This window comes from Paramisgurnus dabryanus, chromosome 21 (genome assembly GCF_030506205.2).
Source record: "Paramisgurnus dabryanus chromosome 21, PD_genome_1.1, whole genome shotgun sequence".
NCBI lineage: Eukaryota > Metazoa > Chordata > Actinopteri > Cypriniformes > Cobitidae > Paramisgurnus > Paramisgurnus dabryanus.
Window position 1 is genome coordinate 19047481 of NC_133357.1, and position 137219 is coordinate 19184699.

At 36.8% G+C, this 137219-nt stretch overlaps 7 protein-coding genes and 1 pseudogene across 15 annotated transcripts; 3 read left to right on the forward strand and 5 right to left on the reverse strand.

Annotated features, from left to right (window-relative positions):
* Positions 1 to 200: 200 nt before the first annotated feature.
* On the reverse strand, positions 201 to 11395 carry LOC135775146 (uncharacterized; annotated as a pseudogene).
* Positions 11396 to 11889: 494 nt separating this feature from the next.
* Positions 11890 to 15353, reverse strand: LOC135775709 (F-box only protein 6-like). Of its 3 annotated transcripts, XM_073813030.1 has the most exons (7): positions 15147 to 15220; positions 14795 to 14901; positions 14074 to 14341; positions 13340 to 13454; positions 13104 to 13199; positions 12824 to 12956; positions 11890 to 12731 (listed from the first exon to the last, which is right to left on the reverse strand). In XM_073813030.1, exons 3-7 carry the CDS (start codon positions 14222 to 14224, stop codon positions 12585 to 12587), a joined length of 642 nt encoding a protein of 213 aa, XP_073669131.1. In that variant the 5' UTR covers positions 14225 to 14341; positions 14795 to 14901; positions 15147 to 15220; the 3' UTR covers positions 11890 to 12584. The 3 variants fall into 3 exon arrangements, with proteins under 3 accessions (XP_073669131.1, XP_065142206.1, XP_065142207.1); XM_065286134.2 differs by lacking the exon at positions 14795 to 14901 and having other exon boundaries at positions 14074 to 14368; positions 15147 to 15353; XM_065286135.2 differs by lacking the exon at positions 14795 to 14901 and having other exon boundaries at positions 15147 to 15298.
* A 3661-nt stretch (positions 15354 to 19014) lies between these two features.
* Positions 19015 to 24762, reverse strand: LOC135775713 (F-box only protein 2-like). Of its 4 annotated transcripts, none has more exons than XM_065286145.2 (5): positions 24596 to 24761; positions 24232 to 24336; positions 23911 to 24130; positions 19714 to 19829; positions 19015 to 19153 (listed from the first exon to the last, which is right to left on the reverse strand). In XM_065286145.2, the coding sequence occupies exons 2-5, from the start codon at positions 24292 to 24294 to the stop codon at positions 19133 to 19135; spliced, it is 420 nt and encodes a 139-aa protein (XP_065142217.1). In that variant the 5' UTR covers positions 24295 to 24336; positions 24596 to 24761; the 3' UTR covers positions 19015 to 19132. The 4 variants fall into 4 exon arrangements, with proteins under 4 accessions (XP_065142217.1, XP_065142213.1, XP_065142214.1 ...); XM_065286141.1 differs by lacking the exon at positions 19015 to 19153 and adding an exon at positions 19219 to 19590 and having other exon boundaries at positions 24596 to 24762; XM_065286142.1 differs by lacking the exons at positions 19015 to 19153; positions 24596 to 24761 and adding exons at positions 19219 to 19590; positions 24414 to 24589.
* A 3354-nt stretch (positions 24763 to 28116) lies between these two features.
* Positions 28117 to 34127, reverse strand: LOC135775707 (F-box only protein 44-like). Its single transcript, XM_065286131.2, has 9 exons — positions 34057 to 34127; positions 32437 to 32543; positions 32143 to 32328; positions 31959 to 32046; positions 31444 to 31558; positions 31263 to 31358; positions 30671 to 30806; positions 28381 to 28578; positions 28117 to 28247 (listed from the first exon to the last, which is right to left on the reverse strand). Exons 1-8 carry the CDS (start codon positions 34100 to 34102, stop codon positions 28501 to 28503), a joined length of 852 nt encoding a protein of 283 aa, XP_065142203.1. The 5' UTR covers positions 34103 to 34127; the 3' UTR covers positions 28117 to 28247; positions 28381 to 28500.
* Positions 34128 to 36384: 2257 nt separating this feature from the next.
* Positions 36385 to 50704, forward strand: LOC135775714 (sodium-dependent lysophosphatidylcholine symporter 1-like). 2 transcript variants are annotated; one of them, XM_065286146.2, is made up of 14 exons: positions 36385 to 36492; positions 36734 to 36853; positions 41281 to 41405; positions 41606 to 41738; positions 43104 to 43182; positions 43948 to 44129; positions 44762 to 44852; positions 46090 to 46211; positions 46446 to 46529; positions 46789 to 46872; positions 47045 to 47157; positions 47523 to 47666; positions 47774 to 47950; positions 49515 to 50704. In XM_065286146.2, exons 1-14 carry the CDS (start codon positions 36409 to 36411, stop codon positions 49555 to 49557), a joined length of 1581 nt encoding a protein of 526 aa, XP_065142218.1. In that variant the 5' UTR covers positions 36385 to 36408; the 3' UTR covers positions 49558 to 50704. The 2 variants fall into 2 exon arrangements, with proteins under 2 accessions (XP_065142218.1, XP_065142219.1); XM_065286147.1 differs by having other exon boundaries at positions 36410 to 36492; positions 36744 to 36853.
* Positions 50705 to 51696: 992 nt separating this feature from the next.
* fkbp1ab (FKBP prolyl isomerase 1Ab) lies at positions 51697 to 55803 on the forward strand. The gene is made up of 4 exons (XM_065286148.2): positions 51697 to 51872; positions 51974 to 52021; positions 53243 to 53355; positions 54193 to 55803. The coding sequence occupies exons 1-4, from the start codon at positions 51836 to 51838 to the stop codon at positions 54319 to 54321; spliced, it is 327 nt and encodes a 108-aa protein (XP_065142220.1). The 5' UTR covers positions 51697 to 51835; the 3' UTR covers positions 54322 to 55803.
* Positions 55804 to 57852: 2049 nt separating this feature from the next.
* On the forward strand, positions 57853 to 82220 carry sdcbp2 (syndecan binding protein (syntenin) 2). The gene is made up of 9 exons (XM_065286149.1): positions 57853 to 58013; positions 68290 to 68341; positions 68862 to 68958; positions 73665 to 73765; positions 78313 to 78474; positions 78827 to 79002; positions 80960 to 81131; positions 81238 to 81329; positions 81552 to 82220. Exons 2-9 carry the CDS (start codon positions 68291 to 68293, stop codon positions 81604 to 81606), a joined length of 906 nt encoding a protein of 301 aa, XP_065142221.1. The 5' UTR covers positions 57853 to 58013; position 68290; the 3' UTR covers positions 81607 to 82220.
* Positions 82221 to 88433: 6213 nt separating this feature from the next.
* On the reverse strand, positions 88434 to 103592 carry snphb (syntaphilin b). 3 transcript variants are annotated; one of them, XM_065286151.1, is made up of 6 exons: positions 103395 to 103592; positions 99348 to 99497; positions 96714 to 96788; positions 91554 to 91661; positions 91322 to 91471; positions 88434 to 90320 (listed from the first exon to the last, which is right to left on the reverse strand). In XM_065286151.1, the coding sequence occupies exons 2-6, from the start codon at positions 99389 to 99391 to the stop codon at positions 88739 to 88741; spliced, it is 1959 nt and encodes a 652-aa protein (XP_065142223.1). In that variant the 5' UTR covers positions 99392 to 99497; positions 103395 to 103592; the 3' UTR covers positions 88434 to 88738. The 3 variants fall into 3 exon arrangements, with proteins under 3 accessions (XP_065142223.1, XP_065142222.1, XP_065142225.1); XM_065286150.1 differs by lacking the exon at positions 96714 to 96788 and adding an exon at positions 94651 to 94767 and having other exon boundaries at positions 103395 to 103591; XM_065286153.1 differs by lacking the exon at positions 96714 to 96788.
* Between the last annotated feature and the right edge of the window lie 33627 nt (positions 103593 to 137219).

Sequence of the window (137219 nt, forward strand, 5' to 3'; positions counted from 1 at the left end):
AATAAAAGGACTCTGTTGTTCTTGATTTTATGTGGAAGCCTACCATAAGTTACGTTTAGTCCACAAAAGCCGTTTGTTTATGCTGTTGCTGCTGAAACCGTCTATAGGCCTATCCTTTTTATCATTACATACTTTAAGGCAGTTGCATTGTTACATTCTGAGTAAATGACTTTTATAATGCAGTGGGAATAAAACAACATTTATTTCTCAGCAGCTGGACAGATCTCTACACTACTGTTTATAACCCGTATTCCATACCAGCCTGCCCAGAACTGTGTATCCTGTCCCCCATGAGTAAAACGAATAAACCGAACTCCAGGTCCATAATTCTTAAAGACGTGTGTCATCTGAAATTAAAGCAGTGAGAGTTATACAAAAAAGGTTTACAATAAAGTCTAATAGTATAACATAAACTAATATGAGCAATATATCTTTATTCATTTTAGTTAATACAATTTTTTGTTCTCATTTGTTATTCTAGCTTTCTAGAACAGTGATTCTCAAACTTTTTTGGAGTGCGCCCCCCGCTTATGTATGAAAATAAGAAAGTAAGAAAATGTATGACATGAAACATTCTAAAACTTAATTTACATTTTCAACAACATATCCCATAAATCACTTACTCTACCTTTAGTTATAGTTAATTTGAGGATGATTGGAATTATGTTTTGTAAATAATAGAGTTTAGTACATTTATTATTTAAAAAGGACTACATAAATAATTAATAATAAACATTACGATTAAACTCACTTGACACCATTGTTGATCATTCCACTGTTCAAAGAAAACGTTTTCAGGCTGAAAGACACTGATGGGTTTCTTTTTCTGATTAAGCAGCTCTACACAAATCTCATAATGACACCCGCAATCCCAGCGTGGGGCATACCTGCACCAAACAACAATATACTGAATAGCAAAATAATTATTTGGGGATCACACAGACTTAAAAGGGGGCTTTGCTTGCAAGCAATATTATAGATGTATTTCTGTTTGAAAACTGATAAATTATCTCAAGTAACTCTTGTACAGCAAATGACTTACCAGTCTGATATTTTGATATCAGGTTGCATTTGATCCATGAAAGCAGGACTGTAACCCTCTTCTTTCAGATTAATCAGCTGTTGCTTTAAACATAACCTAAGAACACAGATTACAGATGAGCTTGATTCAGTTTAAACTGAAAATTCAACATCAGTTTAAAAATGTCAGAAGGATCAGAAACATAACTTACCCATAAGAGGTGGCAAAGCATTTGTCATTGTTGTCATTTGGAAGTGCTTTAAAAACCTCTTCTATTTTCCAGCAGTCTCCACCATTCTGTACAATGATCCATCCATTTAATTCATCTAACAAAAATACCAGCATGAAGGACATTATATATTGAAGTATACACATATTTTTCATTTGATCTACTTTGATTTTCATGTAAAAATATTTGGGGGGGGGGTGTAACTGATGAATCTGAAAATTGGGGGGTTATATTCCCATTGGGAATCGAGTATTCCAGAAAGCAGTGTAATAACTTTAGTTTAGTTATTACACGGCTCTCTGGAATGCTTGATTCTGATTGGTCAGTTGAGACATTTGCAGGTTCGTTATTTTCGAATAATAACCGCTCCAAAATAATAACGCTTAGCCGGTACTACTTTTACGAGTAAGATCGCTCCGCGCCAATAAAGATTACTGTTTGTTTGGCGCCATCTTGTGACAAACACTGGACAACCACGACAAGACACAGAGAGCTTACTGAGACTGAACTTGACAAAATAGAGCATGACAGCTACGAAGCCAACACACAAAAAAATACAGAATGGGCATTAAAACTTCTCAAAGACTGGCTAAAAGAGAAAAAATGGAGACAGACAAGTATGAAGCAGGATCTTAATAAGGTATTACGATCATTTTATGCATCTGTGCAAAGTTTCGCGGAAGGATAAAAATGTTAATTTAAAACAAATATGCCAATAAAATGTTTCAAATTCATATTCATGTCCAGTTTTTTTTCTTATGTGACAAGTAGCCGTGTAATAAGCGGGATAATGTAGAGTCAGCCGGTAGTTATCGGGAAATAAGCCCCTTCAGTGTGATACAAGACCCTCCGCTTCGCGTCGGGTCCTGATCACACTGTCAGGGCTTATTTCCCGATAACTACCGGCTGCCTCTACATTATCCCTTACTTAATGTTTTGTGATGTGTAATAAAGTAAATGTGGTGTCAATCCCAAATTGAGTGAGCATTGCCTGCCTTAAGACTTGCTTAAGACTTAATAGAGGGTATGCACATGACGTCACCGTCGGCAAGAGGGACTGCGGTTACGCCCACTGAGTGGCAAAAGACAGCGCGGCAGCATTTGAGTACAGCATGACATCGACGAAAACACGGTGAAAACGCGTTGAAATGGGAAAAAGCTGTTGTGTGATAGACTGTACTAACAGATTTACAAGAATTCTGAGCTATTGTTTTACAGACTGCCAAAAAACACAGAAAGGAGAAGTAAATTGATCGTTCATTCCAACGTCCACAGATGGGTTAACAAGTTGCTAGGGTCACTATCAAGCAGAGGTTTTACTTTCTACTTAAACATATTTTTTTCAAATATTTGTATTTTATCCGTGTTTCTCTTTGGAAAACATACATTCCAAAGCATATAATCATACTTTTTACTCTATTACATTTCATAAATAATACGTTTGTGTTTTACATTTAATATTTAAGTACATAAATATACTTTTACTCAAGTAAAAGTACACAATTTTAATGTAATTAGGTATTAAATACATTTTAATATGCAATATTAAAGAATACACAGTATGATTCTGTGCTTTAGAATGTAGTGAAGTAATGTTTTTCCCCAATACAAACAACCTAATAAAGCACAGATGCTTGGGAAATGTAACTAAGTATTGTCCACCTCTGCTATCAAGTCCAACTAAATTCAATTTAAGCTGATAATAGTCAGTTTTACTGGCATGTTCGCAGCACCCGCTATGAAAACCAGCAATTTTGTTGAACGTTTGCCACTCAACAGGGCAAGTTCCGGGGTGGTCACGTGGAAAAGTGATGTCAATGCATACCCTATATACCTAAGTGCAGAACCTCCAAAGAAAAGAGAAAAAATTAAGAATTATCAACATAATGCTGTCATATATATATATAAAGGTCTGTGGCTCACCTTCAGCTCTGGGATTTTTTAGTAAGTTACGTCTTTTCTTAGACAGAAAGTAAAAGAGACGCCAGTCCGCTGGAGGTCTGGACGCATCGCAGGGCTTGAACCCCTCTTTCCGACAGCGCTCTTTCCAGTGTGACTGTGTGTCCACCAGCTCTTTCCATTCACGACACACTAAACGACACTTTAATACCACATCCTCTGCAGGCAGATTCAGTAAGATCTCCTCAACCACAGCTGAGTTTAATCCTGGGCACTAATAGAAAACAACGATTGGTTTTCAGTTTCAGTCCTTGATCTATAATGACCCATTTCCGGGTTAAGTTTAACGACACCAAATAATGTCATCTTACTGCATTTGAACCGAGTCCAAGCTCATTTATAGACACATAATTTTGATCGCTTGCAGAAAGACCCATTTTTGCAAACATTTGGTTGTTGTCACACTGTGGATCTGGACCTACTGGTTAAAAACAACACGGAAGTAACTTTGACGTTAAAGTAACGTTATCAACCACTGAAGCATAAATAATGGCACATACGACATACCTTACGCTTAGCCATGTAAAAATCACTTTTCTACCCGTATTTTAAAGTAATAAGGATGTGAAAAAATATATGCGTATTTATACCCTCGTATGTTTCTATTAAACTGTAATGTCAGCGGATAAACATTTCAACGACTTGACAGCTGACCTGTGCGTTGTGATTACATGAACCAGGGCTCCCGCAATTGCCAAATCAGATGAAGCACACTCAGTCCAGTTCTTCGATAGCACGTGATTTCCTGGATAAATCTATTCCAAGGGGCAACATTCTGATCGGAAGTGACTTAAACGGCAATTCATCGACTGGCCGCTAGAGGCTGGGAGTGGGACTCAATTCAATAGATAGACTGTAAAAAAGACCCATAGACCCCATGTTAAAATGCCCAAATTTACAGCAGAAATTAATGTGTTTGCAGCCTGGTACAAAAAGTGCTTTTGGTCTATATACCTCATTTTGCCCTTCATGACAACTGTGAGGGGGGTGCATTTTTTAACTCATCCATTTAAATTATATTAAAGTTCTGCATAATTAAGGGCGTGGCCACTTGAGTGACAGGTGAACTGCCACTGCTGTCACTACCTCCGAGCTAGGCAGGCGTAGTTTCGGCAACCAGCTACTTCAGCTTCACCAACGTCCCGCCTCTTTACCCATTTTCGGTTATCCAAGAGGGCAACAGCAGGCTTTCAAAAAGCTCTTCACACACCTATGGGTGATGTCATGGACACTACCTCCATGTTTATACATTTAGTGCAATTTAAAGGAAAACACCACCATTTTTCAATATTTTACTATGTTCTAACCTTAACTTAGACGAATTAATACATACCTATTAGGGGTGCACCGATACCGATACTGGTATCGGCCTCGATACCGCATTTTCAAAAGTACTCGTACTCGTTAAAAGTCCCCCGATACCTGGAATCGATACCACGGTCTGAGAAATGTCTATGTTTGAGCGGCGTGTAAGGGGTTAATGCCACTTGTGTTGTTGGCAGAGTTTACAACAAACTGGAAAACTAGTCCTTTGTTTTTTTGTTAAATTATGTGATTAAAGCTGTTACCTGTAAATTTAAATCATATTTTCTATTAAGTACTCGGTATCGGCAAGTACTGAAATGCAAGTACTCGTACTCGTATTCCAAAAAAATGGTATCGGTGCATCCCTAATACCTATCTTTTTCAATGGGTGCACATCATCTTTGTACAGCGTATCGTGAATGTGTCAGCATTTAGCCTAGCCCCATTCATTCCTTAGGATCCAAACATGGATGTATTTAGAAGCCACGAAACACTTCCATGTTGCCCTATTTAAAGACTGTTACATGAGTAGTTACACGAGTAAGCATGGTGGAACTATATTGTATGGTGGGAGAGCACTTAGTTTGCAGCACTTCAACCTGAGCACACAGTTACATCATCAGTCCTGACTACTCCCCCCACCCCTCGCTCAAACTTCCATCAATATTACTGTGCCCCGAGGTTGAAGTGCTGCAAACTAAGTGCTCTTTCTTTTATATAACTGCAGATTTGATTCAGTTTATCCACTGAGAAAGAGGAGAAGCATAAAGTTATGATTTGTGATTGCTCAGCTTTTGTAAACAGTAACTCTACCTTCTTTGATTGGCCATCCCATTTTTGACATTGACAGGCGCTGACAAGATAGAGATTGGCGTTGTACAGTATTTACAGTTAGGCTATTGGCAATTATTTCATGAGTTTTATTAAACACTACAGGGATCTTAATGGTGGGCATGAGCATGTGAAGACAATGGATGTGTGGCGTGTGAGCGTGGAAATGTTCAAAAATTCATAATATTGTCGTCACCTAACTGGGAAGTAGAGGGATGTTGTCCAAACCAGCCATTCTCTGCAGTCCTCGAAAAGTGAATTCTAAGAAAATATATTGTTTGCCATATTGTATGCTTTATAATTTTGCAGGTATTACTTATGCTCTAACAGCAACATTACACACTAACTAAAGTTTGAAAAATAGAATCACAAAAACGGCACCTTTAAGGGGCTTGTGTAGTTGTGAATTACAACCCCAACATGTGCAATTGCAGTACATGTGCATACTACAGACAGTAGTATGCACATACTACAGTCAACAGAGTCAACAGATTTAACCTACACAAATTTGTGGACATAGCCTGTGTCTTGCAAACACTGTAACTAAACGACACTTCAGTACCACCAGCAAAATCTCCTCAACCACAGCTGAGTGTAAACTTGTGCACTAACAAAGAAATAAAAATAGTTTTCAGTCCATCTCTCCCCAGCCAATGTTTGTATGTGAGGCCAAACACAAAACAAGCTATTAAAAAACACAAGAAAAGCAGATATAGGCCAAATTATTTATTTATTTATGAAATGTCCAACCATATGCTTAAGCAAAGTGTGCCCTATGTAGTCAGACTTCATATCTTTGGTATTTCTTAAACATAAAGGGGCCCACTTAATAATTTTGAGCCAATGCAACCATTAGAAACCTCATTAAAATAAACGTGCTACACAATGACATTGGAGAACCATTTATGGCTGAACGGTTCCATCTTTAACATCTGAATAACAATGTTTTTTTTTTGTAGTAAAAGGATTCTTTAAATCAGTGTTTCCCAATTTTGGTCCTCGAGTATCCTCTCCCAGAAAGTTTTTTAGATGTCTCCTTATTTAAAACCTCATTCAACTTATCAGCTTGTTAAGGAGACATGTTAACCATCCAGGTTGATGAGTTGAATCAGGTGTTTTAAATAAGGAGACATCTAAAACTTTCTGGAAGAGAGTACTCCAGGACCAGGATTAGAGGTAAAAAAAAAGAAATGCTCCTATTAGAAACCTTTGACTTAATGTTTGTTTGGGGAACCAAAAATGGTTCTTCCGTGGTGGTATATGTTTTTTTTTTGTAAGTAACTTCAAGAGAAAGACATGAATCAGCACATGATTGCATCACATTTGTGTTAAGAAACAAGCAGCTGAGAGAAGGATCAACCTCACATATAGCAAGTTTACTAGAGTTTATCGTGCACAAGGACTTGCAGTTTTAGATGCCGAAAACAAGCAAATGACAAGTGTTTGAAATAGTTTTTGACCTTCAAGTATCAAACAGTGGAACGGAAACACTTAACATAGCATTAGTCAGGTCAAAAGTCCCTGCTCTAAACGCTAAATGCTCTAAAAATAACAAATAGTGAAACTTATGTGTCATAGTTATGTCAGAGTTTTTATAAAAATAAACAACAAGTTATAAAATTACTTGTTATAGAAATTGTAACATTTTGATGTATATACATACATAAAAGAAGCATATGATGCATACAGTATATTCTTCATATCAGTACAAACTTTCATGCTGTCCATTAGTGACCCTAAAAAATATTATATAATAAAACAATGTTTATCTCTCAGCAGCTGGACAGATCTCTACACTACTGTTTATAACCCGTATTCCATACCAGCCTGCCCAGAACTGTGTATCCTGTCCCCCATGAGTAAAACGGATAAACCGAACTCCAGGTCCATAATTCTTAAAGACGTGTGTCATCTGAAATGAAACCAGTGAGAATAAAGGTAAGATTTTAAATAACCTTTGCATCTTTGGCACATATAATCAGATCCTTCGGCTTGTTCACTCTCTTTCCTCCTTCATCATTAGTCCAGACCCTATAGCTGCAGTCACACTAGACTTTGATCACACGAGTGTTTGACGTTGAGCAGCTCACCAATATGATCTTTGGCTTTGTCCATTTGTGTTTTTCAGTAGACAGAAATGTCGCGCAGTGACATACCGGTTTTGTACTGGTCACAACGCTTCACATGATACGAAATATAGTCATATGAGCTTGCGTTTCCGAGATGTCACACTTTAGTCAGTTTACAGACTCGAGTCTTTCTGAGTTACTCACTATACAAATGGAATATCCAAATAATGCCTTCATCCAAAATAGCTCTATATTATATGCCACTTGACATAAAAGAATTATGGCGAATATAACCTCATAATTATTGACATCCCAGGACGAGTCAGTCATGTTTGATCCACTTCACTACTGTTAAATTAGTGAATATGGGTCTGTGGATCACGAATTCACTCAGGTGAAAATCCCCTGATTTATTCATGCTGGATAGGTCTGTGGATCCGTGATACTGATCTGCTATCTTTCCGGCTCTGTCTGCAGGAAGTTGTGCTGATCTAAGCAGCTGAATCCAAGTCCATTTTAGAGGCAAACAGCTAATTATGTGTAGAAGTTAAGGGACTTCTGGCTTGCTAAAAACTAAGCAGATTAGCTGGGATATGTAGGTATGAGATTGTACAGGTTAAAAGGAATGTAGTGAGTGATGCAAATGTTTTAATTTTAATACATGCAACAGTTTTAGCAGCAGGTGTAGGACAAAATAGATTTGTGTTAGTGGGGACCACAGACCCATCACTCACAGGTCAGTAAGAGGATCCAGGTTAATGATCCGGATGGATCAGGATTCATACAACACTAGGTCTGACTCATTTACATGCGTATGAATGGAAGTCAATTGGATGAAAAGTCCAGTGTGACCGGCCCTTATTGCTAATTGCCTAAGTGAGTGTTGTGTTGTTTTTTAGATCAGTCTGATCCACGTTGTTTCTTTTGGCTATTTACAGAGCCACGACTACGTGCAAACAATATTTTTGGTCAGTAACACAGAATTAACATCTACCAAATTTTCTAATAATTGTTTTAAAATGATTTATATTTTCAACTGCTTTTCTCATAAATCACTTATTCTACCTTTAAAAGGTGCAGTGTGGACCTTTTAGAAAGATCTCTTGACAGAAATGCAATATAATATACATAACTATATTATCATTGGTGTAATATAACGAACCTTATATTTTTTATTACCTTAGAATAGTGTTTATCTACATACAATGCGTGTCTCCTTACACGCAAGTCGTCTTCATGTTTCTACAGTAGCCCTAAACAGACAAACTGCTCTACAGAGCGAATTTCGTCACTACATTTTCTTAGAAGACGACATGTTTGTCCTGTGGAGGCTACCGTATGCGTTCTGAAATTTAGCGATGAGCTGTTGGTTGCAATTCACAATCTCAGCACTAGAATTTACACACACCACCTTTAATAAATAGTTCAGTGGAGGATGATTGGACAGTATGCTTTGTAAGTAATAGAATTTAGTACATTTATTATTTAAAAATAATTCAATAATTTAAACATTACGATTAAACTCACTTGACACCATTGTTGATCATTCCACTGTTCAAAGAAAACTTTTTCAGGCTGAAAGACACTGATGGGTTTCTTTTTATGATTTAGCAGCTCTACACAGATCTCATAATAACACCCGCAATCCCAGCGTGGGGCGTACCTGCACCAAACAACAATACACACCAGACTGAAAGAAATACTAGTTTTAGAGTTATGATAAGGCTTTGGTCTTCCTAGCAATATTTTTTTTATTTGCAAGAAAGTAATTATAATTCAATATGCAAATAGATTGGTATGGAAAAGTATGCAAAAAGAGAGGCAGAAATAAAAAACTTCCAGTAGGACATTTTCAAAGTCCAATCTAAATTTACTAAGACAACTAAAACTGAAATTGTCTGCAAAGGTTTGAATAAAATACTGAATAGAATTGAAAATTGTTGTGTGGGATAACAGAGACTTAAAACCTCTTAAACTCTGGGGCCGGTGGGTCCAAAACTGCATCATAAAATTTATTTTACAAAATATATCAGTTATGGAAAAAAGTTTTCTGTAAAAAAAATTGACCACATCCATTTTACTCCAAAGTATGTGGATAGATAACTCTTTGAAATTTAAGCATGCTCAATTCTGCAAAAACTCTAATTATACTGCTTAGCCTAGCATAAGAGACCTGCAAGCATTGTTTTATATGTATTCCTGTTTGAAAAGTGATTTTTCATCATTCTGCAAATGACTTACCAGTCTGATATTTTGATGTCAGGTTGCAGATGATCCATGAAAGCAGGACTGTAACCCTCTTTTTTTAAATTAATCAGCTGTTGCTTTAAACATAACCTGAGAACAAAGATTACAGACAGGTCAAGTTTGGAAATTACACTGAAATTTCTGAAGCATCAGAAACATAACTTACTCATAAGAGGTGGCGAAGCATTTCTCATTGTTGTCATTTGGAAGGGCTGCAAATTTTTTTTCTATTTTCCAGCGGTCTCCACCATTCTCTACAATGATCCATCCTTTGAATTTATCTAATAAAAATACCAGCATGAAGGACATTGTTTGATTTTACCAGTTGGGAATATATCCCTACAGCAGTACTTTAAAGCAGTGGGTTTTTTTTCAACCCGGTGGCCAGGGCCCTATAGGAGGCCACAATAAACTTTCAAGGGGACTCAAGTATTGAGTTTTTAAGTAATTCATTTTAACATTAAAGACAATGGCACTTAACCATTGTTATTAAATAAGGAATAGAGTATATCCCTAACGGAGTTTATTTAACAACTTAGCAACTTAACTTATTTAACAAATGTTATCTAACTTGCAGTTCCCGGAAGAAAGGTGTGTTAAAGTCACAATGAAACAGAAGAAGTGATCATCTTATATAATAATGAAGCTCACATATAAGTCATTTGTAAAAAAAAAAAAAAATACAACAATATTGCAAAAAATGTAAGTTTATAATTTAAATTTCATTGTGACTTTACAGATAGCCATGTAACAAATGTTATAGTAAATGTGTTGTAAATTAAAAAAAAAGTTAAGGATTATCAAGCTATCATAATGTAATCGTAACAGTTCTGTGGCTCACCTTCAGCTCTGGTATTTTTTAGTAAGTTACGTCTTTTCTTAGACAGAAAGTAAAACGGACACCAGTCCGCTGGAGGTCTGGACGCATCGCAGGGCTCGATCCCCTCTCTCCGACAGCGCTCTTTCCAGTGTGACTGTGAGTCCACCAGCTCCCTCCATTCACGACATACTAAACGACACTTTAATACCACATCCTCTGCAGGCAGATACTGTAAGATCTCCTCAACCACAGCTGAGTTTAAACGTGGGCACTAATAATAGAGAAACAAAAATTGATTTTCAGTTTCAGTCAATATGACCCATTTCCGAGTCATGTTTAATGTAAAAACTCAGTGACACCAAAATGTAAACTTACGGCAACTGATCCAAATTCAAGCTTGGTAGATACATAATTTTGATTGCTTGCAGAATCCATTCTTCTTTTCGCAAACATTAGGTTGTCACACTGTGGATCTGGAGCAACGTTACAGCTTTAGGTTGAAAACAACCCGACGACGTTAACTTAAACTTTGATTTTAAAGTATGAAACATAAATAATGACACATACCTTCTTCTTCTTCGTCATGTAATAATCAGTTCTCTACCCGATAATGAAAGTAGCTAAATAAGATGTGAAAAAATATATGCGTAGGCCTATACCCTCGCATGTTCCTGTTTCCGTTTCTCTAAAATAGAATACACGCCAATAATCGTTTAAACGACCCGTCCGTCACATGAATCAGATTTCCCGCAATTCCCAAAACACTCTGAAACACGCTCCAGTTATTCGATATCACTTGTTTTACTGGATACATCTACGACTATAAAATATCAAAACGCGTGTCGATGAGTCAGTAAGCTGCACACCACACCACACCACACCACACTGACGCTCTCACGGTATGCTGATAGGTATGCGCAGCCATACACTCTTCTTCTTCTTATGATTTTGAATGGCGGATTGCAACCAGCTTTTTGGAGCATTACCGCCACCATCTGGACTGGAGTGTGGATCAAGAGGTCAACCCACACTTACTTAAATCCTTTTAAATAAACCAGTTATCTTCAAGAAAGGAAACAAAAATTGAAAGCAAATGTTCTCTGATCCTCTTTGCAATAAAAGCTGTAAATTTAATGTCATCTGGCTCTCACTAAGTTGTGAGATCAATCTTTGTCAGCCATACACTCTAAAAATAAACGGTGCTAAATAGCACTAAAAGTGTTTTTTAGCACCGGTGAAGCACCTTATGAAAAACCATACAGGGGCCATATAGCACCACATATGCACTATATGGTTCTACACAGGTGCTTCACTAGTGCTATATGGCACTAAAATGTTTTTTTTTCTATGATTACGAGCAAAAAAACACTTAAAAACAAAGTTTTGTAGACAAAAATTAAGTAAAACATAAATTTCTATAATTTATTTTTAATTACTATAAAATCAAATGGCAAACATACATAACTACAATATTTAAGTGGCATCAAGTGTAATCCTTTTCCATGTTTTCATGCTATACTTCGGTCCCTAGTGCCTCTATCAACCTTGAAAATGTGAAAACATTCTCTGCATGTGAAAAATTAGGTCATTGAAATTTGCCCCCCCCCCCTCTTACCGCCCCTTAATCTGCACTATCCAACCACAGCACTGCCATTTAGTGCAGAGATCAGATCATTTGGATTTAAAAGGACCCTCCCCAAAACAGCACATTTTTGCGCACACCTACAAAGTGGCAATTTTAACATGTTATAATGAAAATTACGTATACAGTATTTTGAGCTAAAACATCTTGTTAAATGTCCCCATTTATACTGTAAAAACAATGATCACAATCAAAACAGATTTTAATTTTGCCATAAAAATACAACACAAAATGGCATCACAAATCTACCATCTTATAAATTTATTTCTTGTCACTTGACTCCATTTGAAAGTGCTAATTCTAGATTTGTTTTTGACTTTTATGTTATTTTACTGTATATTCTATATGATGCATATCATAAAACTGCATTGCATGATGTAATACATAAGGCAACTACAATGTATACTATATGGATTATTTATCTTTGGTTAAAAAAATGTAAACAGGCAGACTGAAAAATGCTATGACCCATCTTCTAGACAGATCTCAACACTACTGTTAGTTAGCCGTATTCCATACCAGCCCTTCCAGTATTGTGTATCTTTTCCTCCATGAATAAATTGAATAAAACGTACTCCAGGTCCATAATTCTTAAGAACGTGTGTCATCTGGAAAAAACACACAGAAACATCAGAAATACTGTTAACATTAATAAGACTTGATCTAAAATAATCTTCTCATTTCTTGTTATTCTACTTACGTGACACCATTGCTCATCATTCCACTGAGGAAAGACAACTTTATCATGAAAAGTTCGGAGCTCTTCTTTATTCTGACCAAGCAACCTCACAAAGATTTTATAGTAACAGCCACAATCACAGCGTGGTGTATACCTGTACAGACCAAACAGAAGTACATGTGCTAATTTGCAAATTCAGCTTTCATGTTATGGTAAAAGCTGGTTTTCACCTGAATCTAAATGACAGATCAATAATTAAGGTTCACTTAAAATATATTTTTAAAAAAAGTTTAATACTCACCAATCTGATATTTTAATATTTGGTTGCCATTGATCCATTATAGCAGGACTGTAACCTTCTTTCTTAAGGTCAATAATTTGTTGCTTTAAACATAACCTGAGGACAAAATATATAGGTGATTTGTGTACATAAAGATGGTCTGAGTTTAAGATAATCAGAATTTAAGATCAACTACATTTCAATTAAACTGTAATAGAGGTTTAAAATTGTATAATAGATGCATCAAACTGACGCACATGTAAGAGGTTATAAAGCATTTGGTGACTGTGTTTTCAAAAAGTGGTACTCTGGATCCCTCTTCTGCCCAACCGTCTCCACCGTTGTGTACAATCTCCCATCCATTTAATTTCTCTATTAAAAACAAACAAAACGTTTTTTTGCCAGATGCAGATATCTACTTTTATATATTTTATATTTAGACAAAATGTAAAAGTTTTTTTTCTTTGAATAAAAGCAACTGCATCTTAGCGATTTAAATACAGCATACAGTTCAGTTATCCCAAAACATTAGAAAGGATTTTTTAATAGTTCTTGTTTATATATTTTTTTTAGTTTTGTGGATCTCACACCTTCTGGTCTATATCACTTGGACTTTATGCTTTTGACTAAGGAATCTTTGTTGTAATGTTTAAGCTTAAAATGTATTTTTAGCACCATGAGAACTGGAACATGTACCAACAATCTCTATCTAATCTAACCAGATTTAAGAAAAAAACTACAGCACATACTACTAAACTGTAAGTAAATTTTGAAGCACTATAATGTTTTTGAGCCATTCCACATACTATAAATGTACTATAAAATACCGGAAGTTGCTGTTTATGTGTTGTTGCTGCTGAAACACTGTATACAAAATAATGTATTTTTATGTGGGTCATTGAAAAATATGAATCTTCTTTAAAGATGTGATATGACTGGCTTCTAAATTCACGTAGGATGGATGGGGATGGAAAGATAAACAGTAAATCACCTTCAGCTTTTGGATTCTTAAGCAAGTTACGTTGTTTCTTTCTCAGAAAGTAAAAACGCTGCCAGTCAGCTGGGGCTCGTGATGTATTATGAGGCTCGATCCCCTCTCTCCGACAGCGCCCTCTCCAGTGTGACTGTGAGTCCACCAACATCTTCCATTCACGACATACTAAACGACACTTTAATACCACCTCCTCTGCAGGCAGATTCAGTAAGATCTCCTTAACCACAGCTACTGGAACAGATGGCTGCAAATGTGCGTACTTAAACTGCACAGACAGACAGACAAAGATGGTCTGAAATAAAGTTCTGGGTAAATTCAATGCTAATTAAAAATAGCATTTAAAACATCAATGTAGCTTTTATTTGTTTTAGAAACTAATATTTGCTTTTCCACATTCAAAGAAGACAAAAGGAAAGTATTTACAAGATAATCCGAAGTAACTCGTCTTAACTTCTGTGTCGACAGCACCATAAACTTATTAAGGGCCGTTCACATTATAAAGATAACAATAAAAACTATAGTTTTATATTCAAGACAAAGGCGGAGTTCACATCATAACTATAACGGTACAACGAACGATATCGTTGATCGCTTTCTGGGCGATTTTCCCCCACCTGATGAACATTGACAGCCAATCAAATCTATTTGAACTTCAATTGCACGCGCACTTGAATGACAGTGGAAAAGCTCAATGCAGAGGTCTATAACATAAAATTACCTCAGGTAGGCTTTCCTATTTTCTTTGTGAAATTCACATTCTTTCCTACCACACTGACTACGCCCAACTAAATTCACTGTAGACTGAGGACATCTGCTGGTTACCCGCTGTGTAAATGCAACAAGAACAGCATATTTACATATTCAGTGACATGTAAACAATTGCAAAAGTTTTTTATTACAAGAAATATCCAATAAAAGTTAATGTGATTAAAGGCAAGTTTTTCGCGAGTGTCCGGGTGAGCGAATTAGCATAAAGTTATCGTTATAATGGAAGCTAATATAGTTATCGTTATAGCTATCGTTATAATGTGAACGGCCCTTTATTTTAAAAAAAAATTAAATACACCTACCATTGTAGTGATGTTAGATTTGAAGCGAGCGAGGCTTCGGAGCTTGTGTCGAGAAAAAGTGGGCGTGCCAGATAGTGATGGTCGTTGTCGAAGTACTGCTTCATGAGGCTTCGAAACATTTATGAATCATTTGTTTCGAATCAGTGGTTCGGAGCGTGTTTCAAACTGGCCCAAGTCACGTGATTTTAGCAAACGAGGCTTCATTACGTCATAACTGTTTCGAAAATCCGTTAAAACTGTAGAACAACCTAAGTAAAGGAGCTAGTTACATGTGTGACAGGATTGGCGAAGCCCTTCCTGCTTCTGGATTTGTTGGTTGTCATGCTCATGGATCGTCCTTTCACTAGGCAGGGGGACGTATAAATCCAGAAGGAGTAAAATCTTGCGTGTGAGGGATAGAGTTGTGACGTTCGCGAACGAACCGATTCTTTTGAATGGCTCATAAACATGAACGATGGGAGCCGAGTCGTGGCTGGAGGGGAGCCGTTCTTTCTGTCATTATTTTTTCCTAGTGCAGCCCACTTTGCTATTGTTCATTTAAGACTTGAAGGGGCTGATGTCCTATTTGCAAAGTTTACAGTAATAGTGGACTGTATGTAGACATTTCCATTTTATTTATTCTAATTTGTGGAAGTGTTTGTAGTAAAAGCTGTTTTGCACAGAAATTCATTGCAGCCGGCTTTGTTTTTGATGTTTATTTGTGAGTAGGTATTGTATGAATAACATAAGTCAACGTAGCTTTACACATATACACACTTTGTACTAAAGGTAAATCCAAAATAGTGATGGATGTTGTGCAACCCTATGGAATATAGTCCACACATGACAAATGAGGTAATCAATATTTCAGAATAATTTAAACTCATATTGGTGTGTGATATCTAAGTTTTAATTATTTTACTACAAATCTCACCTCATCATTCCTCCTAGTGATTTTTCCAGGATAAACTGAGATGCCCCCAAGCTGGCTTCTTAAAACGGACTAAATTTAAAAAGAGCCAAAAGAGATGTTCTTTTGAACGGCTCTTTGAAAGGAACGGATCGCCAAGATCCGGATCCCCTCAAAGAGCCATATGCTGAGCCCCAATTCGCATACTATCCCTCCTAAATAGTATGCGAAACTAGAATTAGTACTTCCCAAATCGTAGTATGTTGAAATGAGTATCCCCGTCAGTGTGAACTCCTCCCTTTCGTTGTATGATTGTCTGTTTGGACTTTCGCAAGGACTTCGGGGTGGTAAAGTGCGCGAAGCCTGCTGCAGTGCGGGCTTCGCTAAGACCGCATCAAGTGGGGCAAAGGAGGCGCTGATGAGCACACTTCAAAGCGTAAAAATGAGCACGCGCAATTTAAGACCACGAGACCGAAAGTCCACATGAAGTGCGCCATTTGGGACAGGGCCACACTCTAACGGCTAACATTGCCCACAAACCCATTGCGTGCGGGAGGAAGGAGCTTAACCACTGACTTATTTGTAGTAATACTGTGGCTGTACAAATGTTAACTTTATTAGTCCAACCAAAGAAACATGGTTACTACACTTTTACTATAGTAAAAGCATGGTTAATTTTCATAGGGGTATTTTGGAGTTATATACATAAGTATAAAATTAAGAATAAAATACGTTATAAACAATAGATATACTATAAAATGTAAATATTTTGACTTTAAAATAAGTAGCTTTCTTTACACACATTGCACATGACCGTCAGAACCAGCCGCCTCACAAACGACCTGTGTTTGGTTCTACAATGACGCCCTGCTTCACTCCTCAACTTGGTAGAACACATTGTAAAATGTATTGTGGAAAAAAACAATGAGAAAAAAGATGGGAATAATAAAGAAAATTATATTGGACATAAGTTATAAGAATGAATGAAATATTGTTAACAGTCGTGGTGTGCGTAACTACGCAACCACGTTTTCGTTCACGTTGCATGATGTCATCGAAGTATGTCCCAGAACGTGCATACTCTTTTGCTACACACTCAAAACTATGTACGTTTTCCTCACAAAAACATTACATACTTTTAGGTCGTAGTATAAGTAGGCAAATTGGGACTCAGCATTAAATCCCATCACTAATAGACCCCTTCATGGTTCACGTCACAGGCGGTTCCCACTGCGCATGTCGGGGTCAGAAAAGTAATTACAGCAGATTGAGTTGCATGTTATTCGGTATCGTAAAAAAGCCTACTTACGTCGTGGGCTTTGAAAATCGCACCAGGTCTTCCGTTAAGTTTTCGCGATTCATGCAGAATCTCAAAAACAAAAAATACAACATCTGCGGCTGCAAGCTATTAACGTGCAGACTGGAACAATACAAATATCAAAGAGGCTTGTGATTGTAGTGCTCACTTCATTTGAGGTAAGTCATCATTTTTCAGCCCTGTTAGATTAAATTTTAAAGCCTCGATTGTATGAACAGTTTGACCCCATGCTGCGCGCACACCCGATAGTCATTCAATGTTTACAAACCTTGAAGGGGTCTATAAATGGTGGTCGGAGCCAGCTGCAAATGGGTGGGTTAGCAGCAAGTGGGTGGAGCTTTAGCAGTAAGTGGGCTGTACAAACTTCCAGAGGATTTTGATTGGTTTATTTAGTATCACCTGTGTTGTAGCAGCTATTGGTTTATGCTCCACAGTTGGTTAACATTTGTTTAATGTGTAAGTTTTGTTGCAATCGATCAGAAAACAAAGAAGAAAACCGCTTTCACATGTCAGCATGCCGTTGAAATGAAGGGGTAAGCTTGCTGCAGCTGTACAGTTTTAAGTTTTGTAAAAAAGCATTATAAGTTCTGAAGAAGAACATTTTATAATGGCGTTTGTATGCTGTTTTTACTCTTGATGTATTAATAAATAATAAGGGTAGAGAAAGTGTTCTTACTTCATTTGTTTTTGTTGCATGACAATCAAATTGTGGAAGAAATGGGAGAAAGAGAAAATGAGCTGTTGTAGCTGGTATTGTCAGCTTTTTATATTTTGCTGATATTTTTTGTCAAATTAAAAATTAATGGATAATTTTATGACTTTTTTAAAATCTAATTCTCTTTCAGAAGAAGAAGAATGCTCTGCACTCTCTGAAACCTATGGGAAGAAAAAAACTGAACTTGCATATGAAAGTAAGAACTTTGATATAAAACAAAATACATATATTATGCTTTTTAGCAAGGTAAGCATAATCAATTGCAATGATGATTTAAAATGTGTATCGTAGAACAATTTTAATCCACTTATATTTTTCTTTAAGGATGAGCTGTTAAAAGAAGATGAACCTCCATCATGCTTCATCTTCAAGGTAGTTGAATGTTATATAATGTGCTTTTTAAAAATTTTTAACGGCCTGTGCTAACTTTTCAGTTATTAGGAGCGTTGCTAAAGAATATACTTCTTTAAGTTGTTCTTCAAGAAGAAGATGCTGCCTACATGACCCTGTCATTGGCTTGCTCAAGGTTCAGGGACATATTTGGGGATGACAAGTTCAAGAATCAGGCACACTTCTTATGGCTAGAAAGTAAATATTGACATTAAAAAATAAAATGCATAACAAGAACATCATTGATAATGTTAAATGTTAGAAAAATAAGTTGTCTCACTACAAACAGCTCTTCTGGAAGATGTACTCAATCTCCACTTGTTTGGAGTGTGTGTTTGAGTACAAATGCTGCACACCTGGTACTGTGTGTGTAAATTGTTGATGAATAAACTAGTTGTAAGTCTAGGAAAACTAAAAATCTAATTTACTTATGTCATCCCTTGGAGTTTAAAAGTTCTGGACACCATTCACTTGCATGGCATGGACCTATAGAGCGGGGAAATTATTCTTAATGTTTGTAAATGTTCACTGTCAACTATTAACCCTAGTTCTTATTGTGCTTCTTGTGTATCCACCAGGTTATGCTGGGAAGGGAAAGCGAGGTGAGCTCCAGGGCATTTATTCAAAAACCTTCCACCCTCGATTTTGCAGTTTTGACTGCATGCAGGTCAGTTCTAATGAGCTGATATAGTTTCCTTACAAAAACAAAAAAGTAAGACTAAATATAATAATAAAATAAAATAAACACTTTTGCAATAAATTCTGAGTGACTTGTACATGATTTTATTCATTGAAAAAAATAATTTAAATGTAATATATGTGTAACATGTTCAGAAAAACATTCGTCTGCTATTTAAAAAAATTATGCAGTAAAGATGGATGGTAACTTTTTTTTAATTAGGCACATGTTTTTCATGTATTTACACATTCACTTCACTGAGTCCAATTGCATCACATTTTAATATGTTCATTTACTTGATATTGTAGAATATGGAGCTTCAGAAATGTGCTTGAATAAGGCCTACAGCCTGATGAATTTAAAACACCATCACTTTAAGTATGGTAAAAGGTGTAAAGACGTGACTTCATCATTGACAGTGAGTGGTATTGGACACACACAATAATACCAAAGCTGTAAGAAATCAGACCATGATGAGAAACGTAATATTTGATCGTTTATTTTCATTACTGTCGCTACTTCCTGCCATACTCATTCACTGCCGTCCCATTTGCGGCGTAAACTCCTCCTACTTACGCAATTGGGTCCTCCCACTTGCCACATAAGCTCCTCCCACCTGCGTTCTCCAGGCCGAATGCGATGATATAGCGTGATCGGCCCAACATATCCGCATACAACTTCTTTAACGTATTCTGAAAACAAAAAAGGGAGGGCGTACAGAATGTATTGGATTGTTGGAAGTTGCGTCATGTTGCTATTGCTAATCCCTGTAATCTTTTCCTGGGCCCTGCCTTCCCACCATTTCTCGTGACTGGAGGTAAAGATTAAAGATAAGGGCACATGATTTTTTTATAATGAAACTCACAGATAAGTCATTTGTAAAAATTACAACAATATTCTAAAAATGTAAGTTTTCAATTTCAACTTCATTGTGACTTTAACAGTTTTACCGGCTGTTATCAAGGAAAATGTCACAACTTACCAATTAGAATCGAGTATTACAGAGAGCCATAACAATGCCAGTAGGGGTTCAGATAAAAAACTGGCAGCAGGAAGTGGCTGCCATTGACAGCCGGAAGGTAGGAGGGACCTGACAGTCGCTAACAGCCAATCAATATCGACCAACGTGAACGCAACCAATCACATATAACTACGACAGCAGCCATTGCATGCTTTAGTAATGGCAGCGATTGATCGAGCACCGGTAAGTTTGTAATCGGAGTAATGAATGTAAGTTTGATTTTAACTGTTATCTTAGTAAACGACAGTGTAACTTTGCCTATTTTAGTTTCAATGTTAAATTTATTCTAATTCGTTTTAGGTGTGCAAATTAAGCATGAAATTGTGACCACTGCTAGGTTCATGGCAAAATGAAATGGGAATATGTCTGTGCATGCTTGTCTACTGTTAAGGTAATTTATGTATTAATGTGTCCATTTTCTTATGAATCCTCTAGGTTATGTTGGAAGAGGAAAACGAGGAGAGATGCAAGGCTTTTACTCCGAAAACACCCATCCAGGGGTTTGCAGTGAGTGGTGCATGATGCTACAGGAGGAATAACTCTGTATAACACATCAGTTCTGTTCTGAAAGTCTTGAAAATACCTCCAGGATTGTTGTTCGTGATTCTGATTTCTGACATCTAATAGGGAGCGCCCCTAATGTATGAAGAAGTTTCTTTGTCTCAGATCTCTTCTGCAAATCATGCACCAAAGGGTACTGTATTTCTTATGTTTTATATCTTAAAGGACCACAATGGAAATAAGCCTATGGGCTTTATTTTTATCCTTTTGAACACTTCATGTTGATTGTTGTTCAATAAAGTATTTAATCAATTCAATCAATCAAAATCTGTCTAAAACATGTATCCAAAGCTTTCTACACTTATTAACTTTTTAATACAAAACAGCAGGGTTTCCCGAAGGATTTTTCAGTTAAGGTGGCCCGCCTAAGCTTGGAAACCCTACCGCCTTAACTACGTCGTCCAAAAAAAAAAAAAAAAACATTTGCTGCACAAAAGGACGTCAAGTGAATCTCGGAGAATAGCGCGTACGCGGATCACACCGCGAGCGGGGACGCGCCACACGGCCGAAATGAGAAAGACGTGGTCTGGACCGTCACTGTCTGGAGGATAGCCAGTTGATAAAATGCGTGTCTGTGAGAACTGTAAGTGGACTTATGTTTTGGGTTTATTTAAGCCTGTTATTGTATTCGTCTATGGTTCTTGCAATTTTAAAGTAAGTTAGCTGGTGATTTTGTTGTTTAAGCAACCTGCTAGGGTTTCACGTGCCTGTTGATTAGATATAATTGTTGAGCGCTCTTGCTCACTTTATTTATGTGCATTATTTACACGCTACAGTAGTTACACTTCTTTAAGATAATGTAATTAATAGTGGGAAATAATCAGTTTTTACAATTTTTGCGCAATCTATCATCATTCGCCAGACGTTTTACAACATCTGCTTTAGTTTGTGTTTATTAACCCTTTAGTTTCACTTCATCACGCAGCTATTCCCGTTAGAGGTAAAAATATTTAATTCATTAATAATCTAGTATGTGTTAATTTTTTGACATAATTTTTCTAAAATTAAGTTTTATTTCAGTGATTAAAAAATAATTATATAAAGTTATTTATTTTATTAAAATATTTTAATTTTCATCATGACAAATACACCCCGCCCCTTTGATTGCCACGCCCTTGACCCCGCCCATCCGCCCAACCCTACCACCTTAACTAACAATTTTTCTGCGGTAAACCCTGAACAGTATATGTGTCTTTTATTAAACAATATAATATATATTCTCAACTCTTTGATAATAATACTTTGCATTAAAGCAACGCTTGGAGTATAAAATAACAACACCTGTTTCTAAAGTTCTGAAGGATTGCATATGAAATTGGTTATAATACTTGGCTTATAAAGTTTGGATAATTTGCATATTACACAACGTGTGAATATGTCTGTTTCTTGAGTTACTAATGTAAAAAAAAGAAGAAATAAAAAGATTTAAAATAAAGGTTATTGGTGAGACCTGTCTCTCTTTGTCATTTAGGCGTGTTTGGGTAGCCTGTATAATAAATATACAATATACAGTACATCTAGTATTAAGTGCCTCATATAAATATGAATTCATTTATCTAGGTGTTTTTGTGCATATCTTTCATTACTTCACACAAACATTGATTTAGACGCATAAATATTCAGCTGGAATTTAACGTTTGGCCAAATTATCTTTTTCTTTGTTTAAATTCAATAAACCTTTTAATCAGAAAATACTGACATTTATACTTATTTAAATAAGTATTAGAAATTATAATTATTTGTCTTGCTGCCGCTGACATCCTCCTCTTTATTCCGGTTTTAGTGTTTGTGCATATCTTTCATTATTTCACACAAACATTGATTTAGACGCATATGCATTTATACATAAATATTCAGCTGGAATTTAAAGTTTGGCCAAATTATCTTTTTCTTTGTTTATATTCAATAAATAGTTTTAATCAGATAATACTGACATTTATACTTATTTAAATAAGTATTAGAAATTATTATAATTATTTATTTGTCTTGCTGCCGCTGACAGCCTCCTCTGGTTTCCGGTTTTAGTGTCAGGTACTGCGGCCATTTCCCAATGTCAAGGATACTTCCTTGGCAGGACTAGTCCTCACAAGTCACTTCCTTCGGAGGCTAGGGGATGTTCCTCTTAAGTATTCTGAGAACACATAAATGGAACAGGCTAGCAAGTGCACGTCATTGCGTCAAAGAAAGGTGTGCTGCGCGCATAGGATTGTGGGTGATTTCAGGATCCTCTACATTGGAACAGTCCTTCGACGGACGTCGATGACGTTGCATCCTCGAAATTCTGGCTTCCGAGGATCCTTCCTTGACATTGAGAAACGGCCAGTCTGTTGCAAGCATAGACAGTAAAAGAAATGGACACAGCGACCCCATTGGATCCAACGGAGACAAGTGAAGTCAATTAGAAGCCCGCACTTCCTGGGGGTCGAGCGTACTGCGCAGACTCAAACTGAGCTGAATGACGTGGTTGTCACGTGAGCAACCTGTCTGACAATTGTAAGTCTTCTAATGGCCGTGCCACGCGAAATCTGAATCACCCACCGAATCTTGCAGAGACGGCGAGGGTGAACAGGAGCACATTTTGGTAAGTAGTCTGATTAATAAGCTCCCTTGACTTTATGCCTCCACGTCCACCCGATTGCCTCATGGACAGTAAAAGATTGCCTGCGAGCTTCTCTTCCTGTCCATATGGTAATTTCTCTGCTGTGCGACAGAGAGTCGCAGGTTATGACACAATGAATCGTTAGCATATTTTTACAAAAACTGCTTCTACTGGGCCATAACGTAAGATACATGGTAATGGAGCCTATTATACATTTTTGTGTTTCTTTAGAAATAATTAATGGACAAATGGAGTCTTTAAACGCCTCAGATGTAAAGTTATTCGCTGTCAAAGTGACGCCAAAATGAATGGGAGTCAATGGGATGCTAACAGCAGGTGGGGGTTCACTAAGCAATGGCGGCGCCCGGGGAAGCTTCAATAAAATATGAAACCCTGCCCCCTGGTTGCAAGTGGCACCAACTTCCTGCTGCCAGCGTCTGCCACTTCCTGCTGACAGCTGACGATTTTTCGCTGAACCCCCTCTCAAATTTTAATTTAATAAAAATGTTAAGGATTATTAAGCTATCATAATGCTTTTTTACAGATCTGTTGCTCACCTTTAGCTCTGGGATTTTTTAGTAAGTTAACTTACGTTTTTCCTTAAACCAAAAGTAAAACCGACACCAGTCCTCTGGAGGTCTGGGCACATGTTGGAGCTCGAACCCCTCTCTCCGACAGCGCCTTATCCAGTGTGATGGTGAGTCCACCACCTCCTTCCATTCACGACACACTAAACGACACTTTAATACCACATCCTCTGCAGGCAGATACTGTAAGATCTCTTCAACCACAGCTGAGTTTAAACGTGGGCACTAATATTGGATAAACGAAAAATGGTTTTCAATTTCAGTCACTGACCTATTTCCGAGTCAAGTTTAATGTATCTCCAGTGACACAAAAAATGTCAACTTACTGAAACTGATCCGAATTCAAGCTTCTTAGACACATCATTTTGATTGCTTGCAGAAGGATCCATTCTTCTTCTTGCAACGCTTTAGGTCACACTGTGGATCTGGACCTACAGCGTTAGGTTGAAAACAATACGAAAGTAAGACTTAGACTTAAAAGCATAAACCATTGAAACATATGACATACCTTACTCTTCGTCATGTAAAATCACTTCTCTACCCGATAATGAAAGTAATAAGGATAAGAAAAAGTATATGCGTATATATTTCCTCGTATGTTTCTGTTTCTGTCAGCGGAAAATCATTTCAACGACCCGTCCGTCACATGAATCGGGAATTCCCGCAATTCCCAAAATAGTTGAAACACACCTCAGTTATTCGATAGCACGTATTTGCATGGATACATCTAAACGAAACTCTGCTGTCCAGGCGCGTGTTGATGGATGCTGACTTTTGCAGTCCACAACACAGCGAGATTCAAGAAGTGTCCGGCTTGCCTGCACTTTTTTCACTCCTCCCCTTACTGCAGCCGTCTGCACAAGCTGCAACAAGCCTTATGGCTGCGCATACCTTCAGGGGCGGATCTAGAAAATTATTTATGGGGTGGCAAGGGGGTGACATGAGAACTACGAGGGGTGGCAATAAAGTAAGCATACTTGCATGGTTGTCGTGGATACAAGAAATTATATACTATATTCGGTGTATACACTGGACCTCAAATTTTTATAACATAAAAAAATGCAACAACAAATGTTCCTATAAGTACCCAAGCAGCTACCTTTAGAATTTCTACTGTAGCACCCTTTGTCTTAATACTACAGTAAGTTAATACATACATCTTACCAATACCTAAAAACACTGACTGTAACCATGATGAGCAAGGTTGAACATAAAGACTGTTTACTTTTATATAAATAAAATAGGTTTGCCTAGTTTATATTAATGTAAAACATATTTGAAAGACACACATCTCTTTCTCTCATAAGCCTCTTCTTTAATCCTTTCACTCACTTCATGATGGATTGTTTCTGTTCTTTTCACTTCTTTTAGCTCTTCACCATTTCTATGTTTCTGACTTCTTCTACTCCTCTCCCTTCCAAAACATATTTTTCTGTTTTATTTGTACCTTCCACTCTCATAGTATTTGATTTTTCTATTCTTTTTGGTTAAAAAATGGATATCAGCCTTTCTTTTCATAGTATCATGGAAAATGCAGCATTAAGTTCTTTCAAGCTTTCTAAACATACACAACACTGAATAGTTTTGTCTCCTTAATGAAGACAACTAAAAACATTAGACTATATCATAAAGAGCGATTTCATATGCATGTATGGAATATTTTGATTGCTGCACTAACAAGACATGACGGGCTAACTCTAGAAAGAACTGCTTAAAAGATACTTAAAAGATACCTGCAGTTCAGTTGTTTTAACTACCAACAACTACCTCAGGCAATATTAAACAATTAACAGTTTAATTTTTGTATTTTATCCTGAAGCAACATTTATCTTTAAAATATGACCGTATTCAGTACTCTGATTTGCTGATGTGATGCTCAATTTAATCACTTTAAGACACTAAAGAGAAACCACTAATGTTTTGGCAGCATGTGATGATGTGAGGTACTTTATTATATCAGAATTACTTGCTACAGACGTGAAGAGACTCTTTCTTCATGGGCATAAGTTGCACGTTCATAATCATTCTTGCCTTTGGCCGCAACGATGGAAAAGTAACGTTTGTGCTTTTTATACTTTGTGTTTGCGTCCGCTACCTTTGTTTTGAGATCGTTGTACTTGCCATCGCTCTGTTGTTGCAGGTTTGTGCGACTGCAGCGCGAGAACCGGGCTGCATGTGAGTGCCTTGGATGGGGCGATGCATGCTTTCATGGCAGTTTCCAAAAGTCTCCAACCACGCCAGAAAAAATCGCTATATATGTCCGTGTCGCTTTTTTAATAAAGTCGCTAAAGGGGTCTAAAAAGTTTCTTAATCTAGCGACAAAGTCACCAAGTTGGCAAGACAGCGCGGACTTTTTTTTACACTGTAAAAGACTTTCTGCTGGGACTGCCTGTTCGTGCTTGTGTATGAACTCTGCTGCCTCTGGTTGGCTATAACGATGGAAATTAAGCCAATCCTCATCAGCTATGTGGTTGTCCCACCCCCTCTAAGACACACACACCAATCATCGTCAGATATGTGTCTCCCACCCCTAAACACACGCAGAGAAAAACTACATTGCCTTTCTGCCCTACTAGGGTATATATTATATATATATTATATATATATTAGGATACTAGCGCTGGGGTGGCATATGGGGTGGCAATGCTTTTATTAAGGGTGGCAACAGCCACCCCGTGCCACCCCGGTAGATCCGCCCCTGCATACCTTTCAGGGTACCGCGAGAGCGATATGTCTAATGTGCCCTTCGTGCGGCCGTTGCGCATATATCGATCAAAGCCCCGCGAGAGCGATTCGAAAAATCTTATTTTGAACTTATTTTGATCTAAAAGGCAAAAAAAAAACAATTCATCCGGAGCTTTGGTATCGCTCTCGCGGTACTTTGATGTCATACGCCGATCACTATGCGCAGAGCCATAAAGTCGAATACCGTAGATGCAACTGAAATACCAACAAATGCACTTACATTAAGATGTTTATAAGGAGAATCAACAAAGATGAACTGTTCCTTACTGGAAAAGGCTACTTCGTAAATGTTGGGATGTAATCTAAGTCAATGATCTTAAAAACAAAGTTTTGTAGACAAAAATTAATTCCACACAAGTAAAACATAACATACTACAATTTTCTATAATTAATTTTGTTTTTATTTACCATAACATCAAATGGCCAACATACATAACTAAAATAATATTTAAGTAGCATCAAGTGTAAACCTTTTAATGAAAATCAGACTTTTCCCATGTTTAAGTGCTATAATTTGGTCCCCAGTTCTTCTATCACTTAGTTTTGGTAAACCATTCTCTGCAAGCATGTGAAAAAATAGGTAATTGAAATTTGGCTCCCCTTGTGATGTCAGAAGGGGATAAGCCCCTTAAACTGCACTATCCAAGAGTGCAGAGATTCACTTTATTGGATTTAAAAGGCAAAATGTCAATTTTAAGATGCTATAATAAATTATCTATATGGTATTTTGGGTAAAACTCTACATATGTACTCTGGGAACACCAAAGATTTATTTGACATCTTTAAAAAGTCTTGTGAAATGTCCCCTTTAATATTGTCAAAACAATTATCACAATCAGAACAGATTTTAATTTTGCCATAAAACAACACAAAATGTCATCACAAAACTGCCATCTTATTAGCTGTTAGGCTTGTTCAACTTTATGCGGCGCCGCAAGAACCGACAGCCGGATGATGTCAAAGTACTGCGAGAACGATTAAAGAAATCATACGAAGTCTAATTTTGTCTCGCTCTCGTGGTACTTCGATGTCATCCGGCTGTAGGTTTTTGCAGCACCGCATGAAGTCGAACACACCTTATTTCTTGTCACTTGGCTCCATTTGAAAGTGCTGAGGGAGTATTCTAGATTTGTTTTATGACTTTTATGTTATTTTACTGTATATTCTATATAACACATATCATAAAATGCATTGCATGATGTTATATAGGAAATTACAAGTGTTTGATATAGTTTTTGACCTTCCGTGAAACTGTTGCGTGTCATAGTTATGTCAGAGTTTTTATAAAAATTAACAACAATTTAGTCATAAAATTACTTTGACTACTTAGAAATTGTAACATTTTGATGTATATACATAAAAGAACGTAACAAACAAACAAACAAGAAGCATATGATGCATATATTCTTCATATCAGTACAAACTTTCATGCTGTCCATCAGTGACCTAAAAAATATTATATAGCTGGACCGATCTCTACACTACTGTTTACAACCCATACTCCATACCAGCCTGCCCAAAACTTTGTATCCTTTCCTCCGTGAGTAAAACGGATAAACCGAACTCCAGGTCCATAATTCTTAAAGACGTGTGTCATCTGAAATTAAAGCAGTGAGAATAAAAGGTAAGATTTCAAACAACCTTGGCACATATAATCAGATCTTTACGCTTGTTCACTCTCTGTCCTCCTCCATCATAAGTGCAGACCCTATAGCCGCAGTCATAATAACCTCATAATTATTGACATCCCAGGACGAGTCTGCCATGTTTGAGCCACTCAACTGGTGTTAAATTAGCGAATCTGGGTCTGCGGATCACAGATTCACTCAGGCGAAAATCCCCTGATTTATTCATGCAGGATGGGTCTGTGGATTCGTCTGTTTCGTCCCTACGTTGTGTCCGAAGACGACATGTTTATCCTGTGGAGGCTACCATATGCATTCAAAATTCAGGGATGAGCAGTTGCAGACCTGCCAACCTTGGACATTTTTTTTGAGTACAGTACCATCAGCCGAAAGGTCAGAACATGGGTTTTTAAAGGTGACATAGAATGATTGAACGGGGTATTTATCCTTGTTCTGTGATGTGACATGTAGATAAAAAAAAATTGTTTGGGTCTGTAATGCCTTAGAAGCTTCCTAAAAACCTCTCTCAGATAGCTCTATTAGGGTGGGGGATTTTAAACAAGTGGTTTTGCACCTATTTGGCTCCCCCTACTGGCTTAACTTGCAATCTCAATACTGATTGGCTGACTTTGCTGCCCCTCAAAAAATGTAGCCAGTTATTTGAAAGTGGAGGGGCAGTGAGATGCCTGTGATGTCATAACCATCAGTTTTTCAGATTGGGCCGTTTTCTGGCTGACATTTCTAAAAGAGGAATTTTTATGAGACTGAGATGTTTAGAATGTCTAGCACTTTTTGTATGTTTGTGAATGCGGGTAGACTACCATTATTCAACAAAGACAAGGAAAAAAAGGGTTTTCATTCTCTGTCCCCTTTAACATATAATTTAACACACGCATGCGCGCACGCACACACACACCTCTTGGTAACTTTCAAGGTAACATGCTGCACATTGCACTCACTTTTTTTCTCCATCCTGGCATAATCTGCTTAAAAATAATTATAAATGTGAATAAAATCATGTTTAACAAAATTTGCCATACATGGTGTATTCTTGTATTCTTGTATTTGTATTCTCCAAAGTTTAGCATGTCTGCTCAAACACTGTTAAAGTGATATTCCTGTTAAATAGTGGATGATAAGTTCACCCACAAATAACATTCTGTTATCATTTACTCACCCTCATATTATTCCTAACCTTAATGATTTCTTTCTTGAGTGAAACACAAAAGAAATTATTTTGAGAAAAAATAATTGTTGTTTTCCCTGACTAGGAAAAAATACAATGGAGATCAGTGGGGACCAGATCTGTTTGCTTACCAACACTCTTCAAAATGACTTGTTCCACACAATAAAGAAACTCATAAAGGTTTGGACGCTCTGTTCTATTATGTAAACTATGACTGAATTAAATTTTTAAGTTAACTATCCCTTTAAGACAGTATTTTAGAGTTAACACTACTTTAAATTGAACCATAACTGTCTGTCTTTAATTTATTGTAGCTTTGTTTACAGTACAGTACAGTACGGCAAAGGCACCTATCACATGGGTGCTCGAGACACAAGATATTCTCCAAGTATAAAACTTTATTTGATGTGGTTTGTATATGACGTTTAATTAATAGACAATTATCAAGAGCGCGTTATTGGAGAGCGCGTCAGGTGGACTCCCTTCACTGAGAGTGAACTTTTCGTTTTTATTTGACTAAAATTGGATGCTTTCCCCCATGGTAAAACCATGGTACTTTTTCGGAAGCGCTCAATTATAAATGATGCTAATTTACAAATCAGAAGTAATGTTTGCGCATCTTGCGGTCAAGTGCACGTTATGAAACGGAGCCAGCGCGACCGTCGACTTCATAGGATTAAGCTAATGCATTATTTTAACTCTGCACATCCACCCTGACCAGTTTACCTTAGGGGCTCAGACGCCTTCACTCTCCGTTGAAAAAGATTGTCAGAAACTGCGGGTGGATGAAGGAGATCACGCGGAATTTTGTGATTCCGTCATTAGCAGACTCTTGTTACTGATTTGCCATACAACTTGTCAATCACCCTCACTTTCTATATGGTGGATGAGCCCAGTGCTATGATTGGACATTTTTTTCTTTTTTCTGTTGCTTGTTTTGAGTATTTCGCGCGGCAGGGGCGTCACCAGGTTTTTGCGTAGTTTCGAGTGACAAATCGTACCACCGTACAATGAGGTCAAAATGAGTAGCTGCTACGCAAAATGCGTACAGGTTGGCAGGTCTGCTGTTGGTTGCAATTCACACTCTCACCACCTTTAATAAATAGTTCAGTGGAGGATGATTGGACTGTACGTTTTGTAAGTAATAAAATTTAGTACATTTATTATTTAAAAATGATTGAATGATTTGAACACTATGATTAAACTCACTTGACACCATCGTTGATCATTCCACTGTTCAAAGAAAACTTTTTCAGGCTGAAAGACACTGATGGGATTCTTTTCCTGATCAAGCAGTTCTACACAGATCTTATAATAACACCTGCAATCAAAGCTTGGGGCGTACCTGCAGCAAACAACAATACACACCAGACTGAGGGAAATACTAGTAGTTTTAGAGTTATAATAATGCTTTAGTCTTTTCAAAGCCCAATCTAAATTTACTAAGACAACTAAAACTGAAATTGTCTGCAAAGTTTTGAATAAAATACAGAATAGAATTGAAAATTGTTGTGTGGGATAACAGAGATTTAAAACCTCTTAAACTCTGGGTCCGGTGGGTCCAAAACTGCATCATAAAATTTATTTTACAAAATATATCAGTTATGAACAAAAGTTTTCTGTAAAATAAGACCATTTATATCTATTTTACTCCAAAGCATGCGGATAAATAACTTTAAGCATGCTCAATTATGCAAAAACTCTAATTATACTGCTTAGCCTTGCATAAGAGACTTGCAAGCATTGTTTTATATGTTTTCCTGTTTGAAAAGTGTTTTTTATCCTACTGCAAATGACTAACCAGTCTGATATTTTGATGTCAGGTTGCAGAAGATCCATGATAGCAGAACTGTAACCTTCTTTTTTTAAATTAATCAGCTGTTGCTTTAAACATAACCTGAGAACAAAGATGACAGACAGGTCAAGTTCCGAAATTACGCATCAAGTTCTGAAATTTCTGAAGCAACAGAAACATAACTTACCTATAAGAGGTGGAGAAGCATTTCTTATTGTTGTCATTTGGAAGGGCTGCAAAATTCTCTTCTATTTTCCATTCGTCTCCACCATTCTTTACAAGGATCCATCCATTGAAATGATCTAATAAAAAATACCAGCATGAAGGACACTTCTTGAATTTAACAGTTGGCAATATATGCCCACAACCATACTTTAAAGCAGTGTTTTTATTTCAACCAGGTGGCCAGGGCCCTATAGGAGGCCACAATAAACTTTCAAGGGGACTTATGTATTGAATTTTTAAGTAATTCATTTTAACATTAAAGACAATGACCATTGTTATTAAATAAGGAATAGTTTATATCCCTAAAGATGTTTATTTAACAACTTAGCAACAGTTCCCGGAAGAAAGGTGTGTAAAAGTCACAATGAAACAGAAGAAGTGATCATCTTATTTTTTTTTACAGTGACCAGACTGTAAAAAATATCGACATACTTATTATCAAGCTATCACGTAATCATAAATTATTCTGTGGCTCACCTTCAGCTCTGGTATTTTTTAGTAAGTTACGTCTTTTCTTAGTCATAAAGTAAAACAGACACAATTTTGTCGGAGGTCTGGACGCATTGCAGGGCTCGATCCCCTCTCTCCAGCAGGGCTCGATCCCCTCTCTCCGGCAGGGCTCGATCCCCTCTCTCCGGCAGGGCTCGATCCCCTCTCTCCGGCAGGGCTCGATCCCCTCTCTCCGGCAGGGCTCGATCCCCTCTCTCCGGCAGCGCTCTCTCCAGTGTGCCTGTGAGTCCACCAGCTCCTTCCATTCACGACATACTAAACGACACTTTAATACCACATCCTCTGCAGGCAGATTCAGTAAGATCTCCTCAACCACAGCTGAGTTTAATCCTGGGCACTAATAACGCAGAAACAAAAATTGTGTTTCAGACAATGATCTATGACCCATTTCTGAGTCAAGTTTAATGTAAAAACTCTCCAGTGACACCAAAAAATGTCAACTTACTGTAACTGACCCGAATTTAAGCTTCTTAGACACATCATTTTGATTGCTTGCAGAAGGATCCATTATTCTTTTTGCAAACATTTGGTTGTCACACTGTGGATCTGGACCTATCCATCTTAGGTTGAAAACAACACGGAAGTTAACTTAGACTTTAAATCAACCATTGAAACATTTTACCTTACTCTTCGTCATGTAAAATCACTTCTCTACCAGATAATGAAAGTAATAAGGATGTGAAAAATTATATGCGTACATGTATATCCTCTACAGGGGATTCCTGCAATTCCCAAAATAGCTGAAACACACTTCAGTTATTCGATATCACGTATTTGCCTGGATACATCTAAACAAAACTCTGATATCCAGGTGCGTGTAGATAAGTCAGTAAGCTCGCTGCCCACTAGTGATGGGTGATTTTTAAAGCACACTTCATGAGGCTTCGAAACATTTACGAATCTTTTGTTTCGAATCATTGGTTCGGAGCTTGTTTCAATTGGCCAAAGTCACAAAGTTTTAGCAAACGAGGCTTCATTACGTCATAACTGTTTCAAAAAGTTTTGAAAATCCAGTGTAGGTGAACTCGGGTCAGTTTTATTGTAAAGGTTTAAACATTCATCCTTCTGACTAATAACACTACAATTTTGTCTACATTTTATTTATAGACAGATTTAATGACAAAAATGTGCATAATTAAAAAGGGAGTTTGTTTTAATGATTTGTTTTCCATAAATAAAACTAAAAACACAGAATACACTTTTAATTATGTCTCAATTAAATTTATTTTTCTTAAAAACTTTTAGAACAATCTTGCTATTATTTTGTAAAAAGTGTCAAATGTTTGGACAGATCTTGCTGCTTTTACACTATTTTGACCAGCAGGTAAGCCTGTGTGTGTATAGTGTTTCGAACGCTTCGAAAAACTGAATCAATTTACGAAGCAATTGGTTCAATTGATTCAAAGCTTCGAAAAGCTTCATTTCTCCCATCACTACATATCTACTGTTTCATTTCCTTTCACCCCTACATGGGCAGGAACCCAAAGGAAGGAGACATCTATTCTTTTATTATGAAGTGTGAGAAGCAAGTGGAGTATTTGATGCAAGTGAAGTATCCTCGAGGACCCCCTTCCAGAATGTTTTAGATGTCTCCTTAATTAACACACCTAATTTAACCCATTAGATTGTTATGGAGACATTCTGGAAGGAGGCTGATGAGTTGGTTCTGGTGATTTAAATAAGGAGACATCTAAAACTTTCTAAGGAATCCTCGACGACCAGGGTTGAAGAACACTGCACTAAACGTCACTTTAATACCACCTGCTCTGCAGGCAGATTCAGTAAGATCTCAACCACAGCTACTGGAACAGATGGCTGCAAACGTGAGAACTTGAACTAACACACGCAGACAGACAGATATGGTCAGAGATAAAGTTCTGGATAAATTCATTGCTAATTAAAAATAGCATTGAAACAGCAATGTAGCTTTAACTCTTTTTATAAACTAACAGCTCTTCCACATTCAAAGAAGACAACAGAAGTATTTACGAAACTCGCCTTAATAACTTATCAGTGTCGACAGCACCATAGACTTCTTTTTTTACAAAGAAATATAGGCACCTACCATATTGGCTAAGCATGCCTATTTCCATTTCATGTGTCGAGTGCATGCCACTGTTGTTACGTTTCCATTTTTGTCGAGGGAGCCAGTGTCCCGCCACTTCCGGGTTGGCGTGGCCTACAAAAATACGTCATCATTCCTGCGGCATGACGTTATACGTCGAAACCACCAACGAAAACCGAGATGGCCAGATGTGGAGTCATGGATTTTTTAAAAAAGAATTATTAATATATTGCTGTCTGTGATTCTGTGAGCATGGATCCTGTACTTTAAAATTATCGTTTACAAATGTGATATGAATACAATTAAACGGCTGTTTAATATTATTCTCTGAAAAATCCAGCTAAGACCAGCATAAGCTGGTCTCCCAGCTTGGTTTTAGCTGGTATGGCTGGTGTAGCAAGCTGGTCTAGCTGTGTTTTGGTCACTTTTTAAGCTGGTCTAGCTGGACTTAGCTGGTCAGACCAGCTGGCCCACCAGCTTTGCCAGGCTGGAAGGACCAGCTTAGACCAGCTACTGCCACTTATGCTGGTCTTTGCTGGATTTTTCAGTAGGGGGCAATTTGACCCTGAAACGTCATGACCAATTTCACATTCATAAGTGTACATTTTCAGGGAAAACATGAAATGTTATATTGAATCAGTATTGCCCTCAAATAAACAAAAAACACTTCTATTTTTTTTCTTATACTGTTTATATTTTCTTTTTAGCATATTAAATGTTGAAATCTTGTATTGTATTTTTTGTTTTTTAATAAACCGCCATTAAACAAAAAAGTAGGCGGCGGCGACATTGTACATTAAAGTTGTCTTTTCCTGACCTGAAGTTTTGCCTCCCCCTGCTGTACATAAATAGATACTACATATCCGTTGTGCTGATACACTGTTCAGATCTTACCACTGCATCAGCTGGCAATTTTACATACGTATGTAAAATACGTCTAATATATCGTCCAAACACAGCCCAGACGTCTAAGCTAAAACAAGGATAAATTGGGCTGTCGGTGAAAAATTAAGACATCTAATAGCCCAAAGATAAATTAAATAAAACAAAAAAATAAATGAAATCAAACAACAACCACCTTGTAATTACTTTGCATAGACTACATGGTGGAATATCATACATCTAACAAGTTATTTAGGCAAAACAACATGTAACCAAATTCAAGTTTATTATGGCTAGAAGGGTTGCTCTTAGACGGACTATAGACTTTATAACCTAGACGGTTGCTTGCTGGGGTGTGTTCAGGTCCAGGTTGTTCACAGATTACCTCACTGTACATAACAAGCATCATTTTATTATCCTTTTATCAGAGGTGATTTTTTTCTTGTTTTAAAAAGCTCGTTCTCAACACAGCTCCCGTACAGCTAGAGATTTATTCGTGAGAATGGATGATCAAGATATAACCTATTTTAATTTTACAGATAGGCTAAATAATTCAAGTTAATAATACAAATTTACCTAATATAGTGGAATAACAACTACAAAGAGACTTGTATCACAACTATAAAGAAATGACTCCACCTAAAAAGCAGTTTTCAAATGGTGCCTTTGTTCTTTTTGTGTTTATGTGTGTTCTTTAATTAGATTTTTTATGTTGGTAAGTTTTTTTCATATAGGCTTGCACACAATATAATGTCAATCATTAGTAAATAAATTATTCATTTAGGCTACTTTATAATGTAAGTACCCTATTTAAGTCATTTCCGCCAGATGGAATTTGGTGTTAAATTGTAAGATTTTTTTAAACAAAGTATGTCTATGGCAACTTTTGCATATGAAAATAATCTATGACTATTTTCATCCTGAGAAATATGTGACGTTTTTCTGCACGCGTAAATCGCAACTGTCATCATTTCGCGTTAATGTTAACACGCACAGGCAGACCTCAGATCATTGCTATACAAACCTTTAGATTTACATTTTATAAAAATTATAGATTTTTCATGATAATTATGAAGTAGATGAAATTTTAAATGTTGTGATTAACTTCACACAGAGACGTTTCAAATATGTATGCATCTTTGTGGTTCTTACCAACAATTGTCAGCTGGGCATATGGCATACAGTATGTGAAAGCCTACTGCCCCACATTCACTTCCTTTACACTGTACTGTAAAGCTATTCAAAACCTCATCGTTTAAAGTCAACAAATAATTCGACATCGCAGACAATAATCATCATTTCTTAATATCCGCAACAAAAAGCAAAAGCATTGATGATTAGACAAAACATGAATTCTGGGTCTCTTCAGGCGGTTTGCTAAAAATGAGAGGAACTGTGTGAGCCACGCCCACGTGTAACTAGTATAAGAAGCGGTAGATAAAAAAGAATTTTCACAACAACTGGTTAACGATGGCAGACAACAATGGGGATGCACTGGACCACCAAGAAGGACAAAGCATAGACTGTGCGACGAAATATGAAAACAATAAACCGGTATATTTCTAAAAATATTCTTTTGCATTAATGATACTTTAAAAGATAAATAAATATTATTGGCTACATTTGGATTTATTTTCCAAATGGTAGATCCGTTTGCAAAAAATCTGTTTATTTTATAAAGACACAAAATATGTAGTATACATCGTTTTTTAATATAGGCCCATTATAGATAGATAATTAAAGGAGTAACCAATGAAATATACCTTGGAAAATTATTTGCATGTAACTGTTGCAGAAATCCACAGGCATCCCTTTATCCACGAAACTGTGCTACGCCATTGGAGGGATGCCTTATCAAATGACTTCAAACGCCAAAGGATTTTTCATGCAGATCTTTTTATTGGATGTTGTAAAGGTGAGTGACAGCTTAGATAATGTTGTGGTCTTAGCAGCTGTTGGTGGTGAAAACCATGCTAACCATACTCAAACAGAACTGTATATATGAACATGCATGTACAGATGTACATACATCAACCATCATTTTGTGGAAGTTATGCAATATGGATATTCATCACCACACCCTATACATTGGGTGATGGTGTAATTTTGCATTAATTGACAAATACCCGATACAGCTGTCTTATCAATATTATTAACTTAAGGTGTGTGGTAATGGGTCGTTTTAATCATTCCAGTCTATACTGTATGTTGGACATGGTTTTCTTATAGGACTATAAACTACACTGTCAGATAAAATGGTCCAAAGCTGTCACAGCCTTTTTTTGAATACATACCATTAGGTAAAAATATGAATACATTTGGTACCAGTATGTATCTCTAAGGTAGTAATATGAACTCTTTAGGTGCAAATGTGTATTTTTTTTGTTGTTGAAAGGGTACCACCCTGACCCCGGTGACAGCTTGGGGCCATTTTTTTCTGACCGTGTTCTCTTGTATCTACACCTTGTAACTGCACACCTTTTAAAACGTGTGTGTGTGTCATTTTAACACGTCTTGTGTCGTCCCTTTTATTTATCTGAACACAAAATCAGCACAAAATGACACACAATGTGTTAAAATAACACATCATGTATTAAATAGGATAACACAAAACAATGTGTTAAAAATGAACACATCCTTTCTTAGAGTACAGCTGGACTAAATATAATTCAATGATTGCATGACTTCACCGAGCTTTCCTTTCGAATATAAACAGAAAACTGATTATTAGTTAGTTAAAAGTAAAAGTGAACCCATACTTAAAATGTGACTACACACATAATAATGTTGGGTTGAAAAAAATAACCCATTGAAACGTTTTTGTTTTTTTTACAGTGTACTATTTACAAGTTGGCATGGTTTATAGTTCCTGTCATTTTTCACATTAACACATGCTTAACATGATAGATCACACCATACTTCTACATAGACTAGAAACCAGTAGGACTATCTGGGGTGATCTTCAAACGGTTCAGGTCATACTTGAAAGAGAGGGGTTACCATGTGATCATAAGTGACCATAAATCTAGTCCCACAGTGCTCAAATCTTGTACCACTTTTGTTCAGTTTATAAATGCTCTTGCTTGGACAAATAATGAAAAAGAACCAAATTGCTTACCACATCTATGCAGATGAGCACAGATCTACTTATCAGTCCTATCCCCCAATGACTGCAGCCACATTGACTCCACGTGTTAGTGCATTGGTGAAATTAACAGTTGGATATGTCAAAACTTCCTCCAGTTAAAACAAAGACAAAACTGAAGTCACCGTAGTTGGAAACAAAGACGAAATTCTCAGGTTAAAAACACACCTTGTTTCTAGGTGTCCAAAGACACATGTTTTCGTCATTTCGTCTTGATTTTGTGTTCAAATAAGAGACAACACAACATGTGTTAAAACAACACAAAGTGTGTTCCAAAAATAACACAGAGATGTGTCTAGTTAATGACAACACATTAGACTTGTTGTCCTTAACTAGCACACAATGTGTATTTTAAACACATAGTGTCGAGTCTGACCTTAATTTTACGTAAACACAATGCAAATCAGTTTACACTTTCAGAAAAAAAGCTACAAGTTGTCACTTGGATGGTACCTTTTCAAAAAGGAAATTTTTATTCTTTAAAGGTGCATATTGATACCTCAAAGGTGCCTTACATTCTGGTACCTCATACCTGTACCGTCCAAGTGACAACCTTTGTACCTTTTTTTCTGAGAGTGTACTGCCATCTTAACATTGCACAATTTGATGTTTTTTTTAACAGTTATTTTTGTGTAGCTGTTATTTATCTTTGTAAATAATTTCTGTGTAAAGCACTTTTAATGACCTATGTGCTATATAAATAAACTTGCCTTGCCCTCTCTATTTAACCCATCCAGAGGGTAGTACACACACACACACACACACACACACACACACACACACACACACACACACACACACACACACACACACACACACACACACACACACACACACACACACACACACACACACACACACACACACACACACACACACACACACGCAAGTCATGAACAAACACCCGGAACAGTGAGAGCAATTTGGGGAAAGTGCTCAGGGGCACCTCCATTGTTTCCTGGCGGTCTTGGAAATCAAAACCGTTACAAGTCTACAACCGTTAGCTCTCCATTAGGCCACAACTTCCCTTGTAATAATGAGGTTATTTTGAACCCAACATTGGGTCAAAAATGGGACGAACCCAAACCAATGGGTTGTAATTGAATGGGTTAAATATAAACATTGGGTTATTTTAACACAACCACTGAGCCTGAGTTTCTCGCTTTTTGATCCAATGCTGGGTTGAAAATAAGTGTATACATTCACTTTCCCTGTGTGATGTTTTTAGGAGTTCTGACCTTTTTGTGTGCATTTGACCCATTTTCATGAATTTTGCTACTAGAAATGTTGAACTTTGGCATTTTTGAAACACGAAAGGCTCTGTCCTGGTCCAACTAAACTCTTCCTCAATTTGCATGTCATGTTGGCCACCCACTCTCTGTTAGCACAGGAAGTATAAAGGCTTGCATGTGAAAGATCTTGTAGAACTTTTTCTCTTGATGTGCAATTGTATTTTGTGAACACAAGAAAGTAAAATACAGTTTTTCTGAATTGCTAAAACACATTTTTTGAAACCATCACTCATTTTCTCAAAACCTTAAACACAAATCCCAATTTTAAACACAATTTACAGAACCCCTGACTCTTCTAGCAAAATCAAACAATTGCTTCAAAACCATTTCACTTGTACTCAAAATCAAACTAAGCTTTCAAATCATACACACATAAGTCTATGATATAAAACACTACAAGCATCCATTAGACACTACCTTAAAAAATGGAAAACACAACATCCAGGAGATCTGCTTACAGAAAAATACATGTTTATTGTACATAACAACACACTTGACAAATACTGTTAAAAATCTCTATTACTGTAATCACAAGTTTAGTTCAGTTACAGTTTTTTTGAATTGCTAAAACACTAAACCCCAATCTCTGAACCAAATTCATAGTGGCCTAAACCCATTTGTCAAATCATGCACTCTTTTTGCAAAATTCTAAACACAAACTTCTCACTAAAACACACATTTCACACTGCAATGCACTTGTTTTATAAATGCTAAACACAGGCAGGCAAAAGTTGAACACAACTACAACACTCTTATCATCGAGTAAACACAACAACTCAAAATTCTACACACTTTTATCTAATGGTATTTTTTACCAATTGTGTGAATTGGAAACAGTCTGAGAGGCAGATGAAGAGTATGAGGAAGAAAAGGACACCAGAGACGATGCAATTGACAAAATTTGCAGTTGGATTGCTGACTTTTTACAAAATACAAGTGCTGCTTACAGTAATATTGAAAACGTACTATTACTTGCAGTACTTACAGTAAACTATTCACTATATTCACTGAACTAAACTTGTGATTACAGTGATAGAAATTTTTAACAGTATTTGTCAATTGTGTTGTTTTGTACAGTAAACATGTTTTTTTCTGTAAGCAGATCTCCTGGATGTTGTGTTTTCCATTTTTTAAGGTAGTGTCTAATGGATGCTCTGTAGTGTTTTATATTATAGACTTATGTGTGTATGATTTGAAAGCTTAGTTTGATTTTGAGTACAAGTGAAATGGTTTTGAAGCAATTGTTTGATTTTGCTAGAAGAGTCAGGGGTTCTGTGAATTTTGTTTAAAATTGAGATTTGTGTTTAAGGTTTTGAGAAAATGAGTGATGGTTTCAAAAAATGTGTTTTAGCAATTAAAAAAAACTGTAATATAGTGAATACTTTACTGTAAGTACTGCAAGTAATAGTAAGTTTTCAATATTACTGTAAGCAGCACTTGTATTTTGTAAAAAGTCAGCAATCCAACTGCAAATTTTGCCAATTGCATGGTCTCTGGTGTCCTTTTCTTCCTCATACTCTTCATCTGCCGCTCAGACTGTTTCCAATTCACACAATTGGTAAAAAAATACCATTAGATAAAAGTGTGTAGAATTTTGAGTTGTTGTGTTTACTCTATGATAACGGTGTTTTAGTTGTGTTCAACTTTTGCCTGCCTGTGTTAAGCATTTATAAAACAAGTGCATTGCAGTGTGAAATGTGTGTTTTAGTGAGAAGTTTGTGTTTAGAATTTTGCAAAAAGAGTGCATGATTTGACAGATGTGTTCAGGCCACTATGAATTTGGTTCAGAGATTGGGGTTTAGTGTTTTAGCAATTCAGAAAAACTGTAAAATGTCACATTTCACAAAAAAACATTAAATATCTATATTTTTGCTATTTTCTTCAGTCCAAGTGTTTTTGTTATAGATGGGGGCCTCTTATGCAGCCATCATTCTCTTTCTTGGTCGAGCTTGGGATGCTATTACTGATCCTCTCATTGGATATGCCGTGAGCAAGAGTGGCCGCACAAAAATTGGCAAACTTATTCCCTGGTGAGTGGCAGGAGAGAAAAACCTCCATTGTAATTATTTAGGTGTTTCACTGTAATACACCCAGAAGTGTTTTAGTCACATCTTGCTGTTTTTTTAAACACAACCTAGAAACAACTGCAAATAATGTATTCCTTCTGAGTGTATTATTTTTTAGTATTATTTATGTGTACTGTTTTTTTTATTTTGTATTTTTTGCACAGGATTGTGTTCTCAATGCCGTTAGGGGTCCTGTCCTACATCATGCTCTGGTATACTCCACAGGACACCATGTCCCCTGCCTTTAGTTTTTGCTGGTACTTCGCATGGTGTTGTCTGTTTGACACCTTCATGAGTGTAAGACCACAATGAACATTATCAGAGTTTGACATTTACAGTCAGGGTTTAAAATTAACACTTGTTATGAGTCATAACTCATCAAACTAACATATTAATTAATAGTGTTGCTGGCTAACATATCAAGCATATTTGTCAACTTATGACTCTCAGACTGGATTCTATTCTTTAGCCGTCTCTATAAGAAAGAGAGCATTAGTGTCGGTATTAAAAAAATTTGGGTGAATATAAACCAAATCTGCGCATATTCAGCACAAATGCAAGTACTTTTCAGATAATACCAGCCTGGTATTGAATTCATACATTTTATGATTTAGGTAATTTGTATGAATTCATACAAAGTAAAACATACAAAAACGTACGATTATGAAAAAACAATAATGAAATGCCACCCCAAACACTAATGTCACGGAGCGAAACCAAATCATACAAAAACGTATGATCTTGGTCGTACAAATAAATACAAATTAGCCACCTTGTTTTGCAGTTACCCCACATGAACAAACATATCAATATAAAAAACATTTGCTGGTCGTTTTGTTTAGATAAAAAGGTGATTTAAACATGTAGCTGTGTATTCTATTTATTTTGTAAACTATTTATTTCTGGTATTTTCATGTCATAATAAATATTATAATGTTTTAATACCTATATTTTCTTATATATCAAATATTACCTTAGACAATATTTATTAATATTTTATAGTACCTTGTTAAAGCCCTGAATGTAACTTTCAATGCAAATACACTGTAAAACATTTCTTGTTGTACTTGAATATTTAAGTTTGAACAACTTGACTTAAACAAGTAATTTCAACTTTCTTGACTAGTGAGGCGTTGGTATAAATATATATATTTTTAATAGGCTTAGGTAATTACAACTTTGTTTTATTTATAGAAACTTCTAAAAAGTCAAAAAAGTTTAAATGACTTATTAATTCAAGTGGTTTGAACTTAAACATTTAAGTGCAACAAGGAATTTTTACAGTGATAGCGCTTTTCACAGTTTTGCTTATTGCAAAGCAGCTTTACAGTAAATGCATATTAGTAAAAACACCAATGGTTATTTCAGGTTATTTTCAAACCCTGACCAGTTGTCAGTTTCACATATTCAACGAAAATAATCAACTGTTATGGCAGTCTCTCGCAGAGAGAAGAAGTCATATTAAAAATAGCATTATTAGAGCATTTGTTATTCATGCTACCAAATATAGAGTCTGGTCCTTTAAGTTGCAGTGATAGCATACTGTGAAAAGGAAATATATAATGTACTGTATCCACAACTGTGTACAAATAGATGTGGTCACACGTAACATGTTTGGATTTAAAACAAAATATTGTCTCTCCTTGTCTCTCTGTTGCTCAGTGCTACCATGTGCCGTATTCTTCCCTAAACATGTTTCTGGGGGGCAATGACAGAGATCGAGATTCAGCAACTGGCTACAGTAAGAAACATTCATTATGGTATTCACATCCTCTTCACAATACAATAACCACTGTAAAAATACACTTTAAAGTCAATTTCACAAAAACTCCCATATATCGCAAAACGATTTTTACGCTCACATGAGGTGGTTTTTCAGGCCATTCAGAAAAGGTGTATTTCCCAAAACCGCAATGGAAACATTTTTAGTTCACCTGATGCAAGTCACATAATTATTATTTAAAGCCAGTAGCGGCACATGACTGCTCTTTTGAGGGGCACAATTTCAAAATATGTGTGCGGAGTGTCATGTGTGTTACTCGTGTTTTCAAAATATGTGTTTGTTGTATCATGTGAACCATGTGCATCACGTGTTTTGTCAAAATAACACAGGCCAAACCTAAATAATAAATATTAATAGTAGTAAACCAATACTGGCCACACCTCAATTCTGTCCACACTCTCAGAATTTTTTTTAAAACGTTGTCACTGTGAAGACACCTTATATAAATGTCCTTACACTGTACAGTGTGTACCATTTTGGAATGTACCTTTGAGGTACCAATTTGCACCAAAAGGTACAAAAGTGTACTTTTTTTAAAAGGTACCACTCCAGTGACAACTTTTGTACATTCTTGTACTTTAAGACACATATATAAAACCTATTGAGACATAGATAAAAATAGGCAGCAGATCCCTGTATATAAAGGGCATAAACTTAAATAAAAACTATTTCCTGTTTTTAAAAGAAGAAATAATCAGGAACCCTTTCCTCTTATGATCTCAGGGATGGGAATGGAAATTTTTGCTACATTGGCTGGAGCCGCCATTCAGGGTCAGATAGTGGGAGTTCATCATGCTAAAAGGTCACAGGTCTGCAGGACGCAGAATAACAGAACAAATGTGTCCATCATCAACAACAACAACACAGACTCCCTTGGTGAAATATCCATGAACCTTTATAATACAGTAAGGATTGGACTTCTTAAAAACACTGTATCAGTAACAAAGATAGTGAAGTTTCTTTAGATATTTATTTGGAATGAACACATGTAATAGTTGCTGATAATTGTTTTAAATGTTGGTTAAATATAATAGGCCTACCACAAGCAAGAAGATACAACATACTGTAACTTTAGTGGCCTTGTCACACTCGCACACCATTTTAGATTTTTCTGCATAGTTGCACCTTTTTCCTTAATTCCTAAGTAATGGTTAATTGATCTATAATTTGGTTGAGCTGTGTTCACCTCATTACCACCAGTATTTAAGTTATTTTAGTTTCTGTTCAATTTCTCCTGCCTCAGTCAGCTATGCTTTGTACAGTAGATGTTGTCTGTGTTCCTGTTACTTGAGATTTATTTAAACATTCTGCTGCTTTATTATCTTTGGCATTAGAGTTTGCTAAACGGTGAAAACGCACACCATCTAGTGCACAACATATATTTCTAAACTCAGCAACAATGTGTTTTCTATTTTTACTACCATAAATGGGAAGTTTTACACAACACTGAGAGTGTTGACCCTTAAAAACAAACCACATATTTGTTGGGATATTTTTGGCTAAATGTACATTTAAATTCTGTTTTTTCATCTCCTAGAGACGAGCTTATGTGACCGCTGCACTCATTTTAGGAATGCTGTATTTTTTGTGTTGCCTTGTGCTTTTTCTAGGAGTGAAGGAGAAACTGGGTAAGTTCAAATGTATAACACTTTATTAGTGTCAGAAAAGAGTGGTCACAAAATGGTCACTGGGGCAGTACCTCACCTAAAGAGAGTATTAGTAGTACATCAAAGGTACATATAAGAACCAAATGTATACATATCTGTACCTAAAAAGTACATATTTAGATCTTTTTAAAGGGGACATATCACAAAAAAACTAACTTTTTCCATGTTTAAGTGCTATTGGGTCCCCAGTGCTTCTATCAACCTAGAAAATGTGAAAAAGATCAACCCAGTAACTTAGTTTTGGTAAACCATTATCTGCAAGCATGTGAAAAATAGGTAATTGAAGTTTGGCTCCCCCTGTGATGTCAGAAGGGGATAATACCGCCCCTTAATCTGCACTATCCAACCACTGCACTGCCATTTAGTGCAGAGATCAGCTCATTTGCATTTTAAAGGACACACCCAAAAACGGCACATTTTTATCAAACCTACAAAGTGGCAATTTATCATGCTATAATACATGATCTATATGATATTTTGAGTTAAAACTTCACATACATTTTCTGGGGACACCAAAGATTTATTTGACATCTTTAAAAAGTCTTGTGAAATGTCCCCTTTAAACAGAGTATTTATCCTTGTTCTGTGATGTGACATTTAGACAAACAATTTTTTGTTTGGGTCTGTAATGCCTTAGAAGCTTCCTAAAAACCTCTCTCAGATAGCTCTTTTAGGGTGGGGGATTTTAAACAAGTGGTTTTGCACCTATTTGGCTCCCCCTACTGGCTTAACTTGCAATCTCATTACTGATTGGCTGACTTTGCTGCCACTCAAAAAATGTAGCCAATTATTTTAAAGTGGAGGGGCAGTGAGATGCCTGTGATGTCATAAGCATCAGTTTTTCAGATTGGGCCGTTTTCTGGCTGACATTTCTAAAAGAGGAATTTCTATGAGACTGAGATGTTTAGCATGTTTTGCACTTTTGGTATGTTTGTGAATGTGGGTAGACTACCATTATTCAACAAAGACAAGGTAAAAATGGTTTTTCATTCTCTGTCCCCTTTAAAGGGCACTGCCACAGTGACAGCTTGGGACAATTTTTTTTACCTTTTTTTTATAGTAATGAGTTTTGTATGTTCTTTCAGCCTTGTCTATTAATAGATGTTATTTATGTAGATGCATTATTTAGTTGATTGATTGGCTGAAATGTCTTTTATATTAATTTCCCTACATTTTTGGTGCTTGCTTCTCACCCTAGCCCCACTAAGTAAACTGGACAGCATGAGTATGCCTTACCTAACTGGTATGAAGATGGTGGTGTGTCACGTTCCATATGTGAAGCTTGTATTTGGCTTCCTATTTGCTTCACTGGCTTTCCAGGTCAGAGATTTTTCTCTTTATATTAAATACATTTGTATTTCAATACACCAAATGCAGGAAGGTTTTGTACGAATGCACAAATGTATTTATTATTTTATGTATTGCCCACTTTGTACAGTGTTAAAGTTTTGAGTCATAGATTGGATTAAAATTTGATGTAGCATAGATTGTAAATGGATTTGAGCAAATATGAAGCCTGCATGATAATGGTGATGATAAGAATATTTGTTACAGATGGCTCAGGGGAATTTCGCCCTCTTCTGTACTCATGCAGCAGATATGGGAGCATATTTCCAACATCTTGTTCTTATATTATTGGTGAGGGATTCATTATTTTAAGGTTTTATCATGAGGTGCTAGTGATCTGACGTGTACATATTTTGATGGTGTAACCCAACACTGTTTAAAATTCAGGTTATTTCAGTCATATTAACAATTTTTGGTTACACTTTATTTTACAGTGTAATAATACAGAGTAATAATGATTAACATGTGTCTACTAGTTGGTTTGGTTTAGGGTTAGTTGCATGTAATGTTATTACTATAATATTTGCATGTAATGTGTGTTTTTGTGCAGACTGCAGCCACATTTTCTACACCATTGTGGCAGACACTATTGGTCAAACTAGGAAAAAAGACCACAATATTCATCGGCCTATCAGTGAGCATCATTTTTTTTTAAATTTTTTGTTTCTCATTGCTTTATTCATGATCGCGCAACAATAACGCTTTGCAAATGAGTTGTTTGCATATTAATTCAAATGCAGTCTACAAACTTTGCAAATAATTAAAAATTATGATTGAATCCTTTCTTTGTCATCTTCTTTCTGCAGACTTATATTCCATCTCTAATTGTAATATCCCTAGTGAGGAGTAATTTACCCATCTTCGTTATTATGTCTGTGTTGGCTGGCACCAGTCTGGCAGCACTCTATCTGCTTCCATGGTAATTTAATCGCCATCTAATACAGTTTCTAAGATAAATCTCTTTTTCATTGTTAAAACATTTACTCCACCAACATAGACCCCACCAGAACAAATGCACTCCTCTTGCATTATGCAAACCCAGATACTGGTCAGCTGGGATTTAGTGGTGAGATTTTTGGCATCTCGTCTGGAATCAGAATAAATGATCACATACTTAATGGGCCTCCATTGCGAGGAGGAAAGCAGATCCTATCATGGCGTAATGCACAATGTTGATTTCAAAATCTTTTGTTTTAATCTCTTCATCATAAATTTGTACTGAAAACTTGATGAATACTTCTAATATAGAATAATGCAACATTAATGCAACTTTTTTTTTTTTAGGTCAATGTTGCCAGATGTTGTTGATGACTTTAAGGTTAAGAACCCATCTTGCCAGGATCTAGAACCGTTGTTTTATTCCTGTTTTGTTTTCTTCAATAAATTTGGAGGGGGCATGTCTGTTGGAGTCTCAACCTTGGTACTACAGTAAGAGCAAATAGTCAAATAGTTTTCAAGTTGCTAATAATGATGTTAAATGATTCACAACAATGAAAACTTTGCAAACTTTTCTTTCTCATTGTTTAAATCTTCAGTTTTGCAGGATACCAGCCTGGAGCCTGTAAACATAATCCAGCAGTCATATATTCACTGCGGATGCTTTTCGCTCCTGTACCCATCTGCCTGCTTCTGATGAGCTTAGCTGTGTTTTACTTTTATCCTATCAATGAAGAGCGACGGCAGGAAATCCAGATGGCATTAAAGAAAGCAGGGTACTTTATTCTGTCTGTACATCTGTGTAAATGAATATCTCTTTAGTGATCATCTGATTCTATTCAAAATCTCTAAACTTTCATTTCGGGTCAAGAAAGCTGTACTGGGATGACTATCAGCATTTACAATAGAGTACACTGCAAAAATGTAATGTATACATAATTTGTCTTGTTCTTTGAGTTAATGCTTAAAACAAGTAACACAAATCTGTGAGTGGAGAAAGAGAAATTAACTTGAATTGTGTTTGAGGTTGAAGGGCATATATAATAGCCTACAAAACCTACTTTTACAAGGTGTTTTGGAAATAGTTTAATTCCCATTAAACTAAAGCAGTATCATTAGACATGCTGTTTTGATTCTGTTGTTAATGTGACATCATACTGATAAAACCCTGCCCATGGTCACTTACCAAGCTGTAGCTTGTTTGCATTTAAAGGTACACACATTAAAACAGCGCTTTTTTGCTCCCACCCATAGAGGAATTTTGAACATGCTATAAAAAATGATCTGTGGGGTATTTTGAGCTGAACTTCACAGACACATGGGCACCATTGAGACTTGTATTACATTTAAAAAAATAGGCATAATATGTGACCTTTTAAGTTGTCTTTCTTATCCCACTGGCAGATATTTTTACCTGTTTTAAGCATAAACTCACTTGATTTGCATAGTTTTTCCCTTTTTTCCAGGAAACACGACTTAATCTCTAGGTAATTGTTTTTTAAATATTTATACTGGATAACACTCTCAGAGAAAAGTTACAAAAGCTGACCCTTTCAAAAAGTACACATTTGTACCAAATTGGTATCTCAGAGGTACATATATGTATTTAAATGGTAAATATTAAATTTTTTTAAGGGTACCATATGGACAGTTTTTGTACATTTTTCCTGAGAATGCATTCATTTGTTTTTTGTTTTTGTTTTTTTGCAGTGTATTGACCAAGTATATTTATAAAGCAAAGAGATGTGCAGATGTTTACAATTTGGAATATGCACATTTAGCATAAAAGGGCCTTAACATGATTTAACTTTATGTAGATTATATACATCAGCTTTAACAGAGACTGTTGTTTGTAGTCTTGATTGTTTCCATTCTATTTATCTTAACCCGTCATAAACAATTCATGGATATTTTGTACCTTTTGTTTGCTCATTGTACATCCAATAGTATAAAATAACATTATATAGTAACAAAAATATGAATTATATTAATTATAATTAATAAGTATTATATTAATATAAATTTTAGGCTTATTCTGTATTACTGCTGATAATATAGCTTGCATTCATGCTTTTCAGATCTAAAAGAGATAAAATAGGCTTAAGCAACATTCATATGAAAGATGTCTGACGGTCTATTCTGTGGTTATACTTCTGCATACAACGTAGTTCTTTAAACTCACAAAAAAATCATCATTTCTCATTCATTCATTTCTACACAATGCATATTAATGTTCTATCATGTCATGGTCTTACGGATTAGTTTTAATAGCAGTAACAATAACAGTGATGATGGCTGTGCTAACTGTGCTTTATTTGTGTGTTGTCTTGACATGAACAGGGGAGAAAACAACGACAAAGGAGAAGAACTGGGTATGAAGTAATACACTGTCATGCCGTTTACTACTCTTGTTCAATGAGGCTTCTACAACTGTTCATCGTGAAGATGTTTGTTTCTTGTCAGTGTAAAGTCTTTATCTGTTTATATTATAAACAACGTTTCTTAAGCCCCCCACAGTTTTACTAATCTAACAGTCATAGTTTAGATTATAGAGCAATTCATTTATAAGCTGATGGCTTGCAGAAGGGAAACGTTCAAAACCCAGACCAGGATAACAAGAATCACTGGCTTGAGGTGAAATTAAACATGCAATGTCTTCAAATGCTGTGTCGAACACTTCTGATCTATAAACATGTAGTCCAATTGTTTGGCCAGTCCATCAAATAGAGCAATGTTGGAAAGCATCACAGATCTACAATGTTCGTCCTGTTTGGAGAAATCAACTTAATAATTGCGTGTCTCTGTACATTGTGTTTGGTTTGAAAGTTTGAATGTATTTATTTCACCCAAAAGTGAAAATTGTGTCATTTCCTCACCCTCATGATGTTCTAAATCTGTATGAATTTTTTTTATTTTGTTGAACACTAAAGAAGATATGTTGATAAATGATGCACAGACAGTTGATGGCACACATTGACTTCTATGGTATTTTTGTGTGGTTATTGTTTATCAAAATATCTTATTTTGTATTTAACCGAAGAAATAAACTCATACAGGTTTAGACATGAGAGTAAATGATGACACAATTTGATGTCCCGTTAAAGGGATAGTTCCCCAAAAATTAATATTCTGTCATTATTTACTCATGTTGTTACAAACCTGTATCAATTTCTTTGTTCTGATGACCACAAAGGCAGATATTTTGAGGAATGTTTAAAACCAATCCGATCATGAGCCCCATTGACTTCCATAGTAGGAGAAATAATACTATGGAAGTGAATGGAGCTCATTGTTTGGTTACAAACGTTCCTCAAAATATCTTCCTTTGTGTTCATCAGAACAAATACATGTATACAGGTTTGTAACTAGATGACAATGAGTAAATGATGACAGAATTTTCATTTTTGGGTGAACTATCCCTTTAACATCAAGAGGGGAACAGAGCAGTTTTAAGCCTTATGTGCAATTTTAGAAATGAATGATAATTATGACGTAAAACTGTTTAAATAAAACAACCTTGTGTAAACGTACATTGTCGTCTTTTGCATTACAAAAGCCACCACCACAAGATATGATAGTTTGTTTCCAAATCAATACAGCGCCCTCTTGTGGCAGATGGTACATGTTATTTAGGGAGTAGAGTAGTGGTATTTTTCTTGTAGATGTGCTACTCGAATAGCCAACATCACAACAACCCCACAAAGGAAGTGAGTGTTGAGATCATGTTATGTAGCAAGCACTGTCTATGGTAGCAAGTACTTCACAATGACTCGGGGCTATTGGAAAATCAAACTGTAAACACTGCAGAGAGGTAAAGCAAATCTATAAATGCCGACCACATCTTCAAAACGTCGGTGTAACAAATAATAAAGACGTTTTTTACTTTGACACAATGCCTTGTCAAAACAAAAACATGCTTTATAAGCACACAAAATGCATAGTTAGAAAAGCAGACCACAAAGTATAGATGTCATGTGAATTAAAACAAATTCACATTTTCAGTCATTGATAGGCAAAGCAAACAGCTCCTGTGACATCAAACCACCCAGATACAAAAAGCAAATTAGGGAAAATAAATCATAGAGTAGTCTACTTTCTGCAAATATGTCCATAAATGTTTAACAGTGATCTTACATTTTTCTCTCCAAAAATAATTTTACCAACTTCCAAAAACATTTATTAACTATTTCCATTTAATGCTTAGATATATCGAATATTGTTTATCTAATGGTGCTGAAAATGTGGTAGCACAACACATCATCAAGCAGCATTTATATGCATTTAAATAAGTAGTAAGTGGTCACTAGAACTAAATTCTTTACCTGTGTTTTTGTACGGAATATGTTAAATACCCATCATGCTTAGGGCAAAGGAGTCACCTTTAATTGTTCTGTGAAATGTCGCGATAATGGATCGTAGTTATCGACATATTATATTGGAGATATAAAGGTCTCAATGTTTGAGGTTTTTTTGTCCAGCAGTGCACACAGGACTCTCGCTCCTCCTTTCAAATTGGAGACGCACATCCCGCATGTCGTTGCGGTCACGTGACCCGACAGCATCTCTCAGCTTCACCGCAGCTCTGTGTGTGTGTGCAAGCGCCTGCAGTCAGTTGCTCAGTTTACGAGGGGTCCTTTTGAGGGATACGCGAGCGGGACATAATGGGAGTGGAGATTGAGACCATAACCCCCGGCGATGGTAAAATAATTGAATCGTTCACCATGTTGAGGAACCTATGTGTGTGGTTTGCTTTGCCAGCGTTATGATGATCCATGTTTCCCCTTGCGCTGATTTTGCAGGAAGGACTTTTCCCAAAAAAGGACAGACATGTGTGGTGCATTACGTTGGTGAGTTGAATTGTTTTTGGTTTTTATTTTTGTTTTTGGTTGGGAGTATATATAAATCACACAGAGCAAATTACTTTTAATCGGGTTTTAAAGGGAGTTCATGAGGTCTTTTCTAAAAATAGACAAATAAACAAATAAAAATGATAGGAAAAAAAGATAAAGTAAATAAATGATGCACCACTCACGGACATTTGGAGTTAGACAGACATGAAAAGCATCTGACAAGAGACATAACAGAGATTTATGAAGTCTGATGCTTTTGTTTAAAGCGTCGTCGGATAGACGGATTATCACTGTCTGGAGTGAGTCTGATGTTATGATTATCTTTTAATCATTTAAGCATTTTAAATGAGTCTATCAGATATTGATTATTAATATTTACTAGATGTAGCCTATGATGACATGAAGTTTAATAAGTAAAGTTTATTTTAACAGTTGCACAATTGTTTTTTGAATTAAAGGTGCCTAAGAATGCATTGAAATAATCTGTTAATTTGTTCTCTGATATTTACATAGAAAGTATGTAAATTTATTAAGTGCAAAAATATCCAAAACGTTTTTACATGTCCATTTACAACCCAAGGATTTGTCCTTTGAATGAAATGGTCTATTTTTGCGCTATTTGAAAGGGTCATGAATAATAATATTAAGCTCTGCTCTGATTGGCTCTGCTCTGCATTTGAGGCTCATAATATGTCATTCCCACTCTTATTATTCATCTATGCTTAGGTAAATACAGTTTTTTATTCTATGGCACCTTTAAGTACAGTCATCGCTTAATGTTTTTTATTATATTGTCTCATTTATGATTATCTCTATTATTTATTTATTTATCGTATTTGTTACTACTCAGCCAATATTAAAGATATTAAGGTTATATTTTCTCAAAATGTTTTTACAATCATGTAGGTTAATTTTTCGTAGAAACAGTAAAACAGACTTTAGTTGGGTATTCGCAGGCAGGTTCACAAACTAGCAGCACAATGATGTGATTTTATGTCAGTTTTGCAGTGAATGTCACTACCTTTCTTATGCTTTTGTAATCTCATATCCTGAAAATGACTGGTAGCCTACAAGAATGGATTAGAGGGACAGATCGTCCCTCAGATATTTCATATGAAATCAAACAACAGTAATTCCAAATAAGTCCATTTATCTGATGCTCTAACCTCATTTCCTGTTTTTCTGGCCTTGTCCTTTTCCTCTCCGTGCAATCTTCAGGCTCTCTGACAGATGGACGGAAATTCGACTCTTCCCGTGACCGTGACAAGCCATTTAAGTTCAAGATTGGTAAACAGGAAGTTATCCGTGGCTGGGAGGAAGGTATTGTGCAGGTGTGTGGTACTCAAAGGCTTTTCAAATGCATAGCTAAATATAAAAGGAATTAGTTCTTTGTTTACCATTGCAAAACATTTTTATACAGAAGATTTAATTTTTATAATGGGTCAACTGACTGTGGATTTAGTGTTTAAGATTGTATCACACAAAAGCAACATTAACAATACTATTGATATAGAAATTATCTATTCAGAGTCAGCCATGATTGATTGATTTCACAAGCAAAAGTGTCCAGTACAGAGATGTCTGTTGCCATAAAATGACTCGCTCCAAGTTTTTCTCTTTGGAGCCTCACAACTTGAGTCTGATTTATTATTGTGAAGCAATTTACTGAGTGCATCTTTAATGCAATATTTGAATCGATAACTTAATCTTTATATGCCGACTTTCATTGTGGGACAACATAATGGCTAACGATTAACTAGAAAAAAAGGAATAGTTCACCCAAAAAATGACAATTCTGTCATTATTTACTCATTCTCATGTTCTTCTAAACCAGTATGACTTTCTTTATTCTTTTGAGCATAAACAAAGATATTTTGATGAATGATGGTAAGTACACAGATGACGGTAGTGACACTGACTTCCATAGTATTTGTTTTTCCTACTATGAAACTCTATGGTTACCATCATTTCTCAAAATATCTTATAACTCATACAGGTTTAGATCAAGATGAGGGTAAGTAATGATGAAAGCATTTTCTTTTTTGGGTGAATGACTCTCTTAACATAAATCAAGGTTGTGTATTGTCATGTGTGGACTTTCATATGTAGTATTAACAGGTAAAATAATAAAAACAATTGATACCTCTTCATGTGTGTCTATCTTTTAGATGAGTGTGGGCCAGCGAGCAAAGCTAACCTGTTCACCTGATTATGCCTATGGTAATAAAGGCCATCCTGGGATTATTCCCCCAAATGCCACCCTCATCTTTGATGTGGAGCTTCTCAGTTTGGAGTGATTTAATATGCTTTACTGTCTTTTGTTGATTTTTCATTTATACATGTTTAGTTTTACTATACTGAAGTAACAGCAGTACAAACAGTTTAAAAAACATGAATTTTTCTTTCAGCTTTAGTCATTCTGCTCAGAAACAACTTTATCAACATCCCGCCCATATAGTTTTTTTCCTATTTTAGGCGTTCATCATGAAAAGATATGTGTTTGATAAGAAACCATAATTTCAATTCAACATTCTTCCTGTGCAGTTGATAGCATATCACAAAATCCTTAATCTTGAACTTAAATCTTTGAATGAACTGTTTATACTTCCATTCTCTTGTGACTCTTTATCTCAAGCATTATCTCAGTAAGCTAATGTTTGAGAATCATAAACAAATCAAATCAGTAAACTGAATCATTAACTGAAAGTCATAATTTATGACCAGGATTAATCATATAAGAGATAATATTGCTAATTCTGTCAGACTTTGTAAGCTATGCATGCATGCATGCCTTTCAACACGCTGACTTTTTGGGACTGTATCCCCCAGAGTTAGATAAGTCCATACATACCTTTAGCAGCTTGGCACAAAGACTGGAAGTAAATGGCTCCAGCTAGCATACTGTTCCCAATAAGTGACAAAAAACGCCAACATTTTCCTATTTATATCTCGTGATTTGTATAGTCACAGAGTGTACAAATAAAAAAGGTCATATGAGACACAGCCATCTTTTAACTGTATACAGTACTGAGAACTATATTCTTAGAAGATGAAGCACTGCTACTATGGCGGAGTGATTTGCTCGCAGCACGATGTGGTGAGGAGCAGAAAGTTTGCGCTTATCACTTAATACAAATCACAACATATAGGAAAATGTTGCCATTATTTTGTCACTTATTGGGAGAAGTATGCTAGCTGGAGCCATTTACTTCCAGTCTTTGTCCTAAGCTAGGCTAGCGGTGGGTGCGTCAGACAGAGTTACGGGACGCATTGAGATGAAAAGGGTATGTATGGACTTATCTAACCCAGGGGTATACGATGAATAAGCTGAAGTCTCAAAAAGTCGATGTGTTCCTTTAATGCTTATAATGATTTTGACATGTTATATTTACCAACTTTATATCTTTAACTTGCTAACATTGACAGCAGATGGGCACTCTGTGTGTGCTCTTGATTTGGAACATATAGTTTTCATTGACAGATGCCTTGAAGACCAAAAAGTTTGTAGTTGGCTTTTTAGACCTACCCCACTAGTTGTAAGCATCTGTTGTTGATGTACACTGTGCCGGACAAGTGATTATATTGTAGATACTGTGGCAGTATGGATCTGGAAATTATGTTTTATTTTAAAAGCATTTTGAGTCAAATATATCATAGTTGATTGATACTGATACTGATGATTTTTATGATTACAGCAAACATCAAACACATGTTATAATATTCATTATATTTATCTAATGTCATACAGAAGCAAAACCAATAAAAGAATAAAACATTCAGTTGCAATGAGTTTCTTAATTGCTTTAGTAAATGTTGCTTGTTTGTGTCATTTAATTCAGTACCTCAATTTGTGTTTTTGTTTGCTTACAAGTAACCCTTTATGTTTAAGGTAGTTTTGTTAATACCCTTAAAGGTATTGCAGAGGATTTTCTTTTTTACGGGTGGATCATCAAGACTATTGGTCCTCCTAGTTGTCAATCAGGAGTTTTGCGCAATTACATTTTTTTAAAAAAGTGGAGAAGGTGGTTCTTTTCTAACATTCGAGAAAATCCTCCGCTATACCTTTAATATGGTATACTGTGATGTTTAACAGTAGGATTGCCATCTGTCAAGCTAATGTATGGTTAGAAAACAAAAATCAGGTGGTCAGAAACTTGCTAAGCACTATGGTGAAACCATCTTTACCAAGACCAGAAAACCAGGTTTATAATTAAGCCAGCACATCATGAACACTAAAACTAAGTCAGTCAATGTGATACTCTGAATATTTGGATTAGTCATCATCAGACCTGTAGTAATTGAAATACTTTTATTAAATTAATTTTTCACATCAAAATGAAAATTATCTCATATTTTACTCACCTTCAAGACAGTAACTTTCTTCCTTTAGCCAAGCATTAAATAATATTCTGGTTCTTTTTAGCTTTCTAATGGGATTGGATAGTGCCCTCTTTTTAAAGCTCCAAAAAGCCCATCCATCAAAACTAATCCATACAGTTATTAAATGTGATGAGTCATAAGTCGCATGAGTATATTTGTAGCAACAGCCAACAATACATTGTATGGGTCAAAATGTATTTATCATTAGTAATATGTTGCATTTGGAGACCTTTAAAGGTGATGGTAAATTGAAATAGTAGTATCTTGGCCAAATATTGTCCTATCCCAACAAAAACATCAATGGAAAGCTTATTTATTTAGTTTTTAGATGATGTATAAATCTCAAAGTCAAGAATGGTCCCTTATGACTGGTTTTGTGGTTCAGGGTCACAAATGTCTTCTGAAGCAAAATTATTTTTTTAATGTTGGGTCAGTTGTCAGTATTCTCAACACACTGAACTCTCTGAACACACGTACAGGAATAGTTTATACATTTTGAACATAAATGTTTCTTTAAAAATTCCACCGCATCACCTTAAAAGACATTTAATATAACTATATAAATTAGTTTTTACCGATGGATGTGCTTTTTGAACCTTTTAAAATGGGGCACTATCCAATGCCATATGAACCAAATGTTATTTAAAGAGGACATTTTACAAGACTTTTTAAATATGTCACATAAGTCTTTGGTGTCCCCAGAGTACGCATGTAAGTTCTAGTTTAAAAATATAATATAGATCATTTATTATAACATGTTAAAAATGCCACTATGTGCCGTTTTTGGATGTGTCCTTTTAAATGCAAATGAGCTGATCTCTGCACTATATGGCAGTGCCGTGGTTGGATAGGGCAGATTAAAGGGTGGTATTATCCCCTTCTGACATCACAAGGGGAGTCAGATTATAATGAACAATTTTTTCACATGCTTGCAGAGAATGATTTACCAAAATGAAGTTACTGGGTTGATCTTTTTCACATTTTCTAGGTTGATAGAAGCACCGAGGACCCAATTATAGCATGGTAAAAGTCAGATGTCCCCTTTAATATAAATTTTACTCTGAAAAGTCATATAGACCAATGGCTTGAGGGTGAGTAAAATATGGGCTTATTTTCACCTTGAGGTGAACTATTCTTTACGTTCACCAAAAAATTATCGTAGTTATATATAATTATAATTATTTTAATTAATTTATTTTAACTTTAGTATTAACAATACCCAAAGTAACTATGGTTTTTAATACCTTTTTGTCAGTAAACATGGTAAATAGATCTGTGTAATGCTGTGTAGAATGAGTAATAAGAACGAAGTATAAATAGCATATGATGTATTCACTTTTACATTGTTTCCACCCAGCCTCCAAGATCAATAAAATAAGGTGGTGACTAAAACGTCATGAAACAAGCTTAAGTTTAATTTATAGTGGCAAGTGAACTGTAGTGCACCACCACCACAGTACTGTATTCATTTCACCTCCGCTCCGCCTCACTCACTTCTGCTCCAACCCAAAGAGGAAAAGGGTCCCATCTACAGCGCGAGGCTTGTTTACATTCCAACCCATTCCATTTACCCATTTTTGTATCCGAAGTCGACTTTGAAAACATAAAGGTAAGATTATTGACACTGGATGAGCTAAATCATGTTGTGTTGATCAGAGTCTGTGATTTTATTCAGTCAGGTGTGTGAAGATCCGCTGGCTAACCGAAGCTAAACTTAACCGTTCAGTTGCTAACACACGATGAACAAAGACGTGCCTGTGTTTACTTTACTTTTCTCATGTAACAGTTATATTTATCATATTAAGATATATCGACGATATTTTGGCCCGTGTCACCTGGCTGTTGTTTAAAAAAAGACAAAAATATAACTTAGCATGTTTAGGGGTTTGCTAAAGCAGTTAGCAATCCTTGTTTTACTTGGAAAGCTAAACCTAGAACAACTAACGAGTTTGAGTAAATTATATTTTACTTTTTTTATTAATTTAGATTATTCTTCGGAGACGTGGTGGTTTAAATCCCTATACATGTTTAAAACAGTATTTGTCATGACTTTTGTCTAGAGTTATGCGGTATTTTAAAGTAAAATATATGACGTAAACATTAATCAGCTGACCGATTAGGTTTTTAATGCAGAGGAAAAACTAAACCTAAACCTATTTGCTTTAAAACCACGTTTACTTGGTTTAACTTGTTCATGACTAGTAAAACAAACCTTGTTTTACTTTCGATTATAGGTATGTACAGTATATGTTCAGTTTATATAGCATGCTAACATGGGGTACTGAATTATTGATAACAAAAACAGACGCCAACTGAAACTACTAACAAACAAAACTCGTTTGTAAGTTATAAGTGTAGTCTCCTAAGGGCATATAACCTATTTTTGTATGGTTTTAAATTAAGGGGACTTTCCACATTCCTCACGCTATTAGTCACCAGCAGTCGGTTATATATCATATAAACTCTGTCATCATTGAACTGACAATGGCATGGAAAATGCATATAGTCACGATGAAGGTTTATATGTGGTGGATCTTAGCACTCTCCCCAAAACTGTAAATCGGATATCGCCACATCATGGAAACTCCTTTGGATTCAACCAAAAGAGTTGCAGTTGCCATGGGAAAGTCATTTATTATGCTCGGCACTCATTCAGCCTGCCTGAAAATTTGCTTTGCCCCCATACCAAAGGCCCCTCACCCACTCAACTGGACAGTTCTCCACTCGCTTTATGTTTGTTTAGTAGTTGCATGGTTCGGTCAAACATATGTGGTTGAAAGATTAGTTAGCAATGCAGATATCATAGGTTTAATCTCAAGAATCAAACACACACTGATAAAAAAAGTCTATAACTTGAATGCACTGTAAGACACTTTGAATTAAAGCATGTAAAGGCAATGTAAAATCCTTGTGTTTGTTGCTTCTTCAGCACAGACAGACAGATTTCCAATGATCAAACGCTTCAATAATGAGTTCGCCAGTTGTCCTGTATCCTTTCTTGATTTACGGACACACTTAATGCCCATTCCATACAGCTGATAATGGATTCAGAGTCCTGAAACTGAACTAGCCAGAGCTCCAAACAATGAATGCACACATACAAAAATCACTCACTGTCTCCTACAGTTTACTATTCAGAGACATCTTTATATTACAAGAGTGCTCTTCACAGCAAATAATGTCCCTTTACAGAGACATTTTGATGGGATGACAAACAGTGATCGTCTGGAACGAGGGTGTCAATTTGTGATATTTTTAGTGTGTTTTTCTACCACAGCATTGGTTGTGGGCGAATCGTCAGTGCTAAACCCTTTTCAGTGTGTTTGTCTCTTCAGGTTCTGTGTATGGTGTTAAGAGGCCAAATGTGTGGGTTCGCATGAGTTGTCTTGTGTGTGTTACTGTGGGAGTTTATTCATGAGGGTGTAGGCGAGCGTTTTGCTGTTTTGTGGTTATGTTTGTCTGAGAGTGTTTCACAGATCTGTGCGAATTGTGAACGTGTGCGAGCGAGCATGTGATTCTTTATCTTTTTAAATTTGCTTGGTTATTTACTTGTGTTGAAACGGGTATTGTCAAAACTGAATTTGGCAAACCTGTAAAACTGTATGTTATTGTATGTAAACACAAAGGCTTAATCTCACTGTTGACGTTGATTCTCACAAAGTTGTTCCTGCTTCCTGTCGAATTTGTTCATATCACATGATCTGGTCTTGTTTGTATAGTGGGTGTCTTATTAGGGAAGTTAAGCAATCTACCACAGCCCTTATACTCCAATATTTTCCAACAGTTTATAATTGTCTCTTAACATATTTCTTGTTACTAAAACAGTTTACTTTAGTTTCTATTTGTAAGTTTATATATTATCCCCTGAAGGGGATAATGCTTTTCTTTAATATTGTCAATATGCTAGTACCATATTCAATGTTAAAGTGTCACGAACGATACATTTATGCTCTGTGCCTGTGTCTTGATTGTTTTTTTTCTGGTCCTTTATCTTTTGTTGGTTTCTGGTTTACAGTAACCGATGATGATGATTTAACGCTTTACCGCTGTTGGATTTACAGCCGATGCTGATGTTGGCCAACATACACAGTACATCATGTGATCAGTCATATGATTATGACTACGTCAATGTCTTTAACTCACATGCTTGTATTACTCGGGTTGGCCTTTCCTCCACTAACTTATACATTTGACCCTCATAGTTTTCATTGTTATCCCTTTCTTTTTGTCTTGAGATTAGTTTTTTTGTACTTCTCTCTCTCTCTATCTCTTTCTTTCGTTCTCTCTCTCTTTGCTTTCTCTTACCTTTCACTCCCTTCTCAGCAATGGATGAGTTCCCAGAAAAGCACTTCCCATTTCTTTTCAACTTTAGGATAAAGAGCGCAGTGAAGCTACTTAATGTTTGTTAATGGTTACTTCCTGGCTGTTTACCTCTATAGTGATGTTATTAGCTTAATTTTGTGTTATGCACTTCAGAGTGCTCTGTTAATAATGAACTATTCCCCCATAACATGCTTTGCATTTTGTCAAGGCAAATGAGTTTGCACAGCAAACATTAGATATAAAGTCACATTCAAGAGGTGCAAAATGACTCTAAAATGTGTCATTGGTTGTTTGTTGATGAATACACAAAGCGTGTTTCGTTACGTCAGTAAATTAATGTTGGGCAGATCATGTTACACAGATGGACTCGCAGGCGGACCGTTTCATAACGTCAAAGCAACAGCGCAGCAGATCTAATGCCTGGAGTACTGACACATTGCCGTGTGTGAGGGGGAGTGTTTAGTGTGAGACTTTATTTTGATGAGAGTTAGGGTTTCACAAAATTTGAGAAATATATGATAATGCTATATGATAATGCTTTTAAGTATGTATCATCCATTTGTTTTTGCATAACACTACATACAGTCACTTGGTCTGTCTCTCCAGTCTCTTTGCTGTCTGCATCGACCTAAAACATATGACCATATATAACTTTTTTGAAGTGCATTATTATTTGCATATTGCAATATGAACAAGTTCAATATTTAGATAATTTCAGTATGTCTTGCAGCCTTACTTACTTACAGGGATGGGCATGAGTACTTGAATGTTTCATCAGTGAAAACGATGACGTAAATGATGATCGTGTGGGTTTATTTATTTATTTTATAGGGATGTCCCGATACCACATTTATTTTCATTTCCTATCGGATCCGATTCCAATACCAGAATTCTGAGTATTAGCCGATACGATACCTGCCAATCCGATACAACTGTAATTTTCTTGAACAATTTAAAATTACACACACACACTGCAAAATGTTAAATGTGTATAGTGCTTTCTGCTACATCTAGAGTAATTTTAAATGAAAAAAAAAACAATAATTTAAAATGATTTACAAGTTACAGGAAACATTAGTAATTATTGATCATGGCAGTGTTTAGGAGAACATATAATAGGTACGTTGGATCAAATAAGTATGCTAAATATATTTTTCTTAATTGCGTAAAACTGTCATAGTAAAAAGGCTTTAACGTGTGCAGATGGTTATGTTGGGAATTACGCGCTTGACTGTACCTTTTATACACATCCAGGGTGCAGAACTGATGCGCCTAAATCAGCCTGTACACTAAGCTTATGGGCTTCCAGGGTGCAGAATTGATGCCCTTGAATTATCCCCACTTGGGAATCTTTGTACCGCAATGGAAAGTTCATAACTGTTCAATAGGGGTGGGCCGGTTTGTATTTTTTTTACCGCGGTCGGTAATCAACAAATTCCCGCGGTTTATTGGCAAGACAACGAGTTAAATAACATGCATGATTTATTTATCTTCAATACAAAACACGTGCAAATTACTTAAGGAACATGTAAAGTGAATATTATTTCCTTACACATTTCTTCAATTTCAACATTCAACAACTTGAACAATTAATATTATCAGTTAAAAATTTCTGCGTGTCCACACGTCCTACAGACATTTCGCCACTTTTCTATCCTTAATTTGTGAATAGCCTGTAAATGACGTGAATTATTGCTGCCCTGATGGTCTGGTAAAATAACCATTTGTATGAGAAATCACTTGTACTGCATATGTGTCCATGCTTGAGTATAGCTGGGAAGCTGCACTGAGACGGGTATGTGTGCGCAAGATGACGTGGTCCGTCTTTCTTGTGCGCGCCTGGGCAGTCCGCGTCTGTCTCGTGCGCGCCTGGGCAGTCCGCGTCTGTCTCGTGCGCGCCTGGGCAGTCCACCTCTGTTGCGCGTGCTCGGACTCAATGACAATTTAATATTTAAATCATATCAGTTAATGTTCAGTTAATAAGTTGCGGTTGTTAACAAGCTGCGTGTATAACATCCCCACATATACACACAAGTGCAGACCAATGTTTCAAGTGTTTTTTTTTTGCGGTTATGACGGTGAGGCGCTCAGACCCGCGGCATGGGTCACGTGACCGCGGTATGGCGGTAATCCGGTTACCGCCCCAGGCCTACTGTTCAAACACAAATAGAATAGATGCATTGTGTGCTCAGCACATAGTGAATTACATCCATCCAACGGCTTACTGAGACTTTATAAAATCAGATATTTAAAATAGCCTACAGTTATCGTGTGTGTATGCATGTGTGAATGATGCGTTTCATCTGTCTGCTTCAACAGTGCATTAACCCAGAGGTTCCGTAAACTTCAATATCTTTAAATGTGAGTTTGTTCCTTCACATAAAGCTATCGAGTATATTAAAAAAGACTTTGAATATAGTGCATAAGAATGTTTATGGTGCTTTTTTAATAATGACCTTTTCATAGTTTGTCAGTAACAGCCACAGCTAACGCACAGTATCGGAATTGGATTGGTTCTGTTGTTGGTCCTGGATCTGATATCCGATCTAGCCAAAAAGCCCGGATTGGCCCCGATACCGATCTAGAATATTGGATCGGAACATCCCTATTATTTTATGTGGTTCTTATGGCTGGTTAGCGTTACTAGTGCCTGTGGTCCATAGTAAAGACTGGGGCGTGTGACATCAGTACCATTAATTCAAAAGCACAGAGAGGAGTCCAATCCTAAAGCGCTCCTGCAGCACTCCGGCCGATCCACACAGCACTCCGTTGAGAAGCCGAACTTATCACTGAGGCACTGTGGTTTCAAAAGGCCGCATTTTGGGCTTCACTTTGATAAGACAGTAAGTCAGGTGCTAAATGTACAGCGCCGTCAAGTTCAATGCATTATCATTTCATTTTTAAACACCAAATGTCAAGAGATACCAGAGAGCCACAGGCACGTGCAGAGGGGGGGGCGGCGGGTGCCCAAGCACCTGCCCCTTTACCCCTGGATGACCAAAGTGCCCTTTTTGACAAGGCATTTTTTTGTAATTAAATGCCCTTTTGTGAAGGCCTGCCCAATCTAACTATTAGTAAAATTAATAAAAAATAATTTAGACGCAAATAAAATTAGTCACATGATGACGTATTGACCTTTCATTGGACAATCTCTTTAGCAGAGGTGGAAGTAACGAATTACAACTACTCACATTACTGTAATTAAGTAGTTTTTTCGTGTACTTGTACTTTTATGAGTAATTTTTTAAGTCTGTAATTTTCCTTGTACTTAAGTACAAATTAAAGTAAGTAATGTACTTCGCTACTTTTAAAATCACATTCGTTACTAATTACTTGTAGAATTTGAATTAAATTAATATTCAAATCTTTGACAGCATTTGGATATCCAATAGAAATAATTGATCATGGGCGGGCCAATAAAAACCCTTGTATTTGGACCGGAAAAAAGCCTGGTCTCTGGAGAGCTATTCAATCGATCCTCGCGCGTCCTTCACTGTGATGTTGTATTTAGTGTTTTAATATCAAAGAACTTTGGCGTTATGGACGCTGAATTAATTAAATATTCAGAAGAAATACCGGATGATGAGTGCCCATGGCCGCCGCACCTGGGAGTTGTTCACAAACAGAGGAAGGACAGGAGACAGCGTGCAAATGTAATGCAAACTTTGTTTGCCATCTGCAGTGATTTCGGCTTACAATACTTCAGCCTCTAATCACAAAAAGCACATTATGGTAAGAAGACTTATAAACATATTTATGTGATCGTTTTCGTTTTTAATGTTTGGTAGACCTCACGATAATTTGACTGAAAACATCACTTGAAACATGAGCTTCAGTTACCTAGGTGACGAGCACATAGACCGTAAAAAAAGATTTAGCATTGTAAAATGGCGCTCAAAGTTAAATTTCATGTCATTGTCAACATTGTATTATTCATATTAAATCAGTGTTTTAAGCTTATAATAATAAACAGTCTAATAAGGACTCTTATCAAATTCGTCTGTTGCCGCGTCCCACTGGCGTAGCAGTGTAACTGCACTGACAGCCTGTCTAAATTACACATATGTCAGTGCTAAATGCTGATAACTTTTGAAATATTAGTAGGGTACTTTTTCAAAGCTTTTTTTGTCCACTAATATTTTTTGACTTTTTTCCCCGCCATTGACGAGTTATCTTGTCAATTATGAAAAAACATTTGCATAAAAAACGTGTTTCTGAAGAATTTATGTTAATGTGCAATACCGCGATTGTCCACTAGATAGCGGACTTACCCCATTTATGGATAAACTGAAGCCAAAACGTTATTAACTAATTTTATCTTTGATATTCGTTCTGAATCTGATCTCTAACTAAATTCCTTCAAAAAAATGCAATTGTTTCAGCTTTTTGCTAAAAAAAAATGTGTATTTGTAAAGAAAAATGCCAATATTTAAGCAATATATATATATTAAGCAATATATAAGCAGTATAAAAAATAGGATGAAACGGTTTTTCACTTTTTTTATTGTTTGTTTGAAAGTAGAGGGTCTGTTCTTTTATTTGATATATTTGTATGTTTATATATTTTTAGAAGAACATTTTCCTGCAAGGCATTTTGTAAAACTTTTGTGAAAATCATAAAAAATGCTGGCGGGCAACTTTTCGAAAAATGGCTGGTGGGGAATGAGTTAATGTAAAAAAATCTGTTTTTAAATAAAATTACCCAGCAAGCTTATTTATGTTGCATCATAATTCATTAATAATAATAACATTAGACCATTTTTATAACTTGATAAAAATTATATGAAGAAACAATATGAAATAATATAGCTGCTGTTAAAATCATTTAACATTCTTTAAACAGACAAAATTCCTGTACTATGTGTTTATTCGTATAAAACACAAATTGCCTGTTTTTAATCCATTCATATTTCTGATTTCATTCAATGGATTTAATGTTTATTCAGTAAATATCACCGGGTAAAAAGTAATTTGTACTTGAGTAGTTTTTAAGAGGGGTACTTTGTACTTTTACTTAAGTACATTTTTAACACCAGTACTTTTACTTGTAATTGAGTATTATTTTAGCAACTACTTGTACTTGTACTTGAGTACAAATTTTCAGTACTCTTTCCACCTCTGCTCTTTAGGGACGATCATCACTAGCTAGCTCACAGCGCTAGTAGGCAGCGCCCACACGTGCACGACACGGTGCGCAGTACAGGGAGGATCCCCCTCGAGCCGGCATTGAACCGAAGCGATATGCTTGTTATATTATTATTATTTTACAAGAACAACGTGAGGAGAGCATGCACAGCTTTTGTTTATTGCTGTCTGTGTGTATTAACATCTCTACAACGTTAGATGCAAACAGGGCTCTCAAGTCTCACGCATTCGGCGGGAGACACACGCATTTCAGCCAGTTTACACGCCAGTGACGCCACACCTTGCATTTCTCACGCTGAAAATAAAACATTCTTCCCATATAAAAACAATGGATGAGGCAAAGGCAGGGACGTTCTCTGCCGGGAGTTCATACAGGTAGCTGTCTCGAGTTTTTAGGTGTGCTCAACTTCACGCAGCAATGCAAGAACCGAAACGCATATGACATCAAAGTACCGCGAGAAATATTCGGGAAATCATACGGAGGAGTTTGATTTCAAATCGCTCTCGTGCTGTTCTAATGTCATTCACCTGTCACGCGGAGTTTGTTGGAGGAGCAAGATCCGATGAATACGGTAAAAAAAAACTCGTTTAATTTTTGTATCATATTGAATTTACGATTCCTGGACTCGCCTTTGATAAAAGACAATGTGAGCTGATGTTGGGTAATATAGCCATACTCGTGCTAAATTATTAACTCAGTCAAAAACTCTCCAGCTTTGCAACCAGTTTTAGTTTACCTGAAAATAAAGAAAGTACTAGAGGCTTCATAAAATGAATGAAAGGAGAGATGAATGTCATTATTTTATTGCCGTGTCATCAAGGCATCAAAGTGTGCAAAAACACAACACAAACACGATTCAAAACTATAGGCTACTCTCTTTGTATACAAATTTCGAACAGGATTAGAATAGAATAGAATTATATTTTAAATATGACAACAAAAACACAAGCCTGTAAACGTAATAATATCTTAATGTCACAATGCAATAATATCATATAATTTCAAAACTGCATATACTGTTGACACACACAAACACAAAATGAAATGCACTTTAAGTCGTTTTGGATAAAAGTGGCTGCCAAATGCATAAATATATAGATATAAAACTCAGTCTATATAGATTTTTCTCTCTCACTCTATTTGCAAGGAAAATAAAGGAAAACGTTAAGACTTAAAATCATCTTTCTATTCTGTATTACTTTATTATTTGTTTCAGTTGTGTGCTTGCGTGTCAGCGAGCAAAGTGCCCTTTTTATTTTTTGAGCACCTGCCTCTCCAATTGTCTCTGCACGGCCCTGGAGAGCCATATGAACAAAACATATTGACTAAGAAGGGGTTATGCTGCGTTCACACCAGCCGTGGGAGAGGCGTCAAGCGTGAGTGATTTCAATGTAAAGTCAATATGAAGACGCATTGGCGCACATCTGTAGGTCTCTTGGTGCAAATGAGGCGTTTAGCGCGGCACATTGCCGCGGGAAACACGCTAGTTGAAAAATTTGAACTTTGGCGGAAAAACTTTGTTAACCAATCAGGAGCTTGCTCTAGTAGTGACGTGATTACAGGAAGCGAGCGGAGTCGCAGAAGCCCCTCCCATGATGCAAATTTCCGCGTTAATGTCTCAGTGACTAGAATTTCATGCCCGAATGAAGCGAGTAAACTCAAAATGTTCAAGCGGCAAACTAGACGCGGTAGACGCGAATTTGACGCCTCAAACGCGGATGGTGTGAACCCACAGTAAAAGGGAGGACACAACACGTGATCGCTAAACCATGATGCGTATGCCCTGCCCCCTAATTAATTGGGTAAGTACTCCTTTTCAGACCTACGGATTACTCAAATAAAAAAATGACAAAAATGCACATCCCTATTCGTTAGTGTTGTTTTTTGTGGATTTACACTTATAAACTTAGTGTTTTGTCTGTGTTTATAAAACTCCCTATTAAAGCAGCAGCCTTCCCCTGTGCGGTCCTAATAGGGTTCCTCATCTGCCTCTTCTTTAATTAGGGTTGGTTTCAATTCCTGATGGAGTCATGTGGTTGCTAGTCAGCTGAAAAACAAATTAGGGCGACAAGGGGCAGTTGTTGCTTTGTGGTTACAGAGTCAGGCTTGTAACCCGAGAGTTGCCGGTTCGAGTCTCATGGCCGGCGGGTTTCGACTGTGGTGCCCTTGAGCAAGGCACCTTACCCTAATTGCTCCACGTGCGCTGGGATAGCTGCCCACTGTTCTTGGTGTGTGTGTGTGTGTGTGTGTGTGTGTGTGTTCACTATTCACTAGGATGGGTTAAATGCAGAGGTCACATTTCGAGTATATGTGGCATACGTGACAAGCATGTCTATTTCACTTTCACATGATTTTCATATTAGCTGCAAATCACATTTCCTTATTTTCATGTTGTGGCAATTGTGTTCTTTTCCAGGATGTCACTGTACCCATCCTTAGAGGACCTTAAGGTGGACAAGGTCATGAGGGTAAGTGTCCAAACTTACAGGCAATGAAAGGTTATTTAACACTGGAAACATTTAAACCTAAATGTCTTTGGTTGTTCTTCAGGATCCAAACACAGACTTGAAATACTTGTAAATAAAGCTGAAAAAATAAGTTTTTCTCAGTCACCATCCCCTCACATAGTATACAGACAACATGTCAAGCTTTAAAATGACCCAAAAGTGTTAAATAACTCCACTCGACCTGTGCCATATATTTTAAGTGTCCTGAAGACATTTAATCCTCTACTTTCTTGTTGTGGATCTTACTTAGTTGTTACACACTAATTAAAGCTAAAACTGCCCAAACCACTGTTCAGACACTGAGAATGTACACTGAAAGTGAGACAACACTTTTTTTTCTATTTTTGCATTTGGGTTCTGAAGAACAACAAGACATTTTGGGGTTCAAACAACACAAGAGTAAATAATGACTTTTTCATTTTTGGGCCAACTATCCACTTAAAGCTGACTTTGGATTTTCATGTCTTGTCTCATCCTCTAGGCACAGTCCCAGTTTGCTACTGCCACCTCCAGTACCCCAGCCATCACTCAGGGGGAATACCAGCCACAGCCTGCCACACAGGGGATGCCAAGCTCAAGTGAGTCCAATTTGGCCTAACGTAAATGTTAACTTTACATTCATCATCTCATAAGAGCTCAGCTTATTTGTCTCAAGCCTGTATATCTCCCTTCTCTCCTGTCTGTCTGGGCTTCTCTGTGTCTGTCTGTCTAGTCAGTTATGTTGCTGTTGTGCTGTCTATTAAAGGAATAGTTCACCCAATATAAAAAATCAATCATAATGCATAGACCCTCATGTCATTCCAAACAGATTTCTTATAATGAAACATGCATATGACAACTAGTCGCAAAACGCGATAGTAGCAATGAGATTTAACTTTATTGAAATGCTGAGAATCTCTTTAACCCCAATTGCTCCCCTGGCACTGAAGGGATAGCTGCCCACTGCTCTGGTGTTCACGGCTTGCAGTGCACTAAATGGGTTGTGTAGGGCCCTATGATTTCCGCAATGCTGAAAAACGCGAACAGAATCACTGATTCCAAACATAAAATTGGAATTTAATGTACAACGCGGAATGTGGCAAATCTGCTAGTTTTTTGTTTCATCAATCACCAAATGACAGAAATGCGAGGAAAATGTTTCTTTTGTGTAATGTTGGAGGTAAAGAAATATATGTCCGTTTCATGTCTGCCTCTAGAGCGCAAGCAGGTTTCGTCAAAGCCCGGAACACAGCAGACTAATCAAGCTTTGATGTTCAAGCACCAGGGTTGTTTCAGCGAACAACGACTTCTATTCTTTACTTTGTATTGTTTTAGACTTGCGTTGCCCCCTGTCGGTTCAAAGAATAGTGCAACAGCGAGCGCATCAACTATAAACGCTTCGTCCATTTGTTGAGACGCATGCGCGATCGTTGGAGGCCCGCAGTGCGGAGCAAAGCGTGAGCATAGCTCGCCCTTTAAGGTACATATTCTTTCTTCCCATGTCCGCCTTGTTCACGCACACATCTGCACAATGCAACACTCTTTACATCTATTTACCAGCGTGTATGGCTTTTTTCTGTTTAAAGTTTTTTATTCTTGTTTAAAGGCGTTCTAAGCGAATCTGCGAGACGTTAGTTTTTGTTGACGTTTGAACTGTTTTCAAACAGACGGAGCGTAGCTAACTCCTCCCCTCCCCCTCCCTTCCGTGTTTTCATGAACGCACCCAACCACCACCCCCAAATCCTTTTTGTCGTTTATTGGCTGGAATACTTTGTTTTGTGGTGCTAGGTTTGGCCACTATGTTGATATTGCCGTTTGTGAAGCCTGGGCTGTCTACAGAGATCGCGTTTTTTTACAGTTTGATCAGCGGACAGGCAGCAAACAGATAGTGAGGAAATGTTTCCGGTATGTTACAAAAAATGTTTTATGGTCTAAAACGCGTCAATTCGCTTAGAGCGCCTTTAAGTGAACATAAAGAGCTCGATGTTTATCATTATGGCTGTTTCTCAATATGCGTTCTTCAGCGATCTTGCTTCCTTGTGTCCTCGCTCTACGTCATCATTAACAGTCGAAGTTGAATTCCAATTCTCAAGAACACAAGAACAGAGGACGCGTGAAAATACCCGGATGAGTTCTTGATATCAAGGATTCATCGAGTGCAGACTTGCGCGCTGAAATCTGGGGAGGTCACGTGACCAACAGGAAGATCGCACACATCTCAATTCTCACAAGTGCGTTCTGTTTTCTCGCGACCTTCTGAGTTCGTTCTTCCGAGGTCGCCTTGCAAGACCAGTCTCCACGAGAACGCAAGTCCGTTCTTAGAATTGAGAAACAGCCTATATTAAAACAGTGCAGTTTGTCTCGGGTCTTAAAGTGACAGGAGCCTGCTTTCTGTGTCAGAAATGTTCATTACACACCAAAAATTCAACATTACACACTCATTCATACAGTGAGGACTATGCAGTGTGTTATTTGTATTTATTGTAATCTGTTAAATCATAGAATGTTGACTGACAATTTCATTACTAATATATTTACATTTAATGGAGATGGCTGAAAAGTAAAACTAGATGAGTAGTATTATGATTAAAAGAAAAAAATAAACATTTGGTTGCTTGTCAATAGGATGGTTGTAGTACATTGCGGTTACTGTGACAGCCAAAATACATCTGCCTATAGACGGTTTCATCGGATGCACATGCGGTGATGCGATAACCACGTCTGGTCCGAAGTTTACTTCCGGTTTTCGTTTTTTTAATGGTCTGACTAGTTGCTAAACTGCACTCTTGAACAAATACCTCATTGGAAATTACAAATGTTTTGGTTTCCTTGGTAATTTACATGTTGCTTGTTATATAAATAAACTAGGTTTAAAGTACTTTGTTGTTATTTATTCTTAGCGGAGTTTACCGGAAGTTACGTGTTGACCACGAAAGCCACTTGTTTATGTTGTTACTGCTGAAACCATCCATATGTAATGTTAATTACAACTTTCAATAAATTGTTGGTAAATTGTATTAGTTTAATGTTTTCAGTTTGATAAGATATGATTTTTGATTACTATATTATAATTGAACCATTAAAACGGATAATAAAACGGAATTTGGTAAAAAATTAAACGGATTTCATAGAGCTCTACATGTGTTAAATGCAGAGGTAACATTTTGAGTATGCGTTCCATACTTCACTTCGCTTTCACTTCACTTTTTGGAGCGTCGCCATGTTAAACCCCATATAAGAAGACAGAACTGCATTAAAATATAAAAATATTTGTTTGTGTTCAGCTGTAGAAAAGACATCATATACATTTGGGATGGCATAAGGGTGAATAAATTGAATTTTTATATTTGGGTAAACTGTTCCTTTAATGTCTCTGTCTGTCTACGCATTTCTGTAGGTGTTTATCTGTTTAGTTGTCTCTATAGCTGTCTTTGAAGGTTTTCTGTGCCTGTCCCGCTTCCCACATTCTCTCTTTCATTTCTGGAGCTCGGATTGTGAGCTGTTTTGATAAGAGATGAAAGGCTCGCCAGTGGTTTGTGTAATTGTCAGACAGGAAATGAAGACGTGCTGAGGACATCTGAGACCAATCGAAATGGCAGCAGCTTTCTCTGTTTCCTTTTTCTAACCCCAGAGACAAGTGCTCAGGTTTAAACCCACTGATCCAGACTCCGCTTTCTCACCTATGTGCATTCATTGTGTCCTTTAACAAGGCCTCTCAAGACACTGCTTAGATATTACATAAGAATTTGTCAAAAATAAAAAAGGTATTTCATTTAATCTCCCTGATGTTGTTCCAAACCTGTATGAGTTTCTTTATTTTGTTCAATACACAGAAGATATTTTAATATGTTTATAAGCACACTTGACAGTACCCATTGACTTCCATAATATTTGTTTTATGGGCGTCGATGCATGATGTCAGCTGTTACAATTTTTTATCAAAATATTTTCTTTTGCATCCAACAAAATAAAGAAATAAAGGTTTTGAACAACATTAGGGTGAGTACATGATAACAGAATTTTCATTTTTGAGTGAACTATCCCTTTAAGCACTCAAATGTGCTGTGTAGGGTGTTTGTGTTTAATTTAGGGAATTTACTTTTGATTTATTACTCTTACAAAAAGTGAATACATGACCTTATCACTTTCATTATTCCATTACAGTATGATATGGGAAAACATCTTTATGTAAATAGATGGTATTTTTATAGTTTCTTTAAAACCTCCATAAGGGGCTAATCACACCAAACGCGCTTTAAACGCTTTGAAACGCAAGGCACGAAGCACTGCCTTTTTTTAAAAAGAGCAGTGCGACGCGGCTTTTTATATTGCTAAGCAACCACCGAGTCAGCTGTCTTGTCAATCAAATATTGAAGCGTGAGGGCTCTTTTGCTGTTAACTGTCATATTAGCAGAAACTTTAAAAAGAGGGCGCTTGCTCGGACTTTGTTTGAGGATGAGAGGTGCACAAACACGCAGAAGAGAGTGAGCGAGTGTAGTCCGGTTCTTCAAAGCAACTGTAAACTTCCCTCACCACAACGTAAGGCCCGCCTCTCCCCTCATTCGACTGGACAATGGAAAGACGCGTTTGACGTCAGGCGCTTCTCCGCTCTAAGCGTTCGGTCAAAGGCGCGTGCTGCGGCCGGCGGCAAAAACCGCAACACGCTCGGCACGCATAAACAGTGCGCAAACGCTCCCTGCCCATAGAATATCATTCAAAAAAGGCGCCTGCAACTGCCATAAACGCTTTTGGTGTGACTGGCCCCTAAAAGTGTCATGTTATCCTCTTGGAATACAAATAAGACTAATCCTGTTTGCATAATGGCTGTAAAATATGTAGTTGTCTCATAAACACCAATATAGCAACTGCGTGGTTTGGTAAAATCTATGTATGTCTTTGTGTGTTTGTGAGGTGGGGTTTTCCCACCACCATCACAAACCGGAGACGGTGCCGTACTGTTTCTGCTGGTCTGTGTTTGTATAAGAGCATGTTTCACAGTCAGATATTTTCCTATCTGTGTGTTGAGAAGAGACAGGCAAACACTGAAGCCGTGACTCAACACAGGAAATAATTACTGCATGGAAACATTCATGGCCAGAATATGAAACCAGTTACTGTTGGGCGGCCGAGAGTAGACAGGACATTTACACACCCTGTTTTCTGTTTATTTATGATTTGTTTTTGTTTTTTGTGAAACAAGCTCCGAAATGACCAAAATATCTTCTATATATTGGTGGTTATTAATAGCTAGACTACAATTTCATGTGTTTTCATGTCTCCCTATTTCTTCCTGTCTTTCTCTCAGGTCTTTATCCAAATCTAGAGGAGCTGGGAGATTACATGGGCCTCAGCCTGAACAGTGATGAGCTTCAGAGAAACCTTGCACTTGTCCCAGTGGCCACCAATGTAAGTTTTTGTATTTTTATTGAGTGGGCACAGTACACGCCTGTACATTGGGGCTGTTTTTTCTGCCATTTAAAATCCAATGTTTATTGTCCTCCATGCTTTCTAGGTATTTTCTCTAATAAAATACTGGACAGAATAGAAAAATAAATGTTGTGTCATTTACTCCACCTCTTAATTTGTACTTTCTTCTGTGGAACACAAAATGAGAGGTTTTTAGCAATGGAAATAAATTGTGACCAATGACTTAATTCATAATGGACAAAATAACTGGATGGGCAAATCACACTGTATTTTAAGTAAATCTACGTTTTATTAAATAAAAAAATGCGTGCTCACAGGTAATAAAGTAGGAGTGTAACAATACATTGATATAGATAGATACATTTGATTTTATTTATTTTTATTTAACTATCTGATTAATTGATGGCACACATAAAAATCGATTGGAGGTAACTTTATTTCGACACTCTCCACATCCTCATTCTTTGACTTAACGTCCATCTACACATTTCCGCCAAAGCGCACATTTTTGTATATTTTTTCATCTGATAGCGTCAGCAAGTGAATGCGATGCAGCAACAAAGCGGTTGTAGCAGCGAAAATACTGCGAAGGACACAAAAGACGAGTGTGTGTTTAACACTGCAGGTGATATTGTCCATGCAATATCATTGCTTTCTTTTAAATTGCTCAAAGTCATGACTGTTTGAAACACACTTGGCATCACATTCATGATTTATGGTAAAATTCATGATTTTTTTCACGTTACCACGTGCATTTAAACCATAAACAATGCACTGTCACTTTAATTGAGCGTGAGCAGCGCAGCAATTAAAGTGCTGCTCCGCGGGGACGCTCCGCTCACGCGTGTGGTGTGCATGCTCTAACTTGTTAACATGGGCGCCGAAGGCACACTGTAAAAAATAAATTGTTGGCTCAATGAATTATTTTTTAGTAACTAGTTCCACAGAAATTTTACGTTCACTCAATTTCTGACTCCAAAGTGTTACCTGGATTGATGTTTTTTAGTTGGCCCAATTTTGACTCAAATATAAAAAAGTTTGCTCAACTAGCTTTATAGTTCATTCAACTATAATGTTTTAATCAGTTGAATCTTTAAAAACTTAAAGCAAAGACTCTGTCAATTAAATTTTAAGTATTTACTCAATGTTTTATGTGTTACTTCAATTAATATTTATTATTTGGGAATACTTAATAAACTTTTTAAAATTATTTATCAAATATTTTATGCTGGTGTTGTTAACAAATAATTAACTTCAGTCACATAAAAACAGAAGCTTTATTCACTTATCATACAGACTGAACATACAGAATTAAGTCTTCTCTAAATAGAAGGCATAAAACAGTCCAAAAAGCCTCCAAAGTCAGTCAGAACATCTCCAGGGCCATTTAGGAGAACTTCTTTCGCCATGTAACCCTCTGGTCTGCCTCTCTCCACATCATCACCGCTCTGGTTTGATAAACAGAGGAATATAAATACATACAAAAATAGATGTTTAATATTATAAAGCTTGACGGTGAAAGACTTTATACCCTAAAATTGCCAAATTTCCCTCAGACATCACACGTAATTGAATTAAACACTATTGGGCGGTTTTCTCGAACAGGACTTATCACTGACTAAAATACTGACATCTCTTAACATATGAGTGCTATTCTTTTGTCTCAAAATGCACGCCAGTGTTGTATTTTATAAGGTTTGTTTGTAAAAATGTCCCAATTATAATTAAGATGGAGTAATAAACCCTGTCCGGTAATCTTAACTAAAATAGCTCCACTTTAACTTGGACACATAACATAACACACCTTTATATAACTTATATCTTTACAAAAACGTCGAGTATTTGCGTCTTTGCCAATTAATATAGTCTAAAATTAACATTTATTTACAAACACTTACCTGACGTGAACTTAAGGAAACGGCTGTTGACTTGTGTCATGTGAATCAGTAAGTGATTCAGGCTTTTAGGTGCGGATTGATCTCAGATGAAATGACCTGTGATCCAGATCCTTCCGAGTTAAGACATTTTAAATTAAAAACTCACGCACATACTGTACATACATACACACGCGCGCGCGAGCGGGTCGCGCGTACGCGCGCGCGCACGGGTACACACACGGGTATATTTAGAAGTTTTATTTAAGATTGTTATGATATTGGGACTATTTCTCCACCCGCTCCTTCAGCTCTGAAGTTCAAATTCGCATGCAGTCCGGTTATAACGAATGTAAAAGATATGAAACATCACTCAACAGCCATATCAATTAAGTGCAATCCTAAAATATGATTTAAAACATAACCCTTTCATTGTTAAGTATGAGAAATTAAAATGAATTAAATCACGTTTAAACGCCACAGAGATATCAGAGCCAGCAGTCGATTTCTGATGCGCTTGCCGAGGCGAGGCTGCGCTGGTCGGGGTGTGAGCACTTAAGCGCCGATGATTTTCTGGAGCTCATATTGAGCTCATATGGAGCTCCGTCCGAAAGTGTCCGAGCACATTTTTAAATAGACGCTATCTTTATTAACCGACCGCATATTTAAACTTTAAGCACATACATTCACGCCTGAACAACTCTTACAATTACATTTTGTGACCAAATAACAGTAATATTAGGAGCATTTTGTTGTCAGGAAACAAAGCTGTCATAAGTCCACATATTTACCTGATTTGTCTTAATTAGTTCAGTCAACACTAGCCATTCTGAATGTTGACTGGAATTGAAAATAACCATTCATTTAATGTTTTAAACACAGATTTATCTAGACTTAAAATAATATGTCTTCTCAACTAGCTCAAACAAAAAAATTGGTTTAACTTATATATTTTTGCCCGTCCAACATTTCATTAATTGGATTTTTTACAGTGCATGTGAAACCAGCGTAACAGCTTTATTTTTTATATTAATTTGTTTTTCAATTTAATTATTTTTTTCTTCTAAAACTACCTCAGTGATTGTCACTATTGCACTTTTTGCCACAAAATACTAAAAGACTTTGACTGTTGCCATCATAAGCTTGATTTTTTGTGACATTTTGCCTCTTATTATTCATTTTTCTGTGTAAAAAGTGTATTTTTGTTAATTTGTTGTTGTAAATGTTGCAATTGGGACAGAGATCATGCCATTTTCAAAGAGTTTAAATAAATGTTCATGTTATATATTTTGGTTGCATTTGTAAGTAAAAATGTAACTGCTTAACTAGGCACCTAATATAAAAATATTGACAAATTAGTCGAATCGTAATTGCATCTTTTATTTTTTTATCGAATTGCAATGAACTGTCCGATTTACACCCCTATAATAAAGCATACATAAAGTGCAATCTTTCTGTCATAATAATATTTGTTGATCTTTTGTGATAATATTTTATAGTCATTGTCCTGGGCTATGTCTTTTATAAACTTTGCACATGTGTTGTTTGTCATTTTTTGCCAAGTTTTCTTAAATTCTTCTCAAAGCTGAGCTTCAGTCTATACTTCAAACACACCAATGCAACATGCATATACAATTATTAATGCAGGTTTAATACAAAATTTGAATAAAGATGTCAATTGTTTAAAGTTAGACATAACTTTTGGCCACTACTGCATCATGGGAATATCTTGTTGTGTTGTACAGAAGAAACTGGTTCACCATATTAGGGTTTGTAAGTGATAACCAAATCTTCATTTTTTGGTTTCTCCTCAAATTGGAGTTCATAGCTTTACTCTCACTCTTTCCTGGTTTTGTTTGCAATACTTACAGAGAGACAGCCAAGAAGAATTGTGTATGCTTTTGCAAGAGATGGCGATTATGCGTGTGTGTGTTATTTTTTTTTTTTTTGTAAATTGCTTAAGCGGGCCAGAGGGTATTTCAGCATAGACTGTTATTTTTTTCAGCCTCATTCTTGGAAGCAGATCCCATGAATGACTCATGTACCACAAGGCTTGTGTTGGAGTATTACTAATGTAGGCCTTTATATGAGCAGATCTTAAAGGTGCAGTGTGTCATTTTTAAAAGGATCTCTTGACAGAAATGCAAAATAATATACAAAACTAAATGATCAGGGGTGTATAAAAACCTTTTCATAATGAACCGTTATGTGTTTATTGCTTTAGAATGAGACGTTTTTATCTACACACACCGAGGGTCCCCTTACATGGAAGCCGCCATTTTGTGCAGCCATGTTTCTACAGAAGCCCTTAACGGACAAACTTTTTTACTAAGTTGTCTCCAACGATAACATGTTTGTCCGGTGGCGGCTACCGTAGCTTCTCTATGTGTTTCAAAAGCAAGAGGTGAGCAGTGGACTGAGCCGTTGGTTGACATTCACAAACTCACCACTAGATGCCACTAAAATTTACACACTGCACCTTTAAGATCTTTAGCTTCTCGTTGTTTAACATCTTCTGTCTATAGCACTTGAGATTAGAATTAAAACTGAAGCTATGCACATGGCTTACACTTTCTGTGTAACGTAACATATGATAAATACTCCGGCACATAATTCAAATGAATAACAAAAGTTGCTCTCTGTCTGTCTCAGAATCAGGTGGCTGTACCATCAGGTGTGGGTGGCATGGTGCGACCTGTGACCGGTCTAGATGTGGGTATCAGGAGGGCAGAAATTCGTCCAGGTTTGCGAGAGGTCATCCTCTGCAAAGACCAAGACGGGAAGGTCGGACTCCGCCTCAAAGATATTGATAATGTGAGTGAAGCTCTTCATTACAGGGAATTGCATTAAAAGTGTTACCATTACTCAAATTAAGGTTTTTGTAGCCCAAAGGAATGTTAATAGTATGCTATGTATTAAAATTAAAGACCTAATGTTATGCTCATGTTTAGTTTTATGTGGTTTATCAATCCACAGTCACACCCCTGGTATCGTGACAACCTTTGTATCTCATATTTTTGTTGCTGGTTTGTTGTATGTCTTGTTTTGGCAGAGAAAGTGAGTATATAGGTTGGTAGTAATTTCTAGGTTAACACACCCTCATTCTCAACATGTGTCGTGATATCAACAGTTCCATCATCATCTCTTTCTCTCTCTTTGTGTATAGGGAGTGTTTGTCCAGCTGGTCCAGGCGAACTCTCCTGCAGCATTGGCTGGCCTTCGATTTGGAGATCAGGTTTTGCAGATTAATGGTCAGAACTGTGCTGGCTGGAGCTCAGACAAATCCCACAAAGCGCTGAAGGCTTCGAGTGCACAGCGCATCGAACTCATTGTTCGGGACAGGTCAGTCCCTTTTGTCTATTTTTTTAATATGTATGTTTATGCATAAAAATGTTTGTGGATTCCAAGTCCCATTGTGGAGAAAATCAGGTCTATGTGGTGTTTTAATACAAGCCATGTGCAAATTCATCATTTAACAGCATTGCTGAGTATTTTCTCCATTTAAATAACTACAAGAGATTTTAAAGAATAGCAATGATTTAAAATCAGACCAGTACAGTGTAGATTTGTGAATATAATCTTGAAATAAATATGACAGGGTACGTTTAAATCTATTTTGGTTAGTGGTTTGCTGCCACCTAGTGGTTATTTTCAAGTGTAGCTGAGTTGAGTTTGTGTCTTTACTGTTCATACAGCAGTAGTTTTATTGTAGATACATATAGTGCTTTTCCATTGCATAGTACCCCATGGTTTGGTTTGGGTCAGGTCGGGTCAGCTCACCTCACTTTGGCTTGGTTAGCTTTTCCATCGATGTTAGTATCACTTTGCAGTGGGAGGAATTATAGGCGTGTTGTTATTTTTGCGCTGCATACTGCTGTGACATCAAACAAGTAAGGGCGTCGTTGTACACAAAATTAAAATTGGCCACCACAAATAAATGTTTGCACATCGCGTTTATCACTACCTCTGTCTCACATGACAGTTTCTGTACAAACACCCATGGGGTCAGTCGACACGCTCCGCTGAGCCTCATTTAACTCTTTCACCGCCAGCATTTTTAAAAAAAGTTGCCAGCCAGCGCCAGCGTTTTTCATGATTTTCACCAAAGTTTAATGCCTTCCAGAAAATTTTCTTCTTTAAATATATAAACATACAATATACCAAATAAAAGAACAGACCCTCTGCTTTCTAACAAAAAAACCGTTTCATCCTACCTTTAATGGTTCTTTTGTAATCAGCTTTTGAATATGGGTAGGTTTCTGCAAAAACACCATATTTTGAGCAAAAAGCAGAGATAATTCCATTTTTGTGACGGACTTTTCATAGAGATCCCATTCAGAGCGAACTTTAAAACAGACACGGACATGCAGCAGCATGCCATAGGGCAATACTTCCGGGTTTAAAAAGTTGCGGAATTGCGGAAAGACAGAAAATCTCGTCATTGGCGGGGAAGCGTTTTCTCTTAATTGACGAGATATCTCGTCAATGGCGGGGAAAGAGTTAAGTTGCGTTTAAGCATATATGCGGACGTGCGCGTTGTGAATGTGCCGCCACAAACTGCAAGTCTGGAAAAAACTGTTATGATGTTCCTGGTTCTCAACCTGTGGATGTTTTATCGCTAAATTTGGGAACTTACAGCAAAGCACAGATAACAACATGTTTCCTCGAGACAGCGCAAGCTAGCATGAAGGTAAAGCTAATCTTTTACATTATAGCGATGGCGCTGTTGTGACGATTCTCTCAGACCAATCAGTGATCTACATTGTTTTCACGTCACGTTTTGGTATCAGTTCGGCTCGCTTGGAACTCCAACCGAGGTGGTACGTAAAAACGTATCGGGTACTACGAACTGCACCCAGTGGAAAAGGCCCCAGAAGTAAGCTGACCCAAACCAAAGCGTAGGGTTCTATGCAATGAAAAGGGCCAATAGAGTCTGCTTCCATGCTGCAGTCATCAAGTTTGACTACCAGCTTACATTACATCTACAACCATTTCAGGGGGACAGTCCCTTCAAATAAAAACAAAGCAGCACCCACCCCAGAACCTGGCATTTCACCTACTTTTCCCCAAATTACCATAATGATTTCTCACAGACCACTTTCTTATCATAGAAATAAAGGTTTCACACCTCAGACTTTGCATTCACTCCTGACTCAGACATATGGTTGAATCGTGAGCAAATGGCCACCATTTCCAAATGTGATTACGTTGTGGATTTGGGCAGCCACACAAAGCATCTCTTCACCAGGCTTAGTTTTAGGATGTGCATATGCATAATATTGTCCTTTCTCCTTTAAAGACCATTCCAGCGCACAGTCACCATGCACAAAGACAGCTCCGGCCACGTGGGCTTCATCTTTAAAAATGGACGCATCACGTCTCTAGTGAAAGATGGTTCTGCCGCTCGCAACGGCCTGCTCACCGAGCACAACATCTGTGAGATCAACGGCCAGAATGTCATCGGACTCAAGGTGAGGCCTCCACCGAACTGTAAAGAGCACATAGACACTCCAGATTATCCAGATGTATCATTTACAGATTTGTGGTTATGTAATGCTTTATTGTTTTGGTCTACAGGACACTCAGATTAAGGATATCCTGAACGCATCTCCCACTGCCATGACCATCACCATCATGCCTAAGTTCATCTACGAACACATGATCAAGAGGTCATTCAGCTTTATTCTTAATAAAAAATGATTGTAGATCATGCCACTAATCAATATATTTTTAATAAATATTTTAAAATAATATATTTATTTTTTAATATACTTTTAATAAAATATATAAATAAAATTTAATTAAGAGGTTAAGATTCACTTTAAATTGTATTTTTAATTCTTCTGCTAGTTTTATTTAAATTTTTTAAACACAATCCCATTGTATTTCAGGATGTCCGGTGGCCTGCTGAAGTCATTAATGGATCACTCTGTGCCTGAGGTCTGAACACAAGATACTGACCACACACAGACATACCCTTCAGCAATGCCTACAATCTTTAGCCTTCCCATTGGAGCTTTCCACTATTGATGGGAAAAATCTCTTCAATCACATTCATTTATAACATGTAAATGGCCTTTTTTCTATTTCAGTTGTTGGATGTTATTGCCTTTAAAGCCTTGTTTCTGTTCTTCATGTTTGTTGCCATTCTTTTATTGTTGTCATGTCACATGTTATGTACTGTAGTAATAATCCATTATATCCATTGTTGTTGTGCATTATTATCCGATTGGTCAACTTCGCTCGGAGGGTTAAAACTTAGCGAGATCTTCCATTTTAAAACGCTTTGATGTAAACACTCCAAACATTATTAATCCTCCCACTATGCATAAAATTCAGCCAAAACATTGATATGCCAAGACAGCTGTAACCTGCCCGAATAAATCCTTGGCCAGAATTTGTAATCCAAGACATTTCTTACTGATTTTGAGTTTATGTTTTTAGGTGTTCATTTTTAATTTTCGCTGTCATTATCCTGTAAATGTTAGTTTCTCTAAAATTTATATACAAATGTAGACTGAAATTATTACAAAAATAAATAATCATCCTGGTTATACAAATATGAGAGTGATGTTATTTGTACTTTAAAATAAAAAATCTAAAAAACAAATGTTTCTAACGTTTGACACTGAAAAGGATATGTCACCCAAAATTAAAAATTTGTCATCAAAATCCGTAAAATCTTACATTATCGAAAGTCAATCTGAGACCGCATTAACTTCCATAGTAGGAATAAAGAATACTAGTCAATGGGGCCTCAGATTAGGTTTGGTTACTAACCCTCCTCAAAATATCTTCCTTCCTGTTCATCAGAATAAAGAAATGTATACAGGTTTGTAACAACATGACATCGAGCAAAATATGACAGAATTTTCTTTTTTGGGTGAACTATCCCTTTAACCAAGTTCTTTACAAAGGTGTAATATATAGAGATTTACTAATTTTGGGAATTTGTGCTTCAGTAACATTGCAACTGAATTCTTGTACACATTTATGTTTTTAGGTCAGTACCTTTTAAAGAGGTCCTAATATGTAACATTATGACAGATATGTATACATTTGGTACCAATATGTACCTGTTACAGTTTTTTTCGATTGCTAAACGCCAGTGGGCACAACTGGAGTCACATGTGCAAAACTCTAACTACAGTCTGCACAGCAGCAGTTCATGTGGACCAAACTCTAGTTCGTTTTTCATTGCTTGAACACAGTTTTCAAAACTTTACACACTTATCCCATGACTTTAACCACAACCTGCACAACACTGTGGATTTACAGCACTTTGTTCAAATGCTAACACACTGCTGTCAAAACTGTGAACCACACATTCAAAACAGAATTGATTTCAGCCTTGTGCCTTTCAAATACTGCTGATAGCAATGTTATATAAATATAAATTCCAATTTCATATATATAAAATATTACCTTTCATATAAATATGATATATATATGGCCTGATGCTATAGAGAGAAGCAGGATTAGCCCCTCAATTATTTGTTTGAATTACAGTATGTACTTTTAGTTTCTACCTTTTTTCTCATTACTGTAATTCCGTAAATTACTCCAGACTGTGCTAATTTTCATTTACCTTAAAGAATTGTTCTTTTTTTAAAAACTTCAATAAATCATGTGATAAATCAATCAATAAATCAATCATTCTTTGAAGAAAACATTACTTTGTATGAAGTCACTGAAATTGTTGAAACTGTAAAGATAAAAAGTTTGTATTTTCTGTATTGGTGTTTGATGTTAGTGTTTTTCCTCTCAGTGTGTTGTGAGTGACAGTGTGTGTTATCTCAGTGAGGGTTGTGTTAAGTGTTTGGCTGCACTGAGCTGTTTTGAGCCATGTGTTAAGAGTTGTGCTCAGGTGACTTTTGGTATTGCAGACTGTAGTTAGAGTTTTGCACATGTAGCTCCAGTTGTGCTCACTGTCGTTTAGCAATCGAAAAAAACTGTAATATGAACTCTTTAGGTCCAAAGTTGTAATTTTTGAAAGGGTACCTCCCAAGTGACAGCTGGGGTACATATTTTGGCCATTTTTTTCTGACAGTGTTGTGATGGCACAAGTGCGTTAGTGATCATCACAATGTATATCCTATAACATTTCATTTACAAGACAATTAAACAAACAATAAAAACACCTTCTAAAGTAAGATTTGTTCACCATGCTGTTTAATATAGATCAGTTTTCTACAGAGCATTGGGGGTCAGGAGCAGTGCTGCATTGATGTCTGTACACATTGATATTACCATTAAAATAGTATTCTGCACAAAAATATTAGACACCATGAAACGTTTACAGACTTGCAGGACTTCCACTATAGAGTGCTGATACTGTTAGACAATACACAAAAACACAAAACTGAAGTACCAGATGGAAATGTAAACATGTTATTGGAATTATATCTAAGAAAACAATCAAAAACTATATTATACATTCTCAATTCTGTAAGTGAAATGCATGACTTTTGTCTTGTTGAAGGTCAGAAGCTTTGTATCTAATACATTTATGCATTACCTTCTTACCCTAAAAAATATTATTCAAGAGTAGTGACCCATCTATCTGTAAGGAGACATTTTGTGATTATTACAGATCTACATTATAAATGGATGGGAGTCCCAAGCCTCACTTAACCACTGACATCAAAAGGCTATAAGAAATGCCAAGTTCTTTAGTTCTTAAAAGACAGTTTACTAAGTCTTTATTGATAAACTAACATGTAATATATTTAGATCTATGGGTGGAGGTGTAACATTCAAATCAAAGTGGTTTGTGATATTATTTCATTTCAAATTGAAATAAAGGTAACTTTAAAGGGGACATACCATGAAAATCAGACTAAGTGCTATAATTGGTTCCCCAGTGCTTGTATCAACCTAGAAAATTTGAAAAAGATCAACCCAGTAACTTAGTTTTGATAAGCCATTCTCTGCAAGCATGTGAAAAAATTGTTCATTGAAATTTGTCTCCCCTTGTGATGTCAGAAGGGGGTAATACCCCCCCCCTAATCTGCACTATGCAACCACGGCACGAGGTCAGCTCATTTCCATGTTAAAGGACACACCCAAAAGCAGCACATTTTTGCTCACACCTACAAAGTGCCAATTTTATCGTGCTATAATAAATGATCTATATGAGAATTTGAGCTAAACCTTTACATACGTACACTGGAGACACCAAAGATTTATTTGACATCTTAAAAAAGTTTTGTGAAATGTCCCCTTAAAAAAAAACTGATGCTTGAACATTAAAGTCCATGTAAAGTTAGACATTAAAATTGATATTAAACCTACATGGTTACTATTTTTCAACGTGTTTCAGCAATACATTTCTAACATATATAATGTGTTTAGAAACAATTCTCTGATTTGATTTACACAGACTTTAATCACAAATTTCGGATTTTAAATGCACGCACGCACACAGATCCCCTGTAGGCCAAAAGAGGAATTCTAAATGCTTTTTTAAAAGTAAATGACAACAAAGTATAAAATAACAATATGTAACATTACATAGAAATATTATTACTGAAATTTACCAGCATATATGGTCAACAAACACATCTTTGCTTGTAATATGGCTTCATAAAATTCAAGAAAATCCTATCAAGGCCTTACGTGTCGCTTTAACAAAGCTTTATAACAGTGGAAAACAAAATTTGCCATCTGGCTAAATAGACAACAGTTGTGTTATTGGTAGCTTTGTCTGTGGAGGTTTCAAAAACTGCTAAACAATTTCATTCAACATTCTGATGAGCCAGAAGAAAGAACAAACTATTTAAAACCACAACTTATAATAAACAAATACAGGTCAGTTAAGAACATATGCATTTATTTTTCAGCATATTTATTTTAAAGTTATGTTTAAAATGTTAGGACAGAGAGTCGACTATTAATTAAAGCCATGTGTGAGCACTTGGCACCACAAAAATGCAAATTAGGATTGTCAGGCGGTGAAATAAAAACACACCAGAAAACCCTGCAGACCTGCCGCACTCATTCTGTTTATACTACTGTATAATAATAAGAAAACTTTGCTTAACGACAACTGTTATAGACTACATACACTCAACACATGAATTAGGGGAAGAGGTAGCGTGAAAGGCAGCAGTTATTCATGGTTAAAGGAATAGTCAATTTTCTTAAAAGAAACATCATGTCATCCAAAATGTTGATGTCTTTCTTTGTTCAGTCGAGAAGAAATTATGTTTTTTGAGGAAAACATTGCAGGATTTTTCTCATTTTAATGGACTTTAATAGAGCCCAACATTTAATACTTAACTCAACACTTAAAGGCAGGATAGGCAGGAATTATCTAAAAAAACTTTTTTACAAATTTGTTTAAACTGTCTTTATATATCAATACATAAGTAAAATGTAAGTACTCTGAAAAAGAGAGTATAAAAATCTAGTGTCTGTAGACCTCTCACCACTGTTTTAAACACAGCTCATTTTTTCCATTCACTCCACCCCCTCCCTTCTGGGTTTCTTCTAAAGCCACGCCCCCAAAACACATGAACGCGAGACACCGACAGCTTTGCTGGGAGAAGGATTTACCTCAGACAAGCGGAGAGGAAGGAGCGCGGTGCATGTAATAACATCATGTCACAATCACATGTAATAATACACCTAACTTTATCACTAGTAATATAAACAGGATGCTTTCTAGTACTCACTATTAAGCCAGTGTTTTGCATGGAAGAGTTTCCGTGATGAAAGCATTGTTGACTCTGATGAGGACTACACTCCGCAGACAATACCGCTACGTCACATCGTAGACTCGAGGAAAAGCCACGTGATATTTACTCTCGTTTGATTGCTTCGTTTATTCCCTTTTTGCCTTGTTTGCCTTCGCTGACTGGATATGCAGTTACTGTGACTTCTGAATTCACTTTCTGGGAGTTCTGAATGCAATTTCTCTGCCATGCTTGTGCTCTTTCTAGAGTGCCTCGTGCACGTTTTTTTCAATGGAGTTTCAAAGGACTATAAACAATCCCAAACGAGGCATAAGGGTCTTATCTAGCAAAACGATTGTGATTTTTGAAAATAAAAATAACAAATATACACTTTTAAACCACAACTTCTCGTCATGTAGATCCGGTCGTGATGCGCCAGCTGACCCCACGCAATACGTCAAGAGGTCACAGAGGACGAACGCGAACCTCCGCCCCAGTGTTTACAAGCGTCTTGAAAGAGGACCGTTCCTACGTTGTTGTATGTCAACTGATACTAATTAATGTATTTGTGTCAGTTTATTGTTTACAATGGCCCGCAAATGTGCGTTTTATATATGTAACACGTGACCTCCCTACGTCACTACGCATTTACGTTAGGTCGCGCTGGACCGGACCTAGACGAGAAGTTGTGGTTTAAAAGTATATATTTTTTATTTTTCTTGTCAAAAATGACAATTGTTTTGCTAAATAAAACCCTTATGCCACGTTTGGGATCATTTATAGTCCTTTGAAACTCAGTGAAATAAACTGTTTAAGTGTTGAGTTAAGTATTAAATGTTGGGCTCTATTAAAGTCCATTAAAATGAGAAAAATCCTGCAATGTTTTCCTCAAAAAACATAATTTCTTCTCAACTGAACAAAGAAAGACATCAACATTTTGGATGACATGGTGGTGAGTAAATTATCTGGATTTGTCTTATAAGAAAATGGAATATTCCTTTAAGATCGAGGGACCAAAAAATAGACAACGCATGGCACACAAACACCTTCAGCATGAACTATTAAGTGTTTATCCATATGATTATCTAATGCACGGTGTTAAGGTAAGTCAATCTGACTGTCAATGATCCAATATGGTTTAAATGTTCATTAATAATTCAGTAATGATTCTTTGATTTGTTGCCGTTTGTGAAAAATAACCCACATGTACATATGCACTGGCCTTTGGATACACAGAAATACACACTCAAGTATACTTCAAGTAATTGCTTATAAAGTGATTTGTAGTGCAATCAACATCAATAAATGTCACCCATCTCTTTATAGTGTCAACATATAAAAACAGGAACATACAGTTGGAACCAAATTTTAAATGTTAATTTAGTTTTCCTTATGACCAAGAATATTTAATATATCCAAAACATTTGGTTACAACTGTATTCCTTTAACACAGAACCACAGAAATCAGACGTTTACACATTAACAACACGAAACTCCGGTGAATTTCTGGTGACTAAACGTTCATGGCTACTAAAGTCCTTTAATTCTGTTCATTGTCTAAACGCTGAATCTTTTTGTTAATGTTAATATTATTACTTAAGATGTGTTGTCCCTTTATAGATACACAATTTAGCATCCCGCTGTACAGCACATTTCAGAACCAAGAAAAATGTTGACCCATTTGAAAAATCAGGGTCACCATTGCACTTTCCCATGACTAAAGATTACATTTTCTAAAGCACTCTAGATGGACTATGTTTATCTAGGACACTAGTGGTATATGCAAAGCATAAAAATAGCTCAAGAGGCGCTTGTCTGGTTCCTTGAGGAGAAAGACGACTGCACAGTGTCACACAGACAAAAGTAATGGGACAGCCAACTAATGCTACAACAGTTACAGCAATGATGGCCATTAGTTATCCAGGTACTTTGGCTGCACTGTACATAAACACAACACAAACACTCACTCAGATGTATTATACACGTACTGAAGACAGTAGACACCCTCTCCCGTGACAACAAGACGCATTTTCAAAGCATTGGACCCTTCCCTCACAATCTGAATAAAGGGTAATACAATCATTTTTAGTGTCATTTCGTCTCATTACTCTGGGTTGCAATGCTGGGGAAAGCTGAAAGCTCCAGTGTTGAACTTTTAGGGCATTTTGTAGTTGTAAATACATGCTACCGAGTCCCCATTCCCATTCACTCTTCTTTCCGAACTTGAGAAGTGTATAGACAACCACAACTCTTAGATACGGCACTTATTACTAAACTGAGGTGCTGTGTCCAGCCTCCATCCGTCCACTGGTTCTGCTTCAATTCCTTGGATTGTTTCACCAGCCTTTACATTGCACATTTGATACAGGAACAATGTTTCAGTGGTTCCCAAAGTGTAGGTTTCAAATATTCATACCTCCTGGACCCCCTCCTCCTGCAGGGTAGTGCCGAAGACCTCCCCCTCGTCGTAGAGAATGAAGGGCCACGGTGCAGCAACCTCGCAGCAGAGAACCAATATGGTACATTGGTTGACCCCCGCGGTACGCCCCCCGACATAACCAAGCCACAGTGGGCACAACTGGCACAACCACCGCAAGCAGATCTACTAGAAAGTGGCGACTCCAGTAGTTCTTCACTGGTAAACCACATCTGGATGACTCTTCGTCTGTAGCACACTCATCCACCTCTTCTTCACCTTCTTCACCGTCTATATTTACAACATGATCTTCTGTATCCCCTGCTTCTGATAATGCACTACGAGGCTGAGTGGTTTGTGGGAGGGTCTCCTCTTTATTTTCATCCAATGGATGGTTAGAACAAGAGCCAGGACTTGGCAAAGGATCTCTATTGGGCTCAGATGGAGCAGAGTTGCTTACTGGGGATGCAGTGTTATCTGGTATCAAAGCTGAAACTGGTGAAACTGGCATGGCGCAGTCTGTGTCAAACAGCTCTGTGGCATTCAGTTCTAAACTCGCAGTTTCTTTCATGCAGGATTCGGATTGTGCCAAATGCTTTGTTGCAACACCCGATGATGCAGTGGAAACAGGGTCCATGATGATTGATGCCATGGCAACTGTTTCTGTGGCTACCGACTCCAGGTCGTCTCCCTCATCAGACATCCAGGTGGAGGTCGGGCTGCAGGCCTGAGAACGAAAGGTGCGCTCGGCAATAGTGTCCAGATCGGAGTTAAAAGAAGTGCTGGGTCCGTGAGCAGGGGCTGAGGCAGGAGCGTGGTCGTAGTCGGTTTGAATAGCTTGCTCACGCAGGTGGTGCAGGTATAGGTGATGATGCGATAGACAGGGGTGACTTGCACTGATGCTGGGCCCTGTCCCGATCCCGCCGCAACGGAGCGGCACTACTCTGGACTCGCTGTTGCACAGTCCCTCATAGGTGGAGGAGTGTGGCAGGCGGGAGTACGCCTCAAGCAGCGAGGCTGTCTCTTGAGACAGAAAAGCAGCCTCAAGGAGCAGGTCCGCCTTGCTGGCTCCTCTTCCGCTCTCTCCGCAGCAAACAAACCCGCTGTCTTGCGTGCCCTCGCCTGACAAACACGGAACGTCACACTCGTTTTCATTGCCGCAATGTTCTGGGCCGGCCTGGTCGCTCAGCTTGGTGTAGGTAGAGCTGCGGGTTAACGAGCGAGCTGGGGAGCCTTCGGACGACCCCGCCAGACCCTCGTTGACCTCCAGCCCTGCCCCCACCAATCCTCCACCTGCCTTGGCAGTCCCGATCTGAGCCAGCTCCATGTTCTGCAATAAAGTCTCCAGCTTGTGGTTCTGAAGGTTGATGTCTTGGAAGCACTGCTGCACACCTGTGTCGGTGTCTCCCAGACTGGATCGAACAACATCGACGACCTGTTTGAGCTGCTGGATCTCCCTACGAGCCTCTTTCAAAGCCAGCTGAGCCTCCACACGATGGCACTCTTCTTCGATCCAATCCTCCTGCATACGAGACAGCTGAGTACGCAACTCATCGATTTCAGTGTCCCTGAAGAAGAAGTGGAAAAGAAATGAAAAAAAGAAAAAAATATTTCTTTCACCTTATCTTTTTGTGTTTGTCGTGTTGTAAAATCCAAAGATGATGAAACATAATTCTCTTAATCTTGTTTTTATTAGGGTACGTTAACACAACTGACAACAACCAAAAGTACTAACAACTGAAAATTTCTTCGGATGGAATCTGGGATGGAATCTAATGCTCTAACCAGTGGTGGCTGGTGACTTCTTTTTTCGAGGGAGCTCGATGCGAAGTTCGTCACAACATGTATGTACCCCTTTCATGTGTGTGGTTCGTAATTTTTAAATATGTGTTCTGCGTGTCGAGTGATCCTATGTGCATCACGTGTCTTGTCAAAATAAGATGCAGATGCAGCAGGCAGTTAAGGTTTGTGATAAAAGAGAAGCTTGCGTTTGCCAGAAACTCGCATAATCTCATGTGTAATCAGTTTACTGTTAAGGGAGTGTCTTGCGTGTATTTTGTGAACGTAAGCGTCTCTTTTATCATAAACGGTTTTGACGCGTGTGCAGCAGGCACTTATTTTGACAAAACACGTGATGGTTCACATGACGCAACAAACACATATTTTGAAAACATAAGCAACACACATGACACTTCGAACACACATTTTTAATTTGCGCCCCTTGGATGAGCAGTCACGTGGCGCCACTAGCTCTAACAATTAAGCAACAGGAACACTCATTTACAGACTATATCAATGCACTTGTATGAAAATAAAAGACCAATTGCAAACTGTCTAAATGCAAATATTTTTTGGCTCTTTGCATTTCAAAGGCAGATCTGCATCTGTACTTGTTATAGACTGCAAATCATCAATCAAATGCAAATGTGCACAACATTGAGGAATTATTAATTTATTTAATTAACTGCTGCTGCACAAAGCAGATGCTTGAGATAAAACCAATTTCATCACAGCTGCACAGATCCTGGGCTCTAATGCATAATGCATTTTAAATCACCGTATTCCTCACCTGTCCTGCAGTCTGTCGATGGTCTCTTTGAGTTTTGCTCTCAGGTGTCTGATACACACCTCTTTCTGTTGCAGAGGGGTTAGGTATTGCTCTGGTGGAGGGGGTCGGATACCGTGGTTATCATTGCACGAGGTGTGTTTTAAGTGACGCCTGGTATGGGAAAGAATATAGTAAAATATGAATAAAGTCCTAAACATATGAGTAAGTAAGAGGACAGCTATTCATGTCTCACCTATGGGTTGGGCTTCCATCACTGCCCTTGCATGACCCTGAATTGCTGCTGCTGCTGTGAGAGGCATTCCCATAGGGATCGCGGTTACTGACAGGTGCTGGACTGCGTCTAATAACAGAATAACAATGTCACTTTGTGTGGCCTTCAAAACCACTCAACACAACAGAAGATGGCGTACAATATTTGAAATCCAACAGAAATATACAATAAAATGAACAATTTAAAATTATTTAAAAAAAAAAAAAACATGCTCACTTATGACACAAAATGACCAGCATGCCACTTTACTTAAAGTCAACTCTCTAGAGGAGAATTTATGAATACAACAAATAAAAAATACAGGCAAAACGACACCCAGTTCACGTGAAACTCTAAAAGAATGGACAACAAACTGCAAAACAACATAAGCAGTTGTGTTATGTGCTGACATGACAAAATACGATAAACCTAAATCATGGATTGTTAATGAACAAAAGGTACACTGTCATAAGAAAATGGTCAAGAAATGGTCCATTGCTGTCACTGGGGCAGTACCCTTTAAAACGGTCCTAATTTGTAGGTACACATATACATTTGATACCAATATGTACCTCTGAGGTACGAATATGCGCTATTTGGTACCGACATGCACCTCTGAGGTACTAATATGCGCTATTTGGTACCGACATGCACCTCTGAGGTACGAATATGCGCTATTTGATACCGACATGTACCGCTGAGGTACAAATATGCGCTATTTGGTACCAACATGTACATCTGAGGTACAAATATACGCTATTTGGTACCGACATGCACCTCCGAGGTACTAATATGCGCTATTTGGTACTGACATGTGCCTCTTGAGGTACTAATATGTGCTATTTGGTACCAATATGTACCTCTTAGGTACAAATATGCGCTATTTGGTACCGACATGTGTCTCTTGAGGTACTAATATGTGCTATTTGGTACCGACATGCACCTCTGAAGTACTAATATGCGCTATTTGATACCGACATGTACCGCTGAGGTACAAATATGCGCTTTTTGGTACCAACATGTACATCTGAGGTACAAATATACGCTATTTGGTACCGACATGCACCTCCGAGGTACTATTATGCGCTATTTGGTACCGACATGCACCTCTGAGGTACGAATATGCGCTATTTGGTACCGACATGCACCTCTGAGGTACTAATATGCGCTATTTGGTACCGACATGCACCTCTGAGGTACGAATATGTGCTATTTGATACCGACATGTACCGCTGAGGTACAAATATGCGCTATTTGGTACCAACATGTACATCTGAGGTACAAATATACGCTATTTGGTACCGACATGCACCTCCGAGGTACTAATATGCGCTATTTGGTACTGACATGTGCCTCTTGAGGTACTAATATGTGCTATTTGGTACCAATATGTACCTCTTAGGTACAAATATGCGCTATTTGGTACCGACATGCACCTCTGAAGTACTAATATGCGCTATTTGATACCGACATGTACCGCTGAGGTACAAATATGCGCTTTTTGGTACCAACATGTACATCTGAGGTACAAATATACGCTATTTGGTACCGACATGCACCTCCGAGGTACTAATATGCGCTATTTGGTACTGACATGTGCCTCTTGAGGTACTAATATGTGCTATTTGGTACCAATATGTACCTCTTAGGTACAAATATGCGCTATTTGGTACCGACATGCACCTCTGAAGTACTAATATGCGCTATTTGATACCGACATGTACCGCTGAGGTACAAATATGCGCTTTTTGGTACCAACATGTACATCTGAGGTACAAATATACGCTATTTGGTACCGACATGCACCTCCGAGGTACTATTATGCGCTATTTGGTACCGACATGCACCTCTGAGGTACGAATATGCGCTATTTGGTACTGACATGTGCCTCTTGAGGTACTAATATGCGCTATTTGGTACCGACATGTACTTCTGAGGTACTAAAATGTGCTATTTGGTACCAACATGCACCTCTGAGGTACTTATATGCGCTATTTGGTACCGACATGCACCTCTGAGGTACTAATATGCGCTATTTGATACCAACATGTACCGCTGAGGCACAAATATGCGCTATTTGGTACCGAAATGTACATCTGAGGTACGAATATTCACTATTTGGTACCAACATGCACCTCTGAGGTACTAATATGCGCTATTGGGTACCAACATGTACATCTGAGGTAGCCTAGAAATCTAGACGCACCCTAGCGGCCGCAAAATATATTTGCTGCCAGGGTTTAGTCTAGGCACTCACAATACACTTAACCGGTCCAAAAACCAAAATTTGGTCAGGCCAAACACATCGTGTGTAGCGTCTGTAGGGCGGGCTTAACATGATGACGACAGAGCTGCAACGGTTCCTACTTGAAAACAGAGAATGGCTGCTGCTGCTGGCGAACAGCTATCTTTTGAAGCGGCTTTGGCCGCGACTCTGGAGGACTTAGACTTATGTTTTTCTTTGAGAGAAGAGCAAATAAACCCTACTGAAGTCCTTTTTAAGCAAGAAAGATGTGTTTGGAGTTTTGCCGACTGGTTACGGTAACTACGTCACCTTCTTCGTTGCTCTGATCCGTCATAGCGCTATCCTATTGCGTGCAGAGGCATTTTGAGGGACAACCTTATATCCCGCCCCTTGCATTGAGCCGTTTGTGTGAAGAGTTGCCAGACCTTACATCTTGATGTAGGTCTGGCTAACCAGGCTACATCTGAGGTACTAATTTGCACTCTTTGGTACCAACATGTCCCTCTGAGCTACTAATTTGTACTCTTTAGATAAATGCTGTACTTTTTGAAAGGGTACCACCTCAGCAACTAGGACCATTTTTGTACACAAGCCTAAATCAGCAGTGCTCAAGCCATTACAATGATTAAATAATCACTTTGCACACCACAGACATGAATTCATCAGGCTGCACATTCAAAGTATGGCACACACAAGCTTTCAACCCCTAATAAAACCGAATTTTATATGGATGATGTGGTTAAAGAGCTTAGATCCATGCCACACAGAGAACATAAAAAGTGAAGGGGGAACGGAGAATAGAATAGAGAGAGAGAGAGATGACTGAACGCTGACCGACAGTGACGTTCCGGGGACTTTGGTGTCAGAAATCCTCTGCTCTGTCTCATAGAGACCATAATGCCTGACTCCATGGGTGTGTAGTCTAGCTCTATAAACCTGCAATAGTCAAAACTGACCCACAAACAAGAACATAGGGCATTACACAAACTTTATAATCTTATAACATGTTGACCTGCAGTTAACCTTACCATCTTACAAATGGGTGGAATTTGAACACTTACACCTGACACTGTGTAGAAGTTGTAGATTATAAAACAGAATTTTTGACGGATTTATTGAGTAAGTACAAGACGAGAAAATATTTAATTTTATTAAATTATATTTAATTTTGTTTGTCATGGGTTTTGTTTGCAAAATGTCATGGGTTCGATTCGCAGGGATCACGAATACTGATAAAATGTATAACTTGTAATTCACGGTATGTCAATTTGGATAACAGCATCTGCCAAATGCATAAATGTTAAAGGTGTATTCTGTAACTTTTAGAAGGATCTCTGGACAGAAATACAATATAATATACATAACTATATTATCAGTGGCATATAAAGACCTTACATAATGAACTGTATTGTTTCTATTACCTTATAATGAGCCATTTTTATCTACATACATCGCGGGTCCCTTACATGTAAGTCGCCATTTCACACCGCCATGTTTCTACAGTAGCCCTAAATGGACAAACTGCTCTATAGAGCGCGTTTTGTCACTACAATGTCTCAGACAATGACGTGTTTGTCCTGTCTTGGCTACTGTAGCATATGCATTAAACAAAAAAGATGCCACTAAATGGTGTTAAAAATCTACACATTGCACCTTTACAATGTTTTATGTAAGGGGATAAGTCCTAAATATAGCCTTTCTACTGAACTGTTACATGCTGTGTTGTTCAGGGAACTACTGACCTCACATAGCCTTCAACATTTTAAACAATGAAACAAAGCAGCAGGCAATCACATGTAATTTTAGTAACAATATTTCATAGCTGCGAAACTCATTAAGTAATAACTTTTTAATTTTCTCTTCTGGGAAAATTACATCTTGAGTTCAGAGTGAAAGCTTTTCCTTTCAGGTGGTGCAAAGCACTGCAGCTTTAGGTGGTTGTTACAAGCATGATGGATTACTTTAAAAGCTCCAATGCAGACAAATTGCTGGCTATTAAACAACCCCATATCAAAGCAATATTAAAAGATCATCACTCAGCCACCCTAGGTACTGTAGTACAGACAAAGCTTCTGTTACTATAAAAGGTCCAAATGCATTAGTTAAGTTGGCAAAAGTATATTAAATAACATTGCTAATATTCATTAATAGGCAAGACAGTGTGGCTCTAAATATAATTTTGTCTTTATTTAGCAGACCGTTCAAGAAATTTCATTTACCACCTCATGCACTTCAACAGCTCATCAAATGATGAAAAATAGACCAAAACAGCACATTTAAAATGACAAGGCACTGTCCACCAGAATCCCCATTGGTAGGCTGAACTGCACGAACCATTAAAGCAGCCAAGTTCATGGTTAAGGTGAGAGCAAAGCAGAGGAATAGAAAGAAAAGTAAAATAGCTGAAGATTAAAGCGTGCACGTGGAGAGAGAAAGTAAGAGGGGGACTTTGCTATCAATACTGATAGCAAGGTAAGGAAGCAGCAGCAGAGGTAGTTGAACAGTCCAGGTCTATCCATCACGTGTCTAGTGAGATGGACTAAGTGTAGTGAACATGATGCTGTTTTATGCCATATGCAAATTACTTTTCATGTTATACACATTCACTGAAATTAATCAATACTGTATTCATTTTAGGTCTTACAGATTCAGAATCCATTAAAGAAATTTCCAAAAGTTGACAGATATTTTCTTTAGGCCTCTGTCAAAGACCTGAGATGGCCTGAGATGTATTCATACAGGCCTATCGGGTCTTGGACATAAGAAGCTGTGGTAGTGGATAATTATCTGGTTTTAGATTGGGTCTGAGTGTGAATGTGTAGTGGGGAAGTGCACTGTGCACTACATTCATGCCCTATAGACGAATCAGAATACTGAATACTGAATCAGAGTCTCACGCGGGGGACGCAGAAGGAGACGACACCATTTGTTGCAAGCGTTGCTTAGGCTGTAGGGCCTTCAGCAGGTTGAATCTGAGAAAACACAGATGAGACAGAGGCACAGAGCTGGGCTCTACTGCATTATTACTGATACTACATTCTTGTTTTCATATTATGAATGCAACCTGAGCTTAACCCATACTACTGTATGGGGTCACTTCCCTCAAATATGACTCATAGGAGTGTTTAATCAATTAAGTTTAGCGCCCCTACTGGCAGCAGGCAATGCTACAGAAACGTTTACCTAATTTATTATCTGTTTGATGATTGGGATTGCGTCATTGCAAGTCACGTTGGATAGCGTCAGACAAATTCCTGCCAAATTCCATTTATTCCAATAAATTAAACATTTCCAAAATTAATATTGGCGAGTAAGGGACTATGTAAAAAGTTCTTACATTGCATTTAAACAAACCTGCATTTTGATTGGTAGCCACAGTCAAAATGACACTGTCAGTATTTTTATGACAGCTAGAGGGCGCTTAACTTTAAAATGAAGAGCTCAGATGCAAAAGCTGCTAAACGCCATCTCCATCAGATACTTTTACTTCAAATTCGTAAACCCAGCCTCAGGTTAAATTGTACAGAGCCCCCCTCATGACATGGCTCAACCTTTTTTAAATCATGGCCACAAATTAGCAATTCCTTCCCATGATTTATAAAATCTTGGCCACGTTTTAGTAATTCGTTCCCTCATTTAAGCTAAACCATGGCCACGTTTAAGCTAAATTGGTATACACCTTATTAATGAGTCATACTACATGCACTGTGTTTAATGCATTAGCTGCAAGTGTCATGTTAATGCCCCAATGTTTTTTTTAATTCTGGGCAGGAAGTAATAAAACTGTACTGTATAAGACCCATAAGGTGTATGAATTTGAATCACTGTATTGATGTGTTAAACTGCATTGAATTAACGTCCCGATGGTTTTAATTAAATTCTGGGCACTAATTAATAAAACATGACTACGATTTAGCTTAAACGAGGCCACGATTTAAAAAAAAGTACAAAAAGTTCGGCCATGTCATGATGGGGGCTCCGGGAATTAAAAAAAAAACACTTTGTTGGCAGAATCCACTAAACACCACATTGATTTTTTTTTGTCGAATTCCTCAAAAGTGCACATATATAAACACATTTAAACATGTGTGTCCCTTATGAGTAGGACCTGAATATTTCACAAATGTTGAAGCCACATGCATCACAGCGTTGCCTTATGTCATAATTATGAATTCTGACTTTCATCATTTGCAATTTTACAAATTGCATATTAAGTGATTTTGCAACTATTTATATGTCCAAAGAAGTGGACTTGTTTTCAAAGTGGAGATTTTTTGGGAAAAATTGCTTGCACTTAGAGGCTTTTGCAGCGAAAGACAGTCAAATTTGTTAAATACCAATGAAACAACTAAAGTGACATTTGTGAAAAAATGCCATTTCAGTTACTGACTAATAACCTTTTCGTTACCGTTAAAGTAAAAAACTGAACCGAGTCGAAGTGAGAGTTGAACGAATATCCGGTTCTAAACTAATTAAATTTATATCGTAATTCGGTCAGAAACGTCAAGATTTTGAGGCGAACAAATCGTTTTGGATTAAAAGGCTTAGATATTCTATATTCTGGACTTTTCTGGATTTATGAACATTTATTTTGGACAATTTCGCCGAAGCGGAAAAAGGGAAGATTCTGAAGGTAAGTAAATAAACTCAATCGGCGCTTCCTGGTTCAGGTAACAAACAACAAGATTACAGTTTTATGACTGCTATAAATCATATTGTGCTTTGTGCATGCTCTTAATGGAATCCTGAGAGTCTAAGCTTTCAAACAATGTGCTGCATGACTGTATATTTTGAAGATTTAATGCTTCAAAGTTACAATGAAGTTTATGCAGCCACACTTCCGAGGGGGGGGGGGGGGGGGCGGTGCGGTGTACAGCACAGAGTTCCTTATCAAGTTAAAGGGTTTTGCTTCTGAACTCTTCAAATATCTTCAAAAAATCTTCAAACTATATGTTGTAAAAAAACTGCTTGCATAAATGGCCGTGGGGGGGGGGTCGATTTTAAAGAGGAGGACAGGCTCCTGTTGTAGTAAACACAGTAGTACTAATGTTTTACTAAAGTACTGGTCAGTCAATCTTTTGTGCAAACCATTATATCCTCCCTTTGGCCTGGTACTGTAAACTCTTACACAAATGGGTAATTTCTTCATGTTAGCATTTCACCATATAACTGGTATTACATCTTATTCTAGAAGTTTATATCTTAGCAGTTTAACATCCTGGTAGAGTAATGTGCTTATAAAGCTTTTGAACTAACCATCCAAGCAGTTTTAGACAACTTGGCCGCTGTAGGGTGAAATAAATCAGCAGAGAGAGAAATTGAAAGAGCTAAACAGCTGAGGCAGTAATGATGAGAGCGGAAGAGAGACAGAGTGTTAGGATTTATCAAAGCACGTACGGCTTAAAAGGTCACTGAGTAGAAGATATGAGACACCGCCATGTTTAAGAAAGTTTAAGATATCACAGCATCATTCGAAACACAGCCCACTGGCACAGCTTACAGTCAATGTCACCAAAAAAGCTGTGTCTTACTTGCGTGATCCAGAACCAGATCTTTTATGTGAAGGCGAAGACATGGAGTCAGTATCCGTCACCCTTTACACTTCTTCTTCTTTTCGGCTGGATCTCTCTCTCTCTCTTCCTCTGTCTCAACACAGCTTTAAAAGCTCAGCTGCAGCCAGCCTGAATGCAGTACAAGGCAAATGTTATTCGGTGTCACAATAGGAACTGACTGTGACTCTACTCATTTACATAACTGCAGCGTTATATAAAGAGACATACCAAAGTTTTATATAAGAAGTAAGATTGGAAAGGAACACAAAATAAGTAATGTTGAAGAATGTACCACTGTTTAAAACGAATAAAAGTGAATGAGGATCCTGACTGGCCAGCTCCAAGAAGACATAAATGATGTCAGTACTCTAAATCCTATTTATTGAAAACAAACCACATCCTTTCTTCCATGGAAAAAGTAGCTGTCATATAAGTATGAAATGATCTTAGGGTAAGTAAATAATTTTTTATTGATGACAGCTTTTTCTTTGGTTAAATTTCTTTTATAAAATGTTAGCACATGTTCATGTGTGTGTGGCAGATCACATAGTCAAATGAGAGCAGAAACGAAATATAAGAATCTGTCTGTCTAATCTAATTCATCTGACCTCTCCACACTGAGCAGATCTGGCAACAGCAATGTCCATTTAGCTGTAATATATTTAGCAGCATTGTGCTGACACGGGCTGGATGATCTCTGACTTCACGCTGGTCTGAAACCAAACAACAAGCCATAAATAAAGTTCTTGAAGCGCAGCTCATCTAAACATGTGTTATGTTATATTATGAACTATTACCGACCGAGCCAATGGGGCCAGTGCCCAGGGGCCCTTGACTACCATGAGCCCGGGGCTTCAAAGTTGCGCCATCCAGTTTGGTATATAAATTCCAACAACAATGAAAACAAATGATTATTTATGTTTCATATATGGTTCCCATATCCTTTACAAGGCTTTTAAGACAAGGTTTTTCATCTTTAAGACATGTCTGGTCCTGTGAATACACTGTAAGCCATGGCAACATGTATGTTTTTATGTTACTTTAAATAATTAAAATAGATAAATCATATTTCAACTTCATTTTTTTAAGTCATACAAGATTCAACTTGATGTTCTAAGTCAGTTTATATGTAATGTAAGTGGAAATGAAAGTGAATGCCTCTAAACCTCTTATTTATTTATTGCCAAGTATATTGGCACACACAGGGAATTTGTTTTGTGGAGAAAAGATTCCAGTGCACACATATAGAGAAATTTGCCAGTGTATAAAATGATTAACTGTCCATCTTGCCTTGAAGTTAAAATCATGCCTGTAAGAAAGAAAGAAAGAAAAAGAAAGAAGAATGGAAAGACAGTTGGAAATGCATGCCCACCATCACTTTTTCTCTTTTGCCAAAATTAATTATTTTTAAATAAAACAAAAATGGCATAGAAAGAGCAATAGAGTCTGTTTAAGCATGGTTACACGATTTTAGTAGGCACTTGAAATTGCTGGTCTAATCAGATTATATTTTTTATCTAATTGTTTATAATAATTTATTTAGAATTTTCTCTTTTGAAAATGCAAAATTTTACAAGAAAATAGAGCTTATTCTGATCTTTAATGTTTGATCTTTTGCTACATCCTTCACTCTTTTGAACAACAAATATTACTAAAATAATTTGTTATTAACAAAAACAGATGACATACCCACGTTGTAAAACAAATAAATAAAAGCACCGTTCCACTTACTTTGATTAATGTATACTGAATGCACCGTACATTTATGCATTTGGGTTCAATCCTTACCGACTTAGAGTGCGCTTTAATATACAGCATACATTTACATCAGTATGTTTATTCCCCGGGGAATCAAATCATAACCTTGCTGTTGTACCACATGAGCTACACAGGAGGAACACAATCTGCAAGTTGCTTTGGATAACAGAGGAAAATGAGGAAATTATACAGACTTCAGAGAGTGACTTTTGCAACAGTGGGCATACTGGAAAGAGGGGATTAATGATCTAAATAATTAAACACAAGAATTGGCACAGCTCAGTATTTGCAGTGAAGCATATGCTACCCCTTGTAACCCAAAATAAGCAACTCCATATTTCGCTGTTAGATCATTAGATGTGAATATACTTTCTCTTATCCCATCTTAGGACAAAGACTTTGGTACATTACTTTAACATTGCTCTGTTTGTATGAATATTCATAGTGTCATTGAATTAATCAATGGTGACAGTTTGGGGTGGGATTATTTCTTTATTCAAACAATGCATGGCATATGAAAAGGGGTTCCATTAAGTGGTCACTTGCCTTCTAGCTTCTCTTTATAACTCTTCTTGCTAAAAAAGCTGCATGGGTTTGGTTTGCCACCAGTGCACAAACAAGACATTCCAGGTACCAAACACATTTTGCTGCAAAATTTGCATTTGCTTAGTCAGTAGCTGAACAGTGTGAGTCACAATGCTACACATGAAAGACCAAACACTATCCGTCTGACCTGTGCAGAATCTCAGCACCTATAACAGGCTATACCTTATTTATAGAGTTAACTTCACAACTGCAAACAATAATTGTTTGGTTAAGTGAAGACAAAAATAACAAATGGAATAATTACAGCCTGAAAGATCTAGTGCATCTTACATTTTTATTTTTTACTTAATCTTAATTGTTTGTCTAATTTTTGGTGGAATTTAGGGGAATTAAAATTTAAATGTTTCACCATCAAATACCGGCTATGTCATGCTTCTTCAACAGCGGTGCCATCAGCACTGGATTTACACTACAGACAGATAAGCAAATATCACAGAAAGCAATTGTGTAGCTGCATGGGTTAATAGGGTCACATCCTTTGGTTAAGCACACATCTTGTCTATGTTAGCGTATCTTTCCGAGCCATAAACTGTCATAAACCGAGGACCTAACATATCTCAACTTCAACAATTACGCTTTAAAACTCATTTACAATCAGTTAAATTACTAATAATTTACCCTATGCTTACACGCACACGCGCACACACACCTGGAATACTTGATTTTGATTGGTCAGTCGTGTCATCCACACCACCACACTCATACGCGCTACTGTTTTATGTATCACTCCGCTGTCCCTTTTCTCATGCCACCATAAATAAAATTGGCCATATTAAAATCATATTTCGTGTCCAATTTTACCTCACGTGGCATGTAGCTCTATAATAAGCAGGACAGTGTGTACATCTAACTGTCAAGTTAAACAACTGTAGTAACAAATGTGTAGCATGCAGCATACTGAGAGAACGTAACGGAGTTGCCATGGAGACAACCATACAGCCACTTATCTGGAACGTGGGCTACAAGTGTTGTGATTGGCTTTCATTGCTCTTGTGTGTGTTTGTGGTGAGACAGACGGCGTGATGACATTACACAACCAGGTCTGTTGTGCCATACTGAGAAAGCTCAGAGTGGACGTGCTGATAAGATTTAGAGTGCAAGGCATGCACTATTTTCCTATCTTGAAAATGGCGAACTTGATGGTTGGTTGTCACGGGTGATGCCCTTTCTAGTCTATCAAAAATCCTATTTAAAGCATAATATCTGCAATACGTGAGTCCTTACGAGTATGCAAGGTCAAACTGCACCCTAGGCCGTACAACCGAAAGCACCCTGTCCCTGTCACGACTCACAGAAGTGCTGAAACCAAATCAGACACTGCAGCAGTTTTGAAGGCTGGGGAACGAAAATCGTCTTCCCTATTACAATTCAGTCTTGGATTGAGACATGAACGCGCAACGTAAGCACAACAAAATACACACGCATGCTCGCTGCAGGCAAACATCTGCTCTGCGCATACTAACCGAAACGTCAAAAAACCGTCATGTATGCTGATGATCTTACATAAACACACATAAAGTGCTAATGTAAGATACAGCTCGTTTACTTTAAATATAGCATATACCTTGCGCGTCACAGTCCTTGGTGTGTCCTACACATGTGAAATCAAAGATACACCACAATTTCCACCTAACGTTGTCATGCCAAAACATTTTCGCTCACCTGGTTGCCGCCTTCCGGCGAAATTCAGGATGCCTTCATGAGTGTTTGTCAGGTTTAGCCTGGTACTCGTCCCCGTCAAGGACTCCGCCACAGCGGTGCACCGCTGCTCGGGAGCGCGAGTAGACGGGGCGGGTGATGATGATGATGCGAAGAGATTCTGCCGCGTGAGGGACGAGCGAGTGTTGAGATGAAACAGATGCGTAATATTGCGATGGTCGCCTTAAAGGGGACAGCAAAACTTTAAGTTGTAGGAACACGGTCAGAGAAGACGCGTTATGCTTGGAGGAATAGAAATGTTTGTCTCAATAAGGAAATGTTTAAGACTATTATTGAGCTTTCTTAAAAACATAGCATGTTTGTACTAAATTAACAAATTTCTTTGTGTAAAACATCTGCATTTTATTTGACATTTCAATGAAGGTTACAAAGTTACTCATATCCTGACCACCTATTTTAAAAATACCAAGCGCAAATTTTATTTGCATTACATTTTAAAAGGACCTCTATAGTTGCTTCACACCATTCCTTTAATATGGTATACTATTTGCGATAGACAGTTATTGAAGATTTGAGCAACAGAAGAAATCGGTTTTCAAAAACAGTTTCAGAACCACGGACAGCGCTCTTCATATCTCGTAGGTTGGATACTTACAATCCGATAGATGGCGCTACAGCTTTTGTTGTTGTTTTGAATGTGGCAAATTTCACAGGTTTAATTATGTTTGTATATACCAAATAGTATGTAAATTCCTAAATGTCGCATTCTTTTATTTTCTTTAATCTTGCACTTGTCCTCATTATTGTAGACAAAAGGATGCTCTGATCAAATGCACCTCAGTAACTTCAGTATCTGTTTAAATGTGAGAACACATTTTCACAATAAATTGACTGTGTATCTGCTATAACTTTCTAATATGTTTTACCATTAAATATTCCTTATGGAGTCAGTTGTGCAGTTTAAAGCTATGTCAGGAGAAGTTACGTTGTGTTATGTAGGACCCTACGCATTTATTTGTAGGATTTTGCAAATGGTGACTGGTGAGTCTACGTAAGGAGCCTACAGCCAATGATACAGACACGAAGGTTTCCATCTCGTGTTTAAGCAAGATAATAAGTGTGTCCCAAATCGTACATGCACTATATGACCTCTTTTAAATTCTATACCAGTTTGTATATAAATAAATACATTAAATACTATAAATACTTTGAGTAATGTGTTCACATTGAAGATGACAATTAAATTCTTTATGTGGCACTACTGCCATCTTCTGGAGTTAAACGACTCCTACTACACAAAGCGTCAGAACATTCATGCAATTAGTCCTGTTATTAGAAAGTATATCAGGTATTTTTTTACAGTACCTTGCTCACCTACACGCAGTGACGCTATAAGAACCTTATTATTCACTCACAAAATAACCAAAAGGACCAAAAAACTAGGGGAACGTACTGTGTTTGCTGGGTGGGCGGGGTCCGTTCCGGAAAAAGATCGGATTGGGTCATTCTTTATATGTGCTGGCAAGTGGTGTCCCTCTACTTTACAACAGTTGAAATAAATTTTAATTACCAATAAATTAGAAATTGTTTCGATGTTTGTTTTCTGTAGGATAAACACATTACATTAACAATTACATTTTTGTTTTAAAATACATATTTAACTGAATTTGAAAGATTGCAATTGTAACATGCATGTTCCCGCCATATCTTAGAGAGGTATCAAGGATTGTAATTGCAACAAAATAAATTTGGAAGAGGTTATATTGTGAATATAGATTTTATTAAATTGTTCTTAAAAATATATATTTTGAAATATAAAAAAAATAAGTGTCCCCCAAATTCATGTCTGTTTTTTCAACAATGGATGTCGCCCTTTAAGAAAAGGGGGAAATCTATTAGGACTTCTTCCTGTGTGTAAAGGTCATTGCAGGTGCTGGTTGATCTGAGGGGTGCATGGTGAGTGCATTCTTTCTTATAAAATTTCTTAAAGTAAGCTACATTTCTGACAGTTTCATGTGTCACACTTTATTAGTTTCTGTGGTGTTATGTTTATAACGTGCAGATTTTAAATATTTTATATAAAATTTTTGATACAATCCATTGGGATTGTATTGTAATACACAACTGTGACAAGCAGATGGCAGTTAACGATTGATACATTTTGTGTTTATCTAAATTAAAAGTGACAAACAGAAATCAAATAGCCAACAGGTGTTACATAGTTGTGAATGAATTATATTTAAATTACATATGCAAGGGCTCATTGTTTTACTTTAGTTTGTGAATCTGAAGTATTATTTAAGCTGAGGTAAAACATTGATAATATGATTTATGTGTGTCTGTTATACAGCTATTACAGTAATAATTCCTGTAGAATAGGTCTCTCAGTGTACATTACTAACTTTCACTTGATGGCTACATTGAGCTTTAAAGGCACACAAGGCAAGTCTGAGTATTATTTCTCTACTAGCTCCCCCTAGTGTCTGGGAGTAAATGCGTTCTATATCTAAGACTATACGAGACTGAAGGACACCGGGTCGGATACAGCGAACTTGCAAGTGGGGTATTCTTCCTACAGACGGTAGGGGCGGGCAAGAGAGTCTTCATTCGTCATGTAATGAGTCATTTAACCATATACCGACTTACGAAGATGATTTATTAACATAAAAATGCTGCCTTGTGTCCCTTAGTACTGAACTTTTAATATAAAGGGACACTTCACCGATTTGCATTAAGCTGTGTATTGTTAGAACCCCAGTCATGTTTTTAAATGGTCGTGCATCATTCCCTCAGTTTCCTGAGATGGGAGAAATACAGATTTCAGTGTAGCACTTCCTTCTTTCAATGATGTAAAAATCATCATTTTGTGTCATTGAAAGAAGGAAGGGCTGTATCTTTGTTGAGGGTGAAAGACTACAAACACTCATTCCTCATTTTTCCAAGGTGAGGGCTATGAGTGGGACCCACTCATGCTATAGACCTATTACAGATCAGTTGGTGGGACTTACGAAAATATACGAACACAGACGAAAAAATGATCAGCCGCCATCTTTATGCTAAGCTAAGCTAACAGACATTGTGGAGCAAGCCAGACTTCATGTTACGATAAGAGCAGAAGGTAATCGATATGATATGGAAGAGGGTGATTTTGCAAACGTGATGCTCTAATCCGCTGTTCATTGCACCTTTATGAGCCACATTACAGCAAAAAACTGAAGCAGATGGAGGAACAGAAGCCCGAGGAGTAGGCCGGAGCCTGGGCTTCAGCTGCGTACAGGAGCCCGAGGAAGACACCGCAAGCCTTGGCCTCTGCTGCGTAGAGTAGCCTGGACTGGCTCGAGTTTGTAGTGCCTTTACTCTCGCTGTGTAATTTCTGTATAACATTTCTGCATCAGATTAGGATATTACAGAGCCCCTAAGTTTAGTTTTGCGTGCTCACGTGAAGCTATCGCGCAAGCACGTGAAACTATCGCACGCGCACGTGAAAGCGAATGTTTCACGTGTGTCCGTGATAGTTTCACGTGAGCACGCGAAACTAAACTTAAAAAAAATTCTGCACATGAAGGTTTTGCGTGAGCACACAAAACTAAACTTTAGATTTTTTTACTCCAATGTCACCTTAGGGGCTCGGTAGGATATGGACGTTTGTTTGGTGAATGGTCCTGGGCAAGAGAGGTACTTTGCGCGTGTTTGCACATGTTTATTTCACAGACGTGTTTCGGCTTACGATCACAAGCGCTGAGCCAGCCCGTCTGTGGAGTATACATTGTATGCAGGATACAATTTTGTACGCGTTTGTGTGCAGGATGCAGCTAGATCAGAAACTGAATGAAGCTTGCTGAATCCTAAACTGGATGCGACAGCCAAAGCCTGCAGGGATAAACGGATGTCTGACTATAAAGTGAGTGTTTCTATTTTCTTTGTTATACTAACGTGGCATTTATGTACACAATAGGTGTGTTCGACATCGGCTGTGGCTGGATGTAACCGATCGGCGAGATTATCTGCGTGCAGGTGGGGAGAAGCTGAAAACGGAGATGTGAAGTCGGACACATGGTTAAGCATGGCTGATCACCGTTTGCTTGCTTTATCGCAGTACACATGATTTGTAAGATGTAAACAACATAAAAAGTGAATTATACTGTTTTGAATGTACGTGTATGAGCATGAGTGGAACTGAAGAGGCTTACAGCATCTGTTTTTACAAGAATAAAGTTCAACATAAGCATATATTATTTAAATACCAATGTAGTGGGGTCTACGTTTTTTATCCATTTTATTTTGATGAAGATGACACAATATAACATCGCGACTACATGAAAATAGCTTTAACTGTTATAAAAATACAGATTTGTGAGCATGTTTTGAACTGAGGGCGTGAAAATAAACACGAAATACACGTGATTGTTGTCATGTGGTGAATCCGACCAATCGTGAAACAGCTGAGTCGTCATTACAGCCCGTGCAGCTCCTCTTCGTGAACTGTGCTGGCTAACTCAGGCGGCTGATCTCGAATCGCTCTCGCGGTACTTAAAAACCATATGACACAGTCACGTGCCTGCAGCGCCAGCCTAAGTCGGACAAAATTACTAACCAGAATGCACTGCTTCAAGTCATCCGCCGATCGGTCTGCGCAGCGCCGCATGAAGTCGAACACACCTATTAGTATATCTGAACGGTGTTCCGATTAATGGGAGTGGCTTGCAGAGCTGTGCATTGTGGTGCATTGTGGGAGTTGTAGTTCTCCATACAAATGCGCCCTAAAGTCACCTTCTGTCTTTTCTCGGTCAAATAGGCACAAAATTGTAAAATTATGTTACATTTCGAATACAAATATGACCCATTTTTAATAAAGATGATTATTTTTTACCGGTGAAATGGCCCTTTAAACATATTACCTAAAAACAATGGTGAGATCAAGGTTAAATTTATATATATATAAACTTAAAGTCTGGGCTAAGGCTGAGCGGTATAGGCTCTTAAGTTTTGGATATATAGCTATATTTTTTCCCAGAGGGATACGGGATGAGACAGTACTATCTATACTGTTATGGTCTGTATGACCCTCCTGCAACAGAAGCTCTGCCAGAAATGTACACTGAGGTCAAATGTAAACTTTCCAACCATCTTACATGTTGTGCAGCTGTACAGTATTTGTCTATTATTGTCAAACAGTAAGGAAAACCTTGTTTTTTGAAGTTTTTTTTTTTATCATACACGGTTTTAATTAAGATACTAAGGTGATATCATATGAGGCTTTGACCTGCATGTAAAATTTATTCTACTTTGTAGAAAAAAATCATATATAGCAGTTAATCCCAAAATTAGGTATACTACAGGGATATGAATTTTGGTGAATATCCCGAGCCCTAGTCTAGCCTGGAAAAACGTTTCACTTTAAAACAACTTCTATGAGAAAATTATACAAATATATAAGACATAGCTGATCCTGTTGTGAAAAGTAGTCCCAGTCTCCCCAACATATTTATTATTTAAAGGATATTAAAGACTACATGCTTCACATGCTCCTCATTTTTCTGATTTCGACATTTTAGTTTATGACAGAAAGCCTTGATGATGTCCCTGTGATGTTTGGGCCCAACAATTACCTTTAAATGTTAATTAACCGTGCTTACAACAGAAGGTTTAATAATTTTTTGGTCTCTGTGTTAAAAAACAGGAATTTTAAATTGCAACAAAAGAATATAAACTCGGGTCAGGGTGGTCAGGGTTGGTAGGTGAAATTAATATCAGATCAAAGGAAGAATGCCTAGTGTGACACACTCTACTTGTGTTTCAGACAAATACATTTAATTCAAAGTTTGACATCTCCTTCTATTGATTTGTGAATTCTGTCGTATTTTTGATAGCGGAGCAATGGGTGAAAAAATAAACGGAATAGCAAAACAAAATGATTGTTGTCGCTGCTTTTGCACAGAGCCAATCACACTTAGACATGCCACTAAATCAACTCCAACATTGTTAACTTTGTCTGTCTGGTTTAAACATTTTGAGTTACACAGATTTTTGAGGCACCATTTAGATGTCACAGTGCTGAAACTATCAAAACAACCTTTAAAGCCTCTAAAATATTCCATTTATCTACTAAAGGAAAATGCTTTGGGGTTACTGAACAAACCATTAAGATTTCTAAATGGTTTAATTTTCTTAACAGAAGTTTCAAAAAACCAAAAAAAAATCGTATGGGTTTCTGGCATCTGAAGAAGCACAAATGGTGATTCAGAGTTAAGTACTAACTATGAATTATGACTATTGGATGGATCCCATCTCCTGTTTTCTCAGACCACAAATGTCATTTTGTTATGGCAGTGAAATGTTTAGCGATCCAATTTTTTCTCTCCCACATTTTACCTGTAGTTTTGGTAATCAGCAGATCCAATGCAGCCTAGGATATTATTGCTTGTTCAATTACATGCCTGAAGGGAATAATGCCACATTATGTTTGTTGATGTGATATGAGTTAAATTAATTTGCACACAATCTCTCTGTGTTTGTATAGAGTTATTGTCTGTCCCAAAATGCACCTGTCTGATGCACTTGTTGATTCTATTGATGTATTGACAACCCTCAATGCTCACAGTTTCATCTGAACTGGGGCAGGTCAAACATAAAAGTGGGACCCGCAGGTTGGAAAAAAACAGACCCGCGCATCACTAATATGCAGGGACGTGCACAGACATTTTGAGGGGCAGGGGCTCAAGTGAAATAAAGGGCACTTCTCATAATTATGTATAAAAAAGTATATATATATTAACGCAATTCTGACTTCCTTTTTAAAAAAATATTAAAAAAGTTAATTAATTTAATCTTCCTCAAACTCACGCAATTGTTTAATTTTCAAAAGATGTCTACAAAATAATCAGTTGTTCACACAGACACCATGGTCTCCTTAGTAGTCTAGGTTTATAGAGCAGCAAAGGAAGCCATTACACAATGTGCATGTTTTGAAAACATTAAATTACACATTAATTACAAATTTGTTAAAATGCTAAAAACAAAGTTGTGACTGCTGAGTTAGCGCTACATGCCAATAAATGCTATATCATATGCTAGCGTTTAGCTGATTAGATGTTACTCAAAATGTATTTTTGTCTGATAAGGGCTCAAAATATAAGGTCTGTTTACTAATGTGAGCTTCTGGCATGAGCCTCAGAGCAGAGCTCAACATTATTATTCATGACCCTTTCAAATAGGGCAAAAATAGACCATTTCATTCAAATGACAAATTCTAGGGTTGTAAATAGACATGTAAAAACGTTTCTGGATAAGTTTTGCACTTAATAAAGCAACATACCTTCTATGTAATTGTCAAAGAACAATTTAACATATTATGACAACACTTCCTATGGCCCCTTTAATCTTAGGTTTCATATTTATTAGGGTTACAACAAATATAGATTAGGCCTATTTTATTTGTATTTTATATTTTACTTTTTTGTGATGTCAGTGAAAATTCAGACTGGGCAAGTAAAATACTGAACCATCAGATTTCTTCCCAATCTACTCCAGCACTCCAGTATAACACATTATACTTATTTAACAGCCATTACAAAAAACGCAAACAAAAAAGCTTACTACTGTAGTTAGCAATTATATTATTGTTTGTGCTTTATTTTTTTATGAGCAGTCTATTTAAACTACATACACTACACTGTTACAAGTTTGCAACCCTTCAGGTTAATATGGGATTGCCATGGAAAACAATGTCCCTGAATCGTTATGTGTAACAACGTGTCCCATATTTTGTGCATAAAACTGTTAATATAAGAATGCGTTCTTCCTCACACACTTACCGGTAGCCTGTCTGCATAATCATGCACATGATCGCGTCTCTTTCAGGGCAGGCTGAGCTTTGGCGCTTGAAGCATGAATGATGCAGCACGAGTGTACACAAACCAATCATAAAGCGAAGTAAGTTAGAGAGGCGGGACTAAGGAAAGGTAAAGCCAATCATATTAGCGATTTGAATTTTGGAGGCGGGACTCATCTGTTAACCGTTTGTGTGCCACAAATAGCGCTATTTTTCTTTATATAAGAGTTTAAATCTCATTTAAATGATTTCTGAATAAATTAATGTTAAATTAAATAAGCAACAAGTAAAAAACACAAGAAACAGACAGACATCAGTTGTTATATGAATAAAGATCATATTATTATTATTTTTTTTAAATCACCCCAGAAAAAAAGGGCACTTTCTCTCCAGGAATAAAAAGGGCAGGTGCTCAAGCCCCCTTTGATGTCTATGTGTGCACGTGCCTGCTAATATGTATATACTTATGCACTGTTAAAATTGCTGTAGTTTTGCAGCTGTTTGCCAGTAACTTACTGTAGATATAAATTTATGTTATTCACTGGCAACAGTTTGTTCAAAGTTAAATGAACATTTAAATATTAACAAGTCTTTACAGATTAAAACTATAAAATAACAACCTCATGCAAAGCATTCTGGGAACCAGAATGTTTTTTCCTTCCGATTTTGGTTCCCAGAATGCTTTGCATGAGGCTGTTATTTTAGTGTTAATGATGTTAATGTTAATGTTTTAGTTATTGATAATGAATCTACTTTAACTACTAATAGCAGGATGAAATCTGATTTGCAATCCAAAGTTACATAACTTGCATTCAAACGTCTTTATAAGTGTTTGCACAAGGTCAGCTGTTGAATGCACTGCCAAACACAAAGAAACCAGCTTAGTAACACATAAATAAAAATGAACTAAAAATAACGTGTATCCTTGAGTGACGGGCTGAAAAGCATTCCCACTGAGTTACATATAGAAAAGCCGGAAAAGCGGACTTAAGAAAGGAGTTATAAGCAATTAGGCAATCACTCAATAAAAGTGGAAATATACAGCGGATCTTTGGGCTTCACTTTAACGGTTTGGGTCAAATGGGAACGAAAAGCCATGGAGAGACACCGGTAATGGTGTGCTTTGCTCTTTCATCGAGATGACAAGGGATTTTAGGAAATATCCTCTTTGATCACTCGCATTGACAGAGGACTTTTCTCTGTCTCTCTGGTTAATTGTGGCTGTCTGATACCGTCGTTCATTGTCTTGCCAGGTTGTTCAATAAAAAGATTAAAGAATTATAAGGATTAAGACTTGGTGACATAAAGGAGACAGGGCACAAAAAGCAAAGACAGTCAAAGTGTATTTATAGTGACAAAAAAGTCCATAAAAACCCTCAAAGAGACATGATAATCACTTCCCTCTCTCGCCTCCATCTCATTTTGTTCTTCTTTTGATGTCAAGCCCTGTTTTTGATTATTTCTCATTCGGTTGCCTCTTTTAAAAAAGGGAAGCAATCAGACTCGCAAAGAAAGGAAGGGGCATATCTGTAGGCGTTCTGAAGTTTTATAATTGAAATAATTTTGTGATGGGACCTTATCACACTTTTGCTTGATTGGAACATTAGCTGATGTTCTTTCTTCAAATAACTTCTGATTAGGTGGTAAGTTTTGTGTGGCTTTCCTTTGCTCTCTGTGTTGTGTCAAAATGCTAATTTTCATACTGTAGTGAATTCAATAGGAAGAACTCGGATGGAAAACCATTTTCTGTCAGGCTCTTATGCCAAGTAATTTCACTTTAATGCCAAAGAAATAAGGCTATAAAAGCAATTATTTAATTAAAATGCACCACAATACAAGAAAATGGCACTTTAGCCACTTTAGTAATTTGGTATTTAACAAATTTGACTTTCTTTTACTGCAAAACCCTCTATGTATTTGCTATGTATCTTTTTGGGCAAAAACTTCTAAAAATAAAAATCTTCTTTGGACAGACCTAGTAAACAATTGCAAAAATCACTAAATATGCAACTAGAACATTTCAAATTATGAAAGTCCGAATTCACAAGGTAAAAAATAAAAAAACTGAACCACACATAAGGGGGAGCTGTGAAGCACTTGGCTGCCACATTCGGGTTGAATTCATGTCCAATTATAAATGTTTGTCTGCTGTAAAATCATTATGGCGGAGGATTAAGTGAATTTGAAGTAAAAGTATTTAATGAAAATATAATACGTGCTGAGAGCATTCGTTTTATATCATAATCTCATTTTTGACGGAGGTGGCGTTTAGAGGCTTTTGCATTTAAGCTTCTCATATAAATGCTAAAAAACAATGTCCATATTTGACCCAAGCATGGGTTGAAGCAACCCATAGGTTAATTTAAACCCAACTGTTGGTTTTGTCCATATTGCAACCAACAATGGGGTTTTTAAGAGCGTGAGCCTATAATATATTGAATGTCTGTTCTTTTAAACCTGCAAATCTCAACTAGTGACGTTTACTAATAGCATTTTACAACAACCTTTTGTCAAATTCAATAATGCAAATAATGACATCCTTTCAGAGTTCAGCATCAAGGTTATTTATGTTTACTGCACTTATAATAAGGTTTTAAAAAAATCAACATTTGAAGCGGTTTCAATAAATTCTCAATTAAAGCTGTCTAAATTAACATAAATATTGTTTCTATGTAAACATTTTAACAAAATCAGTTTCTATGTTCTCACTGTGATGCATATTATTGAATGAGACAATTTTAAGTCTTTTATACTATCTTAGCATCTGTGTCTGCCATAAGGAAAAATGTCCTTATCCTTCACAGGTTTATAGAGTATAGTGCATAGTGTACATCTTGAATTTTATCTCAGAGTGTACACTGTAAGAAAAAGTGATAAAAAATAGTAGTCACTGGGAAAGTACAATTTAAAAAAAGGTCCTCATTTGTACCATTTAGGTAAAGACTTGGCACAAATATGCACTCTTTAGGTACTATTTTAAACATTTTAGGTACAATTGGTGTACTTTTTGAAGGGGAACCACTCCAGTGACAGCGTACATTTTGTAACGATAATAGCAGCAGTACTTCAGTACATGAATAATCAAAAATCTAAAAGAAATGTTATATCACTTCATATATTTTTAAGACTGTATCACACTTCCTTTGCATTATAAAGATCTGTTTTGCTTGTCTGCGTCACAGTGATAGAGAGATAAACTTTAGTCTTACTAAAAGTTTTCTGCATCCTTGTATTACTAAGAACGTAACCAACAGAATGGCAATTGCATTTTTGTTGAGTCAATACCTGATTTGCATAATTACATTAGTGAAACAACAGTGCTAAAGCAAAATAGACAGCGCAAGCAAATAAGTACTATTATCACCGTGCACTATTCATTTCAATTCTGAATTCCTCTCTTGAATGCAATGTAGTCCAGTGAGTGGTTGGGGATTGTTCAAAGAAACTTTCATCCTGACATGTTAAGTGCAAATGTAGATGCAACTCAGGTACTCCCAATTGATCGGGTTGTGTTGTTGACCTGCAGTAAAGGGTCACTGCCCAGCAAGCAATTTTGGCTAAAACAAGGCAAAATATGGGCTGTCAGTAAAAGTCTAATAGACGTCTAACCATAGCCCAAGAAATAGACTATGCATATACACTAGTATGTGAAAGAAATGAAAGCAAACATCTTGAACACTTGTTGACACGAGATGCAACGAGTGCAAGACGAGATGAAAGTAAGCAAACATTGAATATTATACACGTGTATAATGATCAGAAATGTCTTCTTATTGTTTTTTTTTTCAAATAAGCCTTTTCAGGAGAAAGTGTACTGTATGTGGCTCTGTGTGATAGTGAATTATCAGAGAGACAGTAAGCATTGAGTAATGATAGGCTGTGACTTATCTGTTTTATCTTTATTCCACACACTTTGGCATTGTAATTCAGCATGTCTCTTAAAAATAAGTAATTGCACTCTTTGTTTCAATGGGTTATAATTAGCAGTACATTGCCTCATCCATCCTGTCACTATCAAACCCTGAAGTACCTGGATAAAGAGCTTTCCATTAGCAGTCTTATTTAATATCATTGCTGTTCAGTCGCATTTGCTTGACTGGAACATGAAGCCACCACAGCTACAGTACAGAATCTCACCTGCTTTATTCGGTTTAAGGGACTATCAGAGCAAATCATCTAAGCCATAAATATTATGCAACTGGTCACTATATTTAAGATAATCGTCAACCCCCTCTTTTGAAAACTTCAAAAAAGTATAAAATTAGAATTGAAATTGTCCCTAAAAGAAACTAGAAATGCACTGCAACTAAAGCCACAGGTCTGACCTTGTCGTGTTTAAAATCTGAAGATGATATCTTTAAAACTCTGAATTTTATGACAGGTTTTTATGCATGAGGTATTTTTTAGAGAAATCTCAGTGATGCTAACATTTGTTTACTCACATCTTTGCATTGCATTCTTTGCATGTATTGTTTAATTATTTAGTGTGTCAGACTGACCCATTTAGTAAGAATGGCAAGGGAAATAAACATTTACACCTCTTCAGATGAATTATGGCCATCTATATCATTCTTTTGTAATTATTATAGTTACTGACAACAATCTATTCACAGTGTTTTAATCCCACTTTTCTTTGATTAAATGTCTTACTTCACCTTCTTTGACTTTGTTTCAAATGCCTTTCTTCCAAAACAAAACATGTTAATAAGCTTTACCATTCAAAATCATTCCTGAAACCTATTTTCATAACACGACTCAGGTGCATGTTAGCTTAGTGCACCATCAAAACACAACAAATAGTGGGATTAAAACTATGTTTTTGCTACAAACTCAATTTATAACAGAAGTCGAGTGTTTTAAATAAGTATATGTGAGCTGATGTGGCTTTGGATCTATAATATAAAGTTTTATTGTGTTCTTCAGTGCTAAATGCTATGTTTATAAGCGTTGCATTATAATAAATATACTGTATTGGTTATTAAAATACCCGACATGACTGGAACAACAAAGATACACCGTATATAATCTCAACTGAGTTTATTGTCTTCTTGTTTTATACGTCAAAACTTTTTTATGTGCATGTTTTTAGCAGTAGGGTGGCTAATGCCCTTATAAGGTTGTATGATGACAAAGATCTCATTCGTGTGTCAAATCTGGACTGTCTGTGCAGGAGTGCACCCCCAGGCTTCATGTATGAATGAACAGACTATTGGAAATGTCAATAAAACAACCTCATTCATTGGCTAATATCGCCGTGTTTGGACTAAGAATTTAATTAAGTAAACACATAAAATCAATCAATATTTCTCCAAACATGCACGCATTTGTACCAAAAGCCCCAAGGGATATTGTTTTGTGAAGTGCTTTCATGACGAGCAGGCATTACATTTTTCTCAATGAATGCGACTGAGGCTCATATGTATGAACTTTGATTTTCCTTTTCATAACTCGTGACACAAATCAAAACATTACTGTCACTATAAGATTTTCTAAATAAAATAAAGGTCCAATACAAATGCTGCATCCTTAGACTTTTCTAATGAATTGTTTGTTGTGTTAAGTTAAATCTTTTACATTAAATAACGATCAGCTATGTTCACTAGGATCATCCATGATCTTTGTCCTGTAATTGGTTAAACTCCTTGTAGCTGACATAGACAAATTAAGTTGATTCAGTTAGCATGTTTGACAGTGTGAGACTGATGGGAATCAGATGACTCATTTTTCTATAAAATATTTTGATGTCATTATTATGAGTCAGACTCTTCCTGTAAATGTCATTTATTCCTCGAAGGTTTGCTACGTTTTCATTTGAGTGACCTGCGACCTTCCTGATTTTGCTTGATCTTTGCTGACCCTGGTAGAACAGCTGAATAAGAATTGAGGGATATGTTTAAAGTTAATGTGAATAGGCTTATAACCAGGTTAGGTGCTTCACCATTGTCATCTTTAAAGTCATAGGGAAATGATCTATGAACAAGTTGCAGTTTGGGATAGGGTTAAGGCTATTAAATGACAACAGATGATGTTAAACCAGATGCATTTCTCAGCCTTGGTAAAATCAGACCTGCACTGTAAAAATGGCTGGATTATTTTTTCTATAATGGGTAAATATTGGACAGAACACATGCTGGGTGAAAAATGACACCATTTTGGGTTAAAAATTAAATGACCCAATGTTGGGTTGTTGTTATGCAACCATGGGGTATAATAAACCAGCAGTTGGGTTAAAAAAAACTAGCATTGGGTCAATTTTAACCCAGTGGTGTGTTCTGTCCAGAATTTACCCATTATGGGTCAAAAATAACCCAGCCATTTTTAGAGTGTGAGCTGTTTGTTAAACCTGTGAGCCATTCGTGCTGAACCATAAGCACTAAGTTTCTGTCTTGATCTTTGAATTCATGTGATTATATTTTGTGTCAACCATAAATCAAACCCAGGCCGTTTCTGCCCACTACCATCTCTAAATGCGGACAACCCAAAATAGCCCAGTATTCGGAAAATAACCCTGTGTCATTTCCTTATCATTTTTGTTTCTAGCGGCAGTGAAAGGGCTTATTTTCAAATCTGTAATTTCTGAGGGTAATTTGCAGTGTGTATTAATGCAGCTCGGTCTGTGAATGCATTTTTTAAATGGCTCTGGTGTATATGTGGCTCTTTTCACAATGGGGGGTTTAGACAGAGCAAGCATGAAGTGCTCTATTCTCGCTCTCCCCAGCTTTCTGCACTTATGCATTAAGAGGACCTTTTATGACCCCTGGGCTTGCAATGCCATCATGAACATGCCATCTGTGTTTATATGTGTACTTTTGTGGCCTATAGGATGAAAACAAAAAGAGGAAAGATACAACACGGCTTCGGGTCTCGATTGCAATTTGATACTGATGTTGCTGCGGTCGGTAATTGGTATTTGTTTCCGAGGTTTTATGAAACAACAGGGGGTCGGCTGTATTTTCTTTCACTGATACTGGCTTCCATTTGACCCTGGGGTAAAATGAGCTTTTGAACATTACATGTGTGCTAGCAATAAAACCTGCAGTGAATCAGTTCAAAATGTCCACTTAATATGGATTTTTTATATTTCAAGTCATACGGCCGATTGTTTATAGAGCATATTATCCAGGTTTGAGTGTTTTTAAGGTGAGATGTGTCATTTTTCAGAAATTAAAATACTTATGGACAAATGTCAGGAAGTTATCTGTTTGTTGACATGCGCGAACACATTGGCATATTCAAAACATTGCTCTGTTTGTTTGAGCATATGCATGATTTTAATCTGTTTTCCCAAACAATGGCAGTGCATGGGAGAACAAACTGTAGACAAAGAAGTTTATAAATAAGAAAAAATTATAGACCATAGAAAAGATATAAAATACAATCTACAATTTTTCATAAGCACACTACAGGGTGATTCTCACGAAATCCAGATTTAGAAGGTGTCCAGCATCAGAATTTTTAAAAAGCCCTTGAAGCCAATTTGTTTTTGCACATATAAGATTTATTCTTATGAACTTACTATAATCATTATTTTTAGAGGATTAAAAAAATATTTCCAATAGAATTATTTACATTTTTTAGATTATAATTATCATACATTTTCATTATTGTAACATGATATTACATTAAATATATGCATTTACAAACTCATGTTTCGGTAATGAGAACTAAAAAGTTGTCTAGGTACTATGACAAACAAAATTTCAACTTTTATCTGGAGAGAAAAAATAAGAACTGCTTACCTGGTAGCCATCTTGAGTGTCACAGCTAATTATGTTCCTTCCAACAATTTATATTAGTTCCTTGAGGGCTTAAACAATGATTGAAAATTGTTGCGGAGGATGAGAAAATTGGTCTTGGACACATTTGGTAACACTTTATTTTACGACCCGCAAAGTACCGCGTAATTAAACCGAATTTACAGCGTACCTATTTGTAACAACAGGGCAGGTAACCTGTAAGTATAAGGGAATAATATTTTAAGTTTGGGGTAATAAGGGGGTAAGAATATGAAGAATTATAAATTATTTATACTCTAAGTATTTTATAACAACAGGGTACCTATTGTAATATTACGTGGTATGTATGACTAAGTCAAGTCTATGGGGAAATTATGTTTTATTTATTTTTTATTGTGAATTTTTCATATTGACTACTGAATGTTGTATACAGTCAATGTCTACGAGCCACATCGGCAAATAAATATAACAGCATATCACTTTTATTTTAGTAGCCTATATTACTTGCTTTTAATAACAAAAGTCCAGCTGATTTAATGTGGTTATCTTTTTTTTTAAGGTAAGTACAATAAAAATAACAACTTATTCCCTATTTACCAGGAAACTCCTACATTTGCGGACATATTTGAAGTGGTGCTTTGCAATTTATTTACTGTAAACACAAGTATTTTAGCCAAATATAATTTATGCAATGGCAAACCAGAATGAAACAACAGCAGATATCAGCTCCCGCTAAAGCAAAAGACGACTACATGCGTAGGCTACTGCGCAGGTGTAGAGCGCGCGGCCGTCTGCAGGAGGTTTGCTGGAATGCGATCCTGAGGTTTTAAAAACGTTCTACATTGTGGAGTACGGCTGCGAGTGATGTCAGCAGGATCCGCATGCTGGATAAGGTGACTGGTTTTGTTAACACATGACTCACGCATTTCAAACAATGTTTTTCAAGAAAGTTGCTAGCTAACGGTAGCAGGTTAGCTAGCACATAAGTAAGCCTAAAGTTATTAACGTAACTGTCTCAGAAAACTCTGTTTCTGTCAAGGCACAGTGAAGAAACATTTACTGAAGGCTTTCATTTATGTTTTTTATATGTAATGCAGAACAGCATTTGTGAGACGACATCAACTCATCATCCGAGTGGACAAGAACACCAACAGAGGAAGCCAAGCCGCAAAAACAATGAAAAATTGTCATGACTTTTTATTTTAAATAAAAGTTATGTGATAATAAACATTAAGTGTTGGCTTAATTATAGTGTTTTAAAGATGTTTTGAAATAAGTTGTTTTAAAATAAAAATAACACTATTCTGTATGTTTATGGTATTTACCCTATAACATTTATAACAAGAGGTGAACAAAGCACCACTTTAGTTTACAGCCCGCAAATATGAGAGTTACCTGGTACATACACAGAACAATCGGGGAATAAGCCCCACTTTAGTTTAGAGCCCGCAAATATGAGAGTTACCTGGTAACTCCTGTATACATATACAGATCAAAGAGGTACAAGTTGCTATTATTTTTATTGTGTGTTATATTTTATATTACACATAGACCATATTACCCATAGACGTAAGTCATACATACCACGTAATATTACAATAGGTAGTTTTGAAATACTTAAAGAATAATTTTCCATATATTCTTACCCCCTTAATACCCCAAACTTAAAATATTGTTCCCTCATAACTACAAGTACGTACTGTAGAGCAGTGGTGTAGTCTACGTGATACGCAGGTATACGCCGTATACCCACTAGAAATTGTCAAGGATTTCCGTATACCCACAAAAAATAGCGCGAGGATGCGTAACAGAATGGTTTTGTGACATTTTTAAAGTTTAGTCATAATATAGATGTGAAGCATTGACCATTAGCATGCTACACTTGCTACTTTAGCGGGTTGAAATACATATTAGTCTATATACTTCATGCCGAACTGCGCGATCCGATCGGCGTATGAATTTCAATGAAATCAGATTACTATAGTGACGCGAAAGTTACTGGGGAGCAGACTGGCGAGTGACAGCAAAAAACCGCGAGAGAGACTCCAGTTATCACATGGAGAAATCTGCTTTGACTCGCTCTCGCGGTACTTTGACATCACCAAGAGGTCTGCTTAGCGCCAAATGAAGTCGAACCTGCAGTGTAGCTGCTCACGCGACACTGTAAACAAACAGTCCAGAGAAGTGAACGAGTGCTGCAACATAAAATCCATAGAGTTTACAACGCACATGTGAGTAAACAACATTTAAATCATCAGACCAGTTTATTACTTTATCTGGAGGTAAGGCTCCAAATGCAATAAAATAAGCCCGTGATTATATCCTGATGGTTTTTAGCTGCCTTCAGTTCCTCTGCATGTTTGCTTGTGCTTCACAGTGTTAAACTTCCCTTCTCTGTGTTCATTTATATATCTACGTTCAAGATGTATATGATCTTAAACTTCTGTTTGGTTTGGGTGTCTAATATTAGGCTACATGATGGTCTTGTAATAATAATTAAGTATAAGCCTATTTTCATTTTTAGACAATGCTTATATTATATGCAAAAATAAGCTTTTATATCAATGACTATGCAAATTAGAGTTAATTCATGGTCATCTTAAATGTGTATTAATTAAAAACATTTACACCATTAAATTACACATGGTAATGTTATCAATAGTTGTCAGATAATAGCTGTTGAAAGAGTGGATATTTTGTTCTCCTTCAATGCACGTGTTAGCCACAGATTGAAGATTTATTTAATTTTAATTAACAGTTAAATAACTTTTGTCCCTGAGTTAGATGTTGATTAACACTAAACCAGTCTAAAAATCAGTCCAGTTTCCCCAGCTGTAAACCATTGGCTCTAAAGTCTTTTTTTTTTCTTAAAAAAGAGAACACATTAAGTTTATGTGTTTATGAGTACACTTTCAGAATGCTCTTAGTTACATGAATATCTATACTGTATGCATCTGTGAGTGTGGTGGTGCTTATGAGGTGTCGCGCTAGGACGAGTAAGCATAAGGGTGAGATGGAAAAATCACAGTATACTCACTACAAAAATCTAGACTACACCACTGCTGTAGAGGTACTCTGTTGTTACAAATAGGTACGCTGTAAATTCGGTTTAATTACAAGGTACTTTGCGGGTCGTAAAATAAAGTGTTACCCCCAAATCCAGTCGTGGACACGTTGCAGTAATGAAAATGTTCCCCTTAAATGTGGCAAAAACAACAAAATTGGTTTAAATGATGTCATTTGAAATCATGTGCAAAATAGTACATGATGAGATGTTTGCAACTGAATGCTTATTATTTTAATAGCATTTACTTTTATTATCAAAATGTTTCATGACACCTCACAAGTCAAATTTTGCGAGAATCACACTTTGTTCGGGATTTTAAATGAACAGTTTTATTCATATTGCTATTAAAGTCTCCCTGTAGTCGATGATTTTATCTCTTTAAACTCCTCTTTGAGCATCATAATAGCATACGTAAAGTTTTTTCCTGTGACAGTAATTTCTACATGCTTTAAAACTGCTTGAATATGAATATGAAAATCAGTCTCCGCCTCTACTCAATCGCACAGCTCGGACCATAGATATTAGTCCCCGCCTCCAACCTTTTGTACGCATAAATATATGCTGATTTCTGTAGTTTAAGACACATAACAGTAAAGTCATGTTTTACAATGCATACGTTAACTGCACGTTTGGAGCACTAATTGTTTTTAGGCTGGACATCAGTTCAGCTCGTGTGAGTTCAAACAACACATCCTCATCCCATGGCGTCAATATTTGACGCCACTTGACCATGCGTCAATATGTTACGCGGAGGGTATACCCTTCGCGTCATTTTTTGACGAACTGGGGACTTCAATACTATTAGGTACGCGAAATTAAACAGTTGTCGCCTGACATTGGGGTTAGGAATAGGTTTGGGTAGGGATGTCATTATGTAAATCTAACCCTAAACCGACGCGAAAATGGTAAGAAAATGGTACGAAAATAGGAAAGAGAATGCAACGGACTCAATAGTATTGAAGTCCCCAGTTCGTCAAAAAATGACGCGAAGGGTATACCCTCCGCGTAGCATATTGAGAGATGAGATGTCTTTGGAAAACGTAAATTTTGCACATGGTTTGTCTTAAAAACACCACATAAACATATAAATAACAATAAAAACTTGATTTTCACCACAGTGGAACTTGGTCTTGATACACGACCATATAGCAGATGATAAATGGGCATATATCTTCAAATGCCAAGTGTCATATAAAGCCAGAGCACAAGTCTCTGCTGGAGAATTTCTGAAAGGAAAAATGACTCAACTGCTGTCATTTTCTTCGTAAACAGTAATTACATTTGGCACAGAAGTTGTGGCACGCTGCAGCTTTAAGAATTATTGGAACCGTGCTCAAGCTTTGTCAAAACAAGTGCATTCTGTGTCTGTAGAGGATAAGATGAATTTCCAGGATTCCTCTTTTAATACTCATCTTTAAATCATACAACTCAACTCCATGACCTCTTGTTGCCTCCCACCTGACTTACTAGCACCTCCATCTGCCATAACCTTATCCTTGAAATACAATGTACCGTGTATGCTATGCAGTTTTCATTCTTTGATTGATACGAGTTTAAAAAACAACTATTGGTAGATACCGATATTTGTCACTTGCTTGGGCATTTAAACATTTGTCATAAAATAGTGTTTTTTTGTTAAATCATTTGTGCTGCAATATTTAGTCTAAACAAATGTGGCAGATATATTATTAATCAGATAATATTTATTCAATATAATGATAAATATTGGCATGGTCAATGGTGTATATATACTAGTTAGGTTTTTTGGCTACTGATACCATATGTTGAATAGTCCTCCATTATATTTTCTGTTTTCATGCTCATCCTATGTATATTTTCTAATCCTATTCTGTGGGTTTGGCATGTAGTGTCGAACTTATAGGGAGATAATAAATTGCTGCTTTTGTCTGGTGGGAGAGAGATGAAAAGGATATATTTCAGCAGCTATTCAGCTGTGTATAGGAAAACAAATAAGTCTGGCTTGAGAAAATATTACTTACAAATCAACCAGTGTGAACCAAATCCTCCTCAGGCTGGGAGAGTCTCATCTCTACTCATATTTCTCCACGTTGCATAAGGGGAATCTTCATTTTCATTTCCTTTTTCAGTTTTATCAGTTAAATACGCAGGTCTCTCTTTCTTGGATCTGTTTGGGATTAGACTGAAAGTCAGTCTTGGGTTTCTAATAAGTTTTCTAATTTTTTGATGAAATCCTCTTTAAAATCACGTCAAAACAGATTTCATTACGGTGCTATGGCACTTAAAGGTATTTACACGTTACTTTAAAAAACAAAAAACGTATTTTTTGTACGTTTAAATAGATGCTATAACAAACAATGTAGACGTATTTACAACATTTAAACGTAGCATTTTTATGCTTTGACAGCTAAAAAATGTAAAACATTTACGTATCTTTCATTCCATAAAGATTGCTGTATAATTTCCTTTTAACCATTTTAGCGATATGTTACCACCTTAACCCTACCCCAAACCTTACCCTAAACCCAAACCTTACCCTAAACCCAAACGCTTTTTATACAAAATGTTTAAATACGTAATGTATTCTTTTTATATTATGCAACGTAATGTACAGATATGTTTAGAAACATATGAGTAACAATATAGCATTCAAAAGATATTTTAAGGTGCTACAGTCCTACGCAAAACAGTTTATTAAAATCAATTAAAGTTACTGTTTAAAAAATCATAACAGACAGACAAGTGTAATCACACACAACTTATTTATTGCGAATATAAAATCAATACCAAAAGTAGTTAAAATGACGATGTGCTGCAGCCGCGGTCCTCTCTGGAGTATATGAAGTGAAGTAAAGTAAAGAGAAGTATTAAAGTTATTAATCCAAGAGTTTGATCAGCGTTTATCCAGCTTCCCTCTGTCATGACGCGCTTTTTTAATAGACCTTTCTCACAACTTCTGTATTTATGACCGGAAATACGCAATCGACGCGGAAATCTATTTCCTCCGCGGTCAAGGCAATGTAAAAAGCCGTATCTGTTCCATCAATTCCCTGTTGATGGTGAAGTTAGACAGAAGTGGATTCAGGCTATCCGGCGAGACTTATAATGTGTCATTTTAGTTAACAGTTCAGTAACAGTTAGACTCGCTCTCTACTTACCTAAAAACTTATGGACAAATTCTTAATGGGGAAAGTTTTCCTCCATTAGTCGTGTCACATCAGCAAATGTAATATGGCAAATCCGTTAACGAAGTTTTGTAGACTCTTTGATCCATTTTAAACTTGCCCGGGTTTATGTTATTCTAGTGTGTTGACGCTTGACAGGAACTCCGCTTACACGACGATTACGTATTTCCGGTTACTGTGAGAAAGGTCTACTGTATTTCAAACGTACACCAACGGAAATGATGCAAATATGTCAAGTGGCACTCAAAGAGCCAATGAGCTTTTGATATCACTGCCATAAAGCAATGTGTCGTAAAGCTTCCCGAGGCGGGATATTTGAATTCATATTAACGAACGCGCGATATGACTTTACGGTTGCTGATGAGAACTCGGATTACGATCGCTGGATAAAGGGCTGAATTTGGATCTGTTCCTCGCAATCGTATGAATTTTAAAGATGTGGATTACAGCAAATGAATAAAAGTAACATCTTTTGTGAATTTATGTTGTATTTTGTTGTAATTATTGCTTAGTAGTAATAATAAGACACAGGAGAAAACGCGTTTTTGTGTGTAATGGCAAACAAACTAAATATAAATACAGAAATGCTATTCATTTTAAAGTTTAAAATGTTAAATATTGTGAAATTCTCTGAATATCATAATCATTTCATTAGGTAAATGGGTAAACTGTCTTAAATAAGTCAGAAAATATGACTGAAAACATGTCATTGTTATGAGTAAGAAACGCCAATGCCCGCGATTTTAATATTTATGAATAGGAATAACTTGCGTACAAATTTGTACGTTTGTAAAGCTGTAAATACGTAAATAATTTGCGTATTAGTCCTGTCAAAACGTCGATATTGTACGTTTCAGTGTGTTTTAAACGTAAGTAAATGTACGTATTGTACAACTACACGTAAACGTAAAAATACACACGTATTCTCATGAGATCACGTTGACATATTGTGAGTCTCAAATACGATTGTTTTTCTTATGTAAACCTTGTGCATACAAAATGCCTCCAATAGGCCAATCTTAACATAACACTGAGATGTATGCCCCAACATTAAAGTTGGGACTGCTGAGTTAGCGCTACATGCTAATTAATGCTATATGCTAACGTTTAGGCTGAAGTTCTACTATTGACGTTACAGTTACTGTACATTTTGCAGGTCTGTACTGAAAAAAACACAAACTTACCACTCAGAAACGTCCATGTCCAATCTCGAAACAGTTGTTTGTTCCTCAAAATCTGTATTTTTTATCTGATACATGCTTAAACATACAATATGAGCTACTGACATGAGTCTCGCTGTGAAACAGCCAATCAGAGCAGAGCTCAACATTATTATTCATGACCCTTCCAAATAAGATAATGACATTTCATTCTGGGGACCAATCCTAAGATTGTAAATGGACATGTAAATCCGTTTCTGGATCATTTTTGCAATTAAAAAAGTCACATACCTTTTATGTATATCAGAAAACCAATTCGTAATATGATGTCAATGCATTCTTTGGCACCTTTAAATGGGTCATAATATGTTTTTTATTATGTTTCCTGAGATGTACTTATAATGTGATTAGAGATGGACAGTGATTTATACGTGGTTGTTAACGTCAGGGGTCACATCAACCTTGCTTCTTGACTTTTCTGTTTCTTACCCTGCAAATGAGGAAGGCTGTGAAACTTGCAAGATTTTTTAATGATACCAGCCTGTTATAGGGTATGTCAATAGATCAAGGCAAATTTGATTTCTAATATTATGGACCCTTTCAATTTCCATAATTTTTCATATAAGACCTGAGGCAACAAAATAGACATTTGCTATTTGCTGTTAATGTATTTTTAAAGATCAAAACTAATAAAAGTAATGCTGGCAAAGATTACCATTGTTAAGTGTTCTGTTGAGGTAAATGGCTGTATGGAGCTCAGTGTCATAACTCTCATTTTGATAACGAAAGGAAATAAACACCCTTATTGCCAGCTGAGGACGTTTCTCACAATATGTTTTGCAGCAGGCGAACATTGCGAGGGCGTCAGATGAATTACACGGATATAAAGCCCGACATGAATGCTCAGCCTAATCAGACATTTATTCTAAAGCCAAGTGCCAACCAGCTGCCAGATGTCTTCATGGATACATCGCATATTTCCTCTGTTCGGTTCACAATCGCCTTCTGCTTCATGAAATCCAACTCTGTTCTGGTACTTGGTGTTTGTTTTAGTAACTACCACTCTGTTGCACTCACATGAGTCATTACTAAGAGTAATTCAGATCTTAATATGCCTCATCTTAACATTGTCCATTATAGGGAACTTTTTTCTTTTTAGTGGCCTGTACACCATCAGTGTGATTGGAGATGGACAGTGGTTGTTAACATGTAAGGTTTCAGAGGTCACGTCAACCTTGCTTCTTGACTTTTTAGTTTCTTACCTTAAAGATCAGGAAGGCTTGGCAGGTCATCTAATCTCTTTGGCCAAATCCAACAACTGGTTTTACTACAGCCTCATACGCCAGATGCTTAACTGTAAACCACAAATTGCTCCAGATTCTGCCACGGTTCTGGGTTGCCAAACAGCCTGGACATGTTCTCAATTTATTGCATTGAAAAGCCTAGTTCAATCCTTAAGGACTCCAGTTATCCCTATCACAAACTCTGCATCCCTACCATCTGGCAAACAGTATTAAAGCATCCATTTATGACCAGTAGACTGCGAAACAGCTTTTGCACTCACACCCTGCTATTTACCGTAGTAACAGTTACTGTAAGTTGTGTGGAGTGTTCACAATTAGTTTTATTCAGTGTTACTTTCAATAACAAATCATTTTTGACAAATCATTTTAATATTTATTTAAAAATAGACTAAAACTAGAACAATTCAGTAGTGATACATAAATTACGAATCGGTCTGATACATAAAAATTGCTTTGATTGGCCCTGATACCGATATTTGTGATCTGCCCAGGACATCCCTACAATGCAGATAACTAAAAGACTAATTTAAAAGTAAAAAAGTAAAGTAAAATTAACAATTAATTTTATTGTCTTATTGTGGTTTCATTTGTCGTTATCGTTTGATGTATGTGTCACTGGAAAATACAAATGCAAAGAGAAAGATGATTTGAAGCTAAATCCGAGTTGGTCTTTATCCAAAGATCTCAGTAAAGGATAAATGCGACGTCCTCTTGAAGATAATGACTCCATTAGCGTGTTTACAGATTAGCCCTGCTGTACTCTTGTGGTCAAGTACTCTTAACACAATCACATTTGCCCTAATGATGCCGTCTTCACCCGTGAGAGGGAAAATACACAGCTTAACTGAGCCAAGTGAGTTTCACTGTAATCATTCATTTACTATGAAGGGTTAATGCAGAGAGATAAAAACAAATAGCACACAGTGTTCTTTTACGTAGAGATTAAATTTGTACTGAGATTTTTAATTGTCTCTGTACATAAGAGCACCATGCTTTTCCTGGGTTACCTGTCCGTGTAAAGCCAGTTATTGTGTTTTATGCTGTGTACACACCATAACAGAAATCACTTTTCTTGGACTGCAGTGAAGTTACTTCCACTGTACGGGTCTAACAATCTGTTAACCTTACCAAGGACCCATTTAAGTATTAAATGTACACATGAATGTGTAAAATAAAACCTAAAAGTCGGCATGGATGTACAGTAGGATTCTTCGAAATCTCTCCTTCAGTGCCCTGAAAGAATGGAAAATTGCACCGAAAATAGTCCCTTTAGTTACTTTTAATATCAGGGGACTATTTTCGGGCACTGCTTAATATTATTGTGCCTGCTGCAGCCATGTTACAGCCGCAAAGTCCTTGATTATTACGCCAAAATAGAGATTATAGTTCCTAGTCATATCGGCCTAGAAAATCACAACTTTCTGTCGGCCTTAGTACACGATGTAACTACAGAAGTGTCAAGTTTTAAATAGGAAAAATATTGAAACGTTTTGGTTATTTTTGAGTGTGATGCTAATGGTCTAATCAGATTCAATGGATTATGCTAAGCTATGCTAAAAGTGCAACCGCCAGACCCGGAAATCAGCTAAAAGGATTCCAAAACGGTAAAAATCTAATGTTTAACTCTAGGGGAGCTGGAAAATGTGGAGTGTCCCTTTAAGCAACAATGCCAACATAGCCTCAGTTACTGTTTATAAACATTGATACAGTACATACAGTAAATGTGTTTGTGTATTTGTATCTTATATTTGTACAGTTTATAGCATTTTAAAAAAGGGGAGCACGGAGCACTGATCGTATCCCTTGTATCCTCTGGTGCTCTTGGAAGGGTAAATGGTTCATAAAAGCAAATTGGAAAAACTAATTCCAAGTCCAGGCACTCAGTAGGATGCAAAAGTTAAAAAGCCTTCATTATCGAGGGCTAAAAGGATGCAAAAGTTAAAAAGCCTTAATAATCGAGGGCTAAAACAATCAAACATTTTAATGTTTTAGCCCTCGATAATAAAGGCTTTTTAACTTTTGCATCCTACTGAGTGCCTGGACTTGGAATTTGTTTTTCCAATACTTTTTTATAAGTTTATAGCATTTATTTGTTGTCACAAAGTGAAATAAGTAAATTTTATTTCCAGTTTTATTGTTCATATAATTATCAGGTCTGCCGATCATCAAATCAGACTTGGTATTTAGGCCAAGGGTAGAGCTGAGCTTATTATGAAATTTGCTATTGTGATTATGAAGGCAGAAATTGACTGCAGTATGATGAGAGGTAAATGAGTAACTGAATTGAATAACACACAAATCTTCAAAAGGAAATTTTTCCTGAAAGATATGCGCACACACACGCACACACTCCTCGTCACAACACTAATGTTAGTTTCCATTTTAGGCTCTGCGTATTGATTCTAGCTTACTCATGCACTTGGTTAAAGCAAGGATTTTTTCAGATCCAATTAGAGGACAGACCTTAACATGATACTCTGGTGGAACACTGTTATGGATGAGCATTACTGGGGTTTGAATATGTTGTACAGTAATTAGACACATTCATCAATCTTAATGCTCTACACTGCAAAACAAATTCACATTGTGTTGTTTAATATGAAATAATTTCCCGTATTTATTTACAGCTGTAATTTTCACCAGTACTGTACACTGCGCTGCATTGCATTGTATTTTAGGATTAACAGAAATGTCCATAAAATAAATAGATTTGTACTTGTTCAATTCTTTCTCCAGTTTATCAGCATTTTATTATATACAATGTGTCACAGTGCTGTGAAGCTTTAAAGAGATCATTCATATGCATTATTTTTTTATATTGTTTTGGAGACGAATGATTTATAATGTCTTTTCTGAGAATTATTGCTCTCTTAAATACTGTTCTTGCTTTTTATTGAAGCGTTAAACACTCATAAATCAACCTACAGTACTCCTTTCTTCAAAGACAAAAATAACCAATTTTCCTGCTACTCCTACAACAGCTGGATAGAGAAAACATCTTGTACTCTTCTGTTCAACGTTGGAACGTTATGATGAAATGGTTGTGTTATAGCTTTCCTTATGTTGCCGTTATGGATAAACACCTAATGCCGTACACACAGATGAATAAACACAATGGAAAAAATAGGAGGATGTTAAGCGGTAAAGCATTATGATAAGGCTATGTCATTTCCCTGCCCTGGCAGCTCTCACTGTGACCTCACTATAAACCCCCTTAATGAGCCATAATTCACATTACACACTGATATAGATGACTGAACATTATCAAGTTAAGCACACATTGAGGTCTATATAATTCACAGAGCATCTCTTTGTCCATATCGCTTTAATGGTCGTCATTATTTTTTCACCTTCTTTTTGTTCCTTTTCATGAAAAATAAACTAAATTCATAGTGAACACAGACTGACAAGCCCCCAAAAGCTTTATACAACTTGTTCAGTACATTCCAATGTTCTTCGTATTCAGTGTTGGGGGTAACGCATTACGTAATAATAATACTTTTCTAAAGTAATGAGTAAAGTAACGCATTACTTTATAAATGTACACGTTAATATTTGAGTTACTTTTTTTAAAAAGTAATGCGAGTTACTTTTCAGTTTAATTAATTAGAAAAAAACAAAAATAAAATGATGTACTGAATTAAACTAAATGTAGTCACGTTTGAGGAATAGTTTGAGTTAGAAAACAGAGATGGCAGGCCAGAGACATTTTTGCGATGGAAATATGCAATATCTTAATGCAGTACTTCTCAGATATAAAACTGAAAGAGATCAAGCCTCAGCCAAGTAAGAAAAAGTAACTAAAAAGTAACTTAAAAATAAAGCATGTATTACTTCTCATGAAAAGTAACTAAGTAACGCATTAAGTTACTTTTTTAAAGAGTAACTTAAAGGGATAGTTCGGCCAAAAACGATATTAAACCCATGATTTACTCACCCCCAAGCTGTCCGAGTTGCATATGTCCATCGTTTTTCAGACAAACACATTTTCGGATATTTTAGAAAATATTTTAGATCTTTCTGTTGATTAAATGTAATGTTACGGGGTCCAGCAATAGTCCACGACCTTCAAGTCCAAAAAAAGTGCGTCCATCCTTCACAAATTAAATCCAAACGGCTCCAGGATGATAAACAAAGGTCTTCTGAGGGTAATCCGTGTGGTGTTGTTGTAGAAATATCCATATTTAAAATGTTATTAACGTAATTAACTACCTTCCGGTTTCGCCGCCATCTTAGAGTCATCCGCATTCAGGATGAGCGCTTACGCAGCATACAGCGGTTTCTCTGTTGCTGCTCTGTCCCCCGCCCTCCGAATTTGTCATACGTCACTAAGAAAAGTGCGTACACTACGCTAATACTCTCTCCTGAGTCTAAGATGGCGGCGAAACCGGAAGGTAGTTAATTACGTTAATAACATTTTAAATATGGATATTTCTACAACAACACCGCACGGATTACCCTCAGAAGACCTTTGTTTATCATCCTGGAGCCGTTTGGATTTAATTTGTGAAGGATGGACGCACTTTTTTTGGACTTGAAGGTCGTGGACTATGGGTGGACCCTGTAACATTACATTTAAAGATCTAAAATATTTTCTAAAATATCCGAAAATGTGTTTGTCTGAAAAACGATGGACATATGCAACTCGGACAGCTTGGGGGTGAGTAAATCATGGGTTTAATATCGTTTTTGGCCGAACTATCCCTTTAAAGGTGCAGTGTGTAAATTTTAGCGGCATCTCTAGTGGTGAGGTTCCAAATTGCAACCAACCGCTCAGTTCACAGCTCACCCCTCGCTTTTGAAATGCATAGAGAATCTACGGTAGCCACCACAGGACAAACATGTCATGATTGGAGACAACTTAATAAAAAAGTTTGTCCATTAAGAGCTTCTGTAAAAACATGGTGGCACAAAATGGCGACTTCCATGTAAGGGGACCCTCGGTGTATGTGTATAACGTCTCATTCAAAAGCAATAAAAACATAACGTTCATTATGAAAGGTCTTTATACACCCCTGATAATATAGTTTTGTATATTATTTTGCATTTCTGTCAAGAGATCCTTCTAAAAATTACACACTGCACCTTTAATATTGTAATGCATTACTTTTAAAAGTACCGTTCCCCAACACTGTTCGTATGATAGCTCTATGCAAAAAAAGTCATTTATTTGATTTATTTGTTACATTAAAAGAGATAAAAACATAGTGATTATTATTTTTAAGTGAACTCTCTTTAAATTATTCTGCCTTTAGTGGCTTCATGCAATTCATGTCTATTGTTTCTAAAATTGAAAATGTCACATTCGAGTGGTGGGACAGTGTAAATGTCACTTCATGTTTGTCAGTAACCCATTGAATTCTGATGATGCTGAAAGAATGAAACAGCAAGCCACACGTGGGCTAGTGATCTGTTATTAATCCTACTTATTTTAATCATAGAGTTGTTTGGGTGCATTGAAACGGATACATAATCAGTGCAGTGGTAACAAATGTGCAATCAAGATGTGAGAATGTGCTGCTTATTGCATTATGAAACAGATGACTGTGATGATTACTAAATACTTCCACTGTCAGATGAAAGAGACAAACTAAATGTAACATATAGTTCAGTGCTTCAGAAGTTAGACATTTTTGTTATTTGCATAACTGCTACTGTATACTTGACCGAGAGAGGATGAAATTAAACAATTATTAGATTGTAGGTTCAATCATCAGGTCAATGTTTCATGCATCGTTCATTAAACAGATTATGATGTTGGTTGATGACATTAATGATTTATTCTGCTGCTTAAAAGACAAAATTCATGTGTGACTAGGGCTTCATTTTCTTTATTATAGCAAGTATGGTTTGCGTTTAAATATTAAGTATGTGAGTCAGCGCTGTTGTTGTATTTGCAATGCAGGTGAGAAGTTAAGAACATATTGATCAAACTGACTTGATTCATTGCATCTTTCGTGTATTCTGCCAGCCTAAGGAATAGATGCGTGAACACATAAATACATACATACACAAACAGACACAAACCTGTGCAATGCAAAGACTTATTTACACATTACTTGCAGCAATAACAACATCAGATAGTTTCAAGCACTGTTGGTAAATTGCGTACACATGGGTTTCCCAAGGGATTTAATATATTTGCTTGCGTTTTTGTCACTTTTCATTTATTTCTTATACATTTTTTCATTTTCTTTTACGTATTTTTCTTATTTTATCTTTGGGGATGCCAGTTGGGCACAGTTTGCAGTCAGCCATCACAATCCTAAGGGAATTAAGGCTCAGGAAAAGAGTGTGCTTTGAAGTTCGACAAGCACATGTCCAAAATACCAAGATTTATTTTTTAAAGTTACCTTTCTGAAGCTTTTGCTCAGAAAAAATATATCAAGTTCATTATACACAATCTGATCCCAGAGGGTTGTCACATTTATTTTAGACAAATGCATGTTTGTTTTGGTATCTAAAATACAAACTGTATAAAGGATAGACAACGCGTTTCCATAGACCTCCACTGTTAAAAAAAGAAAGCCAAAATAACTCAAAAATGGCCTCTGACATCTTGGAGCCAGAGTCTGTGCCGTAGAGATTGTGGAACCGCAGTATCAATTCCTAATTTTTCAGTTTAAAGGGGCATTATGTAGCTTATTAATTCAAAAAAATCTTTAAGATAGAGTTTTCATTTGTATATTTATGAGCCAACCATAATGTAATAGAAAGAATGACACCTTGACTGTCCTCCACGGTTGTCTCTATCAGCCTGTAGGCTCTTTTGGAGGAGTCGGGTCCGAATTGGCGCGAAAATTCAAAATGTGACGTCATGCACGTGCTCGTCTACTTGGGCGTTCCATATAGACGCGTACGCCAGCCATTAGTAAACAGTGGCAATCGCTAGCAGGTTTCAAATGGACTCTGCAGACGGAAAGAAGCGACCAACCTCCAGCACAATCCAGACACCCACGGAAACTCCTCGTAAGTTAAAAAATAATCCTTATCTAGTGCGGCCAAAAAAGAGCGTGACCGGCGTCGGGGCAAAGACAAGAGTAAACACCAGATTGGCATTTGATTCTTGGAGGGAGCTCTGGTCAGCGCTGGGTATGAAAACAGACCCAGATCTGGCTTTTTTTACAGGTAAGACATAGTTACAGGCCATTTGTAATATATTATTTTATTGTTTTTGTTGTGTAATGCTAATGATAGCATGTAGCACAGGACCGTTTCAAAAGTTACTGTCTTATGAATTATCTTTAAGTGCATTAAGATTGTGAGTGTCGGGAGTGTGTTTTACAGTGCAGTGTTACAAAACTTTTAGAAGTAGACTTCAGTTGAAAATATAAAGTAGCACTGCAACATTTTTCTAAAATATGGTCTGTCAAACAGTAACCTTACAATACTGTAACTTTTCTTACATCTGTAAACATGCTGGTGAATCTCAATCTCAGCTGTTTGTGGTTGCTACGGCAACTCTGGTTGTTGTGGTCGTGCTCGTACAAGTGTGCCCACCGAGAACGAGCATGAGACTGGCTGCAGTTTCTATAACAGCCACTGGTGTCAGTAACGGTTAGAAATTTCAGAACCTACGCAATGCCCCTTTAACTCAAATACAAAAATTTACCTGATCTAACGTAAAAAAATAAGTATAGTAACATCATAAAACAAGCCTTCATTATTCATGATTCTTGTTTTATTCTATTTTTGTCAGGATCTTGTCTTGTGTTACATCTTTTTCATTGTGACAGGGTTCTGACAGTACCATGTTTTGTGTGGGGACAAGTGGCTATGGATTATTTATTATCAGGCCACGTGTTTTCCTTGTCCCGTCACTTTTTACCTAATCCCTTACCTGTTATGATTTTCACCTGTTCCCCTCATTAGTTCTCCTATTTAAAGTCCTTGTGTTTGCTGTTCTGTGCACATTCGTTTTGTTATATTGTGTCCATGACTAGTGTCTATGCTCTTTGTACATCTTGCTGTAAGTTGTTAGTCCAGTGTATTCCTAGTCTAGTCTGTTATTGTTATTTGTAAAGTTCATATTTGTTTTATGTCAAGTTTATTGTAGTTAGTGTTGATCCTGTCTTGTTTTGCCCCCTCGTGGGTTTTGTTTTCTCTTTTGTTAATAAAGTTCCTGTTTTGTTCGTCCCCATCTGCTTTTGGGTTCATCTGCCCCCAAATCCTCACAATTTCATTTTGTTTACTTGTTTGCCCATAGGCTACGACAAAAACCATGTGACAACTTGCCCCGGCCTCTCCTAATATATTTGCAAACATCAGCCATAAGACCACATTATTATTTGCAATCTGAAAACTCATTAAAGCATTTGCAATTTGCATGGTTATTGCAAATCTTTCCAGCCTCCGTCTATAGAGAAGCTCATTTCCACCTTGGCTTCGGGAAGATTAAAGAGTCACAAATTCATTGCCCTTATGGAATGCATGTGCAAAAGTAAAGCAATGATGATGTTTTTCTATCTGAACACAGAGGGGGATCTACTAAGAGCTGTGAATGATTGGCTACTATTTTGAATCGACTCACTCACTATTTTTAGATGTTTTTATGTGGATAATACCTTTGTGCTGTTATTCTTGCTGTTCAGAGTTTTGTTGTTTTTTTCAATTATGTCATTGTGGGAGGGTCATTATTATGATTAAAAATGATCTGTAAATATGTCATTGTACACAAGAAATCATAATAAGACTTTATGAACACAAAGAGGAAAAGACATTCAAAAAGATCAGAGGAGTGGATGTACTTCATTGTAAAAACAATCCATTGACAGAAAATGTACAATGTGTTTTAATATGAGAAATATTTGGTTGTAACCACAGTGTGTATCTGGCATCTGTGAAGTTCTTCTTATGAAAAATAGCCTACTGCATATCTGATGTTTCAGGAATGAACTGTGTGGAAAAGTAATTTGATTTTTAAACTGGGCTCTGAGAAGAATCCCTGAATCCTCTCATCATGTGAACAGTGATATAATCGGTTTAGTGAGATGGGCATTTGGGTTATCATTAAAGGTTATGGGGATGCCCCCAGCTTGTAGAACAGATTCTCAGAGGTAATTGAAGAGACCAATTATGTCCGATTGCTTTTCAATGATGCTATAGTCTTTAGGATTCAAGACCTCAGGAATCACATCAATCACGGTCAACAGGCAACCTCCTGACAAGGCACTACCCGAGGACAGTCTGATAAGGTCAATCGCATCAGCCATTCAAGTCTTTGTGTTTGTGCTGTGATTTGTAATACATTTCAATTGATTGCAAATGATCTATAATTTCTGTGCCTATAATGCATCGGCTCCTTTGTGTTAAATTGAGGTTTATGTAGACAGAAATTGAATTAGTATACACAGGGGAAGATTTATGGTCCTCTAAAAATATTGCATTGTTTTAACCCATGGTTGGGTAAATATACATAACCAATCGTTGGGGTATAAATAAACCTATTCTGGGTCTTGTATGCTGGGAGGTTTCAACCCATGGTTGGGTAAAAAATACCTCAGCATACAATGTCAGAAAATTTTTTCAACCTGGACTCAAGTTGTCGCTTTTAAAAAGCTTCATTT

Coding starts and splice junctions, on each gene's coding strand:
- fkbp1ab (XM_065286148.2), top strand. CDS start 51,836: ATGGGAGTGGAGATTGAGACCATAACCCCCGGCGATG. Junction 52,022..53,242: donor ATGTGTGGTGCATTACGTTG/GTGAGTTGAATT, acceptor TGCAATCTTCAG/GCTCTCTGACAGATGGACGG. Junction 53,356..54,192: donor GGGAGGAAGGTATTGTGCAG/GTGTGTGGTACT, acceptor TCTATCTTTTAG/ATGAGTGTGGGCCAGCGAGC.
- LOC135775713 (XM_065286141.1), bottom strand. CDS start 24,294: ATGGATCCTTCTGCAAGCAATCAAAATGATGTGTCTAAGAAGCTTGAA. Junction 19,830..23,910: donor CTTTTGGTTTAAGGAAAAAC/GTAAGTTAACTT, acceptor TTTTGTTTTCAG/AATACGTTAAAGAAGTTGTA. Junction 19,591..19,713: donor AAGTGGGAGGACCCAATTGC/GTAAGTAGGAGG, acceptor GATTTCTTACAG/CTTTGGTATTATTGTGTGTG.
- LOC135775714 (XM_065286146.2), top strand. CDS start 36,409: ATGGCAGACAACAATGGGGATGCACTGGACCACCAAGAAGGACAAAGC. Junction 36,493..36,733: donor AATATGAAAACAATAAACCG/GTATATTTCTAA, acceptor TAACTGTTGCAG/AAATCCACAGGCATCCCTTT. Junction 44,853..46,089: donor AGGAGTGAAGGAGAAACTGG/GTAAGTTCAAAT, acceptor TTCTCACCCTAG/CCCCACTAAGTAAACTGGAC.
- LOC135775709 (XM_065286134.2), bottom strand. Junction 13,455..14,073: donor TAAGAATCCAAAAGCTGAAG/GTGATTTACTGT, acceptor TGTTTTTAATAG/AGAAATTAAATGGATGGGAG. Junction 13,200..13,339: donor TGCTTTATAACCTCTTACAT/GTGCGTCAGTTT, acceptor TTTTGTCCTCAG/GTTATGTTTAAAGCAACAAA.
- sdcbp2 (XM_065286149.1), top strand. CDS start 68,291: ATGTCACTGTACCCATCCTTAGAGGACCTTAAGGTGGACAAGGTCATG. Junction 68,342..68,861: donor AGGTGGACAAGGTCATGAGG/GTAAGTGTCCAA, acceptor CTCATCCTCTAG/GCACAGTCCCAGTTTGCTAC. Junction 79,003..80,959: donor GAACTCATTGTTCGGGACAG/GTCAGTCCCTTT, acceptor TCTCCTTTAAAG/ACCATTCCAGCGCACAGTCA.
- LOC135775707 (XM_065286131.2), bottom strand. CDS start 34,102: ATGCACTCGACACATGAAATGGAAATAGGCATGCTTAGCCAATATG. Junction 32,329..32,436: donor TTAAATTCGGGTCAGTTACA/GTAAGTTGACAT, acceptor CTGCGTTATTAG/TGCCCAGGATTAAACTCAGC. Junction 32,047..32,142: donor GAGAGGGGATCGAGCCCTGC/CGGAGAGAGGGG, acceptor ATCGAGCCCTGC/AATGCGTCCAGACCTCCGAC.
- snphb (XM_065286150.1), bottom strand. CDS start 99,391: ATGTCTTCGCCTTCACATAAAAGATCTGGTTCTGGATCACGCAA. Junction 91,472..91,553: donor GATGGAAGCCCAACCCATAG/GTGAGACATGAA, acceptor TTCCCATACCAG/GCGTCACTTAAAACACACCT. Junction 90,321..91,321: donor ATCGACAGACTGCAGGACAG/GTGAGGAATACG, acceptor CTTCTTCTTCAG/GGACACTGAAATCGATGAGT.